The following is a 140676-nucleotide window of genomic DNA, read 5'->3' as shown; positions in this document are numbered from 1 at the left end:
AAATTCTCCCCCTCTTTTTTCTTTTCATAGTTTTCTGTCCCCTTTCCCTCTTTTTCCTCTCGAATCCCCCCGCCCCAAGATCAGTTTTCTGCTAGTAAGAAGAATGCATTCTCTCGCAGGAGAATATTTAACCCACTGAAGACATGGGAAAACGCATCCCCCTGACCCACGAAGACGAACACGCAGCTCTGCCCCACTCAGCCCGTCCTCCCGGGCGCCTGTGGAGACCCACGTCAGGGAGAGCCCCGGTAAGGATGGCGAGCAAGTGGTCTGGGGCTTCTTTCCATCCCTCCTCCCCGATGTTGTCCGGGTACTGTGGGACACGGAGGGTCTGCTCGAGCCCCCCGCGGCTCTCGGCGGGGCGATGCGCGGGAGTGCTGCTGCCCTCTCCTGGGGGGATGCGGGCAGGCCACCCGCCCCTGCCCTCCTACCTGCCCCTGCTGCCTGCCTGCTCACCTGCTTGCCCTCCTGCCTGACATCTTTCCTGCGTGTCTGCCTACCTGTCACCGCTGATCACCGCTCGGCCCCGGCCACCCTGTCCCCTGCACCAGCAAACCAGGCTCTCTGGCTGCCAGCTGGGCTAAGGATGGCTTAGGGCTGACAAGCATTCCCTATCCCCTTCTCAGGGCTGCAGCTGTTGGCTTGGTGCAGGCAGTGCCACCGCCCCAGAGTTTCTTGTCTAGGCTAATAGTGAACGAAGCAAGAAGGGGCATCCTCTGGCCCTGGAGCCACCTGCTAAGCAGCTTCAGGATTCCAAATGTGGTGGCCTTGCTGGACACAATCCCCAAACCAGCACCAGTTTGCAAGTACTGGCAATCTGGTACTTTATTCCCGCACACTGGCATTTCTCTGTGCCATACCCATGCCACGGTTTTTTTGGTCTTAATTAATCGCTTTGAAAGCCTTTTCCTCAGTGCTGAGGTATTCAGCCCACTCAGAAAAAAGTGCTCTTTACTTGCTGCTCTTTGCCTGCCTGACCATTATCGTTACCTCCGCTGTCATAGTTTTACCCGACAGCACAAATCCATCCTGGACAGTTCCATGCTATGACCTTTCGGCACAAATGGCACAAGCTAATGTCCGGTGGGCCAGGTGACACGGAGCTGCCTGAGCTGGGTATGGCCCCTTACCCACACCCGAGCCTGGGGACGACGTGCCCCAAGAGACCCCACCAGACCCTCACCGAACGTCGCCACTCGCCCTCCCTGCAGGCACCTCCCGCTCCCGCTCTTGCCCCGAGCCAGACCCTGCCACCCCCGACCCAGCCCGGCCCCACCTCCTTCCCCGCCCCCTCTCCTCTGTGGCCAATGAGCGGCGGCGCCCCTCGGCGGGGCGGGTCGTTCCCCGGCGCGGCGCTTCCGGTTCCTCAGCGCGGCCGCCATGGCGCCGCGGCGCTGCTTCCTGCAGCTGTTGTCCGCTCTGGTGCTTACCCTCGGCCCCACCGCCGGCCAGATGCGCCAGCCCCTGGCACTGGAGGCGCTGGGCGAGGCGGGGGAGTTGGCGGAGAAGCTGTGGGGCGCGGGGCTGCCTGGCGATCTCCCCGAGCTGGAGCCGGAGTGCCGCCGCCTCCTCTTCGCCTTCGCGGAGGACAGCGCGGCGCTGACGGACTGCCTGAGCCGCCGCGCCCGCCCGGTGCGGCTCTGCCAGGCCTGCCACCTCTACTATCACCGGCTCCTCGCACAGTACGGCAACATCACCCGTGCCGTCGGGGTGCGTCCGCGGGGCCGGGCGGGTGGGGGGGACTGCGAGGCTGCCCGGGGCGGGCACCAGCGTACCGGTGCATGCTTAGGGGACCTGGGCTGTTCCCTTGAGGCTTCGAGTTCTGCAAGTTCTGTATCAGAGTGCAGCTGCGCCGCACGCAGGGGGATGTGGCTTGCTGGGGAAGGAGGGCCAGCGCCACCCCGAAGCACTGCTGTTTCACCCTTCCCCGCGGCCTGACAGTCGCTGTCTAGCCCAGCTCTGCACTCTGGGCCGGGGCAGAGGGTGAGGAGAGGCGACTGCCTGTGTTGGGCCATGCCTGGGTGCAGCTGGTGATGTGGTCTGTGACACTAACATGGTGAATGGGGCACCCATCTTCTGGGTAAGCCTGTCTCCAGCCTGTGAAGATCAGTTCCCATGCACCCACCAGGTGTTTAAGGCAGTTTAGCAGAGGCTGGGAGTGTGCTTGGGAGGCACCGCAGGTAGCGATGGCTGCTGGCTGCTGCCTGGTGGCATGGTCTGTGCAGGCAGCTGCCCTCATGGTTAGGGCCAAGCAGCTCCATCTGCAGAAAAAAAGCTTTGCTGCTCTGTGCAAGTGGAAAAGTGGAAAAACTTGAGTTGTTCTTGCTGATGTTGCAATGGCTAAAGCAGTGCCCTGGCTTGCAGGTTGTTGTATAGCACTAGTGAGGAGCACTGCCAGAGCTTTGCTGCTTGGCACTTCTTGGAAAATTGATGGTTTCTGTGATATGAGTGATGCAGATCATCTGTGGGGAGCCATGCCACAGTGTTCTTGGCTCCAAAGCTGATGAGAGTGTGTGGCAGCACACCAGAAGTCCTGAGTGCTGTCTGGAGTCTCTGGACCCCACTCAAGGGAAACCTTGACCAAAGCAGGACTTTCTTTTTACGTCTTTCTGACTCCTGGTCATCTTGTTTTGTCCATGGCTTAGTGTTGGAGGTGGTTCATGACAAGTTTTGCATGTTCTCATCCAGTTTGTCCATCTGTAAAAGTTAATTCCTGGGTTGCTTAGCCTGGAGAAGTGTCTGAGAGGTGATCTTGTCAGTGCTTCTGAAGTGTGGATATCAAGAGGATGGAGCCAGACTCTTCAGCAGTGCTCAGCAGCAGGACTAGGGGCAATGGACACAAAGTAGAACACAGAAAGTTCCATCTGAACATAAAGAAAAACTTCTTTACTTAGAGGTTGACAGAGCACTGAACTGGGCTGCCCAAAGAGGCTTCTCTGAAGATAGTCAGAGCCCTCCTGGGTGCAATCCTGTGCAGCCTGCTGTAGGTGAACTTGCTGTAGCAGGGTGGTTGGACTAAATGATCTCCAGAGTTCCTTTCCACCCCCCACCATTCTTTGATTCTGTGAAGCATCTAGCCAGTGGTCTCTTGTCTTAGTCTGCAAACCTGCAGTCTCTTTGTTTCTCATCAGGAAGCTGTTGCAGACCAGTGAGTAGGTAATGTGAAAGCAAGAGACAGTAATTCTCTTGGGTATGTCCAACCTGATGTTTTGGCTAGGATTAGGTTGCCAGCACATCCCAGTGCTTAAGAGTGTGTGTGAACTCCTTGCAGCTGCTGTGCTTGAGTACTGGCAGCTTGGGAGGAGTGTCTGCTGTGTGGTATGGGACACATGTCTATGTTAGTCTTTGGCTTTTCTTCTGTGTGTGGATTAGCTAACCAAACAAATAAAGGAAGTGACCTCAGGCAGTGCATCAGCTCGTTTTATCTTTACCATCCTACAACAGTTAAGGTGCAGGCTGACAGAAGCAGCTCAGTTAAGCTTGGGATGTGTCTGAAACGTAGAAACTTCCTTGCTGGGCTGATCAAAGAATAAATTAGGCAAACATACTCAAGGAATGATATAGGTCTGCTCAATTCACATTTGAATTTAAAGGGCTTTTCCCCTTCCACTTAGGAGTCCAGCTGGTGAGGAAGTTCCACAGTTAAAAGGCAACCAGAGAGTTTCCTGCATCAATGACTTTCTGTAACTCAGTAGAAATGAAAGTGGGTGAATGCAGGAGTTGCCAGATGTGGCAGCCTTCAACTTCTGCAGTTGAGTCTCCAAGGGGAACTTGTTTTAATAAAAACCTAAACCTGTTCTGACAAAGAGAAGTGGAAACTGCATCTCCCATAAAGCTCTGTAAGGAACATGGTTCTCGTTAAAGAGATTATTTTCCTGTGTGTCCCACGTCGCTTATCAAAGAGGGTTTTGGCAGCCTTTGCCATTTTGAGAAGTGCTTAAGTCAGTTTAGCAGCCAGGAGCTAGAAAACAGGAGTCAGCTGACTGGAGGTCATGGTTTTGTGTCAGTGATTTGAGGGAGAAAATAAAGCTTTGAAGGAGAGCACTGTTGCTCTGAATTCTGATAGGGATGCTTCCTGTTTATTCTGTAACTGCTTTTAGAGTAGCTCTGCATTTTTTCAGGAGGCTGGTCCAGAGAATAAGTTGCTGTAAGAGCTGTGCCAGGGCCTGCTGTAATGATGGGATGCGTTGGGACAGACGAGCTTGGCAGCTGTGAGAGCCCAGTCATGGGTTTGGGGGCAGCAGCCACTTTGCAGAGGACTGCTTTCCTGGTGTGGCTGCGCGGTGAGGGAAGTTTGCTGCTGATACAGCATGCTGGTACAGCTGTCTTGGAAGTTGTTTTCTGTTGTTTGGGTTTGTTTTGAGGCCAGTCTGTTGGTTCAGCTCCTTCAAATGTTCAGCCTAATGAGAGTGCCCCTGTCCTCTCTGACTGTGCTTGCCTTGAGCTGGTTCCTGGGGCAGTAGCCCAGAAAGGGCTGAATATGAGGTGCCTGGCAGAGGAGGTCCTGACTCTGTGCTTGCTTTTTTCCTTTCACTGACTTGCATACAGTCCTAGTACATCTTCAAAGACCATGTGCAGTAGGCTGTCTCCTTCATGGTATGAATCAAAGGATGAGAATCTTTTTGCTGTTCCATCAGTTCTGCTCTGCCTGTTGTAGGAGTAGTGATGTGTTGTGTTGATTGTTTAGCTCTGCTTGCCTGAAATATGTGTCCAAATTGCCCCTTTGTATTCTTAACACTTGATTGCAATTCCCCCCCCCTCCCCCTTTGGTTGTTGTTTCCTTTTTTTCCCTTCCAGAATTCTTCTGAGAGCCACAACTGTGCCAAAAGCATCTTGACCTCAGACAGGCTGCAGGTGGTTGTGACCCTTGCGGAGTTCTTTAATGACACCTGGGAGACAGCCAACTGTGCAAGTATGTGATGACTCCTGTAGCTTTCACGTTGCTGCTGTGACTTAGCCCCTCAAATCTGCACACACCAGGACTGCATGCATTTGTTTAAAGACAGGCAGGAGATAACACACAAATCCTACAGCAGAGCCACTCAACCAAAGGGCACAAGAGCTTGTGATTCTTTGAGGGATACTGCCAAAACTCTGAGGGCACTACTCTGTTGGAAAGCTTGTGACAGAAACATTTCTGTCAGGCTGCTCTTTCACAGGCTAATCTTGCTGGTTTTCTTTGGGGTCTACAGACCTTGTTGAAGACTTCCCATTGCAGTTTCTTCTGGTTTTCTCCCATCTTTTTCTTTTTCTTCTTCTTCTTAACTGACAGCCTTTTTGCTTATTAATAAACTCAGTGGCTCTGGGATCCTTACATGTTGAACAGTACCTGGCCCCACAGCCATGCTTTTGATTTCATTTTATGGGCAGAGGGTGTCCCAAGACTGTTCCAGTATCTCTCTGGCCTCATGCTGATGGTGCTGTGCCATGCTTCCTGCTGATCTACAGCTTTTTTGCCATTCCAGTGGTGTGGGAAGCAGGACTGTACACTAGTAGGCACACTGGAAAGCTGAGGGAACTAGGGACCTGAGGGTTAAAGGTGCTGGGTTTGCTGCAGAGCACCTTGAGAACCGAGAAGACTTTGTTCTCCTTTGTGAGTCTGGGCTGCATAAGGGCTGGAGAGGCAGCACAGCAGGAGCCCTGTGGTCTGTGAGGTCTTGCTGTCCTTAGCTTGTGACCTGTGTGTTGCCTACCCAGTGTCCAGCTGCATGCTCACCCTCAATACAGAGCCCTGCTTCTTTCAGGAGATTTTTCTAGGGTGCTGGCTTGCTCTCAGGTGCTGTGGTTGAACAGGTGCTGTGAATGATACTCTGGCCAGCCTGATCTAGTGTGGGGTGTCCCTGCCAATGGCAGGGGGGTTGGAACTAGATGATCCTTGTGGTCCCTTCCAACCCTGACTGATACTATGATACTATCTAAATTCCCAAACCACTGTTGCCTTCTAGGGTCCATCTGAAGTGGGGGTGAATGGAAGCAGTAACGAGTCAGGGTCGCAGAAAGCACCAGAGCTGCCCTCAAACTGATTAAATGGTCAGCTCTTAACAGTAACCTGCACTCCATATCTGTGGTGTTTATGGTCTAGGTGTTTCCTGGATGCCTCCAGTTGTATCTCCAGTGCTGGTGCTTCTGCTTTCACACAACGGCTGTCACTGCTGCTGTGCAAAGCTGGATGTGCAGAGTAGAAAATAAAAGCAATGTCTTGTTTGATCTTAAAAGTCCAAAGATAATTCAGACCCCCTCTTCAGAAAGCTCTTGATGATAGTCTTCAGCTTTCACTTAATCAAGGCCAATTAATTCTGAAATATGTTCTTGGTGGAGAGTTGGGTCAGAGGGTCTGAGACATCAGTGGCAGGCAGCTAAGGAAACCGCAGCGTTGCCTAGACCTGTCTTGTGGAGTTGAGAGCTCTTTCTGCAGCAGTGGAGTGCCTGGGGCTTGTTGGCTATGGAAATGTTAGAAATGAGAATATTCTGATGTTTTTCTCTCTCTTTGACAGATTGTTTAAAGAACAGCAGTGAGGGATTATCAGATTCTACTGTAGAGTTCCTGGATTTGTTCAATAAATCCCTGACGTGTTTTGAACATAACCTTCAGGTATTTATGCTGTGTGTTTAGGTGGGGAATCCTTTAATTACTAGCAACATCTTGCTTACACTGAGTAAACTACAGATGCAGCTCAGGCAAAGAAATAGCTGCTGAGCTGGTGAATTTTAGGCAGATTGAAACAGCGACCTGCAAAGTGCAGATGTTTACAGATCAAGAGGCTGAAATGGATTCTACTGCTCACCTTGGCTTCTTTTTGTGTGTAATTGCAATACCACTTCACATCAGAATTTCTGAACCCACTCTAGTTGATAATTATAGAGGGCTACAAGGGTGGGAAAAGGCTGAGAGGCATGGGGCTTCTGCTAGAAACAGATTTTGGTTCAAACTTTGCTCTAGTTTTTCAAGTCTCTTTTGTTTTGTGGTTTTAACAATGCCTTAAAACCCTCCATAAATGCTCTTTTGTGTCCCTAGGGCCAAGCCATCTACCTGTCACCAAATAACTACACAGAAGTGTGTAGAAACTGCAATGAGACCTACAGAAAGTTGAATGACCTTTATAACCACTTGCAAAGGATGAACAGGCAAGGTGGTGAGTCTGGGACCTCTGCACACTTGTGTATCGACGTGGAAGATGCAGTAAGTGTTGACTGATACTCAACAGGGAGGGCTTTATGAATCTGAGCTTTTGTGCTTGTCTTGCTGTGCATTGCCCTTTCCTGCTGGGTGTAGGTGCAGGCAGCAGGTCCTTGGGCAGGTTGATGTCCCATGGGGAGCTTGGTGGGGTTGGTTTGCTAGGCTTTGTCTTCAGTCAGTGCAGCAGGAGCGTCACTGAAGCTCCTGATCACCCAAGTGCATTCCAGTCTGAGTGGCTGCACTTTGATTTCTTCTTACTGTGGAGGGGTTGGATTTAAAAATTAATAATCTCTTAATCTTCTGGCTTTTAATGTGAAGCTTTGCTGCTGTTGTTCCAGCCAGTGTAATAACTGATTCCTTACTGCAGCAGCTGTTTCTAGGGGTCCTCAGCACTGGGGACATGCATCTGGGAGAAGCTTTGTTGCATTGTGTGGTTTTACCTGGCTGGGCAAAAGAAGTGCTGTTGAAAGTGTGGGCTTAGCCCTGTTCCTGCAGGCTGTCAGTGGCTTCTCTGGGAAGCAGGCACATGGCAGTATCTGAGGAGAGTCTGGAGTGAGGCTTGTGAAAGTCCTGATGGGAAATCTTGGCTCTGTTTAAATTGTCTGTTTTGACATTTGCAGGGGGTTGCTGCCTTTTGTGGGGAGATCTGTTCAAGTCTTGTGTTTGAGCTTGGATGTCTTGATTTGCCTTGCTGCACAGCAAAGAGGCCTCTGCTTGGTCTCATGGTGGTTTGTGTTTTTGTTCTAGATGAACATCACTCGGAAGCTCTGGAGCAGGACGTTCAACTGCTCCCGTCCCTGCAGCGACACGGTCCCGGTGATCGCAGTCTCCTCCTTCATCCTTTTCCTACCTGTTGTTTTTTATCTCAGTAGCTTCCTCCACTCAAAGCAGAAGAAGAGGATCCTCATTCTGCGTAAGTGCTGGTGCTGGCATTTCCCTCTTAGAGCTGGGTGGTGCCAGGGGCTGGCTTGGCTCTGGTGGGAGAGGGGGGCCCAGCCAGCTCTGCCTGCAGCTGTGCTGACGGCGCTAATAGCGACTATTAGTCTGCTGCCGTCCCCTGAAGAAGGGTAGGGAAGAGCTTCAGCCATATCTTTTCATTAAAGTTCCTGAACGTGAGCAGAAAGCTGTTTGCAAGTCTGTGTGTGGGATAAATGGAGGGAGTGGAGAGGCTGCTTCTGTGGAATTCTTTGTGTCCAATTTTGATGTAATTTTTCCCTCTGCAGCCAAGCGCATCCAGTCAAATGCCGCTCTCGTGAACATCCAAGAAAAATACAGCTGAGCTGCAAAACAAAACCTGAGAGCTGCTGCTGGTGTACAGTGGGTGCAATTGTGCTGGAATGAGGCTGGCACAAAAGAGGAGTTAATTATGGTTTAGTGGTAATGATACGGAGCAACACAAGTTAAACAAAATGCTGTCTGACTTCTAAGCGAGGATATTAACGAGGCAGGGCTGTGCCACACTGTATGGACTCTGGGTTTGAAAAGATCTGGGGTTTTTCTTCAGTCTTGGGCTGAAGCTGCTGTTTTTCTCTCTCTTTAAGCTTTTGTACTTCTCTCCAATAGGAAAAAAACCCTACACTTTTTTCCCCTTGTTTTATCACATTTCTCTCACAGAAGCCCTGAGTGCTGAATCTTTCTGAGGCGATCCTCATAGAAAGTCAGAGCTCGCAATGGTGTTTGGTATTCTGGCCTGAAACATGGCTTGGTTCAAAATGATATTCACTCTTGGCACAATTGGGATTGACAGGAAGCCTTCAAAAGAAAAAAGAAACAGGAAAAGTTCCTGGTTTTCCTAGATTGGTCTAATCTCATGCTGCTGGTATCTGTTAAAGCAAAACCAAAGCCATAAAAGGTGGGGAGGGAGTGGTAAAATCCTCTATCCAAAGCCAGCAACAGGACTGCCAGTGCAGAGTGGTCTTGGGTGGCTACAGTGTTCAGCTGTCTGTGAAACAAGCAACATATTTGGTCACTTGCACACTTTCACCACTAAAATAATAATTTCTGAAGTGTTACATTTCTACAGAGGCTTATTGGGGACGGCTGCTTGGGGGTGCTTCACTGTTTTCTTTCTGTAGTGTTATTTCCTTTGTCATGCTAAAGGGTGTTGGGTGGGTTGGTTGGTTTGTGCTTGGTGGTGTTCTTGCAGAGGAGTGGGGTTAAAGTCAAGTCACTGGAGATGCTGAGTTTCCTGGTTTAGAGTTTGTTATGGCTTGATACAGAGGAACTTAGCAGGGGAGAAGTTACCTTTTTGTTTTAGCAGTAAATGAACCAAAGGGTTCTCAAACTTAAAAACTACCCTGAAAGACAATGAAGATAACTGTGTTGGGAATTGCTGACTTTCCACAACTGGTTTAAAAACATCTGGCTTGTGAAATAGATGAATGTAAACAAATCCCAGATTGCAGGATTCCAAAGATGATGGAGGAAGTCCTGCAGGGATGCTCAGTACTACTGATGGGCTGTGGGCTCTGTTCAACCCCTGCAGCAGTACCAACGGTTCAGTTTGGTTGGGATGGTCCTGGTCTGGGGGAATGCTGGGGTTGAAATGATTTACAGCTGTAACTGGGGTTAAGGAATGCCAGAGTCTTTGCTCCCACTTTCAATTGTGTTGTCTCACCTTGAGGTAAAAATGAATGGCCATTGCAGCTGAAAATGTGCATTGCTCTTGGAAGCTCTGTCTGATGCCTGTCCAAATACCCCATGAAATAGTCTGCTGGGACTTGACTGGCTTTGGAGCCCAGCATGTTGTGTTGTTTTGGTTTGGTTTCCTTTGCACTAAAGCTCAAATAAATGTACAACAATGTGAAAAAAGAACAACACCCAAACCAGTCCTAAAGGTCTTCAGGTCCTCGTTTTTCTTGGGGTTGCTTTGAGCTGGGACAGAACTCAACACTTGGGTTTTAAAGCCAAGTTGTCAGTGTAATATGAAGTGAAATGCTGTGGTTGTGATGGGTCCCACCCACATGATTGCCCTTTTGTGCTTTACCAGTAAGAGGAATTTATCTCCCTCTGTTGAGACATGTGAACTTCTGGGTCAGCAGTCAGTTTGCTCTCAGGTAGCTTCCAACAAGGACATCACACCACCTTTCCCTTGCTGATTGCACAAAGTGACCTTCTCGTGGCTGGGAGAGGCTGCCTTAAAACCCAGCAAAAAAAAGGAGGTTATTTTTTTTTTCTCTGTCTATTAAACTTCAACTTTCTAGGACTTGTTCAGCTGCCTGCTCTAATAGCATTACATTGATTTGGGACATCATATGATTGAGAGCTGCTGAAAGCAATCTTTCATGGGTGCAGCTAAAGCCAGTTTGTACGCCCAGCGCTTCGGGGAGGACAGCTTTTGCTACTGTAAGCAGTGGCTTTTTGAGCACATTCATGTTAAGTAGGTCTGAAAGTCATTACTTCTGGATATGGTGGTTAAGCACTTTAAGAGAAAAAGAAAAGATAGTTCAAAAAAAAATCAGCTTTTCTTATTTTCCTGGCTGCTAAGCCAAACGGAAATCCTCATGTGACTTTCAGTTGAAAGCAGCAGCAAGGTTTACACTTCAGGTTTTTAGTACTGCATCTGCTGTTTTCTCCCCTTTCCTTCCCCCCCCCCTTTCCTGTCTCTTTTTCCTTCCCACCCCCTTTCCTGTCTCTTTTTCCTTCCCCCCCCCTTTCCTGTCTCTTTTTCCTTCCCCCCCCCCTTTCCTGTCTCTTTTTTCCTTCCCCCCCCCCCTTTCCTGTCTCTTTTTTCCTTCCCCCCCCCTTTCCTGTCTCTTTTTCCTTCCCCCCCTTTCCTGTCTCTTTTTCCTTCCCCCCCTTTCCTGTCTCTTTTTCCTTCCCCCCCTTTCCTGTCTTCTTTTATCCTTCCCCCCCTTTCCTGTCTTCTTTTATCCTTCCCCCCCTTTCCTGTCTTCTTTTATCCTTCCCCCCCTTTCCTGTCTTCTTTTATCCTTCCCCCCCTTTCCTGTCTTCTTTTATCCTTCCCCCCCTTTCCTGTCTTCTTTTATCCTTCCCCCCCTTTCCTGTCTTCTTTTATCCTTCCCCCCCTTTCCTGTCTTCTTTTATCCTTCCCCCCCTTTCCTGTCTTCTTTTATCCTTCCCCCCCTTTCCTGTCTTCTTTTATCCTTCCCCCCCTTTCCTGTCTTCTTTTATCCTTCCTCCCCTTTCCTGTCTCTTTTTTCCTTCCCCCCCTTTCCTGTCTCTTTTTTCCTTCCCCCCCTTTCCTGTCTCTTTTTTCCTTCCCCCCCTTTCCTTTCTTCTTTTTCCCTTCCCCCCTTTCCTTTCTTCTTTTTTCCTTCCCCCCTTTCCTTTCTTCTTTTTTCCTTCCCCCCTTTCCTTTCTTCTTTTTTCCTTCCCCCCTTTCCTTTCTTCTTTTTTCCTTCCCCCCCTTTCCTTTCTCTTTTTCCCTTCCCCCCTCCTCCTTTCTGCTTTTTTTCCTTCCCCCCCTCCTCCTTTCTGGCTTTTTTTCCTTCCCCCCCTCCTCCTTTCTGGCTTTTTTCCCTTCCCCCCCAAAACTTTGTACTACTAACTTTCTTTACACAGTATTATATATATATATATATATATATGTTTTTTTGGGGGGTAGGGTATTTAAGACCTCAACTGAATTCTTTCTACTCTGTTTCCTAGAGAAATGTGGGAGCACAAAGACTATGTAGATAAAAAAAGCCTCTAGTGTTCTTTTGGCAGCTCCTCTTTTAGCTTGATTTATTGTTTGTTTCCCCCCCTCCCCTTTTTTTGGGGGGTATTATGTGTGCTAAGTAGTGGTTTGTATCTTTTTGTGCAAATAAAGATTTCTTACTGTGGGGTAGCCCTTTGATTTGTATTTATACTTACTAGGAAGCCTCTAAACACAGAAAGTCAGCTCCAATAAAGATTGTCAATAGCCAAGGAACAGTGTGGTTATTTAATTGCTTCATTTATGGTAGTTTGATACTCCTGCTGTTCTGGGTTTGTGTTCACAAGCACCTGCTTATTATTCCTCATTATGCCATTTGCAGGAAACCAGCATCAGAAAGATGTTTTCAAAGCATTGCTGTGGCGAATTACAGAACAAATGAAGTGCCAACTGCTGAGCAAGGGTGGAGTTTCAGCTCAGCCAGAGCCTGCTGAAGTGCATGGAAGAGCTCCTGCTGCAAGAGAGCTTTTTTTTGTTGGGTGGGTGGTGTGTGTGAGTAAGGCCAGTGGGTATCGCTTGCTGCTCTTGTGGGGAGGCTTTTGGTTGCCTCCACTGGCCACTTTCAGCTTTAGCAGGTGAGGTGTGGGATTGCTGGTAGGCTGGAGGATTTCAAGTGGCAGTGCAGTGCCTCACCATGGGCAGAGTGGGCATCTCACCTGATGGCAGTAGCCTTGTGCACCGGTGGTAGGGTGTGGACACCTCCAAGGCAAGTTTAACTCTTGGTGCATCGCTCACAAGGGACTCCCAGGAAGGCTGGGGAAGTGTCAGTACCAGTGTGTGAGTCCTGGAAAACAAGGAATGGTTCTGGCTGCCTGTGTGCTTGGGAGAGGGACTTGAAAGGGGGTAAGCACAGGAGGAGGGCAGGTGGGAAGAGTGGGGGATTTAGCCAGGGAGTAAAGCAGAAGAAACGGAGTGGAAATGGAGGTCTGTAAGCACAGGTGGAATGAAGTGTTTTGGAGGGAGAGACTGCACAGTTTCATGGATGGTTGAAAGACCCTGAGGAAAAGAGGCTGTAAGTGGGGCCTTAGTTGCATCTGAGCTGGGAAGGGGAGACTCTGGCTTCTTGGGAGTGGGGTTGGGTAGCAGGGAAACAAAGCACCTAAACCCAGGTCCCCCACTGGTCTGTGATGGGACAGGAGCAAGGGGTGGGGTGGCAAGAGGGGATTGCTTCTGAGCTGCTTAAAAGCAACGGCCTGCTTCTGAGAGGGTAGCTGGGTTGTGTGGTGCCATGGGTGGTGGTGAAGCAGTCCTGGTTCAGAAGCTTTTTGAAAGATCTTCTGTACTAGCTCCAGTCAAGCTGAGTAAGGACTCCTGTTTGGCCTTAAAGAGGGGCCTTTAAACAGAAAACTAGTATTTTTGTGCTCCCATCTGAGGTGAGACTACTGGAAGGCTCTCTCAAATATTTAATGAGAGAGACTGGCTGGGAGTTGGGCTGAATATTTAACTTTTAATACTGAAAATTCCCCTCTGGTGTCAGCACAGTAAGTATCATGGCCTGCTGCAATTAAACCACTGCCTTAAGTTATTCATAATACTCTTTCTGGGCAGCATTCCCACCTGCTTAATCTGTGCCCTACAAGCATTGATTAGAACTGACTGTTGAGAGGTGCCAAGCTAGATCAGGCACTAACAAAAAAAAGAGAAATGAAATAAAACACATCAATATGATGCCCTAAACTGGTTTAATTTGTCTCTCCTGCTCAGTAATCCCACATGTTACTGATTTATTTGCTGTAATGAACCTGCCATTCAACTGCAACAAGATTAGCTGCTTAAACCCGGAGCCTTAAGCACGGAGCAACTTCTAACGCTGCTTTAGGCTTCGTCGTGGCGCTCGGCGCTTTGCGGTGCTGCCTCTTGTCTCTCCCCTGCAATAAAGAGTTTGGGTGAGGAGCCACAAAAGGCTCTGGGAGTGGTGTTTTGTTAAAGCAGAGGGAGGCAGTAAATTCGAGCTGGGGGCTGAAAGGTGGCACCTCCTCCTTCATCCGAAGCGAAGTGGTGAGCAGGATTAATGCATGAATTTATATTCCCTGCAGGATTTTTCCCGGGGGTTAACCATCAAGTAAATGGCTTATGTCAAACTGATCTAGGTTAAGACTGAGAGAACAGCCACTGGCAAGCAGAATGTTCCTCTGGATTTCATTCAAAAGCATTGCCCCCCTCTCCAAGCATTTGAAATGGTACTGCAGGCAAAAGAGACTGCGAGGAGCAAGGAAGGGTCCCAAGAGAGATGTGGGAAAGACTGAAGATTGTTCAAAGGAACCTGTGGAAGGGGGCAGGGAAACAAGAGTGCTACAGGTGTTTCATACCTGCCCAGTGTTGTATAATAGCCAGTCTGTTCTCTTTTACAACAATGGCCAGGTCTGAAAAGGTTAAGCTCTCCAGCTTCCAGGTAAAACTTTGTGGTGTTCTCTTTCTGCTACAGATCTCACCTGGGAGTCTGTGCAGTCAGGGGGTTTCCTCTGCTGCTTTGTTCATTCCCATTGCTACAAAAAGGCTGCTTTAGATTACCACCTTCCCCTCCTGTTGATTTAGAAGCCAGTTGGATTTGTTAGGGCATCCATATATTCTCCAGTCTCAAGCTGCACCTGGGGAGGTTTAGGCTGGATGTCAGGAAGAAATTCTTCACAGAAAGAGAGATTGGCCATTGGAATGTGCTGCCCAGGGAGGTGGTGGAGTCACCATTGCTGGAGGTGTTCAAAAAAGGCCTGGATATGGCACTTGGAGCCATGGTTTAGTTGTCAGGAGGTGTTGGGTACTGGGTGATAGGTGCTCCCACACAGCCAGGTGATTTGAGTGATCTCCTAAATCACAGCGAGAGCAGCACTTGGACCAACCTGTCTGATGTCCAAGCAAGCAAGCCTCAGGAGAAGGGGCAGTGAGAGGGAAGGAATGAGGTAGCAATAGCAAAACCAGGCAGGATTGAATAGTCCTGGGAAAGCCTCTGCCCTGCCTTGGCTTGTATAACAGAGACTTATACAACACGTAACCCAGTCTGACCCTGACCCTGCCAGTGCTCAGGGACTATATTTTTACTAAGATTAAGCTTTTCTTTCTTTTTCTCTGGAACAATTTTCTTGGCTTTTGGCTTGCCTGTTGGCTGCCATGGCCAAGGCAACCTCCTCTGATTATTTCTGTGACATTTTGTCAGCTGCAGTCCTCAAAAGGTGTACACTCAGCTTCCCCCCGTGGCATCCTGCAGCAGCATCTCACCAGGGAGGGCTACTGGCAGGAGGTTCTCCACCCCTCAGTCGATGCTCTGCTGGTAACTGGGGGGAGGAAGAAAAAAAGGTGGCAAACATAACAGCACCGGTCCATTTGGCAATGCAGCTCTAAGCTCTGGAAGACAAATGGGTCTCTCAGTGCTTGAAAGGCTACAGGAGCTGCCAGAGCTCAGCATCTTCAGGAGACTCAGAGTTTTCTGCCTTTTGGATTGTTATTCATGGTGATGTGAGGGTCTGGAGCCTCTGGCCTCAGCCTGCTGCCAGCAGCGCTGCTGCTGCTTTGTGCACCAGGCAGTTGCTGAAGTCTTGACTTGCTGATGGGCCCTGGCAGAGCCCAGCACTCTGGATTTACACCTTTAAAACGTCTTTCCCTGTGGCAGCTGTCCCCACATCTGTGGTACCCATGAGGGAACAGGTAGGATTTCTAAGGGGAAAAGTATAATTGTTTCCCTGTTAGTGACTTGGGAGCCCCAAGCAGCATCACAAAAGCCAAACTGCTTCAAAAGCAGGACCTGAGCTCTTGTGAGACTTCTTATTTCTGTGTAGTACTTTAAAATCTGTTTATTTTCCAGTTGCAAGGCCTATTCCAAAGGGCTTGGTCAGTTTCAGCATTCAGTTCATGTTTGAGGAGGTCTTTTCCAACCTGGTCCCCTCTCCCTCTCCCTCTCCCTCTCCCTCTCCCTCTCCCTCTCCCTCTCCCTCTCCCTCTCCCTCTCCCTCTCCCTCTCCCTCTCCCTCTCCCTCTCCCTCTCCCTCTCCCTCTCCCTCTCCCTCTCCCTCTCCCTCTCCCTCTCCCTCTCCCTCTCCCTCTCCCTCTCCCTCTCCCTCTCCCTCTCCCTCTCCCTCTCCCTCTCCCTCTCCCTCTCCCTCTCCCTCTCCCTCTCCTCTTGTTTTTCACTAGTGGGGCTTTGAACTTGCTTTATTCTTTTGCAGTATAAAATATTCAAAGTTACTTGCTTTGGCCACCTCTCAAGGAGCCCTTCAGTACAATGTGTGGCACCCCTGAGGTTGACAACCACAGCTGCAACTCAACCACAGGCTGTTTGGGTGAGCATCCCACCACCCCTGACTAGTGCTCTGCACTAGACCATCTTCAGCTTCCCTAACTGTTTCTTCTGGCTTTAGAATTTGCAGTCAGCACCTCTCAGGTGTTCTGCTCTCTCAGGCCTTGGTGTCACATCTCCCAGCTCTAAAGTCCATGATGCCTTCTGATCCTTCTGGCTCTGAACCGCTGCAACGTGATGGAGCAGCATTTGCTGTCTCAGAATAGCTTCTGTGCCCTGTGGTTGCTTCTCTGACTTCAGTATTCACAGTCCTGATTTGAGCAGGGTGGGTGCAGCTTCTCCTAGTTTCACCAGATGGGAGCTGGGCTCTCACCAGAATGCAAATGACTGTGGCAGCCACACCGTGGAGATCTGGACACGTGGCCATGCTGCAGGAAGATGCCACATGCTCCTCCCTTGAACTAACTGCTCTGAATCGCAAGCTGTGCCAGGAGAAGTTTAGGCTGGAGGTGAGGAGAAGGTTCTTCACAGAGAGAGTTGCTAGCTGTTGGAATGTGCTGCCCAGGAAGGTGGTGGAGTCACCATCCCTGGAGGTGTTCAAGGGGGGATTGGATGTGGCACTTGGTGCCATGGTTTAGTAGTCTTGAGGTGTTGGGTAAGAGGTTGGACTTGATGATCCTTGAGGTCTCTTCCAACCTTCCTGATTCTATGATTCTATGAATCAGCTACAAGACCTTGAAGGCAATTAAGATGAGCAAGCCCTTATTTTTGTCTATGCTATGGTTTGTATTTATGATTATTTCACTTCAAGATCTGCACATTTCCCCTCTCCCCTCCTCAAATGTATGCTGTGAGTGCTGGGTAAAGGAGCAGCTCCACCCTTGGGGTGATTGGGGCAGGAATTAAAGCTGTGTTGTTATCCTAATGGTCTCACACTAGGAAGCATTTGGGGTATGTGTGCTGGAAATACAGTTCAAAGGCAGGGGGGTTGGAACTAGATGATCCTTGTGGTCCCTTTCAACCCTGACTGATACTATGATACTATGATAAATCTAAGATACCACAGACAGGCATATAAGTGACAAATGAAAAAGGCTAAAGGAGTTTGCCAGGGGAGGTTTAGGTTGGATATTAGGAAATAGTTCTTCACTGAAAGGCACTGGAATTGTCTGCCCAGGGCAGTGGTGGAGTCACCCTCCCTGGGGATGTTCAGGCAGTGTGTGGACCTGGCACTTGAGGACATGGTTTAGTGTAGACCCTTCAGTGCTGGGTCAAGGGTTGGACTTGGGTGATCTTTGAGGTCTCTTCCAACCAGACTTATTCTGTGATTCTGTGGAGACAAAAAAAGAAGAAACCCATAAGAAAAGTATTTCTTTTTCTCCCAAGTGCCTCTTCGTGGTTTCAGGGCACATTACTTCTTAGTTTCTGTGCCATGAGTCAGACAATGTGTGAAACAGAGGTGCACAGTCTGTCTCATGTACTTGCTTCCAGGATCTGAGGGGGAAGATGAGAGAAAAAGGGAAAAAAATGTAGAGACTGTTGGATGTAAGAGTGAGAGACCCTATCTTACTCACTGGCAGGAAAAAAAGCAATGTATATGCTGCTAAAAGGGGATAAAAAGAGCATAAATTCCAGTCAGATGTGCCTCTTGTGAAAAATGACTAATTTAATGACATTGGTAGCTTAAAATAGACCTTGCTTTAATGGGAAAATATTTTAGAGGTCATTTGAAAAGAAATCAGATGAACAGGAAAGATGAAGAGAGGATGACTGCTTGCCTGGGTTTTGTTGCTTCCTAGAAGCAGATCTCATTCTCAGGGCAGCTTTCCAGAGCAGCAGTAAAGCCCAGCACACGTGCAGGGGCCATGCTCATGGGAGCGAGCCCCATCCAGGGCTCACAAAGGGGCCCCAGAGGCGAGGAAACAAGTGCTGAGCGGTGGGCAAATGAATTCAGCCTCCCCTGGCTCTCAGGCAAACTCTTCTGTGCCTAGCAGTTTCAAAGTGACCCATCCAAGATTTGACCCTGTGGGAGCAGAAGCCTTTCTGCCCTTGCTCCCACCAAGAAGGATGCTCCAGGAGGAAGAAAGCCACCAGCTCCCTGCACACACCAGCAAACCAGCGCCTGCCCCAGCCCAGGAGCAGCCCAGCACAAGTGCACAGTAGTGAAACTGGGCTGCTTTGATCTGCTGCTTAGAACCACAGAAACATTAAGACTGAGAAAGACCTCTGAGAACATCAAGTCCAACCATCAACCCAACCCCACCATGCCCACTAAACCACGTCCCCAAGTGCCATGTCTGTGCATTTTGTGTACATCTCCAGGGATGGTGATTCCCTCACCTCCCGGGGCAGCCTGCTCCAATGCTTGACCACTCTTTCTGGAAAGACACTTTTCCTAATACCCAACCTAAACCTCTCCTGGCACAACTTGTGCTGTTGAAACACAGGCCCTGGGCATCTGCAGCTCCACAGGGATGAGCTTTGGGGTGAAAACTGTAAGGGCAATGCTGACTGTAGAGCATAGGAGCAGCTGGGTGCACCATCTCCAGTCAATGAGCTTGTCTCCACTGTGCATGGCAGTCCTGGCATGATGGAAAGGACTCATAATTTTTGATTCATAATGTCCTTGATTTCCTAAACCTTTGCCATTTCTCTTCTGCAGTTGCTCCAGCAGCAGGGATGCTCCAAATAACTACTTCTCAAACCCTGTGCCTGAACACCTGCGTTAGCTTACATACTGAAGACATGAAAAGGAGGAATGCAAAGGGGAAATGTTTGATCTCCTTCCCCCAATAACCATATCAAAAGCTCTTTTCAATGCCTGTTGTTGGAACACAGAGAAGTCATGAACTCCTCAGCTGCTGGCCAAACACATCAGAGCATATGGACCAAAGTGCTGCCCAGGGTAAGCTAACATCCCTCCAAGGAGGTGAGCTGGCTTTCCCCACGTCTGGGTTCAGCCTCAGGGGATTAACAAGGTGTTTGTCTGGCTGGTAAGGCTCTACTTTCTGTGAAGAAGTGGGATGAATGTGTTTGGAAACCTGTGAATGAGTTCAGGAGGAAGAGCTAGCTCCTGGAGTACAGCAGGTATTACCTTCCAGAGAAAGAGACAGACAGTCTGGCTTTGAGGTGATTAATAGGGCAAAAACCCCAACCCCACATCTGTTCTAAAAACCTAGGAATTTTCATTCAGAACCTCCCTCTGCTCCTAACACCCCAACTTGGACTTCCTGGTGTTTGCCAGGTAAGGCTGCTCCCCCAAAAAGGAAAGTTTCAGGCCTTGAAAATCTCAATTATGGGAAATTCTCCTTCTGCCCACCTCAGCTGATGGTTCAGAGAGAAGGGAAGAGCACAGGATACAAATGTGGCTTTGTTGGTTCCAGCCCTTGGGAGCTACCTAAGCTGTTGGTTCTACTTTGCCCCTAGGTCCTCCTGTGCCACGCTGGCAGCACCATACCTCCTGGCCCTGCTGCAGCTGCCAGGCTGGTGTGAGGGCAAAACAGCCAACCCAGGACAGTGGTGGAACCACTTCAGGAGGACCTTGGAAAGATGTGGTCTGTCAGAAATGTGCCTGCAGTGCTGACTACTCCTCAAACACAAGAGGATTTTCCTTCCCCTTGGTACCAATGAGTTTTATGCTGAGTTGACTGAGTAAGACTTTCCAGCAGAATAATTTCCCTGAAAGATTAGGAAAGTCAAATATTTCTTAGGCTCTCTGTCATGCCTGAAATCTCTTTATCTCACATATGAATTGCTTTTCTTTTCCCCCTTTAGACCAACACACACACTAAGGCTGCACCTAATGCTTTCCCTCCCAGCTGTTGCTGCTTAGCTGCTCCACTTCCTACTTAAAAACTTTGTTGTTATTATTATTATTAAGGTGAGAGCCTGAGAGAGGTCAGCTGGAGCAGAAGTGCTCTGCTTTCCCCTTTCATCAGCACGAGTGATGACTCCCCACAGACTTCAAATTCATTTCAGCTCTTACTGGGAGCTCTCTGCAACCTGAAGCAGGAATTGATTGTCGGTGAAGAGGCTCTGTGATAACAAAAGCAGAAGTCAGGCCGGGAAGGTCTGACATGTGAGCTGTCAGAGGTGGTGTCACCGCCAGCTGACCCATCATAAGACCTCTGGGGAAAGCCAATGGGCGCCCTGCTCAGGAGGTTCTAGTCCCCTGCTCCCTGCTAGCTTGTGCTTGGAAACAGATTGACTAACATAATGGAGTGATTTTGTAATCTGTCATAATACCATAAGCTACAGATCCACAGACTTTGACCCCTCGCAGGTATAATGAGCTCCTTTATTCAGCTGCACATGCTCTCTCGATGGGGGAGAGAGAGGGGAGCCTTTTCTAATTATATATCCAAAGCATATGTTTTGCCCAGAAACAAAGCATTATATTCATTAGCAAAATCCTATAAGCTAGGCTCTGTTTATTAGCCAGTTAACTAATTGACAGTTAAGAACGTGTATTAATATCACGGTGTAACCACGCAGTCACTTAATCTGACAGCTTTATTAAAATCATAGCATTGCACTTCTAAGTGGCTCCAGTGCAAGGCTGCAGTAGAAACCCTGGTGTTTGGAAATCTATAGCTCAGCTGTGGGGGGGTAAAAAAAAACCCCAACTGAAAAAAAAATCAATGTGATGCACACAAAGTCTCAGCCTAGCGCTGGTCTCCGTTAATCCTTTGATGGACCTGCAGAAGGGTGCTACAGGTCCTCGTCCTGGCCTTTTAAACTCTGCTCAGGCAGGTTTAGTTAGGGTTTTAGGAGCCCACAAACCCAGATCTTGGTCTATTTTCATTTTTCCTTTGCCCATTCAGAAAATGTTACTCCAGTAACAGGCAGAGCTGCCCACGTCTGGAAGAATAATGGGAAATGCTCAGCAGAGTTTGGGAACAGGGAGTTTGCTATGCTGGGGAGAAGAGGGATTCCAAGAGCAGGGGCATTGAACCCAGCCCTTCTCTTCAATAGAATCATAATATCAGTCAGGGTTGGAAGGGACCACAAGGATCATCTAGTTCCAACCCCCCTGCCATGGGCAGGGACACCCCACACTAGATCAGGCTGGCCAGAGAATGGTTTGTGTTGGAAGTCACCCTAAAGATCACAGCCTCCCTGGGCAACCTGTTCCAGTGTCTCACCACGCTCTTTGTCAAGAATTTCTTCCTAATCTCCAGTCTAAATCTCCCCTCCTCAAGTTTCAATCCATTCCCCCTTGTCCTGTCACTCCAAGCCCTTGTAAAAAGTACTTGGCCCCAGCTTTCTTGTAGGCCCCCTTCAGGTACTGGATGCCATGGTGGTTTAGAAAGGTAAATGGCCTGTTTATGGAAAAGCTGAGAAGATAAATACTGGTAATGGAATCAATGTTGTCACGAGATGATGTCATTGTACAAATCAATCCTACATCCTCACCTCACCTGAGCAATAAGTCTCTATAGTGGCCCATGTTGAAAAGGTTGTGATGCAGATTTATGTCACAAAGTGACAGTGCTTCCATGAGGAATGGGAATAAAAGCTCTGCAGAATTCCATTATTGCCTTCATTATGCTTGCACAGCCTCTGCATTTGGTTTACAGATCTTTATCACCTGCTGCCTGACATAGAAGATGGGGAATACAACAGAGCTTTGGGTTTGTCAGCCTGAGAGTTAGAGAGAGGGGGCAAAAAGGGGCAAACTAGAAACTGGTGAGGGGAAAATAAATGTGATGATGTTCTTACAGATCTTTACATCATACAGGTTGGCAGTCAGCAAGGTTAAAAGAGAAAAGCTTTACAAGACACCTCCACAGAGCTGCCCATCGTTGGGGCATGTCACCCCACTGCAATGGGGAGAGCTGTGTTTAGCTGGGCTGAAGCTGTTGTGTATTTGCTGGCCTGGTGTGAATCACTAAGTGGTTAGGACCTCCTGGACTGGTGGCCTGGCCCTATCCATAGTGAAGATGTGCATGTCCTTGTCACCTCTTGGTTAGGCTACATCCCTCTGATTCAAACATTCACCTCTGCTCCCTGCCTTTGGTGCCTGAATCTCCCATGGTCATTCCTTTATTTCACCAAGCAAAAGATCAGAGCCTGGCACCAAAGGCCACCTTCCTCCTGACAGCTGCCTCTTCTGACATGCAGCAAGTGCCAGGATGAGAGCAAATGGCCTCAAGCTGTGCCAAGGGAGGTTCAGGTTGGACACCAGGAAAAAAAATTCTTTGCAGAAAGAGTGGTCAGGCACTGGAACAGGGCTGCCCAGGGAGGTGCTGGAGTCACTGTCCTTGGAGAGATTGAAGAGGAATGGAATGGAATGGAATGGAATGGAATGGAATGGAATGGAATGGAATGGAATGGAATGGAATGGAGTAGAATAGGATAGAATAGAATAGAATAGAATAGAATAGAATAGAATAGAATAGAATAGAATAGAATAGAATTAACCAGGTTGGAAAAGACCTTTGAGATCAGCGAGTCCAACCTATCAATCAACACCATCTAATCAATTAAAACATGGCACCAAGTGCCTCATCCAGTCTCCTCCTAAACACCGTCAGTGATGGTGACTCCACCACCTCCCTGGGCAGCACATTCCAGTGGCCAATCTCTCTTTATGAAAAACTTCTTCCTAACATCCAGCCTAAACCTCCCCTGGTGCAGCTTGAGACTGTGTCCTCTTGTTCTGGTGCTGGGTGCCTGGGAGAAGAGACCAACCCCCACCTGGCTACCACCTCCCTTCAGGTAGTTGTAGAGAGCAATCAGGTCTCCCCTGAGCCTCCTCTTCTCCAGGCTGAATGCATGGGTGTGATGCTGAGGGATGTGGTTTAGTGGTAGTGGCTTAGCAGTAGTGGTGGGACTGTGAATTCTAGATGAGCAGTTGGACTTGATGATGTCAAAGGTCTCTTCTAACCTCAACAGTTGTATGATTCTATGAAAGCTGACAAAGAGGCTCTGGAGGCCAGCACAGGCGCCTGTGCCTACCACTGCACCCATCAGTCTGCAGCTGTTTCTTGGGTAAACCTTGCATCATAGCAGCCAGTCAGCTGTGTCAGTGGGAATTCCACCTGATCACTGGCAGCACAAGTTAGATTGTTTTGAGGAATAAACAAGATGTCAGGGAAAGCCCTTCCCAAGCATTCAAACAATATTTGTTACCCAAGCCCAGTCGGGGTGACCAGCCGGCAGCGGTCCGCTGTGCTAAGCTGCTGTACCTTGGAGCAAGCTGCTGGGCCATAAGATCACACTTCCTGAGCAGCAGAGGAGTAAACACCACCTCCACTGCGGAATCAGAGGTAGAATGAATTAGGTGGTGACAGCCTTCCCAAAAGAAAAGGCATTTTGTGAGGTTTCTGTGCAAGGACTGTTTGAGCTCTAAGCTTTGTAATCAGCTTGGAGAACAGTTTAACCCGCAGGAATCTTTGTGACTTGCTCCTGTCTTCCCCAGCTTGCCAGGTCAGCCATCAAAACAAGATATTGTTTGGAGAGCTCTGAATGCCAAGGAGGGAGTGTGATCTACCAGTTGCTTGCTGTTTCTACAGGCAGTGCTGTTGCAGCGTTTTGGGGCTGTGTTCAAAGAAGACAGCGCAGACCCAGTTAATTTAAACGAAAAGTGGGAAACTTGGAGGGGAAAAGCAGGGGTGAGGACTTTTCAGATAATCTGCTTACTGCATCTTTGTTGTGCCTATCCTCATAATACCCCTGAGTCCCAGTTGCTGGATTTAACTGCCATAATTATTGATTTCCAGAGAAGCAGCAGCGCTCCAGCTCTCCCTGTTAGTATTCCCGGCATCAGTGCCCTCTTCTGATGTGTGTGAAGCTCCACAGCAAAGCCTGCACCTCCCCAAGGGCAAAACCTTCCCTGGCTGCTCCCTGTGTGGGGCTGGAGTGAAGGTAGAGAAAAGGAGACAGAGAAAAAGGGTGAAGAGAGAAAGAAAAAGAGGAAGAAAGAGAAGTGAGAAAGCAGAGAGAAGAAAGAGGAGAAAGGTCAGCATTTTGGACTTAGGTCAGAGGAAACTCTCAACCACTAAACCAGGGCTCAGCTTCAGTGTTTCATGCCCACAATTATTCCCTTGCACCCAACAGGAAAGAAGGAAGTAGACCAAAATGCCAACCAAACTGATTCCTGATGTAACTAATTGTTGGATTTTCTGTGAAGGGTAAGACTCCAGAGAGTCACAGCCCACACCTCACAGGTGAGCTTACGAGACACATAGGCTCTGATCTCCCACTCTCCTGGCCCTTCTGGCACTGCACTTTGTTCAGAAGCACTGTGGGGCTGGGGCTGCCATTAACCTCCACATAGCCGAGATACAAGCTGCCAGCAACTTGCACTAGTTCCTTCTTCCTGACTTTGCTCTTCCAAATCCAGCTGCGATGCAGCCTGTAGCAGGGGGGATGTTAGCTGGATGTGCAACGACACCTATCACCCGAGGGTACTGCTTTGACACTCGCGGGGGTGTGTTTAATATCTGAAGTCCATGATCCTGACCTAGGGATACTAAAAATCCTGGAAGTGATGCCCAGGGAGCTGTGGAGCAAACCGGGAAAGGAGGTGAGCCTGCTGAAGCCGGCACAAGCCACACAGGCAAAAGCAAAGCGAGGGACGCCCTCTGCTGTAAAGCAGGACCCCGGCCCCGGCAAGCTGCGAAAGATCCTCAAAACCAGCTAGATCCTCGCCCAAGGGGTCTTGAAAGTGCGTGAATCCCTTCATGTTACCGGCCAAAAAACCCCGGACTGGATGAAAATGGACAGCCTCAGTGCGTTACGGTGATCAATTTGACCACAGCACCCTTCAGTATTCCCGTGGGAGAATTACAGAACCATAGAATCATTCAGGTTGGAGAAGACCCCCTGGGATCATCAAATCCAACCATTAACCCTACTCTACAAAACCATGTCCCCAAGCACCACATCTAAGTGACCTTTAAACACATAAGGAGAAAGGCAGTCCTTGTTTGCTTTTTGAAAGGGACCGCGGTTGATGTGGACTCCCCTTCCACGTGGATTTAATGGATCTCCCACCACATTTCCTTGGATATTAAAAGATTCAGGGGATGCTGAGTGACTGGGTGAATTAGTTTCAGTGCAATATGTCGATGAGCCACTAATGGCTAGTAGGAATTGGGCTGCTTAGAAGATACTATAAAGTGCCTTAGCAACCAAGGGACACTGTGCATCTCCATCCAAGCCCCAGCTGTGCCAAAGGGGAGGAAAATGTTTTAAAGGAAGGACAGCAGATAACAGATCCAGAAAGAGTAAGAGCTCTGACTGTAATTCCTTGGGCAGTTAAGTAAAAAGAGTGAAAAGGGGGTTTAAGGGCAGCTGTTTTTTCCCTAACTGTGGGTGCTAGGATGAGAGGAATTAACCAAACCTGTAACAGAAACAACAACAACAGAAACAACAAAAGGAGAAATGGAGCCAATTACACTGGGGGCCAGACTGGGGAAAAGCCTTTAGAGGGTTGTGGGGCTTTGAGGGAGTGCCTTGGCTTCAGCTTTAGGGCTGCCAGATTACACAAAACCTTTTGATCTGTGTATGTAAGAACAAAAATGGGGTGGCTAGTGGAGTGGTAATGCAGAAATTGGGAGCTCATCAAAGACCTGTGGCACCTCATTCTGTTCAACCAGATCTGGTGGCAGCTGGAGCTCCAACATTGCATTAGGTCAGTGTCAGTGGCAACATCAGCTACAACAGTGGAAAAAAGTCAGCTTTTAGTACTGGGGCACCCAGTTGTGATACATATACACAGCCCCACACACGGTGCAAACCCCAGCCACTCCCACAGAGCAGCTCAGTTTAGGGTAAGATGAGAACTGCCCCCACAGATCCTCTCTGCACACTGCAAAATGCCAGGTGTCCCCAAGCCTTCAGCACTGGCTGGGGACATGAATTTTGCTTGGTGCTGAGGGCAGTGACTCCAGGAGGTGGCTGGGGCAGGGGAAACATCTTGCTGGGAAGAGGCAGGGTCCAAGTTGCAGAGCAGAGGTGAGCACCCTGCTCCTTGCAGGCTCCCACTTGTGGCTGCTGGCCTGCAGGAACTGGGTGAGGTCATGGTGACCCTTGGGACAGCGCTGGGAGTCAGGGATGGGGATGTTGTCTTAAATCTGGGTTCTTTACCTGGCGTGCAAAGACCAACTGACACACAGTCATAGCATGTGTTTTATTCCAGTTGCAGAAACAGGTGCTAAGTGGTAATCCCACAGAGCTGGCACACCAATTGGAACTCGTGGCAGGTATTTATACAGTAAAATGCATTAGCTGTGACCAAAGTTAACAGCTACGACTTAGACATTGGTTAACTCTTACTTCATCTTAAAGACACAGCTAAAATCACTGCACATGCTCTGAGGGCAAGTGGCTTACAGAGGAGCAGCTTCCCTAGCTAGGAGGTGCGTTTTTTTCACAGTATATTGAGGAATGGCCTCAAGATGGCCCAGGAGAGGTTTAACCTGGATATCAGATGGAAATTCTTGACTGAAAGGATTCTCAAACACTGAAACAGGTTCCCCAGACAGGTGGTTCAGTCTCCATCCCTGGACCCGTAAGAAAGACAGAGGTGCGGTGCTGAGGTGCAGGGTTTAGCACCAGACTTGACAAAGCTAGATAACAGTCGGACTTAACAATCTTAAATGTCTTTTCCTACTAAAACGATTCTGCGATCCTACGATAATCAGCTTAAGGGACGCAAAGGTTACATCTGGCTCTATCGTTTATCAACACACCCGCGTTCCTACCCAGGTTAGTTTAGGGACTTTGTTCTGAGGGACCTTCGTCCTCGCCGCCTTGGTTTCAAAGCCCATTCAAGGCTGATGTCAATAATCAGCCTTCTCTTTCTCCGCACCGCGGACAGCAGAGCCCCGGCACCGGCCAGTCCCGCCCCGGCACCGGCCAGTCCCGCCCCGGCACCGGCCAGTCCCGCCCCGGCACCGGCCAGTCCCGCCCCGGCACCGGCCAGTCCCGCCCCGGCACCGGCCAGCCCCGCCCCGGCACCGGCCAGCCCCGCCCCGCCCCGGACGAGGCGCCGGAAGCTGAGGGAGGGGCTTTGGGCAAGCCAATCCGCGCGCGGGGGCGGGGCCGCGCGCGGCCGTGACGTCACCATGTCTATGGTGGCTGCACAGTGACACGTCTCCTTCCGCGGCGGCTCCCCGGGAGGGGGCGGGAGCGCTCGTTCTCGCGGGATCCCGGAGCGGCTGGCTCGGCCCCGCGCAAAGCCGGGACGGCAAGACCGGGCCGCCGGCGGGGGGGACGCCAGCGGCGAGGGTTAGGCGGGCGGCGCGGCGCTGAGCGGCCATGGCGGGGCAGCAGTTCCAGTACGACGACAGCGGCAACACGTTCTTCTACTTCCTCACCAGCTTCGTGGGGCTCATCGTCATCCCCGCCACCTACTACCTGTGGCCACGGGACCAGCACGCCGGTGAGCGCCCCTGCCCCGGGCCAGGCCTGCGCCTGCCGCCTCCCCGCGTTCCTTCTCCCTCTACACCCCGTCTGCCGCCCCGGCACGGCGGTAGAACGCGGCCGGACCCGGCCGTGCGGGAGCGGGCCCGAAGCGGGGCCGTTCCGTTCCGCCCCGCCTGGAGCAACCCGGCCGGCGCTGCGGGGGGCGCGGCGGGGCGCGACCTCGGGGGCTGCCCTTTCTAGGGTACAGACGGCTGGTGTTCGAGAGGCTGTCAGCCATTTAGCGGTACCCGGGGGCAGACGGCAAGCGGGAGCCGCGGAGCCCGCCTCCCCGAAAGCACGCCGTGCTCCGCGCCGCCGCTCCTGCAGAGTCATTGCTGCGCTGGGGTCTCGGGCTTTGTTTTGGCTCTCTTCCGTTGCGGTGGGTTTTTGTTTGGGTGCTTGTTTTTTCCCCCCTCCACGCTTGTCTTCCCGGGATGTTTCAGGGCGGATGACCTGAATTTTCACCCTGGGAAAAGAATAAGCTGTAGAGTTGAGGCCAAAGAGGAAAAGTTATCAGGCTCCGGATTATCATTTCTTTCAAGCTGTACGGTCACAGCGAGTGTGGAAATGGGGCTTTAATTTTCACCGCTGCAAGTCATTGTTTAAGGTCCGAAAATTTCTCTTCCACCCTTTGGGAGTGTGTTTTGTGGCCCCCCAGAAAACCTCCGAAAGTTTCTCTGAACACTTCTAAATTTCCTTCCCACAGTCATTTCCCTCTTTGTCTTTCCTGCATCCCTTCTGTTCTTGGAAGGAGGAGGCATTTTGCCGTGTAGGTTGCACAGGAATGCGTTTTCAACGGCAGCTTTCAGATGGGGAAAGGTGTAGGAATTGTGTTTAAGGGCAGGGTGTTAAATGGGCAGTAGAAGAGGGATGCTTGATGCTGATTTCCGCTGCTGACCTTTTGGAGCACTTGTGCTTGGCAATCTGAGACGAATCCCTTCTGTTCACAGCATCTTTTCCCCCCTCACTTTCTGCTGGTGATTTAGTGTTTTCTTATGCCGTTTTTAAATGGCTTGCACGGTTCTGTTTAACCTAATTTATAGATGTGAAACAAATATTCCGCAGTGAAATCTTACTCCTATAGCTTTTAGTAAGGAGTGAGGAGAAAAAGATTGAATAAATGCCGATTTGATGCTCAGTCATCACAGTTTATTGTCTTGGTTGCTGACAGGCATGCCTGTGGTTTCTGTTGGGGCACTGGCTAGGGAATCTTTGCAGAGGGCTGATCTCTGCCCTCCAGATACTACCTGTTGTGTGGCTGAAGAGTTTAGTTCTTGCTGTTGGAAAGAAATGTTTCTCTGCCTTGAGTGTTGCAAAAGGGAGGCGTTGTTGCTGGTGAAGACGTTTTGTAATCTTGGTGTTGTTTTTAAGGAGCAGGGGATCAGAGAGAGAGAGAGGAGAGAACTTCTGTGACCTTTTCCCAAAACTGAAGATTTTTGTTTATATTTTTGTTCCTGGGAAGGGTGGGAGAATCTTTCTCATAAATGTTTTGCTTCCTCCATAGTTCAAAGCTGCCCCTTAGGAAAACTGTTGTGACTTCACTGAGGTGCTGGTACAGCCTGTGGTGACACTCAGTGCTGTGAACTTCAGTTTCGAGGGGCCGACAGAGGCAGAAAAGGCTGCAGAAAGGCTGTTGAACTTGGAAACGCTGTAGTTGCCTGGTATTTGATCTTCAGATAGCTTTACAGACTGGCAGAAAGTGAAAAACTTCACTTTGGGTACAATCCAGGCAGTCATATTCCAAACAGACCTGCCTTTAAACATTACTCAATTCTTTTAGTCAGCGTGGTCTAGTGTGTGGCAGGCCTGCTGCACATCAATTCTGCAGTTAAGAGCTGGGCTCTTACAGAGCTGTGTCAAACCATACTTTCCAAAACAGAAGGTAAATCTTATTACACTGTTGGTACAAAAATGAGTCAACTAAGTGAAAGTTGCCAGGCACGGCAGTGAATGGAAATGAAAGAAAGATTTCTGCCTCGTAATTGTCTTAATGGGTTTCAAAATGTGACTGTGCTCCTGATTCTTAGCATGCAGTTTAATAGCCTGCCTACAGTCTCCTGCTTGAGTTCTGTCTGCAGGCTGCTTTTGAATGAGGAGTTGGTGTTGTACAGATTGCATCCAAGGCTAATGGAGCACTCCTGTATGTCTGGCTGTCATGCCTCTCCTTTCCAGCAAAGTCCTCCTAGTAGTCTTCACACAACTTCCTATGTGTACAGCTGTACCTGAGCCAGCATTTGAACTGGATTTCAGCAAGAAATGAATGCCTTGTGATGATGCAAAGCACCAGCTGTTTAGCCATGGCTTTTGTTCACTGAAAACAACCAGCCAAAACAGAACACATGTGTGTGTAGTTTGGGAAGTTAAGAGAACATCTGTGTCTTCAGAAGAGAAACTTGCCAGCACTGCTAGCCTCTGATTCCTGTAATAAGCAGGGATATCTAGACTTTGATAAGAGATGTTTGTTCTGATACAAATTTGGAGCAGATTCTCCAACCAGGGCCAAACTGGATCAGCTCTGCCAAGACCCCTTGCTTGCTGGTGGACTAGCTAGCTGCTTCAGCCTGCTGGGAGGGAGAAGACTGAATTGGCGTGAGGCTCTGATGCACATCACATACCTGCCCTTCTCATCTCAAGACCCTTTTGCAGTGTGAACCAGAGCACCCAAAAGACAGTGCAGATTCCTTTTTTGGTAAAAGCTGGGTTGGAGGGTGAGCTTCAGCCCACTGTGGTGTAAGAGCAGGGTCTGAAGCAAGAGTGAAATGCTTCTAGTGGGGAGGTCAAGCTTTTGGTGCCCACTGTTCCCCATGCAGTGCCAGGAGTTGCTGGTTCTTGATGCTGTGGAGCGAGAGAAATGGAGAGTGCAAAGCATTCAAGTGGGGGTTTGCACCAGCAATTTGGGAGTTGCTGGTGGCCTGTAACATTGCAGGGTTTGTTCTGTAGTAAATGCCCATGGAGTAAGTAATACTAATGAAAAAGAAAACCAGCATTTGGTTTTGCCATAGTGCAGATTGCAAAGTAAGTCTGCATCTGTACTGCTGTGCTATGAGAAAACACAGAAGGTGTTGGCTTGTGCCAGATTTCTAGCAGGATGGGGTTGTTTGGGGTTGTTTTTTTGGCAAGCCATGAAGTGTTTGCTCTTAGTTCTTTCTAAACCAGCCTGATTTCTCCAGGCCCTCAGAGAGAGTCCCTAGGAAGGTTGCTGCAGCCTGCAGCGGGGATCGATGTGTTTATATTTGGGAGGGCTGTGCTGTGCTGTGGTAGTCGCCCTGTGAGCCTCAGCCTTGATAAAGCAAACAAACAGGTAATTGACTTTGTGGAACGGATTTGGCCTGGTGACTTTATCCCCTCGGTGTTCCTCGGAGAGCTAATAATGCTTTTGCAAAAGGTTAATTGTTCAGCTTTGTCTTGGGCTGCAGTTTCATAACTGCTTTGAGGTGGCAGCGCTCTAACAGAGAAAGTCTTTATTTCTCCTCCTCCCCTGTGCCAGGTGGAGCACCTGAGCTGTGTGAGGGAGTGGAAGAAGTTCATTTGAGCTGAAACTGATTTTGGGTGCGTTTTTGTGCACGTTGCTTTGAATGGTTTATTAGTTTGTAGCTAGGATTCACTTTGTGGGTGTCTGGGATGGTGCAGAATGAGTCTGTGGGGCAAGGAAACTGATGGTGTTAGGTATTAGGTTGGACTTGGTGATCAATGAGGTCTTTTCCAACCTTATTGATTCTATGCAAGAAATTACCTCGTTGTTTATCCTTCACTTGTGGCTTTAAAACTTGTGTTTTATTGGGGGGGGGGGGGGGAAGAGAAAACCCACAACAGTTCATACTTTTTGTGGGTTGTTTGTGTTTTGGGTAAATGTTTATGTAAGTTCATTATAAATTAGCTGTAGGGAAGGGGGCCTATAAGCAGGCTGCAGAGGGACTGTTTGCAAAGGCCTGCAGTGATGGGATGAGGGGCAATGGTTTGAAATGAGAGAAGAGCAGATTTAGATTGGATGCCAGGAGCAAGTTCTGCACAATGACACTGCAACAGGTTGCCCAGGGAGGTGGCTGAGGCTCCATCCCTGGAGATCTTCAAGGTCAGGCTGCAGAAGGCTCTGAGCAGCCTGATCTAGTGGAGGATGTCCTTGCTGACTGCAGGGTGGATTGGACTCGATGACCTTTGGAGGTCCCTTCTAACCCAAACCATTCTATGACTGTTCATGATTTGGGACAAGAAGTATGGCTGCTAAAATGTTATTCTGGCATAGATTAATGTCTTAGCTAATAATTGTTGTCTTAAATGAGAACTTTGAAGTTGCTTTTCAAAAAGCTAACTGTGAGAGTTGAAGATGTTCTTTGGTGTTTTCCTCAGCAGTTAGGGATAGATAAGTGCCCACTGAAGTATCTTTGTGTTGTTGACCTTGCTGTGAACCAGTTCTACTGTAGGCTTGCGTGGATTAAACATCAGCATCTAGAAAGGAAATGAAGAGCAGGAGCAGAGTGGCTGTGGTTGGGTAACACAGCAGTGGTTGCACAATGCTGGTGTTTGCTGAACTAGGTGTACTTTTTGACTTCTACCTGTGCTGCTGAATTGAGAGAGCCAATTGCAGAGGTGTGCTGAAACAAGTGGCTGTAGATTGTGATGCTCTTTGTCATTAAGCACATATATCTGTGAAAGTTTGTGATTTCATCCAATCTTTTGAGTTAGTTCAGGTCTAGGTTAAGTAAATTGCCCTGTTTTGGGGCACTGCATATCTATAATGCATGACAAAGCTGCTGGAAAGAACAAAAAAGCCTCCAGAACAGGGTTTCAGCTGAGCTCATTACCCTCAGTTTTACCAGGGCAGGTTTAATGCCTGGAGCTGTGGCACTCTTGGGTCATCATCTCTCCTCAAGGCTTGCAGCCTCTGTGTGTGGCTTGCATCTCTTGATGCATTTCACAGGTACTAGTTTCCAAGGCAAGGTGGAGAGATGAGACATACTGCGAATAAGTTTTGTGGAAGTCTGTCTGTAAAGTGATTTTGGCATTTCCTAGGCTGCAGAACTCCGGCACTTTGTGTTCCTTGCTAAAAGAAATCCTTTTCCCTGGAAGCCAAGCAGCATTCTCCTTTGGGTGAATTGTCCACATCTGGTGGGTGGAATATTTCAGATGGACCTCCTTGTATTTCTTTTTCTAACAGAGTCCACTGGAGCTGTGCTTTAGACCTGCTGCCTTTGCTTTTCTGAGTAGCCTGAAAGCAGAAAGGACATAGGAGACTAGGACATACTTCTGTTCTTTCCTGCTGTTTGAGGTATAATGATGGAAAACCTGCTGCCATTTATTCTGGAAATTAGGGGGCTATTAGTTTTTGGTTGCTCTAAAAACTGTCTGATCTTTTTAAACTTCTGTATGCTTTAGATCATCATAGAATGGCTTCGGTTGGAAGGGACCTTAGAGATCATCTGCTCTAACCTCCCCACCGTGGGCAGGGAGACCTCTCAACTACACTCATCCAACCTGGCCCTAAACACCCCCCAGGGCAGAGGCATTCACAGTCTCCCTGGGCAACCTCTTCCAGAGTCTTACCATTCTTGTACTGAAGAAATTCTTCCTAAGATCCAGTCTAACCCAACTGTTCCTCAGCTTCAACCCATTCCCCCTCGTCCTATAGCTGGACACCCTTATGGAAAGTCTCTCTGCAGCCTCCCTGCATGCTTTCAAAAGCCCATGGATGCATTACACCTTTGCTTTTCAAGGCTTTCTAATACCTATGTTAAAAGCTGCAGGAGAGATTCACTATTGTTCAGAGTTTTACCCATCAGAGGAGAAGTCATTTTGACTTGAGTTCAAGCATTTCCCCCATGCTTGGCTCCCTGTAATGCCATACCAAAGGACAGTGAGTGCCTAAAGTGCCCTTGGACTTTAATGAGGAGCCATGATCTGGAGCTGGAAGAAACTGAGGACTCTTACCTGCTTTTCAGACTCAGAACCTCTTCCCTGACAGAGGAAGGATTCCAGAACTAAACCCCAAAGGAAGCAACAATCCTTGTTTCACTGCAGAGCTTTACCCTGAGCAGCCTGTAATGTATTTATCCCTGTGTGCTCAGGGTCTGCAGGATATTGCCAGTTCTGTGACAAATCCACTTGTGTGAAAAGGAAGCTCCTTGGGAGAGGAAGGCAAAGCAAAAAAAGGACTTGATTTACCACAGCTTGTTCATTAGGAACACCTTGCTGCTTTTTAAGTGCAGTAATTATCTGGTATTCTGGCTCTGCCAGCCCGTATTTTGTTTCTCCCCCCCACCTCCCCTTGCAACTAGCTTCTTCCTAGGAAGTATTTTCTTTGATACAATCACATAGGTTGTCTGTAAATAAGCAGGAAGCCTGTTTTCCCTGCATACAGCAGGACTGTAGATTTCTCACTCAGTGCTGTGTTTCCAGGGGCTTTCTGCTGTCTGCACCTCTCCGCTCTCCCGAGGAGCTGCCTGGTTCTGAATTCCACGAGCCAACGTGTGTTAATGATGACATGTGGCAGAGGAAGTGCCTCAGGATAGCTCTGAATAATTTGAATAATTCAGCCTCAATTTGGGGAGGATTTGATTCTGTCTTTATGTTCCAGGCAGATAACTATAAACAATCATTCCTCTTTTTAGTGCCCTGTTTCCTTTTTGGGGCTGTTAATCAAATCTGAGACCGTTGGCATCCCGGGCTGGGAAAGAAATTAATGAGGTGCTTTTTGCTTTGGGATGGTTTAATCAGCTGTGATTAGATTTGATCCAGAGCTGTTCAGATGCATGTATTACCAAAAAAAAAAAACCCAAGAGTAATGAAATAAAAGTGATGGCTTCTTAGCATCATGTCTTGAATCAGTATTTGTCAGAAGAGGTCCCCCTCTGCAGCATAGCTATTCCAGGGTGTCATTGCTAAGGACTCAACTGATTTAGGTGTGTGCTGTTTGCCTTATCCAAAAGGCTTAATTTTTCTGACAGCACCTTTTTTTTCTTCCCCCCCACCCTCCTTTTCTCCTATTTTTCCTTTTCTCTTCCCCCTTCTTCCTCCCTCTTTCTTTCTCTCCTTCTTTCCCCCTTCTTCCTCCCTCTTTCTTTCTCTCCTTCTTTCCCCCTTCTTCCTCCCTCTTTCTTTCTCTCCTTCTTTCCCCCTTCTTCCTCCCTCTTTCTTTCTCTCCTTCTTTCCCCCTTCTTCCTCCCTCTTTCTTTCTCTCCTTCTTTCCCCCTTCTTCCTCCCTCTTTCTTTCTCTCCTTCTTTCCCCCTTCTTCCTCCCTCTTTCTTTCTCTCCTTCTTTCCCCCTTCTTCCTCCCTCTTTCTTTCTCTCTCCTTCCCCCTTTTTCCTCCTACAGCTGTTAATGGAAAGCTGAAGCCAGTTCCAAACTCCCAGGTCTCTGATAGTTCTAAACCACTTTGTTTCCAGCCCTGTTCTCTCCCAGGGTTGTGTTTTATTTGACCTCAGGCCAGCTCTTTAGCTCACCTTGCACACCTGGTTTTCTTTTCTCCATGGTGCCTTCCTCCAAGGGCCTTCTGGAAGCTTTTTGGCATGGTAAGGTGAAAGGTATTAGCTGTTCTTGCAGAGAGAGTGCAGGTGGGGTAAGAGGCTCATCTGATAGTTGTGAGGCTGGACAAAGGCAGGTTTGAGAGCTGGGGCATTGTGTCACAGGGTGGCACACATGTTTGAAGTCAAGGTACAACAGCTTGTTAAAAACATCCAAGCCAAAACAGTAGAAGGACTCACATCCTGTTAGGCTTAGTTTTACAGGATTAAGTAAACAGCATTCTCTTAGCCCCCTTCTGTTTCTCCAAGAGCCCTGCTAATCCCTTCTCATGTCTTGGGTATTTCTGCAAGCAGCGTGGTCAGGTAGGACAGCTACAAACAGCCCCTTGGTTGTGCTGCAGAAATGGCCATGGGGCTGTGATGGAAGATGGATCAGGTGGCTGAGCTGGGTCAGTGTGGCTGAGCTGAGCAGTTGGCTTCATCTTGCTTCAGCACTGCACAACTGAATTTATTGACTGTATTTGCAATGAGCTTATCTTAGCTTCAAGGCCCAGCTTGACAGGGTGCTGGGCTACCTCATCTAAACTATGTTCTTACCCTGAAAGGTTGGACTAGGTGATCCTTGAGATCCCTTCCAACCTGGTATTCTATGAAACTTAAGCACCTTTGTCTTCTGTGAGGTTTGTGATGTCTGATTGTTCATCAGTGTCTCTTTTTTCCATAGCTGGCCAGTGACTGTTTAAAACCCACAGAACATTTTCTCCCTTGTTTCTGTGACAGAGCTTTTTAGTCGCCAGAACTTAATCTGTCAGGTTTTTAATGCCATCAGCTATTTGTATGTATGTATGTATTTGGATGTGATTTGCAATGCCAGTTCTCTCTGCTGGTTGTGTCTCTTCAGTTTTGCATTAACAATTGTGGTTTCATTTTCAGTAACAATTAGCTCACTGCTAGTTGTGCTGGATCCAATTCTGAATCACTGGAGATCTCCCACATTTTTTGTCCTAAAAGAGGAGGGGGGGGAAAACTAAATTGCAGAGAGAGGATGCCAGCTTCATTTGCATTCTGCTGGCAGGGAGTTAGTGTTGCACTTTAACCCTGGGTTTATTGTCTCCTGAATTTTTCCTTCACAGTGCTTTCCAAAGCCTTACACAAGCCAAACTCAGTGGGCAGTTGCTTAACCAAATACCAGTCATGTTCTTTTTGTGTGGAAAGCTTCATGGCTTAGTACCTGTTTCAAGGCTGTGGACAGCCTTTGCCCAGCAGAAGAGCTGCGAAATCCTTCTGTGGTTTTGTGTTGCACGAAACTGAGAGACAAGTTTGGAAGCTTACTTTGAAGCCCAGCAAGAGTTGGATCAGATGCAAGGGAGTGAATTGTCCCTCTGCTACCTTGCTTTCTCCTTCTCTGGGGGTGATGGGACTACTGATTTTTCTCAAGGAACCCCATCAAGCTGTCTCATGTCATGCTGTTTTGGGGAGGATACACTACATAGGTTGAAGTAGCCCAGAATAAACCACTGTACTTTTTGTGGTCCCAGCACCTTGTCTCTGCCAGCTTTAATATTTCTCTGCTTTTACTAGTTCATGAGTGGCTGGGTGTCATCTGTGTTCCTACTCTCTGCCAAATCAACCAGAGTTGAAAATGTCCTTCTCTGCTCACAATATTGGTATTTATGGTTGTGTTTCCCTGGCCCCTGGTAGTTTGGTGACTGCAAATTGAAGTTCCAGAGGTTTAACCTGAGTTGCATGCTTGCTTAGAAATTCATTTAGGTCACCAAGCACCACGTTCCACCTCCCAGTGTCTTCAGGATAACTAAACAGGGGTTGACTTCCATAATCACCTTTGAGATACTAGCCAGAGAAAAATGGTTCCATGTACCATAACTACAGGGTATGAGGGCATCACCTTGCTCAAAGTGCAAAGTTGAGATTTAAGCCTGTGTAGGATGTGATGGACATGTGCTTTGGATCAAAGCTGTTAATACACTTCATTTAGATAATTCACACACTTTTGAAACTGGCAGATTTAGTCACTTGGTTCAGCTGCAGTATCCAAATGCACTGAGGCAGGAAGAACTTTTCTCTTAATCCTTTCTTATTTCATCTGAAAAGGGCCAAGTGGTCTTACCCTTTTGCAGGGAAGATGATTAGTGACCTGCTCACTTGAGGTGTTGCAGGTGAGACTGCATAATCTGTGGATAGATGAGTTACTTAAACAGGAGTGGAACCACTTTCTAGCACAGTTTCAGTGCTTACTGAATTGCTGTGCCAGCTATTTGCTTTTTGCCATACCTTTTCTTAGCATCAAAAACTTTGACCAAGACTAAGTTGGTCTTAAATACAGCTCTGAAAGACCACTAAAAACTCATAAGAGGGAGAGCTTCCTTGCCTTGTCCTGGTGATGATCACAATGTAAATGCAGTTTCCTCCCTGCAAAGACATGGGAGGAAATTGTGGTGGATAGTTTGCTGGTAATGTGTCTGCTCTCTTGCCAAGGGCCTGTATTACTGAGCTTACATGGCTTACAAATAACCATTATCTTACTCTTCCTTCCCCTCCTTCAACAGGAAAAACCTAAATGAGAGCAAATTATGAAAAGCAGATGTTGCAAAGAGGAGGAAAAAGCATCTCATGTTTTGAATTGAGGAAGTAGCTGTAGCTGCACTCTTCAGTTCTATGTGAACACTGTTTTGCATGTGGGTTAGGTTTTTGGGGGTTGGTTCTTCCTGCACACAGTAGCTGACATACTGCAATGGGAGACTTGTTGGAGCTGGTTATGAAATGGCAGAAATAAAATTTGAAGGTGCACATAGAATTGTTTCAGTTGGAAGAGACCCAAGATCATCAAGGCCAGCTGTTAACCCAGCACCACCATGGCCATTAAAGCGTGTCCTGAAGAGCCATGTCCATGCATTTCATGACAGCCTCCAGGGATGGTGGCTCCAGCACCTCCCTGAGCAGACTGTTCCAATGCCTATCACTTTTTCAATAAAGTTTTCCCAACTCTCCAGGCTAAATCTCCCCTGGCACAATTTTGGGCCATTTCCTCTCATGCTATTACCTGATATGAGGGAGAAGAGACCAACCCCCACCTGGCTTCAACTTCCTTGCAGGGAGCTGTGGAAAACAGTGAGGTTTCCCCTCAGCCTCCTACAGACTAAACAATGCCAGTTCCCTCAGCTTCTCCTCATGAGACTTGGTTCTCTAGACCCTTCACCAGCTTCTCTGCCCTTCTCTGGACATGCTCTAGAACCTCAGTGTCCTTGGAGTGAGAGGCCCCAAACTGAACCCCAGGATTCAAGGTGTGGCCTCACCGGTGCCCATTACAAAGGCACAGTCACTTCCCTACTCCTGCTGGCCCTGAGCCAGGCAAAGATTGGGTCCATAAGTGATGGTTGCTATATGGCATGGAGAAAATAGAAAGGATTCCTTTTAGAATAGTATTAACCAGGTTGGAAAAGACCTTTGAGATCGAGTCCAACCTATCAATCCAACACCATCTGATCAACTGAACCATGGCACCAAGCATCCCATCCAGTCTCTTCCTAAACACCTCCAGGGGTGGTGACTCCACCACCTCCCTGGGCAGCACATTCCAATGGCCAATCTCTCTTGCTGGGAAGAACTTCTTCCTAACATCCAGCCTAAGAATAGGTAGCAGAGAATAATCTGACCAGCCTCTTGGTTATGGGTGTTTATGGTGGGTTGTATGCGATGGTCTTGAAGGTCTATTCCATTCTATTCCATTCTATTCCATTCTATTCCATTCTATTCCATTCTATTCCATTCTATTCCATTCTATTCCATTCTATTCCATTCTATTCCATTCTATTCCATTCTATTCCATTCTATTCCATTCTATTCCATTCTATTCCATTCTATTCCATTCTATTCCATTCCATTCCATTCCATTCCATTCCATTCCATTCCATTCCATTCCATTCCATTCCATTCCATTCCATTCCATTCCATTCCATTCCATTCTAGCTTTTGATGGTGTGGACAGTGCCAAACTAAACATATCAAAGCAAAGAGATGTGCAGTGTTACTCAGAGAACAATAATTTCTCCCCACCTCTAATACTGGAGGACCTTTTGTTAGTCCTCCAGCTGACCTTGTGCTACCTCCTGCTGTATTAAACCCAGGGTGAAATGAGCATGTGCTGCTTTTGTCAGGTTGGTTAATCACAATCTCTCTCTTTTCTTTTCACAGAGCAAATTCGATTAAAGAACATCAGAAATGTGTATGGAAGATGCTTGTGGTATCGTTTGAGACTCCTAAAACCCCAGCAAAACATAATACCTACAGTAAAGTAAGTGCACTGCAGTTGCATGGCATCCCACTAAAGCAGTTCCTCCATTTTGATCTCTCCAAAACTGTATATTGTGTAATCAAAGCAGCTGCAATTAGTTAGACAATGATAGCTTTTGTGTCACAGAAGAAACGTTTGCAATCAGCTTTATTTGAATAATTAATAGTTCATCATCCCTCCCTGGTGGAGCTTGCTAGCAAGATGGATCCTGTTTGTCCTCTGTGAAATACCTGCTGCACGAAACCAGGGAACCTCAGCAGTAATGAAGAAGTAAACAAAGCATTTATTTGCTCCCCCCCAAAAAATAATCCTTCCCCCCCCTGAAATGAGCAGAGCTGGGATGTCTTTTGGCTTAAATATTTAATCTGGAGGCATATAGATTCAAATGCACAACAGCAGTAATTTGTGTATTCAAAGCTGATGGGTTTATGTCCTTCATTTATTTGTTTATTGCTCTCCTCCTCAAAATATTTTGCTGTCTGCTGTGCCTCTGTTGCAGCTGCTTTTTTTTTCCCCCTTTCCCTTTTAAAGCACTGACTTTGTCCAGGATCAGGTTAAAGTCACCCCTTCAAAAATAGGAAATATTATGTAGCTGCTGAGGGGAGAGATGTAAAGGTTGGAAAGAGCCTTTGTTGATAGTGAGTTGCCTTTGTTTTTTCTTTTAAACAAAGTGGAAAAGAAATGACTTAGATGTCAGGAGCAGTTTTCATCTGTGTCAGAAGGGGTGTTGTAACTGAAATCCTTAAACCTGCTTTAATATCTCTTCCTCTTATAATATTGCTTCTTGAAGACTGAGATCAAATGGCTTCTTGTGTTTATTTTTAGAGTCATGCTAAAGCCAGTGGATTTGTGCATGTCAAATACATGGTTTTTTTCTCCCCCTTTTACTTTATTTTTTTTCCCCTTCCAAACAGGAAAATAGTCCTCCTTGCTGGCTGGGCATTGTTTTTGTTCCTTGCTTACAAAGTTTCCAAGACGGACCGAGAGTATCAAGAATACAACCCCTATGAGGTTTTACATTTGGATCCTGTGAGTACCAGCCCCTTTCACTGCCCTGGCCTGCCAGAACTGTTGATTCTTATGTCTAGATGACAAGTGTTAAGACTTGGGGGGTGTTTTGAAACACACTAAGTTAACTTTTTGGTGAGTGTTTGTTGCTTAGTGGTTTTGTTCACCTTTGGCATCTGCTGCCTGTTGTAAAGTCAGTAGCTAGATATTCTTTGCTCATACCTATACTAGCTTACAACTTCAGTGTCTAACTCCTTCACAATTCTCATAGTATCATAGAATCATTCAGGGTTGGAAGGGACCACAAGGATCATCTAGTTCCAACCCCCCTGCCATGGGCAGGGACACCCCACACTAGATCAGGCTGCCCAGAGCCTCATCCAGCCTGGGCTTAAACACCTCCAGGGATGGGGCCTCAACCACCTCCCTGGACAACCCATTCCAGGGCTTCACCACTGTCATGGGGAAGAACTTCCTCCTCACCTCCAACCTGAATCTCCCCACCCCCAGCTTCATTCCATTCCCCCTAGTCCTATCACTACCTGAGATCCTGAGCAGTCCCTCCCCAGCCTTCCTGTAGCCCCCTTCAGATACTGGAAGGCCACAATTAGGTCACCTCAGAGCCTTCTCTTCTGCAGACTGAACAGCCCCAACTCCTTCAGTCTGTCCTCACAGCAGAGCAGCTCCAGCCCTCTGCTCATCCTCCTGGCCCTTCTCTGGACACCTTCCAGCACCTCCAGATCCCTCTTGTAATAGGGGCTCCAGAACTGGAGGCAGTACTCCAGGTGGGGTCTCACCAGGGCTGACTAGAGGGGGAGGATCACCTCCCTTGCCCTGCTGGCCACACTTCTCCTGCTGCAGCCCAGGATCTGATTGGCTTTGCAGGCTGCAATTCTAATGACTTCCTTAAGACAGTGAGATGAGTTTTTCAATATCTATTCTGAATCCTACTCTGATGCTGTTTCCCTTGCTTGGTACAGACAAACAAGTTATTGATTTGCCCTTTCAAAGTCTTCTCAGTGGCCATTTTTAGGGATGCTGCTGAAGAAACTGCATGAAGAATGGGAATTTATTTGATTCACAGCTGTTGTATTTCTCTTGTAGAGGAAAGGTTTCACTGAAGGGTGTTGGTGGTGCACATTTTGATGTAGGACAGGTTGCTTTGCATCTGTGAATGCAGGCAGCAAAATCTAAGTAATTAACCAGCCAGTGTTATTAACAGGGGACAAAAAAAGGCTGTGGGGTTCATCTAGAAAACAGATGCAGTACTTCATTTGTATTGAAAGCCTGGTTATAAAAAGTTATATATCCCAAGGAGACAAACAGACCTTCTGGATATCTCTTAAACTCTTACTTAGTCTTGTCACAGTTTGTCTTCATCTTAACTGCAATACCTGAAGCAAATTCTCTCCCTGTGGTTATTATTTCCTGATACAAAGCTCCCCTTTTGAACAACAGTACAGTCACCTTTTCAGTCCTGCTCTGAGGCATGTTTTAGTCTCCAGTCCAAGGAAGTCCCCTGTAGACACAGCTCAGCACAAGAATATGGAAGAAGGTTGAATGGATGTTGTTACTGTGGGAGAGCTTAACGTGTATATGAACATTAACAGCTATAATTCTTGCCATTAGTGATGTGGCTTGTCAGGATAAGGGTAGGCACCATTGCTGTTCCTAGCCTGATTCTAGCTAGACAGGTAAAACAAGCCCTTCTTGTTGTGTTGTTTAAACTCTGCTCTGCTCCTCTGTGATTGCTGACGCACAGGAACGAGATAAATTGTTGTTATTGAATGGTATCTGCTGGGCACATGCAGCTGAAATGTGCATTTATCTGGGTTAGCTTCGGTTAAACAAACCAGGCCAGGCATTAGGTCATCCAAGGATTTGCTGTTGTCATCTTTGGCAAATTTCTGCAAGTAACAACCCCGAGGGGGAGAAGAAAAAGAAGTGTGTAGTGAATTGTAACTTAGTATTTAGTAATGAACACTTGTACACAGGCTGAAGACACTCAGCCAGGCAAGGAAACCAATGCTAGAATGCCCCAAGAACTGATGGAGTGATAAAGCACATTGTCTTAAGGACAAGCAGAATTAAAGCCAGAGATGTTACAAGGGGGATGAAGAGATGGGTGTGAAGAGGCCACAAGAAGGCTGCAGGGGGACTGTTTCCAAAGGCCTGCAGTGATAGGATGAGGGACAATGGTCTCAAACTAGAGAAGAGCACATTTAGATTGTATGTTAAGAACAAGTTCTGCACCATGAGGGTGGTGGAACACTGCAACAGTGGAAGTAGTTGAGGCCCCATCCCTAAAGATATTGAAGGTCAGGCTCTGAGCAACCTGATCTAGTGGAGGATGTGTCCCTGGAGGTGTTTAAGCCCAGGCTGGATGAGGCTCTGGCCAGGCTGATGTAGTGTGGGGTGTCCCTGCCCATGGCAGGGGGGTTGGAACTAGATGATCCTTGTGGTCCCTTCCAACCCTGACTGATACTATGATACTATGTCCCTGCTGACTGCAGGGGGGTTGGACTGGACGACCTTTTGGAGGTCCCTTCCAACCCAAACCATTCTGTAATGCTGTGAGCATCTTTCAGTAAGTTCTGTTTACTCTGCAGCTAGGGTCAGCATGCATGACTCCTTTACCCCAAAATGTTGGAAAGGTCCTGTGGTAATGGTTCTCTGAAAGTTAGCAGGTAGCTTATTAGAAAAAAAACCTTTACCTGCACTTACTGTAAAGCTGTGTGGGTTTTCCTGGCTAGTGAAGTTCACAGTACAATCTGACAATGAATGCACTGGGGACTGTGCTGAGTTATTTAACAATGTGCTGTAGTAGAACAAAAATCAGTCTCTCAGATACAGGTAATGCATTCCCTTTGTTCAAGGAGTTGGGAATAATTGATGGGTAGGATGAGTCTAGTCAAAGGCATTCTTAAGTGGCAGGGCAATCCACTGTTCCTGGTGAGTGACAGATTTATTTCTGCCTACAAGCTGCAGGTGAGCCAGCAGTCTTGATCTATGAACTCTTGCTTAAATAGAACATTGCAGGCGAGAATTCCTTGTAGTCATGAATATGTTTAGGAACAGATTTGTCACACAGACAGGAAGGATGAATGGCATGAACAAGGTAGTCTAGGAAAAAAAAGTCAATACCCAGTCATCTGAATGTCTTTTTATTGTGTTAGACTGTGACTTCTGACTTGATTTGAAAATGTAATGGTTACAAAAACGTTACAAGGAACAGAATATAACCATGTGTCCATGCAGTCCTTCTGTGCTTTCACCATCTCATAGAACCAATAAGGTTGGAAAAGACCTCAGAGATCATCAAGTCCAACCTATCACCCAACACCTCATGACTGACTAAACCATGGCTTCAAGTGCCATGTCCAGTCCTTTTTTGAATACCTCCAGGGAGGGTGACTCCACCACCTCCCTGGGCAGCACATTCCAATGGCCAATCTCTCTTTCTGGGAAGAACTTTCTCCTCACCTCCAGCCTAAACTTCCCCTGGCACAGCTTGAGACTGTGTCCTCTTGTTCTAGTGCTGGTTACCTGGGAGAAGAGACCAACCCCCACCTGGCTACAACCTCCTTTCAGGTAGTTGTAGATGCCAATGTGGTCTCCCCTGAGCCTCCTCTTCTCCAGGCTAAACAACCCCAGCTCCCTCAGCCTCTCCTCACAGGGCTGTGCTCCAGGCCCTTGCAGAACAAATCTGTAGTGCATTGGATGGTTCAGAGGCATACTGCCCAAGGTGCTTTAGAATAGAGATCTGGAAGAAAGGGTTTGATTGAAATGACTTGCTAATGAACTCCAACCTTTTCCTTTTGGAAGGGAGCAAGTATATCAGAAATCAAGAAGCAGTACCGGGCGCTGTCGTTAAAATACCATCCAGATAAAGGTGGAGATGAAGTTATGTTCATGAGGATTGCCAAGGCCTATGCAGCGTAAGTTTCTGGGGTTGGGGTTTTTTTTTTTCCCTTTAAAAAAGTGGGAACTTGAGGGTTTTTTTTAATGGGGAGGGAAACCTTTCAGGCAGTAGCAGGGATGAGCTAAGCAGCCGGGGGAAAAATGTTTTTGCATAGGTAATGAAAGTCACAACATGTCTCAGCTCAGTGCATATTTGTTCTGTACAAGTCAGGAAGGAGAATTTAATTGTTTAGCAACTGTCAGGGTGCTGTAAGGTGTTAGGTCTTTGTACTAAGCTTCCATGTCAGCTAAGAAAAGGGTTCCCAGAGTATGATGCATATTAAGTCTTAAAGATGACACAGAACAAAATGAGTGGTGCGGTTTTTAACCAGCCAGCCCTGTCACAGCAATTCTGAAGCACTGCTTCAGAAATAAAGAGGCTGTTCCTTTCCAGAGAGGATTTGAAGCCTCCTCCCATCTAGTGACACAGATGTTTCATTCTGACTCTGTTTTCTCTCAGCTTCCCCATGTCCCCTTTCATTTGTTGCCTGCCTTTTCACTCAGTGACTGTTTCATGCTACCTGTGTAGTTTTTTCCCCCTTTTTCTCCAGAGTGTTTTTTTTGACCTCTGTTCAGAACTGCCTTTTTTTTTTTAATCTGAGAGGTGGTGCTTAATATTAGAATTCTGTATGAAGGAAATCCTTTTTTCATTGAGTTTTTCCACAATCAAGGTGGGAGTTTGGATTTTGCAATGCCATACATACATGGAATCTTGATACAGCTGCTTTTGTTCTTTCCTACTCTAAATGATTCATAGAATGGTTTGGGTTGGAGGGAACCTCAAGGATCATCCAGTTCCAACCCCCCTGCCATGGGCAGGGACACCCCACACTAGATCAGGCTGGCCAGAGAATGGTTTGTGTTGGAAGTCACCATAAAGACCACAGCCTCCCTGGGCAACCTGTTCCAGTGTCTCACCACTACAGCAGGTTGCTCAGAGCTGCATCCAGCCTGGCCCTAAAAATCTCTGGGGAGGAAGCTTCCACCACCTTCCTGGGCAACCTGTTTGAGTGTCTCACCACCCTCATGGGGAAGAACTTCTTCCTCACATCCAGTCTGCATCTGTCCATTTCTATTTTTGCTCCAGTTGGTGTTGTGCTTTGAAGTCAGTTGTCAATGTGTTTGACCTTGTGAGTTGTGGTGGGTTGAAAATTCCCCTCCTACTGCAAGAGTCCTGTTTGGGGTGAGAATGTGAGGTGAGAAGAACCTCACCTGTTGGGGTGAGGTGAGAAGAACCAACAGCAGGCTCTCTTGAGCAGTTTGGAAATGATGCTTTCTGCTCAGCCACATCTGTGTTCCCATGAAAGTCTCTTCAGCAGGTATTGCAATACCACTCTGGCACTGCTTTGTGAGCTCCTGAAACATCTCACTTTGCTTTGCAAGCCAGCACTCAAAAGCTGGGTGATAGTTTGATAGTGCAAGAGCTGTGGCAGAGGCATATCTTGATGAAAATGACTGGCTTGGAAAAGAAGCTGCCCACTGAATGAGTCTGCTTGTTAGCAAATGTGAGACTTAGAGGCAATCAGGAGATGTCTGACTCGTTTGCTGGGATTCTTCCATGAGACTAAAGTCTTCCACGTAGTGAACAAGCGAGTGCCTGCTGTTCTTTTTCCTGAAGCAGTGCTCTGCCTTCTAGTAACAGGGAAACTGTTTGAGGTGTTACATTATTGCCAAGAAATTGTCATTCCAGAGCAGGCATAGAAACTGTAAGGTTTAGGAGGTGGTGTCTTAATTTAATTCTCTCTTCTTAAATATGAAACTGGGGAGTTCCAAGGGGGAGAAAAAACACAACCCAGCCAAATACACACATGCTGAAACTCAGCACTGAGAGAATGAAAAGCTCCTGTGGACAACTACTTCTCTATCAGCTCCTCTTGTGCATTTTGTTTTGTCTTTCAAAATTTGCTGCCCTGGAACCTGGCATTGAAAAGTGCTCTTTGCTTATGGGTGCCCAGCCACCCTCAGGAAAGGGAGATGTGGTTGTTCCATCTCCTGCCTTCTGTGCCTGATTTCTTTTGCTGTCAGGGTGCTGAAAGAATCTGCCTGTGTCTCATGGAGCAGTGCAGCACCACTGTTTTATATCAGATTCCATACAAACAATAGCAGAAGCTGTTTAGCTTGCCAAGCCATCTCTGAAGGCCAGCCTTAAGTGTTGCCACGTTTGAAAGCTGCTGTATGTTAATGACTGAGGAATTTGTTTCTGTCTTAACTGACTGTATTTCTCTTCTTGAAACTAGCTTAACTGATGAAGAATCACGAAAGAACTGGGAAGAGTTTGGTAATCCAGATGGACCACAAGGTAACAACTGTGAAAGACAGAAGTCATTTCTGTGCCCTGAGCTGTGTGGTATCTGATTGTTGCTGAAGCACTCAGATCTCAGTTATGTGCAGAATATCTTTTTCCTATGATTTGAAGCTACCCATCAAATGAACTTGATTGTGAAACTGGCTCTGGGGTGGTGGTGAAAGGCAGGAAAGAGTATCAGTAAGTATCTGGAGAGACTTGCCAATATTAAAAGGAGGTATGAGTGACAAATGGAATAATGCTTACCAGGAACATGCCAGTGTCAAACATTTCCTTGATCAGGTACTGTAAATGGACATTAACAAATGAAGAACTGGCCATGATGCAATAAACACACTTTAAAGGGAGGTAGGTGAGGCTATGTTAGCTTTTAACTAAATGCTGTATACATAGCTGCCTTCCACTTGCTGGCAACAGTACTGTCTGAGGGTAGCTCTCTGCCATCTTCATCCTGAAGAGTCCTGGTGATGATTCCTATGCTGGTTGATTGTTCCTGGGCAGGTAGCTACCTGAAAATAATCCTGATGATCATGTGTTACAGTTCTACAATAGATGATCCAAACTAAAACAATTTAAGACTGAAACTAAATAGATTTCCTGCCTTCCCCCCTTCTATTTGCAATTGATGACTCACTCCTAAAACATCTTTGTGACCACTGTTTAAGCTGACTAGCTTTGAGGAAGAATGTTGTGTGTTTCAGGCTGCTTCTGATACTGATTGCAAGCAGTCATCTGCTCTCTTGTTAGGTCAGGCCTTCACAGATCTCTGCTTGTTGATGCCCTGCAGTTTGTGGGAAGAAGTTGGGCTGCGTAGCTACATGGAATGAGTTAAGGCTTTGAAGTGATAAATGGAGTTTGTAATGTAATTGTGAAGTTACAGGATGACATGAGGGAAATTCTTCTTTTGAATTATAGCCATCCAGTGTAGGAAATGAAGTTTCAAAGGGAAAAAGACCCTCAGCTCTTGAACCAGTGTTTCAAAGAAACAATCTTCCCTCTTCCTTCAAAAAACCCCCAGCTGTCCCAACTAAGTCATAGGCTGGCAAAGGCATTTTCTGCCTACAGAAGGAGGCAGAGCTACTACTACCAGTAGAGTTAAGCAGGCAACCAGGCTTGTGCATAACAGCTGACTGAACTGATGGCTGTCACAGTCTGTTGGGGACAGTATCAGAATAGCATCTGAGTATATAGGGGGTCCTGTCCTTATTTAAGCTTATATATAACCTGTCCTTATTTAAGGCAGTAGTCCTCAGTGGTATCTGCTAGTGCTGAGGAAAGCATGGTTTGTTTGGTGGCTTGGTAATGGAGTTTTGTTGTTAAGCAGCCCCTAGAGATTTGCAGAGTCTTCCCCCTGCCCTTCTTTTCTTGATTTCCTAGAAGTTGGTGTTGGAATAAGAAGTGTTTGTGATGTTCACTTTATTGCCACTAAAGTGTCTGAGGACAAGCTATGTGATGCTGTTCTCTGCTCCTTGTGTGGAGAACCATGTCTCTTCTGCACTTGGAACTGATCCTTTATTACCAATCACACCAAAAAAAGAGCTGGCAGAGGATTCTGTTTTTACAATTGACAGCTTAGAACACTTCCCCTAAAGTGACAAACTAATACAACTTTTTACTCAGCTGTCTTGTAGTTCATGTACTCACCACACTCTATGTATTTTAAACTGCTGAAAACTCTGCAAAGCTCAGAAATCCTTCCATCAGTGAAAACATTTCTACTATGCATTATCACAGTATCACTAAGGTTGGAAGAGACCTCAAAGATCGAGTCCAACCTCTCACCACAGACCTCATGACTAGACCATGGCACCAAGTGCCACATCCAATCCCCTCTTGAACACCTCCAGAGACGGTGACTCCACCACCTCCCTGGGCAGCACATTCCAATGACAAATGACTCTCTCTATGAAGAACTTTCTCCTCACCTCGAGTCTAAACGTCCCCTGGTGCAGCTTGAGACTGTGTCCTCTTGTTCTGGTGCTGGTTGCCTGGGAGAAGAGGCCAACCCCTTCCTGGCTACAACCACCTTTCAGGTAGTTGTAGAGAGCAATGAGGTCACCCCTGAGCCTCCTCTTCTCCAGACTAAACAACCCCAGCTCCCTCAGCCTCTCCTCACAGGGCTGTGCTCAAGGCCTCTCCCCAGCCTTGTTGCCCTTCTCTGGACACCTTCAAGTGTCTCAATGTCCTTCTTAAACTGAGGAGCCCAGAACTGGACACAGGACTCAAGGTGTGGCCTAACCAGTGCAGAGTACAGGGGCACAATGACTTCCCTGCTCCTGCTGGCCTCACTATTCCTAATGCAGGCCAGGATGCTGTTGGCCTTCTTGGCCACCTGGGCACATTGCTGGCTCATGTTTAGGCAGCTGTCAATCAGCACCCCCAGGTCCCTCTCTGTTTGGCAGCTCTCAGCCACTCCAACCCCAGCCTGTAGCTCTGCATGGGGTTGCCGTGGCCAAAGTGCAGCACTTGGACTTGTTGAATGCCATACCTTAATAAATCCTGCTTATCTATTTCACTGCATGAAGCTGAAGTCTTTGGTATTTCAGATGCTGCATTGAAATCTTGCTGTTTCCTTGTGCAGTAGAGTGAATTTCTGATTTCCTTTGATTTTTGCTCAGTGTGTTAGAATTTTGCTGATTGGAGGGCTAAGCATGAAGAGTTTTGTGTGGGTTGGTGGTTTAGGTTTGGGGTTGTTTTTTGGTAATTCTTTTATTTTGGAAAAAAAATGAAAAACTGTCAAACAATTCATTTAAAGCAAATGTCTTTCCTTTCATCCTTACAGCTACAAGCTTTGGTATAGCTCTGCCAGCTTGGATTGTGGATCAGAAAAACTCAATTTTGGTGAGTCAAGTTACTTAGCTCAGCCTTTGAAAAGGCTCTTTCAAGTGTTCACCTTTAAAAGCACAGAATGCATTGGGTTTGAAAGGACCTTTGAAGGTCATCTAGTCCAACCTCCTGCAGCAAGCAGGGACACCTTTAACTAGATCAGGTTGCTCAGACCCTCGTCAGTCCTGACCTTGAATGACTCCAGGGATGGGGCCTCCACTACCTCTCTGGGCAGCCTGTTCCATGACCCTCATAGTCAAGACCTTGTCCAAAATGTTTGTGCTTAAAAGGTGCATGATGTGCATGATTAAGTAGAACAAGTAATTAATACAAGCCTGTTTCAAATGCATGTTTGAAACATTTCAGGAGTCAAAGGTGTTGAGAGCAAAGTGTTAGTATGCTTTGAAGGATCTCATTGCAGTGATAGCAAGGTTGTGCTGTGGTCACCTCTGCCACCTCTGCTTTCTGTTGCAGGGAAACATAGAACTGTTTGCTGGATTTCTGTAGCTCCATTTGGTTTGCCTGTGATGCTGTAGCCATGCAGGATCTAAATGTTCTTTCTGTTGCCCAAGTGTTTGCCTTACCTGCTTGGTTTCTTTGAAGGTGGTAATCATTTCTGTCCAGTGCACCCCAGTTTAGCTGCCAACTCTTGAACTGTGAAAGAAACCCACCAGAGACAGTGTAAAGATTGCATACACTGAACTGATAACTCCTTATTTATACCCTCCCCAACTGATTATACCACTTCTGGGTTGTTCTTCTGAGTGAGTGATAGGTATGATGCAACAAGCCTGCATTAATTTGTGGTGTGCTTGTGGTAATAAAAACATTTGGCTGTGTTTTAGGACAGTGATTAAACAAGTGTGGTATTGAGTAACTGCAGGATCTAATGCACTCTTTCATCGTTTTTCTCTAGGTTTTGCTTGTGTATGGGTTAGCATTTATGGTTATTCTTCCAGTTGTTGTGGTAAGTATCATGTAATTGATGTTCCCCTCTGTGTAACCAGGCTGAGATGTAACTGGAGTTACTCATTCTTGCTCTGCATGGAGAGCCTGAGCAAACAAACGGTGTCCTTGTGTTTTTGTTCATGTGGGTGTTTTCTTTTGTTAGGGGAAGAGTGTAGCTGCTTGTGGAGTCTCCAACAACACATGCAGTGCCATGATAGAGAGAGGGCTGTAGGGAAAATGTCAGGTATTACAAGAATTAGCCTGAGTTATGCCCTGTGCCTTCTGTCATTCATCACCTGAACATTCATGTGGTGAACTCAGGAGGTTTTTCAGTGGTGGTACTGTAGAGCCAAGACTGAGCTGATGCTACTAGAGTGATCACTCAGGTGGAACAGGTTGTTGATTTGGTTTCTCCTGGCTGCCTTTGTTTTCATACCTTCAGTTTTTATATTGATCTTCTGTACACCAGGAGATGCCTGTCCTTGAGATTTCTTTGTGTGAGGGATCAATTCCAAGGTGAGTGGTGTTTCAGGGCTGAGGTTAGCCCCACAGTAGGGCTTTTGAACAGTGTCCCTTAGTCAGGGATTATGCACTTGGGGCATGGCATGAGGAAAGACTCAGAAAATTGATGCCCAGAAACCTTCATGTTCTGGCAAAGAAGATTTCCATTTGAGAGAGTGTCCTGGGGTCTTGGCAGCTGCTTGCATCTCTGTATGCAGAGGCTCAGCCAGGCATTATCCTTTCTCTTTGGGAGTCTTTCTGCATAATTGGAGATTTAGTATAGAAAATCAGATGTGGTGGTTTCAACAAGTTATTGAACAAGAGTTCTGCAATCCAGGGTACAAGGTCTGCATGTTCTTCCCACCTTCCCTTTTATGTTGGTGTCTGTTGATGCTGTATTGTACCCATTGCACTTGTAGTGCTTTACACCAGGTTTACCATAGCTCAAGTGAAAGTAAACATCCTTTCTCTTCTTACAAAGAAATGTCCTGGGCAGAGGAAAAACATCATCTGCCTGTTCTTAACCCCTGTACCAGATGTGGAGCTCTGCATTCAGGCTTGTCACTGTAAATTTCTTTTATAGTCAGTGGAGAAGAGCAGTCATTTTTATGGAGCAAGTCATTTTACCATTTCATTCTGAAGTAGATGTACAGGATGATTCATGCCTTTAATGGGCCTGTTTCTCTTTTATGAATCAATAAAGAAGCTGAAGTTAACCACAGTCTGCTCATCCTGTAGCTGAGATAGGTATCTAAAATAAGATAAGGCTAGTTCCACCCTTTGAATCCTGATCAACACCAAAGGAATATACTGAGATCTATTTCTTCCTAGACCTCCACTGACCTGAATAATGCCCTGTGCATGAGGCAAGGGAGACAAGGTGTCTGCAAAAGCACTTAGGGCAGCCTCTTGCATGGACTGCCTATGGTCATATTTATTCTTCCAGTACCTATATTAAGACAAACTTTGGATAGCTGTGGGATTAGAACCTAAATTTCTCTGCAGAAAACCTTTTCAGAACCAGAGTTGTGTCAGGGCTCATTTCTTCATTGAGGAACCAAACCTTATTTATTAAAAAGGGGGTAGGGAGGGGAGCAATCTTGTGAGGAGCCAGAGCTGGAGCATTTCCCAAGGTAAGTAAATTGCAGAGCTCTTGCTGTAGTAGAGAAATTCACACTGTTGCCTACTGAATTAGTAGCAGTAAGCATCACTTGCTACTTGTTGTCACTTTTCACTTGCTATAAACACTGCAATAGATTGGGATGTGTCCAGAATGTTGAGCTTTGCTTACAAGGAGGAGTGTAGTGACCAGGCTGCTGTTTATAACCCAGCACACCATTTGTCTCTGATATCTTAGAGTGCAATCACTGTACAGTGAGTTCCAGAATTTGTTGTAATGCTAATGAGGAAATTATTGGAGTGGTTCTGAAGATTTGGAAAACCTCTTCTCTCAATCACAAGGGCTTAATTCTGAAAGACTTGCCACAAGGGCACTGGGCCACCTTCAGATTCTGCTTCTGAAAAGCATTTTCTGATTAGATAAATTGATTTCTGTGGCAAATTTTCTTATGCTGACAGAAATCTCTTCTATTGTTCTTGGCTTGGCCTTCGTCTGTCTGAGTGGAATTTGATTTTGAATGCACAGTAAGGAGTTATTATATGCAAGGCAGTAAACCTACTGGCTTTACTGTTGAGTGGATTCACTGAAATAGCAGCAGAAATAGAGCTGGGTGTGCGTGCATTGCTGGAGGGGAATTGCACAGGCTAGAGGTGGTCTGAAATGTGGCAGTGCCAGAGGCTCTGGGGTCAATGTGGCAGTGTGCTTTCAAAATGTGTCAGCAAATAGTTTTTGTTTCCCTTTCCTTTCTGAAATTCAGTTGCCCTATAAAATTCAGTTCACAGAGTCACAGACTGCATCAGGTTGGAAGGGACCCTCAAAGGTCATCTTGTCCAGCCCCTCCTGCAGTCAGCAGGGACCTCTCCAGCTAGATCAGGCTGCCTGGGACAATGTCGATTCTGATCTTGAATGTCTTCAGGGATGGTGCCTCAACCACATCCCTGGGCAGCCTGATTGTGGACAGAGCTGAGGTGCTCCAGCAGAGCTGTTTGCAGTGCTTCATCACAGCTGATGTTGGTTTGCTCTTGTTCAATGTCCCAGGGTTCCTGGTGGTACCGATCCATACGATACAGCGGAGATCAGATTCTCATCCGGACGACTCAAATCTACACATACTTTGTCTACAAAACAAGGAACATGGACATGAAAAGTAAGTAAAAGGCATCTGGGAATGCTGCTCTGTTCATCTGGAAGTCTCCAGCCGCTGATGTTAAGATGCTTCTGCTTTTATAAGCCTTTGTTAGCTTCAAATAACATTTCTGGGTCTTTTAGGGTGCTTTTAAAACCTGCATTTTGTCACCAGTGAAGAGCTCTGTGTAAGAAGGTTTATGTATTTGGGGGAGGGAGTTACAGAGCTGTGTTTATGTCAGGCTGTCTCAACAGTCAAAAAGATAAAAATGAGACTGTGTTTGGGGGAAAAACATGCTGACCTGCCTGTAGTCCTGAGTTACTAGGAGCACAGCCTCTGTCTGTGTGTTTTCTTCTGCCAGTGCAATAAAATAGGCTTTGGGGATTTTCTAGGGGCTGCCATAACATTTTTATGTCACCAAGGAGGGAAGGAGCATTTCTGGCTCTCTCTTCTTACCTATTTTATAGCTAAATTTCTGTTTAACAATGTAAGTTCATGTTACTTGTGTGTAGTTCCTGATGTAGTTTGTTTTTCTTCTCTGCTCACTTCTAAAGGGGAAAAAAACCCCATCCTTTGCCAGGGAGAATCTATAGATGCATTATATTGATGCAGAATTGAATCTTGAAGTTGGGAGGCTGGCATGGGCCTGAAGAATTAGCATGGTACTAGTTAGTTGTGGATTAGATTTTACTAGGTTGCATGCTTAGAGCAATCAAAGAGCTGAATACAGGAAGTCCTCAAAAGCATCTCAAAAGGGGTCATAAATATATTCTCTTACTCCATTGAACTGCTTTAGATTTGCTGTAAATATCTGCTCTGGATAGATCCTTTTCCTACTGAAGTGCTTCACAGGTAATCCAAGAGGTCTAGGAGATAAATGGGTGGAAATGTTTGCTTTCTAGTCTGCATGCATGGACTCCTGTGTGTGGGATGCAGTCCAGTTTATTCTCTCCACCTTGCCATATTCTCCTGCTTTTTCCTCTCTGCAAGCAGTTAACTAAGAAAGGAGGAACTGGAGACTTCTAAAGAACTTTAGGGAGATGGCTGCAAATCCATTCTTTACTTCCTCCAAACTTCTTGTCAGGGGTAGATTATTGAACCTTGCTCAGAACCATAGCTTTGAGGCTTGCCTTGTTCCTCCTACAGATTGATTATGAAGAGTTGAAGTGGGCTTACTTAAGGACTTAACACTTCCAGGGTCAGGGCAGGTTTTTTTCCCCACTGAGATCTGTTGGGCTGTCTGAATGGAAAATGAGTTACAGCTGAGATGGCTTAGACAAACCACATAGTGATCAGGTAAGGCTTTTGCCTGATCTAGTGTGAGGTGTCCCTGCCCACAGCAGGGGGGTTGGAACTGGATGATCTTTGAGGTCCCTTCCAACCCTGACAATCTGGTGATTCTGTGGTTGTGAACTCCATGCTGGTGAAGCACCAGTGCCAAAACTCAAGGCTTAAGCCTGGGCAGGTGTTACCAAACTGGGCAGCAGTGAGACAAATCTGCCTGACTTGCCTTGTGTTAGGTGGTTGGGTTTTTTTTTAAGGCTTCAAGACAAACGAGTTCATTACAAAGCTTCCTTTCTTGATGCTCCACAATTGTGGATCTTAAATAATAGGGAAGTATTTATAGCTGTTTGAAACTCTTCAGTATGCTCTGCTCAGGAAGTAAATAGATACTTGAGAACAGAAGTGAAAATTGATGCCCAGGGAACTTGACTAATTGTTAGTAGGTGGAATTCACTGAGCACTGCAAGTGGGCAAAAATAACTTGGCCTTGCTGAAAACGTAAGAAGAAAGCTTGAGTAATTGCTGGAAAGGTTATTTTAACGGGAGTGAATGATGGGGTGAGCTTTCTCTTGTCTGTGGCTGAGGGGGTCTGGGGTGTTCATGAGCAAAAAAGCTCATAATAGCCTGTTGTGTCCTCCTTTCACCTGAATTACATAACAGAATCTTGTGAGGTAGTATGGATCTTCCTAATCACATTAGGAAGAGAGCAGTCCATCTTCATGGAATTTGTTTGCAGGGTTATTTACTGAACTGCTTTTCTGATAGTGAAAAAAGGGGGGTTGGTGATTATTTATATATATATACATATGTATTTGTTTTTCAATGCTGGCTGAACAGAATATTGAGTTGAAACTTTCTCCTTCCTGCCTGCCCCTCCAGTGCACACATGGTGGTGCTGCCACAAGCACAAGGATTGCTGAGAGGAATGGTTCTCTGGGCATGCAGATGCAAACTGCTGTGCAGTGATGTCTGCCAGTCCTAAAGGAGCCTGGCTGTGGTTTTGTTGAAGACATTTAGAGTCAAAAGCTGGCCTGGATGCCATGCAAAAATGGAGCCTTGAGCGATCTCTTTTGTTGTGTGCCAGGCATTGGTTCTCGCCTCCTTTGCCCTCTGGCAGTAGTGACTGATCCACTAAATGGAGAACGTGGCTGTGCAGGGTGGCTGGGGGAAGAGTTGGGAATAAGTTGTCAAAGTGAGGGTTCTGAAAAATTAACTGGCTGGCATAGGATCTTGCTGACATTTTCTTTGTCTGCCTCCAATTTTCTTTGCAGGGCTTATCATGGTCTTAGCAGGGGCATCCGAATTCGATCCTCAGTACAACAAAGATGCTACGAGCAGACCAGCAGACAACATTCAGATCCCACAGGTCAGTTACACCAGGAGATGTTTGCTGAATCACTGACCCTTCCAAGGGAGGAGGGAGAGTGGTGTTTGACAGAGTTAAAGTTCAAGGCAGTGGTTTTGTTGAGATGCAACTGTGTCTCTTCAGAAATAGAAATCAGAAGCTACACTTGTGTGGTTTTGTGGTGTGTGGGTTTTCTGCTTCAAAGAGAAGGCAGCATGAATTGGTGATAATGCTTAGCTTAAATGGAGTCACTTTGGGGTGTGTGTGTATGTATGTATATATATATATATAGATTGCTGGGTTGGAGTTCTGGGGAGGGGTGAACTAACCAGGGAATTTTTCTCTTAGTCCTTTAATTGTTCAGTATTGATATAAGGAGGTGACTGCTGTTTGATAAAGTCCTTTTAAAATCATTAACATAGATCTGGTTAAATGTGTTCATACTGCAATGAAGTTATTATCTGATGCCTAAGTTAGTGATATCTTTTAAGTATTACAAAGATTCCTCCAGGGATGTCAGCTCCCCTCTGGTTGCCTTTTCATTTCCACTTCCCCATTTCATTTCCAGCCTTCCCAACAGATGCCACAATGCATACTGTGGCAAGTAATTATCACTAGCAGAGTTATAGGAAATCTTGTTGTTCAGCAACTAACATTTTTTTTGCTTGAAGAACTTTAAAGCACACTGTACAAAACCACTTCAATGAAAATGCTCTGTGTTTGCACCATGGGAGAGGGTAGCCTCACAGATTGAACCTTTTCTTGCACCCAGTTGACTTTCCAAGCCATAAGCATCCTTCCATGAGGCTGGGGTACCTCTTTACTGAATTCTCTCACAAATTCTTTATCTTCTTGTGGACTTCTTAATGTGGTGAGGTGAGGTTTTCCAGCAGGACTGTGCTTGGAAAAGTTCACCTTGATCATCAGTTGTTCTGCTGTGCTGTTGCAAGCATTGGTGGTTGTGCAAGCCTTTATATCTCATAATTCTTGATTTAAAAGGCAGCCAAGCCTCCTGTAACCATATCCCACTGAGAAGCTGTTCCAGAACTTGCTGTTCCAGTGATTAGGAGTCGTGTGTGTGATCAGTTTATACCCATGGTTTGTCATCATTATTCTGGAGTCTGAATGATGCTTGCTGTGTGTGTGCTTAATGCATTTACAGACAGAAGCAGCACTCCCTTGGTTTTTTCTTTCTGTCTTCGTTTTGTTTCCCTCATCCTGCTACATGCTGAACTTGTTTATCTCCCACCAGGGAGATCCAGCTTATAACCTTCCTTTCTGTGACATTTGATTCATAAATTCATAGAATGGTTTAGGTTGGAAGGGACCTTTAAAGATCATCCAGTTCCAACCCCCTGCCATGGCCAGGAACACCTCCTACTAGCCCAGGTTGCTCAAGGCCTCATCTGAAGTGGCCTTGAACACCTTTAGGGAGGGAGCATCCACAGCCTCCCTGGGCAACCTGTTTCAGTGTCTCACCACCCTCACTGTCAAGAATTCCTTTCTAATTTCCAGTCTAAATCTGCCTTCCTCAAGCTTCAATCCCTCTTGAAAAGTCCTTTCCCAGCTTTCTTGTAGCCCCCATCAGGCCCCTATAAGGCCTTCCCAGAGTGTTCTCTTCTCCAGGCTGAACAGCCCCAAGTCTCTTAGCCTATTCTCATAGGGAAGGTTGTGCAGCCCTGTGATCATCATCTTGGCTTCCTCTGGCCCTTCTCCAGCAGTTTGATGTCCCTGTTCTGCTGGGGGCACCAGAACTGGATGCTACTGCAGGTAGTAGAGGGGCAGAATCACCTCCTTTGTCCTGCTTGTCACACTGCTTTTGCTACAGCCCAGCACTGTAGCTGATAAAGATATCTAGGTCTTAGATGAGTGAAAAGTCTCAAGATGATTCTTTTTGCTAGTGCCTATTGAATGAGGTATGGAAGAAATACCTTAGCAATATGATTGAATCCAGTAACCCAGGGCAGTAAAATCAGATTTTAAGCCTGTGTATCAATCAATAAAAATTTAGTCAGTGCTATTTAAGGTTAGTTTCTTGTGTGAAAAATCTTTTACTTCTTCCCTCACCCACACATTGGAGCCAAGCATTTAAAGTTACTTTTTGGAGCTGTGTTATGAATAAAAATGGTAAATGTTCATCTTTCCAGGGAAAAGTTACTTACAGGCTTGCTGTTGTGAAGAGCTTTTTCTCCTTGCAAAGTGATCTCTTCCTGTATTTGTTTCTCTTTAGCACCAAAACAGCCATTTGTCTTTTATCTTTCATTCTAGCTGATCAGAGAAATTGGTGGAATAAATTTGAAGAAGAATGAGCCTCCACTCACCTGCCCTTACAGCCTGAAAGCCAGGGTTCTGCTGTTGACTCATCTTGCCAGGATGAAAGTTCCTGAGGTCCTTGAGGAAGGTAGTGCCTTCTCCCCTGACTGGAGAGGATTTTCTCATCTTCTTGGTAGCCCTGTAATAACCTAGTTTGAAATGTGTGTGGGGGGATTTGGGGCAGCAAATGTGACTTTGCTCAAGCTTTGCTTTTTCTTTTGTTTGGTGGTTAGGTTTTGGGTTGGTTGTTTTTGCTTTTGGTGGTGTGTTGTTTTCTTTGTAAGAGAATAAAGAGTTATGCATTAGAAGTGTGTTTGCTTTGCAGAGTAAGGAAATCCAAGATAAGCAATACTATTTCTCTCCCACATTTCCAATCGTGGTTATTTTTGGAGTTTTTCCCTTCCCTATGTAAAGCAGGGGTGAGAAGGTTAGAACTTTACAGTATCTGTTACATCTGTGCTTGGGTTTTGCAATTTTCCTACTGGGGAATACACAAACTGAAATGTTTCTAAATGCAGGTCTTCAGTTTCAGCCTTAGGTTCATGGAATTGTTTTGGTTGGAAATGAGCTTTAAGGTTAAGCTCAACCCTTCTCTAACTCTACCAAGGCTGGTGCTAAACCATGTCCCTCAGCACAACCTCTGTCTCTCTTGAATGCCTCCAGGGATAGGGATTCAACCATCTCCCTGGGCAGCCTTGTCCAGAGTTGATTCTAGGCCGACCAGCAGACTTGGGATGTTCTGTATCTGAATGCAAATGAAAACCCTGACTCAAAGAAACAATGAAGATGCTTTGGTTCCAATTTTCCAGTTTCTTTTGAAAGGAAAAAAGGTCAATTTTAAATAGCCCTGAAAAATACCTCCCCTTCCTCACCACTTTATGCTTAGAACTTCACAGATCTGCAGTCAGAAGCAGTTAGTACTCTAAAAAGGATAATTTATTCTTAGACCTTCACAGACCTGTAGTCAGAAGTAGTGAGTACTCTAGTACTCCAGAAAGGATGATTTGTGCTCAGACCTTCACAGAGCTGCAGCCAGAAGCAGTGAGTACTCTAGAAAGGATGATTTGTGCCCAGACCTTCACAGAGCTGCAGTCAGAAGTAGTGAGTACCCTAGAAAGGATGATTTGTGCTCAGACCTTCACAGACCTGTAGTCAGAAGTAGTGAGTACTCTAGAAAGGATGATTTGTGCTCAGACCTTCACAGACCTGTAGTCAGAAGTAGTGAGTACCCTAGAAAGGATGATTTGTGCTCAGACCTTCACAGAGCTGCAGTCAGAAGTAGTGAGTACCCTAGAAAGGATGATTTTTTTCCCCCAGATTGGTGTTTCACTAAAAAATGCCTTTAAGAAAAATTCTCTGATCACCAAAAGGATTAATGCTGTAAGTAGTCTGTGCCATCTTGTTGCTTTCTCAGATGACTCTTAAGTACTTCTTCATTTGGTGTGGAAGTTGCATATCTGGTACAAGAAATTTAGGTTCCCTCTTAGCAGTTGCTCTTTCCTGTTTGGTTAGGGAGCGTTCTGGGTGGCTGTGTCAGTTTTCACTGGTATAAGAACCAATATATGTAAAGTGTTTCTCCCCCTCCCCTCCCTTTTTTTTTTCCTGTTGGAAGTGCAGCATAATTGCAGCCAGTTGTGTCTTGCAGATCAGCAGTTTATCCTGAAAAAGAGTCCTGCACTACTTCAAGAAATGATTAATGTGATCTGCCAGCTAATCATCATGGCTCGGAGCCGGGAAGGTAAGAAAAACCTCTGTCATTGGAGTTAGTGAATATGATTCTTCCCAGCAGTGTTTTGTGAAGCCTTTGCTTCTTGCAGGAAGCTTAACAAGAGGACACAATCCAGGCTGCGCCAGGGGAGGTTCAGGTTGGATGTTAGGAAGAAGTTCTATACAGAAAGAGTGATTGCCCATTGGAATGGGCTGCCCAAGGAGGTGGTGGAGTCGCCATCATTGGAGGTGTTCAGGAGGAGGCTTGATGGGGTGCTTGCTGCCATGGGTTAGCTGTTTGGGTGGGTTGGATTGGTTAATGGGTTGGACACGATCTTGAAGGTCTCTTCCAACCTGGTTTGGTTTAACCTGTGGTATTTAGAAATGCCTAAACGTGCTTCTGCTCTTCTCACTGTAACGAGAGAGCTCTCCCGTGCTGAGGATTGAAATGCCGCTGCTGCCACCAAGCCCTGCTCTGGAATCCTGACTCTCTCTGTTCACCTTCTGATTGCTTTTTTGCAATTAAAAGTTTGGGGATTTTTTGTTTTTGTTCCTTAAATGCAATGGAAAACCTTTTCCTTAAAGGTCTGGTCCATTTTTGGTAGCAAAACACTTGGTGTAAGAGACGTTGAACCTTCTGTTCGTCTGTCTTTTAATTTGCACTTTCACAGCTCTTCCTCCTCTCCCAAGAGTGCCACTCGTGTTTTGGCTCACTTCTTTGCTGTCATTTCTTTGTTGCTTTTATTTCTCCATTTCTGGGGCCTATGCTGGTGAGCCACCAGCTATGTAGGCTGGCTGGGGGGGGTGGTTTGGTGGTTTTTTTGTTGTGTGGTTTTTTTCCCCCTGAACTTTCAGTGGCAGGTGCTTTGCCATAATTGCTGCAGAAATGACAATTTCATCAAAATGTAATATTTAAGCTTTCTTTCCCCCTACTGTAAAAAGGCAATTATGCTGGAGATGGTTGCTTGCAGCATAAAGAAGCTGAGATTTGGATCTCAATCTGTTGTTGCAACAAAAATAGGCAAGGCATTTTTGAAATGTCAGACTTGGGGACCATTTTGCTTGCCATGAAGTAATGCTCATTGGTTCCATCTTTACTAGATCCAAATTCCTAAAGCAGGCCTTGATGGCCTCCTAACAGGGATGGGTTTGGGGAAGATCGTTCCCAGCACAACCCCATGCAGTGCTACAGGCAACAGAACAAGAAGACACAGTCTCAAGCTGTGCCAGGGGAGGTTTAGGCTGGAGGTGAGGAGAAAGTTCTTCCCAGCAAGAGAGATTGGCCATTGGAATGTGCTGCCCAGGGAGGTGGTGGAGTCACCATCACTGGAGGTGTTTAGGAAGAGCCTGGATGGGGTGCTTGGTGCCATGGCTTAGTTGATTAGATGGTGTTGGGTGATAGGTTGGACTCTATCTCAAAGGTCTCTTCCAACCTGGTTAGTTCTGTTCTGTTCTACTGTTGCTAATGATGCTGGGAATTGTGTTCCTCAGAAAATATTTGCAAGTGTAGGAAAAGATCTAGAAAGAGCCTTAAATCAAATGGCAGACATCATAAATTAGGGAAGCCTTCTGCCATACAGCTTTAAAATGGCCTTTGGTTCTTTCATAAGGAATCATTTTGCTTGGAAAAGACCTTTAAGACTAAGTCCAACCATTATCTTATTCTGGGTATATGCCACACATCAGTTCAGAGAAAGATTTCAGTAGCTTAAACTTCTCTTGGCTCTCAGATGAGGCTCTAAATTATTTTTCTGTCTTCATGGTAAAACATGCATAGAGCAGCCTGAAAACTGCCAGTTCCACAAAGCAGCTCTTGAGCTGGTGGGGGAGTTCTGAAAGGAGTTTTCTAAGCAGAGTTTTGAGAAGTCCTGTTTAGGAATGGGTGCTTGTCCAACAAAGTTCAGCAGCAGTGTGTGGAAACCTGACAGTGTTAGATGGAGGTCTCTGCCTTTTGTACTCTTCAGCTGTGCTAGCCTGAACAGAAGGAGGAAAATGTTGGTGGAGCTGTGTCTGCAGTGAGAGTTAACAGGCTGCCTGGTTAATAATGCTGAACATTTTAAGATGCCTGATTCTTTTGATTGGTTGACTGAGAGCTAGGTCTCCTGTCAAATGGAAGAACAACAGCACAATTAAAAGTGATGTGGTCTGTTTCATTCTCCTCAAGAAAGGGAGTTCCGTGCTCCATCTTTGGGATCTTTGGAAAATTGCATGAAGCTTTCCCAGATGACTGTCCAGGGACTTCAGCAGTTCAAGTCTCCCCTTTTGCAGCTGCCTCACATTGAAGAAGACAATCTTAGGCGAGTCTCCAACCACAAAAAGGTATAAAACTACAGATAGTACTTGGTGACTTGTTGCAGCTGATCTCATAGTCCCATCTGTCCTTCCTCCTGGATGAGGGAAGAAACCAATGGGTTAGCCTTGTTGGTACAGAATTCCCATGCATTGAGCTGTTCCAAACCAGAGTCCCTTTGAGCTGTCATCACTCTGCATGGATGTGTGAAGTTGTTTTTAATAGAAGACATTTGTAATGGTGAGGTAATCAGATGTTCAGACAAATCTGTGTTGCGTTTGTCATTTTAGTTCTTGAAAGGGTAACCTTAATGGGAAAGGCTCTAAATCTGTGTGCAGTTCTCTTGGGGAGGGGCGAGGGAGGGAACCAAACAAATAACTTCTGCTTAGTTCCTGCTCAGAGCACTGAAGTACTCTAAAGAACTCAATTAGTAAGATTTCTTGGCTCAGCCTTCTGAAAAAGCTGGCTGAAGTAATCCTTTTCAAAGAAACCTACCCAGTTTCTGAAGGGTAATGTGTGAGGAACACATCAGTGCTCAAACCTGTGAGGTCCAGTGAGATTCAATGCAGCCTTTGTGTTTCCTCTCTCAAAACAGGTGTGTTGGTTTCCTAAAATATGCTTGGTTTGGGGGCTTTCTTCACTAAGAACAGCTCTTAGCCTGGAGAGGAGGAGGCTCAGGGCAGACCTTATTGCTCTCTACAACTACCTGAAGGGAGGTTGTAGCCAGGTGGGGGTTGGTCTCTTCTCCCAGACAACCAGCACCAGAACAAGAAGACACAGTCTCAAGCTGCACCAGGGGAGGTTTAGGCTGGATGTTAGGAGGAAGTTCTTCATAGAAAGAGAGATTGGCCATTGGAATGTGCCCAGGGAGGTGGTGGAGTCACCAACACTGGAGGTGTGTAGGAAGAGCCTGGCTGAGGCACTTGGTGCCATGGTTTAGTTGATTAGATGATGTTGGGTGGTAGGTCGGAGTCGATCTCAAAGGTCTCTTCCAACCTGATTAATTCTATAAGTGGTGTGTATTTATCAGTAATGTAGGGATACAAGTGATGTATTACCCAGAGTTTGTGGACTGTGTTCTCTGCTACCATCTGACTTCACTTTTCCTTCCCCCCCTCTTCTTTTTCCCTTGCATTCAGTACAAAATCAAAAGCATTCAGGATTTGGTGAGTCTGAAAGGTTCTGATCGTCGCAATTTGCTGCACTTCCTAGAAGATAAGAAATATGATGAAGTCATGGCTGTCCTTGGCAGCTTTCCACATGTCACTATGGATATAAAACCACAGGGTGAGTAGGAGGTCCTTTTGGTCTGTGTATGTTGCTCTCCTGATAATTTGGTAGTCTGTTGTCAGCAAGCTGTTGGAGGACACTGAAACACAGCTCACACTGAAGTCACGTGGCCTGGAAACTCCATGCTTTGTTGAGTGGCAGGCTCTTTTGCCATGAGATTTATGTCCTGACAGGATAAAGTGCATGGAAACATACCCTCATGGTGAAGAATAATTGCTATTCTTTCTTCTGTTTTCCTTTGCCTTGTATTTCAGCAGTCATGCATTTAACTTTCTTCCCCATGAGAGTGGTGAGACACTGGCACAGGTTGCCCAGGGAGGTGGTGGAGGCCTCATCCCTAGAGGTTTTTAAGGCCAGGCTGGATGTGGCTCTGAGCAACCTGATCTAGAATGAAGTGTCCCTGCCCATGGCAGGGGGGTTGGAACTGGCTGATCCTTGAGGTCCTTTCCACCCTTGCCAATTCCATGATTTTTATTGTAGTGTGGCACTGTGAGCTGCTAATCATCTGAGAGTCAGGAATATCAAAGTTATGACTCCCAGAACAACTGGCTCCCTCTGGCTATGGGCAGTATTTCATGTTTCTGAACTTTCATGCTAAAATACATAATGCACAGTGTTAAAGACTTATGGTTCCCCCAGCAGCTGTAACTTTGCATTTTCTAAGTGTCATGCAGTTAAAACTTCAAAGTCCAAGCTGCTGGTTTATAGTTTGCTGAATTGCCAGCCCTCAGTCTAAGATTGGAAGAGGCTCATTAAATAATGTCTTGTAACAGTCTTTTGTTGAAAATTCTGACACTTGTAAGCTGTATTTGGACACAGCAGAAACAGTGTTTAATGAAGGGGGGAGGGAAGGCTTTAAGAGAGTCACATCTGTTAGACATTAGACTTGGTGCCATGGTCTAGTCATGGGGTCTGTGGTGACAGGTTGGACTTGATGATCTTTGAGGTCTCTTCCAACCTTGGTGATGCTGTGATACTGACTATATTTAATGGCTGTGTTGCTTTTCCTGTTTTCCACTAGTTTTGGATGATGAAGACAGCAACAATATTACAGTGGGTTCTCTTGTCACTGTTCTGGTCACTCTGACAAGACAGACCATGGCAGTAAGTATTAAGGATGCCTGTTCTCTGTGAGTAACCGCAAGTATATGCTTTATTAGCCTTCTCCTTTGTAAGCTAGCATGGTGTTCTGTAAATATAACTGTAAAATTCAGATTTGAAATGGAGAACTTGTGCTCTTAATCCTCTCAGGTTTTGTTTCTCAGTGAGGGAGCTTTCCTGGAATCAAACCAAAGTCCAGTCTGACCTGTTGCAGTTGTCTAGGGAACAGTAAAAGAATATGGCAAGTGATACTGCCCTGAGGTTTGTGAATAACAGGAAAAGAGACTTTCAGAAACTCAATTCTTGAGCTAGAATAAAGCATGCACTCAAGTCCTCAGGACAGGGTTTGATTTCACTTTGAGGGCTCAGTCTTGCAAATCTCTTGGGTGTTTTATATGCTTTTATGAAAGAAATTCAGTCCAGCAGAATATCCATAACACCAGTGCCACGTGAAGGAAGTGGACTGCTCAATGGGTAGCAATCACAGAATGTTAAGAGTTGGAAGGGACCTCCAGAGATGAGTCCAACCCCCTTGCCAGAGCGGGATCACCTAGGGCAGGTCACACAGGAAGGAGACTCCACAGCCTCTCTGGGCATCTCTGCTCCATCACCCCTCACTGTAAAGAAGTTTCTCCTCATGTTGAGGTGGAACCTCTTGTGTCCTAGCTTGTAACCATTGTTCCTTGCCCTATCACTGCATACCACCAGAGCCTGGCACCTTCATCTTGACACCCACCCCTCAGATATTTATAGATATTGATCAGATCCCCTCTAAGCCTCCTCTCCAGACTGGACAACCCCAGGTCTCTCAGTCTTCATAGGAGAGATGTTCAAGTCCTGCAATCATCCTCGTGGCATAACCAAGATAATACTACAGCCTAGTAGTTAAACTTCTAACCTGTGCTTATCTTTAGCTTCTGACACAGTAATGACTTTCTCTGAACAAGAACCTAACCAAACTTTTGCCTAACCAAGTGTCAATATTTGCCTCAGATAATTGTCTAAGTAAACAAAGTTGGAGTTATGCCTCTAAGGTGAGTCACAGGAGTGTGGGTGTTAGAGCTGAGGATCAGGCTAGCCATCGAAGCCAGCTGAGCAGAGAGCAGTCTGTGTTCATCCTGTGGAACTGCAGAATGCATCACCTCAGTGACAACTGAGGGTGCAGGCAGTATGAAGTAAAAGCACAGGATCACTGTGCTGGAGCTTAAAAATGAAGGGAAGGGCTCTTTAGTCTGGAGAGGAGAAGACTGAGGGAGGATCTAATAAATGTATGTAATGAGGGCTGGGTGTCAGAAAGGAAGGGACAGGGGCAGCCTCTGCTCACTTGTGCCCTGTGATAGGAAAAGGGCAATGGATGGACACTACAGCACAGGAAGTTCCACCTCAACACGAGGAAGAACTTTACTGTAAGGGTCATGAAGCCCTGGAACAGGCTGTCAGAGAAGTTGTGGAGTCTCCTTCTCTGGAGACTTTCAAGATCCATCTGGATGTGTTCCTGTGTGACCTGCACTGGATTATATGGTCCTGTTCTGGCCAGGGGGTTGGACTTGAAGATCTCCTGAGGTGTCTTCCAACCCCTAACATCCTGCAATCCTGTGAAAGGGAAAGTTGTACTTTAGAAATTCATTAAAATGTCTGTCAGCATATAGAAAACTCATTTAGGAGTTTTCCATGTGAGCTTCACTATCTGGCACTGAGATACATGAGCCTAGAGCTTGCCTTTGATATGATGCTCGTATTTGTCATCTTTACATAAGGACAGCTCCTTGTGACTGATGGATTGCTTTGGTTTTCTAATGGTACAGAGTATGCTTTGAGGAAAGAAATGCATGAAGAAATTCCACACTACACAACACTAGCCTAGTGTTTTGTCTTAGCACTTTGAGTTCCTGGCTTAATTTGTTCTGTGTCCCTGAGTAGCAGTGCAGCTGTTGAAGGGTTTAATGCTCTGGCAGCTGGAGCAGAATTTGCATTTTACTGCTGCTTGCTTTTGTGATAGGGGATTTCTGTGCTTTCTAAAACAAGTAGGTTCTGTGACATGTTGCACTAAAATTCTTGATGGTGCCACTGGTAGGGGGGAATCCCACCCCCCATGCTGTAACTGGTGTTTAAATGGTGATCTGTTTAATCCCCTGGGGTGTTTGTCACTGGTAAAAGAATTTGCCATAATGATTAAAACCTTCAGGCCTGATTGAGGTGATTTTAAGTTCAAAAATAGAATGAGAATTTGCTCTCTTGGTGTCCAGAGAGGCATTTCATGGTTTCCTTTCACCCCTTTCTCTACCCAGGAAGTGTTTGAAAAGGAGCAGTCTATATGTGCAGCGGAAGAGCAGCCAACAGAAGATGGGGTAAGTGAAGAGTGAATCTTCAGCTTGCTAGCTAAAGGGAGCTTTGCTTGTAGTTCCTGACTTGCTACTTGTGTGCTGCTTGAGCTTGCTTCTTCATTTCTCCTCAGAAATGCCTCCTGAAGTGTCTAGAGCTATGCCTTTTGACTTTTGGCTCTCAGCTTAAAATGCTTCAAGTGCAGTGAGTGCCTGAAACTTAATGAACAGGATAAATATTTTAAATGCCTCTTTCTTTACAGCAAGCAGATGTCAACAAAGTTAAGAGCAAAGGATGGCAGCAAAAGAACAAAGGAACCAAGAAAGCTTCAAAGTCAAAGAAAAAGAAGCCATTGAAAAAGAAACCTGTGCCACCTCCCTTGCAGCCACCGAAACAGCAGAAGCAGAAACAAGCTAATGGGGTAGCTCAGCCATTCATTGATGCTCTGGGATTTTGTTCAGTTTATCACTCCTAATCTGAGCAGTGTTCTGTACCTGCTCCATTTCATTCTGTGTTATGGTAAAGCAGATCTCTGAAAATAGCCATTTTTTGCTTTCCTTTGCATTTAAAAATGACTGGGAAAAGAAACCAGGGAACCACCCCAGAAATGTTCCCAGGGGCCTGCTGGAAGTGGTGTCCAGCTGCTTCAGAAGGCTGACTTCATAATCCCTCCTTAATAGTTGTTGCTATGCTGCCTTCTGGGAGATGAAGTGTTCTGTACCTTCTGCTTTTGCTTTAAAGTTAAAAAATGAAATGAGTCTCACTTAATTTATCAGAAAAGAAGCTTTAGTGTCTTTCTGCTCCCACTGCATGATGGTTTCTGCACCTCATGGGCTATGCTGTTGGTACTTTCTTCTGTTCTCTCTGACCCTAGAATGAAATAATGTCTTCTCCAATTTGTGTTGAGTGCCATATGGAGAATCATAGAATCAACAAGGTTGGAAAAGACCTCAGAGATCAAGTCCAACCTATCACCCAACACCTCATGACTGACTAAACCATGGCTTCAAATGCCATGTCCAATCCCTTTTTGAGCACCTCTAGGGATGGTGACGACTCCACCTCCCTGGGCAGCACATTCCAATGGCCAGTTACTCTGTGAAGAATTTTCTCCTCGCCTCCAGCCTAAATCTCCCCTGGCACAGCTTGAGACTGTGTCCTCTTGTTCTGGTGCTGGTTGCCTGGGAGAAGAGACCAACCCCCACCCGGCTACAGTGTCCCTTCAGGTAGCTGTAGATGCCAATGTGGTCTCCCCTGAGCCTCCTCTTCTCCAGGCTAAACAACCCCAGCTCCCTCAGCCTCTCCTCACAGGGCTGTGCTCCAAACCCCTCCCCAGCCTCGTTGCCCTTCTCTGGACACCTTCAAGTGTCTTAATATCCTTCTTGAATGGAGGGGACCACAACTGGACACAGTTCTGGATACATTTTCCTGCTCTTCTTGGCACAAGGGTTAATCTTCACCATAGGCATGGTCTGTGGCACAGGGTAGTGCAGATCAAAATAGGAGATAAGGACTATGACCTTTAGACAGGTGCTGTGAATGCTGTGTACTGCAGTAAAGCACACCAACCAAGTCAGAGGTGTGGTTTGTTTTCTTTTTCCCATTAGGAAGTAGTTGCAAAGGAAGAAGAGGAGGAGCTTTCTGATAAAGGGAGTGAATCTGAAGAAGAAGAAACAAACAGGGACTCTCAAAGTGAAAAAGATGATGGGAGTGACAGAGACTCTGACAGAGAGCAAGACGAGAAGCAAAACAAAGATGATGAAGCTGTAAGCCTCTTTCCTTTTTTCCCTTGAAGGGTGATGTTGCCTGTGGGGTTGAGAGAAAATGCATTTTAATCTTCTAGCATCCCCTCAGGCTAGGCAACACTAAGCTGAAGGAGTCCTATCAGTTCTGCAGAGATTTTGCAGACCTCATTCTGGCATAAGAGTTTTGTTACTGCGAGTCTGTTTCAGCGAAAGCAGTGAAGAGCCTTTGCAGCACAGACAGACAACTTCAACATGAGATGTGAAAACCAGCTCTTAACTTCAGGGAGGGACTGTGGTGTTTCTTGCAGCTTAATCTGATTATTAGCTGCTGCAGATCTGGAGATGAAGTCTCTTCTCTGAACTTAGCTCTTTATGTGCAGTGGCTGTTGGTGCATAAGGTGCAGTAGTTGACTGAACTTGCACGTGAGCTTACTGAACTGTTAATTGTTAAGTTAGTAATTTAAAACTGCTACTGAGAAGGAAGCATTGTGGTGGTAGGGGAGTTCTGCACCACAGGCCTTCAAGTGGAAGATTTAGGAGTGACAAGCTGGAAGTCCCATACAAGGTGAGAATGTGCTTCTGATGGGGAAAGGGTCCTCAAGCTCACAATCAGCCCTCTTGCAGCTCAGGCAGCGAGTGGTTATGGGCAGTGCTGTAAAACTGAGTTCTGAAGAGTCAGCCCTGCAGATCTGTTTGGGGTTGGTTTCTTAACACTTATGTGAGTGGTCTCTAGTTTCATTTATGTGGGTTTTTTGCCTGTAATTGCACTGTATAACTTAATCTCTGTGGGCCTTTCTCCTTTATCATGTGCAGCGTGGCACAAGAGCTTGTCATGTCGTATTTCCATGGGATAAAACCTCTTCCTTTCTGTTCTTTGTGTGTGGGTTTTTTAGATGCAGAAGCTGGCTAGAGCACAGTAACTCTTTAAACTTGTCTTTGACAGGAGTGGCAAGAGCTACAGCAAAGTATACAGAGGAAGGAACGAGCTCTTCTTGAAACCAAGTCAAAGATAACACATCCAGTTTACAGTCTTTTTTTTCCTGAGGTAATAGAAAACATTGCAGCTGTGAAATGAGAATTCATGTCAGAATTATGGGGTTGTTTTTTGGTAGATAATGTAAACACTGGGGCTTAAAAACAACAACAATGTAAAGCTTGAAAAATTGCTAATGTTAAAAAGAAGTCTTCATTTGTGAATGCCTTTTAAACTCTTCAGATGCTTTCCTGAAATCCTGTAGTGTGTTTTTCTGTCTCTCCAGAGACTTGCAAACTTCCATAGAGTTTAAGGTTCCTTTTTAATGCAGTAATGCTACTTCCCCCCCATTCCCCCTTGCTGATCTGCTACATGTGCAAGGGCAATGAAGTTGGTGAGGGGCTTGGAACACAAGCCCTATGAGGAGAGACTGAGGGAGCTGGGGTTGCTTAGCCTGGAGAGGAGGAGACTCAGGGGAGACCTTACTGCTCTCTACAACTACCTGAAGGGAGGTTGTAGCCAGGTGGATGTTGGTCTCTTCTCCCAGGTAGCCAGGACCAGAACAAGAGGACACAGTCTCAAGTTGCACCAGGGGAAGTTTAGGCTGGATGTTAGGAAGAAGTTCTACACAGAGAGAGTGATTGCCCATTGGAATAGGCTGCCTGGGGAGGTGGTGGAGTCACCATCACTGGAGGTGTTCAGGAGCAGACTTGATGGGGTGCTTGGTGCCATGGGTTAGTTGTTTAGGTGGGTTGGATTGGTTGATGGGTTGGATGCAATGATCTTGAAGGTCTCTTCCAGCCTGGTTTATTCTATTCTAAAATGTGGGTAGATCCAGAATGAAACTTTGCAGATACATAGGCATCTGATTTACAGTCCTTTTCTCTCTCTCATTTTTCCTGTGGAGGTGAAAGCACTGCAGTGGCTCTGAGGAAGAGTTAAGGGTAAATGCAAGTGCCTGTGAGATGGTGAAGTCCTGACCCCTCCTGTGTTAACAGTGGTGACAGGAGACTTTGGGGACCATTTGGACTGGCAAATTGTTTTGGCTTGCTGCTTGACTTGAAATCCCATCAGAGCAGTGTGGTGGCAACACAGTGTGTAGCTGTGGGAGATGGAAATGGTTGGCAAAGCTGGCTTTTTACCACAGCATAGTGATGGAAGCCAGTTGTGGAACAGCCTTTCTTCTAGAGCTCCAGAGTCAGGTGTGGATGAGTGTGAAAGGGATGTGTCTGAGGGTGGTGACTCAGTACAGCAGGTAGGCAGAGATGTCTTCACAGCAGGCTTTGCTGTTGCAAGTATGTTCTGATACATCAGATACAACTGATACATCAGGTGCTACTTACACAAACAGCTGGACACTCAGTAGGTGTCTGGGAACACATTGCAGCAATGAAACTTTGAAAAGATGGCATTTTTTCAAAGCATGGGTTACGTGTTCTGAGCACCTCAGAGGTCTTTCTTTGAGAGGTGGACAGATTGCAACCAGGAGGAAGGAGTATTTGGCCACACTTAACTTCCCAGGCCAGTGATTGAGAAGGTTTCCTTTGCTTCCCTGCTGGGTGACTAGGGTACAAAGCTAGGAGCTCTCTTTTCCAGTAACAGGGAGGTTATCATTCCTCTTGTGGTTTAGAGGAGACTGCTGAGATGGGGAAGAACAGGAAAACATGAGAAAAAAGGAAGGCACTGTGTGTATATTTGCTCCTTCTTTTCAATCCCCAAGGCTCTTCATGTCTATACTCTGCACTGCTTTTTGGATGTGCAGAAGGCACTCTGTGGTCCCCATGCTTGTGATCACACTGTTCCTGCTGCTTTACCTAGGTCTGCTATCACTGGAAAGCTAAATGTGGGAAGCAAGAAGTGTTGCTAAGGAGCCAGACAAGATACACAAATAAACCAAGGAAAATGTTTTCCTGGAGGCCTTAGCTGAGAGTTATGTGGCCTCATGGCATCTAGTTCTGCAAGGGCTGATCTTAACAGTGTCAGGAAAATACAGCATTAGCTACCCTCCCATCACTCAGCAGAGCTTCCAGCAGGGCAGAAAAAGGTGTACTGGCATCCTGCTCTTCTAGCTGCCTTAGATCATGTCTGATAGGCAGTGGAGTCTTAATGCCTCCTTGCTGCCAAGGCAGCTGGTCATCACTCTGAGCTCTTTGGTCATCAGTCTAAGCTCTGACAATGAGTATCTGCTGTGCCCAGTGCCACAGGGGTGCTACCTAGTCATATTTCTTTTCTACTGCACTTGAGAGTTCCTTCAGAGACTTCCCTTTCCTTCAGAGAGAGACTTCACTTGTATCTACTCCTTAGAAAGCTGCTTCATCTGTGTGTAACCAAGCTGCTGCTGGGTTCTGTGACAAATCCTAAGCACTGTGCTAAAAGCTAAATAGCCTACAGTTGAAGTGAGTGCTGGAACCTGCAAGACACAAGTGTGTTCTGTCATGGCACTGCAGCTGTAGATGGTACAACCTCTCCTCACTTCCTGAGAGCTGAGTGTGGCTGAAGCTGCAGCTGGAGCATGTTCAGACAGAACTGATTTGCAGCATCTGATTCAGAGTATTGTGTGTGCTGTGGTCATGGCTGGGTCACAGATGCAGAGTTGAATGCCCCAGTCCTGTGAATCTTTATTTCCAGAACTGATGGGTGTCTGAGTGTAGCTGAGCCTAATTTTCCTTGTTTTCCAGAGGGAGCCTTGGCACTGTCTCATCTCAGCTTTTGGGCAGTCCATGACTTTGCCAGAGATGCATCTTTAATCTGTGCAGCTTCCTAAATCATTCCTTTCTGCATCCATGGATCCAGGAACTGCACAGATTGTAGTTTTGACATTTTTATATGTAGTTTTTATCTTTTTTAGGTAGAAACTGCCCCTGGTGTTCCAATTTTATGAACATACTGGTTCCCTGGCACGCCAAGCCTTGCACCCATCTGTTAAAGGGCACTTTGCCCACTTGCCTGTTAGCTTGCCAGATTCTCACAGGCATCAACTTGAACTTCCACCCAATAAGAGGCAGGAAAATGGCACTGCTGCACAATTGTCCTTTCTGTGCCCCACAGTGGCACTTTGGGGTCAGCAGCTTCACTTCCAAAGAGTTTACTTATAGGTCCCTATGAGCAGTAGAGCAATGGATGTGATTTGTTCTGCTGCTTTTTCCTCTGTCCCCCCCTGCCATGGTTGTTATTTTTTTTGTACCATTCTTTGGGTGAAAATCCTGTTGGCAGTTTTGATCTTTGTTCTGCAAGGGGTGGGGGGAAGAAATACTCCTTGCCGCTTAGAGTGATGGAAACATGCACAATGCATAGCACAGTGTTTTGGTAACATCAGAAATAGTGTGTGGATACAAATGGAGATCTTTTTCCCCCCAGGGTCCTTAGAGGAGCCCAAAATGGCAAGTAGCCATTTCTGTGATGGATGTGGCTTCTGTAGCTCTCCTTCATCTGTACTATTTCAGTTCAGGAAAGATGTTGAGTTGCTGGAAGGTGTCCAGAGAAGGGCAACAAAGCTGGGGAGGGATTTGGAGCACAGCCCTGTGAGGAGAGGCTGAGGGAGCTGGGGTTGCTTAGCCTGGAGAAGAGGGGGCTCAGGGGATACCTTATAGCTGTCTACAACTGCCTGAAGCAAGGTTGTAGCCAGGAGGGGGTTAGTCTCTTCTCCCAGGCAACCAACACCAGAACAAGAGGACACAGTCTCAAGCTGCACCAGGGCAGGTTTAGGCTGGATGTTAGGAAGAAGCTCTTCATAGAAAGAGAGATTGGCCATTGGAATGTGCTGCCCAGGGAGGTGGTGGAGTCACCATCACTGGAGGTGTTTAGGAAGAGACTGGATGAGGCCCTTGGTACCATGGTTTAGTTGATTAGATGGTGTTGGGTGATAGGTTGGACTTGATGATCTCAAAGGTCTTTTCCAACCTGGTTAATTCTGTTCTATTCTATTTCTCCTGTTTATCCTTCTATTCCTGGAGGCCCCCTGGCTGGGAAATAAACACTGCAGCTTCATAAGAGTCATCTTTGTTACAGCTGTCAAGCAGATTGACAATATGTTTATGGCTGAAACTTAAAAATAGCTTGTGCCATGTAATCACAGGAGATGGTGTTTTCATGGAGGGAATCACTTGGAGTTGTTGTGAAAAGGACTTCTTAGAACTCTGCATGTTTTGGCCTTTGTGGGCTAAAGGTTGGAACCTTTAAGGACCTTTAGAATAGAATAGAATAAACCAGGTTGGAAGAGACCTTCAAGATCATTGTGTCCAACCTATCGTCCAACACCACCTAATCAACTGAACCATGGCACCAAGCACCCTGTCAAGTCTCCTCCTGAACACCTCCAGTGATGGTGACTCCACCACCTCCCCAGGCAGCCCATTCCAATGGGCAATCACTCTCTCTGTGTAAAACTTCCTCCTGACCTCCAGCCTGAACCTCCCCTGGTGCAGCCTGAGACTGTGTCCTCTTATTCTGGTGCTGGCTGCCTGGGAGAAGAGACCAACCTCTGCCTGTCTACAACCTCCCTTCAGGTAGTTGTAGACAGCAATAAGGTCACCCCTGAGCCTCCTCTTCTCCAGGCTAAGCAACCCCAGCTCCCTCAGCCTCTCTCACAGGGCTGTGCTCCAAGCCCCTCACCAACTTTGTTGCCCTTCTCTGGACACGCTCCAGCAAGTCAACCTCCTTCCAACCCATTCTGGTTTCTATTCTAAGGCTCAGTGAATCCTAATTAACCACGTGGTTGTGGATGACTTCAACAGTGCTGATGGCCTGAGTGTTGTGTTTTGTTTCTTTCATGCAAGGAAAAGCAAGAGTGGTGGTGGCTGTATATTGCAGACCGGAAGGAGCAGATGCTAATATGTATGCCCTATCATGTTTGCACACTAAAAGACAAAGAAGAGGTAAAGTGCTTGACTTTTCTTCTGGGGTGCTGCAAAACTCTGCTGGGGCTTGATGATCTGAGAGGTCCTCCCCACCCTCAGTGATTCTGTGAAGTGTCGTTGTGGTGTGCAGATCCATTTGTTTAGGTTTTACTTTGTTCATGCTTCTCTCAAGATGGAAAACCCAACTTTAACTCTCCTGATGAAAGCAGGGAAAAGCCTTTTAACTGAAGATTGATAATGGGGGGGGGGGGGGGAAGGGGAGGGAAAGTTGACTTTCAAGTTTCTTTGCAGAACAGAGATTTGTTTTATTAGTTGGGTTTTAAGTTCCCTGACACCAAAAGCTGCTGAAATAATAATAATAATAGGAAGTAATAATAAAATAATAGTTAATAAAAATAAAGAATAGATAAAATAAGTGCTATATAAAATAAGTCCTATATAAAATAACCAATAAAACAGTAATAATGAAACCCATTATTAGCCCCAGTGATAGTTCTCTAAAGATGGTCATTCCAATCCATGAGAAATCCTGAGCTGGTTGTTCTTCTTCCTTTCTGTAAAGCAGAGGCTGTGACAAAAGAATTAGCCTTGGCCCACATGAACCTTTGTGGGGCTGGAACCTTTGGCAGTGCTCTTTGCCTTTCTGGGAAGGGGAGGGGTTTTGGTGTGGTTTTGTTCATTCAGAAGTGGATTTGATGTTCAGTTTCAACCAACAGAAGAGCGAAGCTCATGCTCTCAGCAGACTTCAGTGCTTTAACCTGTTTGGGGGGTTGAAGCACACAATGGGGTGAAACTTTGTACTTGATGTGAAGTTACTTGGTGCAATTGAGGGGAGGGGGGGGAAATGTGCATTCATAATGCCTCAACTTTCATGGAAGGAATTGTGCTTGGATCTTCCCTGCCCTGTGCAGGTATTTCATGTAGAGATTTTCAAAGGAGTCTGCAACTTTTCAATGACCCAAGTAGTGTTCTGTAGGGGTGTTTACTGACTGCTCATGAGATTACTCAGGTGCTTGTTCTGATGTGTCAAGCTGCAAGAACTGAGGGTGTGAATTTCTGTTTTGTAGGTAGAGCTGAAGTTCCCAGCACCAGGCAAGCCTGGAAACTATCAGTACACAGTTTATTTAAGATCGGATTCGTACATGGGATTGGACCAGATTAAACCACTGAAGGTGATGCTCAATTGTTTTTAATGTATTTATATTGCACTCAAAGCTGCTTTATGTGCCTGGTAAAACCCCCACAGTCCTGTTAGCTTTAAGAATTCAAGCTTTCCTGTTTAAGAGTGGCAAGGAGGAACTCAGAAGTAATTGTAGTCTGATGCCAGTAGTGGTGATTTCATGATGAGTGGGACCAGGGGAGGTTTAGGCTGGATGTTAGGAAGAAGTTCCTCATAGAAAGAGAGATTGGCCATTGGAATGTGCTGCCCAGGGAGGTGGTGGAGTCCACCATCACTGGAGGTGTTTAGGAGGAGACTGGATGAGGCACTCAGTGCCATGGTTTAGTTGATTAGATGGTGTTGGGTGATAGGTTGGATTTGATGATCTCAAAGGTCTTTTCCAACCTGGTTAATTCTCTTCTATTCAAGTTTGTGATGCTTTCCAGTGCCTGCCTATCTTCATACACCTTTTCTCACCTTGCTTTGCTCTGGCTTTATGCTTTGAGCTCTGCCATGCCATTGCCATGCCCTTAATCCTAGCTCCATCCAGTTAATGAGAAAAATCTCACGTGCCTTGTTGCCAGAGGCAGCTGTTGGGTTGGATGGGGTTGAGCTTAGTTTTTGTTAGGTTTTGGTTTGTGGTTTTCCTCCTGTGGTTTGCTCTTTGTAGTGCTTTGCTTTGGTTGGGTTTGGGTTGTTTGGGCTTTTTTTTTTGTTGGTCTGTTGTTGTTTGGTTTGATTTCTGGGGGGGGTGTTTGGTATTGGGGGTTTTTGTGTGGATTATTTTGTTGGCTTGGTGGCTTTGTTTTATACCAGCTGTCAATTTTGGTTGGGTTTGGCTTTTTGTTGTTAGGGGGTTTTGTGTGTGTGTTGCCTTGGGGTTTTTTTTTGTTGTTGGTTGGTTTGTTTTGTATTTTTGGGGGAGTGAGGTGTTTCTTTATCCCCAAATTTATCATAGCAGTATCATAGGATCAGTCAGGGTTGGAAGGGACCACAAGGATCATCTAGTTCCAACCCCCCTGCCATGGGCAGGGACACCCCACACTAGATCAGGCTGGCCAGAGCCTCAAACTTGGTTGTGTGGTGTCTATAACTTTTGTTGTGTTTTCCCCCACCTCTGCCTTTCCTTTCTTTTTCTTTATCCAATTACAGCTGGAAGTTCATGAAGCAAAACCAGTGCCAGAAAATCATCCACAGTGGGATACAGCAATAGAAGGTGATGAGGACCAGGAAGACAGCGAGGGCTTTGAAGACAGTTTTGAGGAGGAAGAGGAGGAGGAGGAAGATGATGATTAAAGCAGTACTATTGATTGACTACACTCTCTGCATACAGTGCAAACTCTTGGTCTGACTGTGGGAACTGTACAAATAACCAAGAAACCCAGTACAGGAGCTTTGAGAAGGCTGAGTTTAATTGTTTCCTTTACCAATTAAGAGTGCATTATGTAACTTCTCAGTGGAGGTGAAACAAATCTGTTGCCATTGATACACCTTTGGAATATGCTTATGGCTCATTCTGGCCTTCCAAGTGCAGGATGGTGCATTTGTTTCAACTGAAAATAAAAGCTTTTTTTATTATACATGTCTGAAAGTGTGGGCTATGTATTGTCTGATCAAGCCTAGGCCCCAGGGAAAGGGACTATTAGCTAGGAGCAGACTTCAAAATCAGTTGTTTGGGTTTTTTTTTTTTTCCCCCCTGCATTAGGAATTTATTTTAGATGTCTTTTGGTCTCTCTGCCATTTCAGATCTCTGTTGGTTGATTGAGGCAACATCTGCTCAACTTTCAAACTTGGTTGGTTCTGTGGTATTCCTGAACTCTTTTTGCTGTGATGCTGCTCACATCCATAGCTTTGAGGGGGGGAAAAAAAAAAACCCACATCTGGTTTACTTCACTTGGTCATCATAAATTGGCACCATGCCCATGGCCACATTCCATGTATTCTGGAGGGCTGCTTTTATAAGACTTTTGCCTTTTTATGCCCAAGGTGAATAATGGAAACCATGGACTTTCCTGAGGACTCTGCCATGGGGTACTTTATTCAATGGCTTAAAACATTTTTAAGCCTTTATTTCAACAGATCAGCAGGAGATCTGAGTCTTTTGATAAGCAAAAATGCCTGAAAGCAATTCTGGGACCACGTGTGACCTAAGCTGGTGGCTTTTGTGTAATGCCTTCCTGAAAGGTACGTGCTGAAAGCTGGAGTCTGTTCGTTCTGGGTCTACCTGACGCTGTCAGAACATTGGAAGGGTGAAGGACAACATGCAGAAGAGGGCATGTTTTGTATCAATTTTGAATTCCCATCAATAAACTGGACAATTTGATGGCTGTTTGCATTTGTAATAGTGTGCATCTCTTTGGAGTTGTTTGGTTGGTTTTATGTTTATACCTCAGCCTCATGCAGGGCTGGAAGCAATGCAGGGATTCTATCCCTATCCTTCTGAAAAACCAAGAAGTCTAATGAGAGAACAGGAGCTCAACAGGAGCAGTCAGTGTGCACTTGCAGCACAGGAAGCCAATTGTATCCTGGACTACATCAAGAGAAGTGTGGCTAGCAGGGGGAGGGAGGTGATTTTCCCCCTCTACTCCACTCTGCTGAGACACCCCACCCCCCCCCGGAGTACTGCATCCAGTTCTGGACTATCTATTACAGGAAGGATCTGGAGGTGCTGGAATGTTTGCAGAGAAGGGCCATGAGGATAAGCAGAGGGCTGGAGCTGCTCTGCTATGAGGACAGACTGAGGGAGTTGGGGCTGTTCAGTGTGGAGAAAAGAAGGCTTCAAGGAGACCTTATTGTGGCCTTTGAATATCTTAAGGGGGCTACAAGAAAGCTGGGGAGGGACTTCCTAGGATGTCAGGTAGTGATAGGACAAGGGGGAATGGAGCAAAATTAGAAGTGGGTAGATTCAGATTGGATGTTAGGAAGTTCTTCCCCATGAGGGTGGTGAGATGCTGGCACAAGTTGCTCAAAGAGGTGGTGGCAGCCTCATCCCTGGGAGTTTATAAAGCCAGGCTGGATGTGTCTCTGAGCAACCTGATCTAGTGTGAGGTGGCCTTGCCTGTGGCAGGGGGGTTGGAACTGGCTGATCCTTGGGGTCCCTTCCAGCCCTGAGAGTTCTGTGATTCTAAATGCAGGGAGCCAGGCAGCCAGGGCTGTTGGTGTATTGCATGACCTGACAAGAGCCAGGGATGATTTCTGCCTTCGCTTTCTCTCAGTAGAACCAACAGAAGTGGTGTAATTTGAAGTTGTATTCCTGTGTTTCAAAAACAGATGCTGAGTGTTCTGCAAGCAGGGGCAGATGTGCTTCTGTTCCTGGGTGTTGAACTGACACTGCAGGGCTGTCAAACGTGACACGGCGGCACGCAGGAAAATTCCGCCTCTGAAAATTGCCTGAAGCCTGAATTAGTTGCAGACTAATTTGTGACCTTGTTTATTCCAAAGGGTTGTCACTTTAAATGCAAGTTCACACTCTTCTGTTCTTTGTTACTGCAAGAGTTGCAAATAAAAAGGGCAAGTGTTCTGCATGAGGTGATGGGATCTGGCAGAGTGCTTTGGGAGCACACATTGTGCAAGGGGGAAACAACCCTCTTGGAAAGCAGAAGCAGTGCCAGGTGTTAAAAGCCTTGAATTAAAGGGCCTGCACACTTGATGCCTTTCAGCTCCAGTTTTGATTTGCAAAGGGGTGACCTCATTGCTGTCTACAACTACCTGGAGGGGGGTTGTAGACAGGCGGATGTCGGTCTCTTCTCCCAGGCAGCCAGCACCAGAACAAGAGGACACAGTCTCAGGCTGTGCCAGGGGAGGTTTAGGCTGGAGGTTAGGAGGAAGTTTTACACAGAGAGAGTGATTGCCCATTGGAATGGGCTGCCTGGGGAGGTGGTGGAGTCATCATCACTGGAGGTGTTCAGGAGGAGACTTGACAGGGTGCTTGGTGCCATGGGTTAGTTGATTAGGTGGTGTTGGATGATGGGTTGGACACAATGATCTTGAAGGTCTCTTCCAACCTGGTTTATTCTATTCTAAATAACAATAGTTGCATTCCATTGGCTTTTCAAGCCAAATCCTGCACTGGTGGGAGAGATGCTTTGGAGGAAGAGTTGTCATGACTCAGGTAGGTAAAATGAGTGCTGAACCTGCATCCTTCTGCCTGAGCAAAGCAGGGGGAACTTCTGTGGTGGTTAGAAGGTGGGAAGTGATCATAGTTAGGAGATCTAATTGCTAATATGAGCAGGAGGGAAGGAGAGGGAGTGCTGATTACTGAACCCTGCATTTTGCTACTGGTAGTCATGGTGTGAATGTCTTGAAGTGATTCAAAACCAAACTAAAGCACACAGTAGTCTCATGTCCCTGGGCTCAACACCTGAAGTGTTTTCTTCTTAAGAATGGGAGCTGACAGCTGGGATTGCACTGGAAGTCTTGCAAACCAGGGATAATTCTGTTGAGCTCCCAGAGGCTACCTCTAATACTTCATCAACCGTGGGGTCTCCTGTGTAGTCAAGGTAACCTAACAGAAGATGTGAGGAAAAGAACTGCAGTGATATTGGAAGACTTTAGGGTGTGCAGAAGAGATGCTGATACTTTCCCTTCTGCTGCTGGCTGTGCAGTTGTGCACCATTTTATATCACCTTCCAAGGTGGGTGCAAAAATGGGGCCAAGAAGGTATTTAGGGGCTTCACATGATTGAAACCACTGACTGCAGCTGTGCAGCTCTCAATGCCTGGTGCTAGGTTATTGAACTGATTGCTCTCTGGTGTGGTGTGTCCATTAATAACCATTTATATATATACACACATATTTTTAATAAGGGTTTGAATTGAAGTATTTACCAATTCTCTCTTGAGTAAAAGTTATCAGGGTGGGAAAGCTTTTGCTGGAAGAAGCTGCAGTTTGCCCTCACTGCTTGTATCTGCCTTGCTTTTTGGTAGGGTTTAGGAATGAGCTCAGCCAATTTTACACTTAACTCCTCTGAAACTCTGAACTAGTAACTGAAAACTTGTGTGGCCAGCAGGAGCAGGGAGGTCATTCTGCCCTGTGCTCAGCACTGGTTAGGCCACACCTAGTTCTGGGCCCCTCAATTTAAGAAGGATATTAAGACACTTGAATGTGTCCAGAGAAGGGCAACGAGGCTGGGGAGGGGTCTGGAGTGCAGCCCTAGGAGCAGAGGCTGAGGGAGCTGGGGTTGCTTAGCCTGGAGAAGAGAAGGCTCAGAGGAGACCTTATTGATATATACAACTCCCTGAAGGGAGGTTGTAGCCAGGTGGGGGTTGGTCTCTTCTCCCAGGCAATCAGCACCAGAACAAGAGGACACAGTCTCAAGCTGCACCAGGGCAGGTTTAGGCTGGATGTTAGTAAGAAGCTCTTCATAGAGAGATTGGCCATTGGAACAGTGCTGACAGTGGTTAATTAACACTGAAGGAAACACCACTGTTGTTCTAGGTACCCATAAAGTGACACTTGTGCAAACACCTGATGAGCCTCCTCTAAACCACAAGTGTCTCAGGAGTGGGAAAACCCTGAAGCTGTAGAGGAAGGGAGGGAGCTTTTCCTCGTGCCCAGGTGCAGTTCCAGGCCACGCTCCAGCAGGGGGAGGCAGGGGCATGGAATTCTTCGGGAAACCCTGGGATACTTCTAGGGGATGCTTCGTTTGTTCTGTGCCGTAGCTTTGGGGTTGTTTTCCACCTTTCTGACAGATGGAGGTTTTACAAATCCCTTTCTTTAACTAAACTGTATTGTTAGGGGTGCATTCCCCCTGTACCTGAGGGTTTTCTCCCCTTTCCCCCCCAAAACCCCCATTGTTGACTCTCCATTTAAAGACTGCTGAAGAAAACCCATTTTAAGATTGGAATGATTTAAATTCCTGTTTAAAAATAAAATCCTGGGAGAGAAATCAAGGCAGAGCTCCCTTTTTGCAGCAGGAACTGGGGTGTTAATGAGTTCATTTTGAGCCTTTTAACTTTGCTTTACATGAGTTAAAAACAAGAGCTGATTCTTAGGGTACCTGGGGCACCTGCAGTGTGCTGAGGTCCCTCGAGGTTTGTGTTTCACAGAGACATTAAAAATGCCCCTGGCACTGTTGTCCTTAAAATCCTTGCAGGGCAAGGGCAGTCTCTGTTCTGGGGGTTCATCAAAGGCTTGGCACTGGAGAGCTGGATGAGAGGCTGGGTGTGTGCTCAAAGTGATTTCTGTTCAGAAAGGTAAGCAGGAGCTTTGCTGCTTCCGTGATGTTGGGGCTTCAGCAAGCCAGGGAACAAGCAGAAGTGAAGAAAATAAGGGGTGAAATAAGGGGTGGGTGCCAGGAAGATGGGGCCAGGCTCTTCTCATTGGTCCCCAGTGACAGAACAAGAGGTAGTGGCATAAACCTGAACACAGGAAGCTCCATCTAAACAGGAGGAGGAACTTATTTACTTTGGGGGTGGCAGAGCACTGGAGCAGGCTGCCCAGAGTGGTGGTGGAGTCTCTGTGTCTGGAGACATTCAAGGCCCCCTTGGATGTGTTTCTGTGTGATCTGCTGTAGGTGACCCTGCTCTGGCTGGGGGCGTTGGACTGGGTGACCTCCAGCGATCCCTTCCAAACCCTACAGCCCTGTGATTCTGTGGCTCCTGTTTAGTGCTGAACTCTAGAAGGGACCCCACATTTGTGCACAAAAACATCGTGTTCCTGGCTTGCACTTCATTTCTTCCATGTCAGTGTTTAGTTTGAAGGTGCAATCTGAGCCCACACAGACATGAGTGAGTTGGCAGAAATCACTTCCTGCCAAAACTTGTTTCTCTTGCTTGTTCAGTTAAATAACAGAATTGTTACTGGCAGTGGGACCTCTTAATAAATCTAATTAGCACAATAGATTGTAAAGCTAATGATAATATTTTTAAAGCCAAATTGCATATGCTTTGCTTGGAATTTAGTTTGAAGTGTGTGCTGAGTCAGGAAGCGTTTCCAACCTCTCCCTGTCTGTAAGCCTTCCACACAGATGCTCCAGGAATTAAACAGGGAAGGTGTTGCAGTTGCATCACATCTGTGGGAGCTGATGGCACAAAGGAGGCTGTGTGGACCACCAGGAGCAACTGGCTTTAATTTCCCTACCTTTACTTTAAGGTATGAGGGTGCTTTCCTTGTTATGCAAGCACCATCGCTGGGTGCTTCATGGCACTGAGCCGGAGGCATTCTGGGGACAGGCTCTTAGAAGAGCTGGACGGCTTGGGGGTGTCTCCTGCAGGGCAGACCCCAAACTGGGCCTGGGGACTGTGAGAATTGCCCTGGTGTTGCTTTTGGTTGTGCTTGGGCACAGCTATTAGATGATCCAAAGACCAGGCTGGTATGAGGCCACCTTTAGTTAGAATAAACCAAACCAGGTTGGAAGAGACCTTCAAGATCATTGTGTCCAGCCCATCAACCAATCCAACCCACCCAAACAGCTAACCCATGGCACCAAGCACCCCATCAAGCACCCTTTATGCAAAAGTGGCTGAAAATGAGCTGCTGTCCTGGCTGTGAGAGTTTGTCTTAGTTTTTAAGCACAGTTCTGCATCACTTCATGTGTATGCCATAGAAGCAGCATCTTTTGTAGCTGCTCTAGCCTGTACCCTTCTACCCCAGGAACCCATCCTGCTCCCTCTGATGGATGCATGCCCCAAGTGTATGCAGGGAGCAGAATGAGGCCATGCTCACTCACACACCAGCCTGATGTTTCCCACAGCTGGGAAATGGGATAGCAGTGACAGCAGGGACTGTGCCTTTGTACTTCCAAGCATCTGTACTGAGATACTTGGATTTATTTGTGTGCCATCCTCCCATCAAGGAGATGATTCAGGGGCAGGAGGTGTGGAATGTCAAAAGCCTGTGGTTTATTGGGTGTTCTATTTTTTTTCCTTCCCAGTGCACAGCCCTTTCTCTCTCCATGCCCAGACCCCAGCTATGGCATGTGTGCTTTGTAATATATGTGTGTGCAGTAAATTAAACTCAAATTGAAGGAACAATTTCCTTACAGCTGAAGCTCCATTAATTACTGGTTGTAAATCACATTAGCTGAGATTATGTTATAATGGCTGCAAAATAGACATTGTCCATGGGAGGGTGGAAAGATTTGGAGACCCAACTGACAATCACTTCAGTTGCTTGCACTGAGCAGATGTGGAAGTTGTTGCTTCATTTTGCTCCCAGCTGTTGGTCCACTCTCACTGCCTAGCCCAGGAGGGTCCCTCCAAACCAACTGAAACAGAGGAAAGCCTGGTACTCTGTTGGTCCCCAAGGACCAAGGTCCCACAAGGCAGTTTAAGCAACTTCATTTAGGTCTTTAGCTTCTTTTAACCATCCTGTGGCAGAAGGGACTGCTGTGTACAGCTACTTCTTCCCAAAGATAGGAGGATTTACTCGTGGTGGTTTGCTTCCTCACATTAGGCTTTACCTTGCTTGTATCTTTTTATAGAATCATAGAATCAACAAGGTTGGAAAATACCTCAGAGAGCATCAAGTCCAACCTGTCACCCAACACCTCATGCCTACTAGACAATGGCATCAACTGCCACATCCAATCCCCTCTTGAACACCTCCAGGGATGGCGATTCCACCACCTCCCTGGGCAGCACATTACAGTGGCTAATGACTCTCTCTGTAAAGAACTTTCTCCTCACCTCCAGCCTAAACTTCCCCTGGCACAGCTTGAGACTGTGTCCTCTCATTCTGGTGCTGGTTATGTTTCCCTCCTGATGCAGATTTGTTAGGTGTATTTGATCCTTTTTTTTTTATTATCATTTGCTTTTACCTCCTTCACTGCAGCAGAGGCTGAATAGTTCACTCTAGCATTCTGTGGAGTGCTGCATTTCAGCTCCTAAACCCATGCTTGCCACCAGAGTGCCCTCTTCCACCCATGCCCCCTTGCTCCAGGTGAGGAGCTGTGGTGTTTGAGCCCTCGGATCATGATCACCACACAACAGGCTCAAGACTGCAGCAGGGTTTGGCTGCCAGAGAGGGTCTGCCCCTCCTCGTCTGCACAAGCAGATGCTGTGTGTGGAAGTTTCTCAGCTGAGTTTGTATGCAAACAACATACAGCTCCTGACTGCTGATGGCTATCCAACTCCCCAGCTAATTAAAATCTATCAGCTACACTGGCATATGTAATTTAAAAAGGGAAAAAAACCCTAGCTATGCTATAGCATGACTCTGCATGCATATTGACTGGGAAGAACTCTTGCCAAGAGAGAGAGGGGGGGGGGGGGGGAAAACCCAGAAAAAGATATAATTACAGAGAATTTGGATAGTGAGTGGTTTTATTTTTTTCCTGTTGAATTAAGGGGAAGGAGTGTGCAAACATTGCTCACACAGAGCCCTCTATCTGCACTGCTCTTTTAGCAGTGGAGAAAACTCAGACCTGCTGGACCTGGCCACTTGTGGAGGATGTTATGATCTGAAATTGCTCTCTGTGGCTTTCTCCCTGACAAGTTGTGCTGGAGGGGGGCAGCTGAGCCTGCCCCCAGCGGGTGAGCTGCCGTGCTTCTCGGGCAGGAGTCAGGAGATGGCACCATTGCTCTTCATCCTCCTTCTCTTCCTGCTGTGCGAGCGAGTGTTCAGTCTGGGGAAGAGGCTTCCTCTGTGACATGGCCATGCGGTGGCTGCTGGGGACAGCCTGTGGTGGAAGCAGTTTCCTCCTTGCCATAGGCATTGATGTTTGGAGAACAGATCTTTGGAACTGCATCCCTGGCTGGGAGTGGCTCTCTTGGCTTTCATCCCCCCAGGTGTGACAAGTACTTGATACCTGGATGTGTCCAGAGAAGGGCAACGAGGCTGGGGAGAGGTCTGGAGTGCAGCCCTAGGAGCAGAGGCTGAGGGAGCTGGGGTTGCTTAGCCTGGAGAAGAGGAGGCTCAGGGGAGACCTTCTTGCTCTCTACAACTACCTGAAGAGAAGTTGCAGCCAGGTGGGGGTTGGTCTCTTCTCCCAGGCAACCAGAACAAGAGGACACAGTCTCAAGCTGTGCCAGGGGAGGTTTAGGCTGGAGGTGAGGAGAAAGTTCTTCCCAGAAAGAGAGATTGGCCATTGGAATGTGCTGCCCAGGGAGGTGGTGGAGTCACCATCACTGGAGGTGTTTAGGAGGAGACTGGATGAGGCACTCTGGAGTCCCTGGACTCCACCTCCCTGGAGGTGTTCAAAAAATGTATAGGCATGGCACTTTGGGACATGGTTGCCAGCTGCACTTGATGATCTTAGAGGTCTTTTCCAACTAAAACAACTCTATGGCCCATGGTCAGCCACCTCAGTCAACAAACCATACCGTTTGATGACCACTTGTCAAGCTCCCTACCCAAAGGGAATGCATGAGCTTCTTCAGTTCCCTTGCTGCAGCAGGCTGCTTTGGTGCTCCAGAGTTTTGCCTATTGCTTTTTGCACCTTTTTCTCCCTGCCTGCTTTGGGTGCAGGGATTTCCCCCGGGGCACTCAGCCCTTTGGGTGCAATCCTTTGGGGTCTGTCTCTTGGGTTGTTTCCTTTTTTGTTTTTTGGCTTGGAAGAAGCTCAGAAGGAAAGGGGAAAAGCAGAGTTCCAGCCCCTCAGAGGCTTGTTTCTTTGATCACCGAGGATGCTGTGAGGCTTTATTGCCTTTCTGAGCTCTTTAGCACAGCAATAAATGAGCCGTTAAAATATTTGAAAATCAATAAACCTAATAAAGAACCAAGCAAATTACAAAAGCCACTCCTGATGCTCAGTGAGGTGGGGAGTAGCCATGTCCTCAAGTGAGCAGTGAGTCGAGGTGGGGAGGTGACCTTGCAGTGGCTGCTGCACCAGGGGATGGAGGAGGCAGAACCACTCCGGATCCCATCCTAGGGGGCAAGGCAGGTTGTGGGGCGACCAGTGAGCCTGGGTGGTCTGAGTGGGGTGGAAGCCCTGCCCTACCACCCCTTGCCCATCTAGGCTGCTGCCAGGCTTTTATTTGGGAGATTCCCTTTGCCTCAGGTTTAATTTTCAGCTCAGGCTCCTGAGGAAGCTGCTGGAGTGCGTGGCTGAGCCTCTGCGGCTTTACCCAAGTTCAGCAGCCTGCACAAAAACCTGGGGAGGAGCATCCTGAGAGAGGATCTTCCCAGGGCATGCAAATATCTGAAGGGTGGAGGTTGTTAGGATGTGGCTGGGCTCTTCTCAGTGGTGGCCAGTGACAGGATGAGGAGCAGTGGGTACAAACTAGAACAGAGGAGATTTCACTTGAACTTAAGGAGACAGCTCTTCACTTTGAGGGTGACTGAGCCCTGGAGCAGGCTGCCCAGAGAGGCTGTGGAGTCTCCTCCTCTGGAGATGCATTCAAAGTCCTCCTGGACATGTTCTGTGTAATTTATTCTGGATGACCCTGCTTTAGCAGAGGGAGTTGGACTTGATGATCTCCAGAGGTCCCTTCCAACTCCACCATCTGTGATTCTGTGATAAACTCGAGGTGACCTCCAGGGATGAGCTGGGCAGGGGATGTCTGGTGGCTGGTGTGGAGCCTTGGCAGCCTGGGGGATTCCTTGCTTACCCAGGCACCACTGCTATCTCAATTCTTCTTCACCAGGCAAGTGGGAAGGAGCCAAAGTGTGAGCAGAGAGCAGGGGTGGCCGGGGCTGGAGTCACAGCCCCCTGCACCATGGTTTTCTGAGGTTCATATGTCTAAATGACTTCTCAGCAGCTGTCCTCCCTGGAGACCAGCTGTCTTGAAAGATGATACCACTCTTGTAATTAAGGTAATTGTTTAAATTCATTCCCTTAAACTGGACCCCATCATAACTTAACCAATTCTATCTACACAAGCATGGCGGGGGGGGTGGTGTGGTTGAAGAGGGTCGAGGTGGGTGTCACGAAATTGATTCATCACCCAGAAAGATTTATAGGCAAAAATCCTCTTACACTGAAATGCCTAATAAAGATGCAGCAAAAAAACCACACTAAATTGCATACAGGGCACAGCCCAGGCTGACAGCTGCCCCCAGAGCCCTGCTGCTGCCTTTTGTGCAGCAGTGACTGGTGGGGTCAATGTCACCCTGGCAGCCAGGTGTTTGCTGGTGGCAGAGAGAAGGGCTCCAAGCCTCCTTGGCAAAGCTCATCTTCTGCCCAAAGAGCAAATAAGGTTGTATCCAGCCAAGCTGGTTTGGGATATTTCATTTCCTTTCTCACCTAGCCTGAGTGCTTTCTGCTTTTCTGGAAATCTGGAGGTAATTGAATGTAGCTGCTTAAAGAATGGGAGGGTTTAAGTGACAGGGTAAAGCTGGAAATAAAGAGACAAGCTGTGTGTAAATGCTGGCTGTGGGCAAAGGGGGCTGTGGGTGGTTGTGTGCCATCCTGCCTGGTGCAGGCTAAGGGAGCTGGGGTTGTTCAGCCTGGAGAAGAGAAGGCTCTGGGGAGACCTAATAGTGGGCTTCTTGAAGGGAAGCCCCTGAAAGGGGCTACAAAAAGGCTGCAGAGGGACAGTTTCCAAAGGCCTGCAGTGATGATAGGACAAGGGGTAATGGTTTGAAGTTAGAGCAGAGCAGATTTAGACTGGATGTGAGGAACAAGCTCTGCACCATGAGGGTGATGGAACACTGCCACAGGTTGCCCAGGGAGGTAGTGGAAGCTCCATCCCTGGAGATATCCAAGGTCAGTCTCAACAAGGCTCTGAGCAACCTGATCTAGTGGAGGATGGACAGGATGACCCTGGGAGGTCCCTTCCAACCCAAACCCTTCTGTGGTTCTATGAAGGCTGAGGAGCACTGGGTACTTCCCTCCCCAGTGTGTTTATGAGTAGCATGGATGTCATGCAGCAGAGCAGTAGCAGGAGACAGAAAGCAAAACAATTGTTCCAATTCTGTGCTGATAAGACTTTTTTTCCCCCCCACACCTACATGTCTGTGAAGTTTAAAGAAATGCAAGTACAAGTAAAAAGGAACAAAGTGATGTCTTGTTTCTCCTGGATCTACCACATCTCTTCTGCATCTTTCTTTCTTCTTTAAAGGTACAGCCATGGTTTTAAGAAAGAAATAAACACGTGGGCCATCCTCCCACCCTTATTCACAGAAGCACAGAATTGCCTAGATTGGAAAAGACCTTTAAGATCATCAAGTCCAATCAGGTCATCAGTCCAATCTATTGTTCTTCTTGCAAGTGGTAGATGCAGAAGAAAGAATGTGGCATTCCATACCAATAAGAGCCAGGGCTTTGCTTTCCCTGGGAGTAGGGAGAAGGACAAGCATCTGCCCAGCAGTGGCTGCCAGCAAGGTGAGATCCTTGAGCTCACCCCACTGCTGGTGAGCAGGTGTTTGTCCTTCTCCCTGTCCCCAGGGAAGGGCAGCAGCAAAGGCCTGGCTCTTATTTTTAAGTAGAATAGAACATAATTAACCAAATTGGAAAAGATCTTCAGGATCAAGTCCAACCTATCACCCAACACCATCTGATCAACTAACCCATGGCACCAAGTGCCACATCCAGTCTCTTCCTGAACACCTCCAGGGATGGGGACTCCACCACCTCCCTGGGCAGCACATCCCAATGGCCAATCTCCCTTTCTGGGAAGAATTTCTTCCTAACATCCAGCCTAAACCTCCCCTGGCACAGCTTGAGACTGTGTCCTCTTGTTCTGGTGCTGGGTGCCTCGGAGAAGAGAGTTCAGGGAGTTGTAGAGAGGAATAAGGTCTCCCCTGAGCCTCCTCTTCTCCAGGCTAAGCAACCCCAGCTCCCTCAGCCTCTTCTCACAGGGCTGTGCTCCAAACCCCGAGGAGTTTTGGTATGTATTGGAGTATTGGTATTGGATCTAAGGTTTCTTGCTTTTCCTCTTCCTCCTTGGTAAATACAACAAGCTTAATGATCATTTCATCTTCTGTGGTGACAGGTTCAAAGTACCTCCCTTCAAACCTGTGAAACCAGGCTAGCACAAAGGCAGTGGAATGCAGGGAGCGCAAAACCAGTGTGCAGGGACCAAAGCCAGAAGGAGCAGTGACTGCAGCTGCCAGCCTGTCCGATGAGGCATTGAACAGACTGAAAAGAAAGGTGAGGAGCACATTTCAGCTTGTGATAGATACTGAGTAGCAGGGTATGTGAGCCTGTGAAGTGGGCAGCAGGGAGCTGTGCAACACTTGCAGACGATTGTGACACAGCCCTTTGCTGGGCTAATGTGATCTAATGCAGTCGACAGAGCATGGCAGGATGATGATGATTGTTATTCATTAGATGTTTTACAGATTTATTTATTGGTTTGGGTAGTCATTGCTGCTAGTGCTGTATGAAATGGGGGCAGCCATGGTGCCTTCTGTGATGAGAGACTGGAAACCTAGTGAAAAGCTGCTCCTGCATCCTGCCCCGATGCCAGTGATAACTGCTGTAGTGTGGTGTAGAGGTGGTGCTGAGGGATGTGCTTTAGTGCTGGGTTAATCATAGAATCACTCAGGTTGGAACAGACCCTCAGGATCACCAAGTCCAGCCCAGAACCCTACTCTACAAGGTTCACCCCTAAACCATATCCCCAAGCACCATGTCTAAACGACCTTTAAACACATCCAGGGTTGGTGACTCAGCCACCTCCTGGGCAGCACATTCCAATCCCTGACCATTAATGCTTGGACTTGATGATCTGTAAGGCCTCTCCCAACCAAAATGATTCTGTCACTCCTTGGTGTCTTTTGGTCATTTCTGTCAAACGATCAGCACAGCCAGCTCCGAGTGTGTCTGCGTGCAGGTAGGGAGTGTGTGAGCTGCACTGGGCACACACACATCCCTAGTGTCACTGGCAAAAAAAACCCACAGCCCAAACTCTCTTCCCTTTGATTTCCACCTAAATGATGCCAAACGAGGCGCCTGGTCCTTCCCACCCTGCCGGCATCAGCTGGGCTCAGCGTCGGGGCCAGGCTGCTGCAGGAGCGGGACAAAGGGCTGATGCTACAGCCTGGTTTCCATGGCAACGGAGGAGGGGGAGCGCAACCAGAAATGTTGCAAACACCCCTTCTGCTCAGCGCAGCCCAGAGCCCCGTGTTGCAAAAGATGCTGCTATTTTTAGTCCAGTTCATTTCGTGGTGGGGGGTGGGGGCAGGATGAAGGGGAGTCCCGATGGCTTCACCTTTCAGCAAGGGGGTGTCCAAACGGCTCCAGCTTTCAGCTCGTGGAGTTTCTGAACTAAATGAATAAATGTAAAGAAAAAAATTAAAATAAATAAATAAATAAAGGGCAAAATTTGTTCTCAGTGTAGCTGCTGAGAGCAAAGGAAGCCAACGGGCAGGCCTGGCTCTGCTGCATGTGAGCTGTGTGTGTTCTTTAAAAGGCAGTGGTTGGCTGCTGCTCCGGACATGATGTGGTTGAAGCTGTCATCGTAATGGAAATTCATTGCTGTAGCTATGGTAAATCGAGTTTTCTGCCTGTGCTGAATGCATTAGTCTAATGAGATGTTTGCAGCTGGAGAGAGCTGAGCTGCTGGAGGCTTGCACTGTGCTAAGAGACAGGGAGAAGATGGCTTTTGCCGGGGTCTGTGTGACTGTGCTGAAAGTCCTCTGCCCTGTGGGTCCCAGTGGCCGGGTCCTCTAAAGACACTGCTCAGTGTTTTAAGCTAAGCAATAGGTAAGGGGAAAGCATGCTTCTTCTTCTCTGCCTGATGTTTGTTGTTGAGCCTTGGTGGAGCAGCCCTCCTTCTGCTGTTCTATGTGGTAACTTCTCACCTGGAGACTCTCTTCACCGAAGCACAGTTTTAGCTGGCCCCGGGAGCAGTGTGTGGGAGGAGAGGGGCAGCAGCAGCTCAAGGTGTGCTGCTGGAGCGTCTGTCTGTCTGTGTGTCTGTCTGTGTGTCTGGCAGTGTGTGTGCACTAGTTGCTGAAGACTTATGACTACAGAGCACTTTGCATGCAGAGCAGCTCCGGGCTTTGCCAAACCTGAGCCTAAGCAGGGTGGTTTCTGCTGCCAGGTAAAAATGCCTCTTCTATCTGAAAAGCAGCTTCTTTAGTGATGTGTGCAGCAGGCAGTAGTTACAGCACAGATTTTTTTGGGGGGGGGTTTAGTGTAGTTCATGAGTTTAGTTAAAACCTCCTCATATCTTCAAACCAGATGTTAAGTTGGGGTTTTATCCTTAACTGATAACCAAAGGGAGTGATGCTGTTCGTGTGCTGCATTTTGCCTCGGAGGCTCACAGGCACCTAGCTCTGAGTGATGCTGAGGAACACACTCCAGCAGAGTTGTTTATGCTTGTCTTTCCAGGTGATTTCAAGGCAACTTTGAGAGAGGACAGAGCAGAGGGATGGAATGTGTGCTCGTGCCCTGCTAGCCTGGCCAGTCCCTCCTGAGCTCTCCGAGCTGCCCCAGCCTGCAGCCCACCGCCTGCTGCCCAAGGGTGAAGCCCAGCGTGGTTGAGTGAGTAAAAGCCTTTGAGATCTGGGCACTGCTTCTCTATCCACAGCTGGAAATGGCTGTGGGCTTGTTTCTGTGCAGGGAGCATCTGCTTTTGTGTTTAGTGCATGCAAGGCTTGTGGCAGGTGTGTAAAGTTAATCAGGTGAGCTGCAGAAGGAAAGTTGTCTGAATTCTCAGCTTGGAGGGTGATTTCTCCTTAATCCTGGGCAGGGCTTCTGCAGACACTTTGCTCAGGGACAGACCAAGGGCTTTTCAAACTGAGTAAAGGCACAGTGGGTAATGTAAAGCAGGTAAAGGGGGGTGTGTTAAGTGACAAATACATAGAAAGTGTGGGGATGTTGTTATTTGTGGGAGCAGGGTTGGAGTCTGAAAAGTGTCTTTGTGCTACAAGAGTACTTACAGCATCCTCCACTACACTGCTGCCAGTCCCAGCTCCAGCTAAGCTCTATCAGCTTGTGGTGTCAATCAGCACAGCTTCCTTGGCTCCAGCCTCACCTAACACCTGCTGAGGACATGGCTTGGAGATTTGCAAGCTGAGGTTTAGTGATCTTCTTTAGATGAGGTTGTCTCCTGGTCCTCTCCAGCTGCAGAAGGTAATTCAGGTATCACTCATTTCCCAGGTAAGGCAGAGCCTCTCTGACCCATCCTGAAAGACATTTAGCTGACGCACATGTTGGAAAGGCTGGCAGGGGCACAAACTTTTTAATGATGGAGCATGGAAGAAGGACAGAGGAAAAAAAATAAAGGAATCAACGAACAGATAAATGTACCTGTGCTGAATTAGATCAGAAAATCTGCACAGGGTGTGCCTTGATACAAACACTTGGCTGCTGTGGCACAGTAACTCTGATATTCATGTTGTTTTGCTTGCTGGATATGTTTCATGAGTACTTTCCTACCTTTTGTGGAAAAAGAATGGGTAGAAAGAGGCAATTTTCTTTCCTAGGCAATCAGTGCCTTGCCCTAGAGGTTTCTCACCTGCTGGGAACAAATGGCTGCACAGGTGCTTGATGGTGGCTGTGGTATCTAGAAAGAGGAAATGGCAGTAGGATGCTTTCCCCTCAGCTCTTCCTTTAGCTCTGTGCTTGACACAAAATTGTAGTGCTTTGGGGTTTCTTTGAAGCATATTAAAAATACAGAAGTTTAAAGCAGAAACACTGCAGTGCAACCCACCGTGGGACATGGGGGACACCCTGGGCTTCAGGAGGCTGAGATATGACCTTGCCCAGATGTCTCCCCAGCACCTGCCCTGTCTTGAACTTAAGGTAGCACTAAAAAATAAAAGGGGAAAGAAAGGAAAAAAAGGGGGCAGAGAGAGAGGGCCTAAGCTGTAGGGTGAAGAAGAGGGATGTGGGGCAGCTGGCTGTTCACTTGAGAACAGGAGACAGGCAAGCCCTGCCCGCTGGGCTCCTGCCTGCTTCTCTCACCCAGCCCCTCTGGGATGAGGCAGGAGAGCAAGGGGCTTGCTGCTGAGCTGTGGGCTCCCCTGGGTGGGGATGTGTCCATCCTCCTCCTCTTTGGCTGTGCCAGGACTTGTCAGCACCCTCTCAGGCTGCCCCAGCACCCAGCTCTGGTGGGAGCTGACCCAAGCCCTGCAGTATAAGAGGGGATGACTTAACTGACTGCCCAACATAGCCACTTCTCACTGGGCTCTGACCAGAGGTATTCAGGGGCTCCTTCACTGCTGCAGCCTGAACTCACACCATTAATCCTAACCAATACTCTTATAATTACTTTGGGAACGTCTGGGGTACTTTACATACCCAGGCACCCTCTCCACCTGCGAAGCAGCAGAGAACCCCCATGAGCCTGGCAAGTAAACCCAAGGCATAAAAGCAGAGTTTGGCTAAGAAAGACTTCCAGGCAATAGTTGGTGGGCAATGATTTCTGTTAGAAATGGATCAAAGCAGAATGCTGATATTTGATAATGCTGGAGTCAGCACAGCTCTGTTTTCTCCAGGGGTTTTTAGTTCATTTTGATGAAATATTCTTAATGGCACCATGGAAAACATAACAGTGATTAAAAAATTACCCCAGTTCCCTAAAATCCTTGCCTGCCTCTCTCCCTGCAGCTTTAAAGTGGTGCAAAGGAGTCCTCCAGCTTTATTTACATCAAATGCTCCTAGCTGACCATTGAGAGCACTGAGCAGGTGACTGGTGAGCAATGACCAATGATGGCTTTGCTTAGGCAAAGAAAATTATCCCAGGCTCACCTTACAGGGCAAAACGAACCATTGATGTGCATTGTTTCTCTTCTAACAAGTTGCCTCACCTGGCATTGAGTTCTTGTGCAGAGGAAGTATCATTTTTCTCTTTATTTTGCTGCACATTAAGAAAGAAATCATCAACAACAACAACAACAAAGTCTCATTCAAAACTCAGTCAAAATCCTGTTCCAGGGGATTGCTTGCAGGCTGCTCTGCCAGGTAGAATCATGACCTGTGGGTTCATTCAAGGTGCTGACTAAATTTACCCTTGAAAAGAGTGTCTCATCTGAGCAAACCTCTTTGCCCCAAGTTTTCCTGTCACTGCATTGACAAAAGGAAGGCTGATGTGCGGAGGAGGAGGGGTTAAAACTTACTAATGAAACATCTAAACTTCTCATATGCTTTCCAAATGATTACTGTTATTATTAAAGCCTTATAAAGATGATGAAACTGGAAGTAGTTCATTAAGACTGACTCCCTTTAGGAGTTAGTGTAAAGCAGAGTATAAAGAATTGCCCAGAGAGAGTCTGGATGTGTAATTATCTTCTGCTGAAGAATGAATAATGCCTCTTGAACTCAACAGTTTGCCAGAGCCCTGTCGTTTGTCCTGACCCCATCCACCAAGGTGATTCCCATTGTGCAGCAGAAATGGTGCTGTAAATGCCAGCTTTATGCTCCCTGCCTGTCTGAGCTCAGTTTGGCTTGTGGGATGCCAAGGATGGGGTTTCCTTCCCATTCCTGGTCCTGGCTGGCAGCAGGGCCAGGAATGTGGCTCTGGTTTCCTGCTCCTCTTACCTGGCACCTGTGTTGGCAATGCCAGACTACCAAAGCTTTCTCAGGGGGCAGCTGTTGCTCTGGTCAGGTTGGGTATTTGTCTCTGTGGGATGCCAGGAGTGTTCCTGGGCATATTTGTGATGTATGACAAGTGTGACTGAAATGAATCATCCAGGATAGAGTGCTACAGTGCTCTGGGTGCTTTGGCTCCTCACAGGCTGCCTGCTCCTGCCTGCACCACAGCACACACAGACCCTTGGTGCCCACACAGCTCTGCTGAGACTGGGGGCAGGAGAGCAAGGGGCTGCACCTGGCACAGGCCAGGGGAAAGCCCAAGGTCTCATTCTTCCATTAACCCTGCCCTGGTATGTGAGTAGTGGCCACCTTCCTACCACCCCCTTGCAGGGGTGATGGGCAGCTGGCTGCCCCCCCCCCCCCCGAGTGCATGCCAGTCAAGACATGCTTTGCTCCACATCTGGAACTGGCACTGCACCCAGGCTGATGCCCAGAGGTGGTGCACGGGGGGCAGAGGGCTTTCCCCTGTCGCCTCCAGGAGATGCTTATAGCATTTGTCTTCTGATTTAATCTGGCAGCCTCCATCTATTTCCCTGCAAGGGCTGAGTGAGAGATGTGCCGAGTAACTGCCTCTTATGGCTCAGTAAATACTTGAATTTATTTGCATATTAAGCCAGCCACGTTTACATTGTGCTGGCTAAATGCAGCAGCACGAAATACTGCTCCGAGGAGGCCGGTGGCCCATTAAATGTGCTGAGGATTTATGTGAACGACTCCCTTTAACGTTAATGGAAGTTATCTACACAAATCTCCTTCCGATGGGGGAACAGACCATCATGTGTGTAAATACACATTACTCACTGCCCCGTGGCCAGTCAAAGGGATGCCGAGCTACCCCAAGCGCTGCTCTGCTGCGGGGGCTCCATCTATCGTCCTTAAAACGGGGGACGTGCTGCCCATGGAGTGGGGGGTGTCCCACCCCGGCTGGCACACACTCAAAGGTGGCTGCAGCCCTTCAGGGGCCACGAGGGAGAAAAGTTTTGCAGGATCGAGTCCTTGCTGAGCCATACGGGAGAAGGGGCAGCTTCGCTGGGTGGGATACAAGAGCTGGGAGAAGAGAGGTTTCTCTGTCCCTTGGAAGCTCCTGGGGGAGCTGGAGAACATCAGCTTCCAGATTTCCCTGTTTCCTACCCGAAGCCCTGCTGCAAGCCCCTGTGCTGCCAGGAGGGGCTTTCAGGAGGGGTTTGCAGTGACCTTTCTGGTTTCATCAGGCTTGGCTCTCCTGCCGTGTTGGTGCAGATCAGTGAGCAGCAAGGCCTGGGCTCTACTCATGCATCAGATCTTGTGTCCCTTCCTCCCCGATGGATATCACCACTGCAGCACTGGGAGCTTCACTGCTGGCTGCTGGTGAGGGGATTCGAGCACAAGCCCTGTGAGGAGAGGCTGAGGGAGCTGGGGCTGCTTAGCCTGGAGAAGAGGAGGCTCAGGGGTGACCTTATTGCTGTCTACAACTGCCTGAAGGGAGGTTGTAGCCAGGTGGGGGTTGGTCTCTTCTCCCAGGCACCCAGCACCAGAACAAGAGGACACAGTCTCAAGCTGCACCAGGGGAGGTTTAGGCTGGAGGTTAGGAAGAAATTCTTCCCAGAAAGTGATTTGCCACTAGGAATGTGCTGCCCAGGGAGGTGGTGGAGTCACCATCACTGGAGGTGTTTAAGAAGAGCCTGGATGAGGCACTTGGTGCCATGGTTTAGTTGATTAGATGGTGTTGGGTGATAGGTTGAACTTGATGATCTTGAAGGTCTTCCTATTCCTATTCCTATTCCTATTCCTATTCCTATTCCATTCCTATTCCTCCTGGAGCCCTCAGGGGCTGCTTGGCTGGCCATGCCACCCCTCTGGGGTAGGCTGGTTTTGAGCTGTGTGCTGCTGGGGGAGACTCCTGGGAGAAAGCTTCAACTTCAGAAACATTATTAATATTGGGGATGGTAAAATTCCTGCAGTCTCAGGTGTCTCACCACTTACATTGAAATTGCCTGCCCCTGATTTCTAATTAAATGAGGTTATTAAACTGGGAGACAACACTGCAAAACTTATGGCTGATCTTTCATCCTGACCCACTCTTTTTACACCATTAGCAGTGTGCAGTCTCTGTTGGCAACAGGGTTGGGCACTGAGCTGGCAAAGGAGCTCGACTGCTTGTCACTGCTGGAAAGAAAGATCTGCTCAGGTGAGCTCCCATTAACCTCCTGGCAGGGCTTTTATCTCTCCATCAGGTTAGGTTGTGTGCAGCAAGAATGTCTGTCCAGGGCTGATTCAGGTGGTTATCTACCTGAGCAGGCAGGAGGCTGTGGTCAATTTTGGGCCACTCCCTGCAAGAAGGATATTGAGGTCATGGAGTGTGTCCAGAGAAGGGCAATGAAGCTGGGGAAGGGTCTGGAGGGCAGGTCTGGTGAGGAGCAGCTGAGGGAGCTGGGGGTGTTTAGTCTGGCAAAGAGGAGGCTGAGTGGAGACCACCTGGCTCTCTACAGCTACCTGAAAGGAGGTTGTAGCAAGATGGGTGTTGGTCTCTGTCTTGAGTATCATCAGGTGATAGGATGAGAGGAAATGGCCTGAAGTTGTGCCAAGGATATAGCTTGGATATTAGGAAAACTTTCATACTGAAAGAATGGTCAGGCACTGGAACAGGCTGCCCAGGGAGGTGGTGGAGTCCCCATCCCTGGACAGATTCAAAAGGCAGGTAGATGGGGTGCTGAGGGACAGGGTTTAGTGCTGACTTGGCAGTTCTGGTTTAACGAGTTGACTTCATGATCTCAAAGGTATTTTCCAACCAAGACAGCTCTGTGATTCTGTGACTGTGTGGTGCTTCTCTGGTGATTCAGATACTGGGACAGTCCTCAGACACTCAGCAGCTCCTGGAGCCCCCACTGCCCCTGAGCACGGCAGCTAAATCAGAGCAGCACGCTGCAGTGGGTGTCTGTTGTCAGGCTCAGGCTGGGCATGGAGACATTTCTTCCTTGGCAGCCCCAGGTATTTCCATAGAGCTGTGAGGGGTTGTCTGCTGCTGGAATTGTTGTTGTCCCAATTAGTCAGAAGAAAGGTAGCTGGGAACAGAAGGCATTGCCATCCTCTGCTAGAAATCTCTTGCCAGTTGTGTGATACAGGCCTAGGAAATATGAAAACAGTCCCAAGATCACAGGCTCACAGGAGGTTAGGGGTTGGAAGGGACCTCCAAAGACCATCAAGTCCAACCCCCCTGCCAGAATCCAGCACAGGTTGCATGGATGGGACTTGAAAGTCTCCAGGGAAGGAGATTCCACAACCCCTCTGGGCAGCCTGTTCCAGTGATCTGTGACCCTCACAGTGAAGACATTCCTCCTCATGTTGTGCAGGAACCTCCTGTGCTGGAGTTTAGATCCACACCTTGAGAAGCAATAAACAACTCTGTGTGTCTGGGGGGAGGAAATCCCTGTGTGCAGGGGCTGAGCACAGCTTTGGAGGGTTAAGCTGGACTGCAAGACCATGCATAGCTTCTGCTAGTGCTCTGTGTTGCTCTCACCAGTTAGTGTCAGACTTATGTGGGGACCCAACCCTGTGATGGTTTTCCATAGCAAGCCTGAAAGCTTTCTGTTGGTTGCCCTCAGAGCTGGTTTGGAAGTGTGCCTTCTGCTGCCAGGCACTTGCAAGCACCAAGCAAATGGAAGTGCATTCAGTGGGACCTTTCATCTGAGGTGTGTGTGTGGGGTTTTTTGAGAGAGCAGCTAAAAGCTGACATTTAATCAGGATCATTTTGCAGCACCTATTGCCCGAGGTCTGCAGGCAGTGACACACAAACCAGCTGCTGTGGGTTAGTTCTGAGCACTGAGCTTTCAGGTGGTGAAAACAGGGTTGTTGCCAAAGAGAGTGTTAAAACCATCTAGAAAAGGGGAAACTGGGGTGTGTTGGAGGGGGGGAATGGATCAAAACAGCTCTGAGAAGTGAAGGTTAAGTGCTTGTTTAGAAAATTGATGACAGATGTGATCAGCCAGGGGCAAACTTCACTCCTGGGTGCTGCATGCCTTAGTAGCCAGCCCCAGTTAGCAAAGCTCTGCTCCCCAGTCACAGTGAGTCACACTCTGCTAACTTGCCACATGATGTTCCCACTGCTCCCCCTTAGCTCTGGGATATTTTGCAGTTTCTCAGCGTGTTTTTTTTATTCCAGATGTGTCTGCTCTGCCTTTGAGAGCCACCTGCAGCCTCCCAATGAGGCAGAGTCAGCACTCAGGCAGGGAGCAATCTGTGAGCAGCCGGAGTTTGCATTCCCAGGGAAGGGGGTGCCAGGGTGAAATCACAGCTGATGGCCTGAAACACCACCAACAACTTCTGCCAGCCTGCCCAGTGGTCACTTGGGCACCAGAGTCTTTTCATCTGGAGTGGGAAATGGTGGCAATGGGGCTGACAGCCTCATTCCCAAGCAGTCCTGGATCATAGGATGTTAGGGGTTGGAAGGGACCTTCAAAGATCATCAAGCCCAACCCCCCTGCCAGAGCAGGACCATAGAATCCAGCACAGGTCACACAGGAACACATCCAGATGGGTCCTGAAAGGCTCCAGAGAAGGAGACTCCACAACCCCTCTGGGCAGCCTGTTCCAGAGCTCTGTGACCCTCACAGTGAAGAAGTTCCTCCTTATGCTGAGCTGGAACCTCTTGTGCTGCTGTTTATATCCATTGCCCCTTGTCCTATCACAGGATGCAAGTGAGCAGAGCCTGTCCCCTCCCTCCTGACCCCCAGCCCTCAGGTATTTACACACATTTATTAACACAGCAGGCTGCAGCAAGGGATGCAAATGCTTTTCTCCTTCATGACTAAATGAACATCCTTTTATTTATGCTGTTGCAGTGTGGTTTGAATAGAAACAGATCTCCTGCATGTGGAAGGGCAAGCTCTGAGCATCTTCAGCAGCTGTGGTCTAAAGACAGAAAGAGAAGAGCTCCTCCAGTCTGTGCCAGAAAGGGATGAATCTTTTATAAGTATTATTTCTCAAAATGTGATATGGAAGTGCAGCAGATCCCTAAGGAGCAGGGATAACTTTGTGAGTGGTGTGAAATTCCTGCCCTCCCAGAAAAGTTATTTCCCTGCTGGCTTTTGTAATATCACTGCTTTGGATTGAGGGAGTTCATTTATTTCCTGGGACAAAAGAAATCTGTGGTAGGAGTCTCAGCTGATATGTGCTGTCCAGTCAAGTGTGGTGGTGGTGGAGAGAAATAGCCCCAGAGTCAGTGGCTGGCTGTTACTGGTGAGAGAAAGGGAAGGCAGAGCATGGGGTGATGGGAGAGCAGGAGGACCAGAGAAGGCTGCTGAGTCCCTCGAGGGTCCCCAGCTTGTTAACCCATTTGCTTGGGGTAGGAGAAAGAGTGGACTGCTGCTTTGGTGCTCAGACTGCCTGAAGAGGACATCTGAAGGAGAAAGGTGTCCCAAATGGGCACATCAGCCCTGGTGATTTCATAGCATCCTCCTTGGTCTCCTCCAGGCTTCTCCATGCAACTCTCCCAAGACACTGGGATGCAAGCTGTGTTGTACCCCTGGTCTCCAGGGACAGACATTAGCCCTGCTCTTCTTTAGTAGTAGAGCTGTAGTTAGAAAGAATCTTCCCTGGTCCTGAGCATGACAGGGACTGGAATTCCATGCTCTTGTGTGCTGGGGAGTGCCCAGGCACTGGGGTGAGGCTGCCTCTTTTGCTCCTTTCTCTCTCTTCCCCCTTGATGCAGTCTCTTTCACTGTTCTCTAACAGAAGTTTTGTTGCACCCTGGTCTTTGTTAGAAGTGAGGTCTTTGCCTCTTCTCCCTGCCCATCTCCCACCATCTGGCTGGAATATGTTGAACTGTCAAGTACCTGCTCCTTCTTCCTGCTACATGGTTTAGTGGCCATGGTGGTGTTGAACCCAACACCACCATGGTGGTTGGACTTGATTTCAGAGGTCTTTTCCCACCTTAATGATTCTTTGCTTCTGTGATCCTACAAATGCAACCCTTGGGTTTTTTTCCTACAGGAAAGACAATGCAGAGCTGGCTCAGGAAAATGCTGGAAATGCTGAATGGAAATTAGGTAGATTTTTGTATCCTTACAATCATAGAATAGTTTGGGTTGGACCTTTCAAGGTCACCCAATCCTACTCCCATGCAATGATCAGGGATATATTCAACAAGGTCAGGCTGCTCAGAGCTTCATCCAACCTGATCTTGAATGTTTCCAGGCATGGAGCATCCTTCTTTGAAGTGAGTTAGCAGCTCTGTGAGGCTTAGCCCACTTATGGCATACACTGGATGAATGTGTCCCATAAATGTAAGAACTGTAGGAAAAATGGGGAGGGGGAAGGGAAGGGGAAAAAAAGGCAGGCAAGCAGTTATAAAATAAGAGGCCAGAGTATTGCCAGACAAGTGAGAGGAAAAAATATGAGTATTAGCCAATTAGAGACTCAGCTGGAGAAGTGAGATGGCTATAATATAAATGTTGCTCATTTTGCATTCATTGGTTCCAAATCTTTGCCCCTGACAATTTAACAGGGAGCAGAGAGGATCTGTGGCTTATGGCTGATGAAAGCATCTGGCTTCTGTGCCCAGATAAGAAAGCAGCTGCATTCAAAAGAGAAGTTGGTGCTGTCTGTGCTGGCCTGAAGGCTGTAGATAAATAGGAGAGTGCTTTGTGTGCCCATAGTTCAAGGAGGGTGAGCTTGTTAACTGTGCAAGTGCTCTGGTAACAAAGTTGATGGCAGGAGGGGAGGTCTGGAAAGCAACCTGTAAATTCCACTGGCGAAGCGTGTGATCAGCAGCGAGGGCGTAGCAAGCAGCACCTCCTTGGCTGAACATGGGAGCCAGGACCTGCTAGGACACAAAGCCCAGTTTAAATTGAATTGCTGCCTCAGAAGCACAGCTCCATTTTACAGGCTGCAGCCCTGTCAGGGCTACAAACATTCATGTATTGACAGAAATATTTGCTTTAGTGTCATCTAATTAACTGATTGATGGCAGACACCCTGGCTGTCTTCACAGCCCCAGCATTTGGGCTTTGAGCTGGGGAAATCGAGGTTGGAGGATCTTGGTGTTGGAAATCATGTCTGGAAGCTCAGGGAGAGAGGAGTGCTGTGCTTTGCATTGCAGTTCTCCCAGTCACTGGAAAAGTCATTTGGTCCCCAGACTGCAGATGGCCAGAGGCAGAGCAGCAGGGAAGCAGGTGGAGCACCTGTGGGATGTATCCTCAGCTGATTGCAGCTGGAAAGGTAGCAGCCCTCCATCACACCTTCCTCCATCCAGAGGGATGCTGGTGCAGGATGCAGCATCTCACCAGCCTCCTGAGCAGGAGTGGAACAGCCTGCAGGGGCAATGGGGAGAGGACTGTGTCCTCTGGACAGCTTGCAGCCTGGCAGTGCTGAGGGGAGGGCTCTTGGGTGAAGTGAGGAGATGAGGTGGAGGCAGGCTGATAGGAAGGCTTGGCAAGCAGAGATTGCAAGTCTGGAGGCATAACTACTTGTGTAATAAATACTAAACTTACAACACTCAGCCCTTGGCCCCAGCTCTGCATCCTGCTTTTCCAGGCTTCCAAAAGATGTGCACAGCTCCTGCACTGCTCCACCAGCAGTCCACTACGTTTTACCACCCTCAGGATTTCAGGACAGGGAGGTTTAAAGAGGCTTTTAAAAGCAAATCAAAATAACTCCTGTCTATGTTTGGCCCATACATGGGACTAAACTCTGGCAGGTGCTCCATCACCCAATGACCCCTCCCCAGCAGGGCAGGGGGATTGGGAAAAGGAGAAGGAAAAGGAGCTCATAGGCTGAAGTGAAAATGGATGTAATGAAACAGCAGAGTTAATCCCAATGTCAATACAAAGCATATGAAGTCAGCCCAGCAAAGGTGCAGCAGTCACACTGATCAGGAAGGCTGTCCTTGAGAGCAGGAGAAGGAAGAGGAGCAGAAGACAAGCTCAATGAGGAGCCTGGGCAAGAGACTCTGGCAGGAGCCCTCCCTCTCCTCAGCAAACTTCCCCCTTTTATACAGAGTGTGATGCTGGTAGTGTGGGACACACCTGTAACCAACCCCAGGCAGCTCTCCTGCCTGACTCCCAACTGCTGGTGACCTGCAGCCCGTGTCTGGGCTGGGATTCTCTCCCAGCTGAAGCAGGACACATCTCTGCAGACCCAAATGCTGATGCAGGAGGCTTCAAGGTAATGAGAGAAGGGACTCAAGTCGTTTTGCTGGGACCTTGTGAAGCACAGTCCGAGGCAAAGACCTGCAAGAGGACCTCTACCCTCTCCTGCAGCTCGTTGAGGCTGGAGCCCAATTCCAGCCACATCTTATTCTTGCTTCTCTGCAATGCAGCGGTGCTAGTAGCTCCACGTAACAGAGGGAATAGGAAGGAAATGCCTTTGTTTTCTGCCTTTTTTTGCTTGCCCACCTCAGCAGAGTGACCCTTGCCACTCCTGTGGCCTCGGTGCATCCATTTCTCACATCCCTCCTTCGGTGCTCGCTCTCTGCAGAGTTTCATTTCCTCAGTCCCCCACCACAGGCTACTTGTCTGCCACAGCAAACGTCAGGGCAAATGAAGAAAGGTAAGATCAGGAGGGGAGGCTGGCCCCAGCTGCTCCTGGGGGTCCCATTCTCGCCAGGGTTTTCAAGTTCTTCTGGCTCATTAAGCAAACCTGAGCGTGAGAAGGCAGGCAGCTAGTGCCCTACCTGCTGTCACCAGGGTGCTATCCTTCAAAAGAACTCCTCCTCAAGGACAGCACTGTCACTGCTGCTGAATTTAACTTAAAAAGAAAGAATGAAGAATCAGGCTGGGAGAGGGAACGATTTTTTGCTTTCTTTTTGCTTGTAGTAATGAGGAAAAGAGCAGATGCCAGCAATATTTATTGATTTAGGTCTGGATTTGGCAGAATCCTCCCAGCTCCCTGCCCCTTCATTAAGGCATCCAGGTGGTGAGAGGGAGAAGAGGGCAGGGTACAGCAGTGGACACTGCTGGTGTGAGACCCAGTCCTTTCCCACTGCAAAGCACTGCCAACACCATTTGCAGCTCTGTAAGGCTTGCTCTCAGCAGCTGAAGAGCAAACCTGCTGCAGGACCCTTTCTGCAGGGGATCTGCCACTTGTGAGCCTGGAGGGGCCAGCAAAGCACCCATGGCAGAAGCTTTGTTGATTTTCTGCTCATTGGGACATGGTTTGCTCAGTTCTTGCCAGGGCTCATGAAGAAGCCTTCAGCTGTCCCTTTTTGATTCACAGAGACTGACACGTGGTGGTGGCTGGGATATGAGTTTTATGTAGAAATTCTCTTCCTGGGGTCAAAATGGGCAAGAAAATCCCTCAGAGAAGCAGCTTCTTCTTCTCGTTTAAATCCCCAAGCAAGAAAAGAGACAATCTTTGCAGTTAGCTGTGGAAGAACTTCATACCAGGGCCAAAAATTATCCTGACCTTTCTTGGAGCAGTGGTGAAACGAGTGCTCTCCATGCAACACCATCAGGCAATCACATCCAGACATGCAGAGAATATTGATTTAATGCTTTTACTAGCAAAATTTCCCACTGTCTGCTTCACCAAACCCTTACCTTTCATGTACTCTGTGGTGCTTCCTTGGTGCTCATGATGAAGAGATGTGCAATGCCTCATGTCCCTGAATACCCCCCCCCAAGAGGAGCAGGCAGGTATGAAGCTTTGCTTCCAGTTCAAGCAATGTTTCTCATTTTGATCACCTACTCCACATGCCATCATCTCCAAGTGGTCACAGTCAAAATGCTGCCCTGCTGTGCACAGCCCTGTTACTGGCTGAAAAAATATCCCCTCCCTCCCATTTAATAACCTGCTGCTCCCCTCCTGAGTGTCCCCTGCTGAGCAACAGCTGAAGGCAAGACAGACAAGATTACAAGAAGTTTCCATCTTTTCCACATATGGCTGTTGGGCAGAGCTGGGACACATGAAGCTCTGCAGGAGCAAGAGTTGGAGGCAAGGCTGGAAGTGCTGGCAGGGATTCCTGGGTCTGAGTCCTTCTGCAGCTGAGGCTGGGAGCAAAGGGCATTCCCCTTCAGCTGCTGTGAAATGGGCACATTGTCTGCTCAGCTGGAGGAGAGGAAATTACATTAGGACAAGAGGAAATGGCCTCAAGCCAGGGGAGGTTTAGGTTGGATTTTAGGAAGCCTTTCTTTAGTGCAAGAGTGGTCAGGCACTGGAACAGGCTGCCCAGGGAGTCACCACCCCTGGAGGTGTTCAAAAAATGTGTAGATGTGGCACTTCAGGACATGGTTTGTTGGGCATGGTGGTGGTGGGTTGATGCTTGGACTTGATGATCTTAGAGGCCTCCTTCAGCCCTAATGATTCTAGGACTGCACTTTTGCACCTCCCTTTGGCTTAAGGCATGAAGAACTCGTTCCTTCCCTATGAAGAGCTTGTTCCTTCCCTATGCATCATGCCTGGGCCAGTCCAGACCTGGCTTTGCATGAGCTCTGGTGTAAACCAAGTTTAAATTATTATCCTCTGAAATGACTGATATAAAACTTTATGTGACTCTTCCCCCCTGCCTCCAGCCCTTGCAGTTACTGGAGCACAGGTTAAAAGCTGCATTTACTGCAGGTATTTATTTTTTATTAAGAGCAGATCTTTGCAGTCCATCAAAAATCCTCAGCTTGGGTGGACATGCACTGCAGCTCCCCTCTCAGCTGGGAGCTGGCAGCACATTGAGCTGTGTGGCTCATCATACACCAACACATGATGCAGGGCAAGCACAGGCTGTTACAAGCACCCTCCAGCTCAGCAGTGTTGGTTTAGGAGATATCTTTCTCTCTACCCCTTCCTGCCCTTCCATGGGAGCAGACTGCTGTGCACAGGGTGGTCCTCAGGATCTTCCAGAGTCACAGCAGAACTTCTGCTGGCTGGAGGGAGAGAGGCTTCTCCCTTCATGCAGCTGTAGCCTGAGCAATGGGGTGGGGAGAGATGTTTCCCTGCTGCCTCCTCTCTGTGATCTGGTGGGGAAATGTGGCAGGCAGGACTGGAAATTCAATTTCCAGATGCCAGTGTCTGAGAGACAAGCAAGGAAAGGTTATCCTGTGTCTAGCCCTGCATTAAGTGATGAGAAGCCATAAATGTAAAGCAGTTTCCTGCTGTTATTTTTACACTAAGGACAGGAAAGTGATAGACCCAGGTCAGACTGAAGCTGCACCATCCTCAGCCATCCAAAAGCAGTGCCTTAGGAAAAGGACAAGGACAGGGCAAGTGTGTACTTCTGTCCCTGCCAGGCTGTTTGTCCTGCAGTGATCTCCTGACCTGAGGCGGTGCCTTTGGTGCTAGGCTGCAATTTCCTTCCTTGAACTTGCCTTTAATTTGCATCGAGTTCTCTTAGCCTGCCCTGAAGCCACCAAGCTTTCCAGCTGCTGAGCTGTGGGTCAAGCCCAGGCTGTGGCAGCAGCTGGAGCTGCCCCAGGAAAGTCTTCTGAGGTAACTCTGACTTTGTCAGGGAGCTGTCAAACAAGCCCTTGTGCCCCTCTGGTCTCTCCAGCCAAACCACAATCTCACTGTGTGTTTTCCCAGCTTGCCCAAGGGTTTTCTCTGGGCTGTCAGAGGAGGTCATGCTGTCACCTCACACTGGCAGAGGCAATTCTTTTGCCTGTCTGCTGTCTTCCTGCACTGTTGAGGACCACTCTTGCCTTCCAGGTTCTGCAGCAGTGTGACACAGTAAGTGCCACCAAAGGCACTCTCCATTTCCTTTAGCAGGTGAAGAAAGGAGGATCAAGTTGTGTTTAGGTTTGTAATTGAGTGTAGTACCAGCAGCTTAGATACTGCAATTGACTTCTTGTCTGTGCTGTATCAGTTTAGATCTCTTACACTGAGGTCTTTCTGAGCACAGTTCAGTTGGGTCTTGTGTGTCAGCACAAGGAATTTGAAGAGGTTTTCCCCAAAGCACAGTGTCACCGGTGTTGGGAGCAGAGAGGGGACAAAAATGATTGACTGTTGGACAAGATGACCTTTGAGGCTCCCTTCCAAACTGGTGCAATCTGTGACTCTGTGATTTGCAGAACCACTGAATTTGAGGGGAAAAAAGGCAGGTTAACAAGGAGGTCAAGAGGTCATCAACTTCATAACCCCCTCTGAAAGCAGGCACTGACTGATGGGTGCAGGCTGGTGCCCTCATCTCTGCAGGCTGCAGCATTGTGGTGGCTGCTGCGGGACTCACCTGCCATAGAAACCTCACCACCTGCTCCAGCTCCCTCTGCTGTATTCACGGTCAGGGGAAAGAAATGGGCCTGATGAAGGTTTTGACCCACTTTGGAGAAGCTGAGCCAGCTGTGGTCAGGGGAATCCTGCACATCTGGGGTGCATTTCTTGCTGCTTTGTGATTGATAGTAACAGGGAAAACAACAGCAGGAGAAAACTGCCTTCGGATGAAAAACCTCAAGTGATGAATCAATAAAACCATCTCTTTTCTCTCTCTTTGTTTTGTTTGTTTTGTTTTGTTCCTTCTGCTTGATCAGCAGCCCCAGGGCAGATGAGTCACCTGCCGTGCCTGTCCCCCAGCCTGGAGCCGGGGGAGCTGCCATCCCCCAGGATGGTGGGGAGGAAGCGCGGGCGGCCCCCGCTCCAGCCGCCGCCCATCAAAGTGGCTGTCCACAACCTCTACTCAGCTCCAGCAGGTGCTCTGCCAGTCGTGAAGATCCCAAAAAAGAGAGGGAGAAAACCCGGGCACAAGGTACATCTATGATTTCCACACTCCTTCTCCACCTCCTGCGGGGTCTAACACATTTTCTCCTAGGACTGCGGGTGAAACACAGGAAGGGAGGCAAAGCTGGGCAAGCGTGGGGCAGAGCAATGTAAGAGACCTCCAGGTCTGGTCTCCAGAGCAGGCAGAGGGGCAGAATTACCTCTCTCTGGGGCCCTCAACTCAAGAAAGATGTTGAGTTGCTCAAATGTGTCCAGAGAAGGGCAAGAAAGCTGGGGAGGGGACTGGAGCACAGCCCTGTGAGGAGAGGCTGAGGGAGCTGGGGTTGCTTAGCCTGGAGAGGAGGAGGCTCAGGGGAGACCTTATTGCTGTCTACAACTACCTGAAGGGAGGTTGTAGCCAGGTGGGGCTTGGTCTCTTCTCCCAGGCAACCAGCACCAGAACAGGAGGACACAGTCTCAAGCTGTGCAGGGGCATGATTAGGCATGGTCTGAGAAGGAAGTTCTTCACAGAGTGATTGGCCATTGGAATGTGCTGCCGAGGGAGGTGGTGCAGTTGACATCCCTGGAGGTGTTTAAGAAAAAGCCTGGATGAGGCACTTGGTGCCATGGTCTGATTGATTAGTTAGGGCTGGGTGATTGGTTGGACTTGCTGATCTTGGAGGTCTCTTCCAACCTGGCTGATTCTGTGATTCTTGATCTGCTGACCACACTTTTGTTTTTGAATCTGAGATGATTTTCTTTCTTGTTGAGTGATGAGAAGTAGCAAGACATCCTTTTATAACCAATGACTTGAGTTTCTGGAGCTGACACTCATCAGCTGTAGCATCCCTGGCATCTGGGCTGGCACTGCTGATTTGCTCTGTGGGATCCATACACAAAGTGACATTTGCTGTGAGGCACCTTTGCATGCTGAAGTGACTCCCTCTCCCACAAAACCTCTCCCCCAGAGAGAGTCAAAGGCTTCTTTCCTTTTTTTTGATGGGGAGCTCTGGCTTGATTTTAATTATCTGGCTAATTGTGTGGCTTTCAGACACGGTGGGAGGCAGTTTCAGAACCAACTCCTTGCCCAAGTGGCAGGCAACCAAATTCTTTATAGCAACCAGAGAGCTGAATTATTACAGAGCAGATGGAAAAATGCTTCTGAATTTTGTAGCAAACTAGGAATTTACAGCTCAGATTGAAATTTATGTTGACCAAGATGTGAATAGCAGACATTTTTTAATCACATGCTCTTCATAGCCAGGTGACCTCTTGCCTGTGCTCATTGATATGAAAGAGAATCTCTCTGTCTTTCTGAACTGGCATCTCATTTTGCTTCACCACCAAGCAAAGACCTCTTTTCCCCTCATGATTCTGTCTATTGTTTTTGCAGCATTGGTGATAAAATTTCATCAACTGTTTTTCCTAGACCTGCTTCCTACCTAATGCAGAGCTGTTTGCCATCAAATGCTGCATTTTCCCTCGACACAGTATTCTTCCTGACTGCCTCCATGTCTAGTAAAAAGCCTATTCTGGCAGCCAGGAGGGAGGCTAGGAGATGGATTGGTTTGATTTCTCTGGCTGTAAGTGCAGGGCAGCCCTGAAGAGCTGTCTAGAAAGTTACAGGGAAGGCTTTGTGAGCGTACTGGGGGGACTCTCTGTGTCAGAGGGCATTGGAGTGACATGCCCAGGGCAGTACTGCAGCAAAGAGCACCACATCCTTCCCAGAGGGCAATCAACTGATGGCCCCAGTCAGGCAGCCTGAGAGCAGTTTGTCTCCTGTGCTGCTGCACCAGGTTCTGCCTCTGGAGGTGGCACCAGCCCAGGGCAAGTGGTTGGCCAGGACCTTGTAAGTTCCTGCCAGACAGGGTGGGTAGGTGAGAGCTGCCCTGTGCAGGACAATATGTGTGGTGACAATTTCCATAACAGGGAACAGGTTCTCCTGTTGCCTTAGAAGGTGTTTAAAAGCCAGAGAGATGTGGTACTGAAGGACATAGTTGAGCACCAGACTCAGTAGAGTTCAACAGTGGTTGGACTTGATGATCTTAAAGGTCTTTTTCAACTGAAACAGTTCTATGATTCTAGGTCCCTCTTAATGATGACAAATAATCAGCCAGGATTTGGACACACTGGGACCAAGACTGCACAGACAACCTTACAGTGCCCAGATTGTTCACCCATCCTGTGCCCCAGCCCTGGATTTCAAGGTTGCAATCATTCTGTTAAGGTCACCTGCCTCACTGACTGCAAAACACTTAGGGGATGTAGGAGGCTGCCTGCAGACTCCCCTACATCATTTGCTGTGTGAAAGAAAAGTACTGCATGACACAAGGAGAAAAAGTGAGAAAGACCTTGGACCGTGTTTTGCCTTTGCCAGCACAGTGCTGAACCCCTCTCTGCCCTGGTGCCTGATCTGAGCCCTGGCTTGCCTCATTCTGAGCCTCCTATCCTGCAGCCAAGTGCACAGAGAGCACAAGGTGTAGCCAAGAGCCCCAAACTATGTACTTGGGAGCTCTATGCTTCCCTAGTGTGGGTTTGGTTTAATGGCAGCTTTCTGCCCACCCATCAGGAGCCCAGACTGCAAGATCACACTCACCCAAGCACGCATCTTGGTGCACAGCTGCAGGGGCTGGAGGTGTTTTACTCTCAAAAGCAAAAGCTCTCAGGGCCAAGAAGTTCCTCTGTGCTCCTGGCTGGAAGGGCACAGGCCCCTGTGGTTGGGCTGAACTTTCCTGTTATGTGTTTTGTTAGGACAAGGGACAACCAACACTAGGAGCCATAAAGATGACTTGGACCTGTGATCCAGTGGCTTAAGAAAAGGACAGGGAAAGTTTGCATCATGGTTCATCTTGCTTCTTTCCTGTGTATTTTATTATACAAGCTGGCAGAGAACTTGTTCAGAAGGAGAGAAAAAAAGCTGTCTGGGAAACGTTCTTCCCTGTCTTTCATGGTTTTTGGTGTGGGATCACAGAAATACCAGCTAGATGAATCCTGACTGCTCTGAAGGGCTGTGTGGATTGTACACAGAAGCTCTAGGACTCAACAGGGTCCTTCTTGTCCTTGGCATAGTCAGACAAGCCTGCAGCTGGCATCAATGGCACCAAAGCCCACACTCCCTGCATCTAATGCACTGTGACTTTGGTGAAGCAGCACACTTACTTCCTGCACTAAATCCCTGACCAGCTTTCTCTGATCTCTTTTCCACAGTAGAAAGTCCACAAGAGTGGGAGGGTTGGTTGTACATCTTGTTTGAATGCAGCCATTGCCCTTTTATGTCTCATGCTGTGCACATTAAAACTTCTGACATTTGATACTCAAGAGCTGAGCTGAGCTCCTTACCACAAGGACTCCCCAAAGTGCTCTGACAGATTTCGTCTGTCTCCTTTTCTCTTTCTTCTTCTCCACTTCTTTTCACTTCCATGTGTATGTGCTCTCTACTGCCAAGCTCTTCAATCAGTCAGCTGGTTGCTTGGGTAGGCTTTTGGATAGAGAAAAATCACTCCAAGGCAAGACATCTTTAAATTAAATACTTTGAGATTTACACTTAGAGATACCCAGGGGCTGCTCAAGGTCTCCGTGGCCAGGAGGTGTTTCAGCTGTGTTTGCTGGTGTGTTGCCTCTGTAATCAGGAGGGTTTTGATCTAATGAAGGCAACATTCTATGATTCTGTAATTCTAAATCTATCAGCCAGCCAGCTGTGTGCTGGATGCTGCTCCCCCCACCACTTCCCTTCATAATGGAGGGAAAGGCAAGAGTGATCCCTTCAGGTCCTTTGGAATGATGAGGACCTGATCACCACCTGACCAGTGAGACATTGCCAGGTGCCAGCAACACAAGGACAGGGTGGTACTGCACCCTAAATTCCTGTCATGTTTCACTTCTCCAGGCTGGGCTGCAGATCACAAGGACTGCTGAGTGCAACAGTGCAGCAGTTTGTATTTACTGCCTGATACTAACACTCTGCAGACCACGGGCTGAGCTTATTTACATGGGTGTCAGCCCAAAGTAGACTCTTGGTGCTGCTGGATTTATGCAAGATCTACACCCCTGTAACCAGGAGCAGAATCTGGCTCTAAATTATGATGTAGTTAAAGGCCTGGCGTTTCCTGAGTTGCAGAGAATTGTTTACACCCACATGAAATGGCTTGTAAAATGCCATTGCACTGATTTGGTGGAGTGTTAGACCCAATTTGCTCAGGTGTAAATAACTACCCAGTGGGTGGCATAATATTTGCATCCTGTAGCTTAAAGCATGGCTGTCTGCTGCAAATCAGTCAGGCTTCAGGCTCCAGTATCCCCCTGGGAGCAGAATGGATGCTCCTGGCCAGGAGAAAGTGATGCAATAGCAGATTGCTAATGAACAGGAGTTCATGGGGTGTGACATACATGGAATAAAATTGGAATATCTTGTGTATACTTTCATTACCCAACTGGTTATTTGTTTTTTTGCAGCTGAAGTCTCGTGTCCTGATGACTCCCTTAGCAATCTCTCCACCCAGAAGCACACCAGAGCCAGATGTTAGCTCAATCCCCCAGGATGCAGCTACGATCCCCACCTCCACCACCCCGCAGGCTCTCACAGGTACCCAGCCTCAAGTACTCCTTGGCCAAGGTGTGATGGGGAACCATGTGCCTTCCAGAGCAGGCAGAGCTCATGGAGGTGGGGGTGTTTGCAGATGGGACTGGCAACTAGTAGCAAAGGACAGCCACGTGCCAAATTCAGGAGAGATGGCAGATCTTGAAATGCAGAGACAAGCATCCTGTGAGCTGCACCATTTCATACCCAGTGCTCACCCCAGCAGTTGTCTTACAGTGACCAAGCTAAACCCCAGGGGGGACATGAAGCATCTGTTACAGCTGTGGGGAAAGGGGAGAATGAAGGCTGGCTGTAGGCAGGGTTATGAGCACATGGACCCCAGTGCCTTAGCACAGCAGCAGATTTGGCCCTTCCTGACTGCAGGCAGGGAAAACACAGCCTCCTTCTTCTTCATCCCCCCCTACTTTGCTTGCATTACCAGAAGTAACACAGGTTGATGCTTTGAAACCAATGTAAATGAGAAGAAAATCAACAAGACAGCTGATTTACCCTGAGATTTCAGCAGAGAAATGGATTAGATAATGTTAGAATCTAAACACAACACATAAATCCCATTATTTCTTAGCTGGGATGCACAGAGGAGAAGTTTTCCATCTGCTCTGGTAGCAGACTGATACTAAATGTAGTGACAATGACAGTAATAATATATTTTATTCCCATTTATGCCTTCACATGTGAAGACTGCAAAGTGCTTGGCAAACATCGGCTGAGTGGTGTCTCACAGCGCTGCCCTGGGAGGTGTGCCCTCTGCTGCTTTCAGAGGCAGACAGGCTGGCACAGCCCACAGCCTCACCCGGTCTTTGGGAGGGCTGCAGAGGCTCCCTGGGCCATTCTGGGTTCGGTGGCTGCAGTGCCCCTCACCTCTGTCTGCCTGTCTCTGTCCCAGCAGCATCTTTTCTCCCAGCACCTTCCCAGCGGTGCATGCAGGCTCCCACCCGAAGAAGGTTTGCAGGAGGTGGGTGGGGGCAGGCTGAAGCCAACCTAACTGCACGGAGAGGACCACAGGGGCTCCCACTCTCCACCCAGAAACCCAGTGCATCACCTACAAGCTGCAGAGTCCCTTCCCCTTCGCCCCCCCTAGGCTAGCCCCAGGCAAAACCAGTGGCTTCTCATGGCAGCAGCCACGTCCTGCGGATTCGGTGAGGTTTGGCGTGGTGGTGAGCCAGGAAGCATTGCAGCCTGCCAGCCCCCTGCAAGCCAGGCATGCTGCTGCCGCTGCCTTCCAGAGCCTTGTCCCCGTGTTTGTTTGCACCTGGGAGGTGTAAAGTGCTGTGTAATGATGAGTGTGATTGCTGTGATCCTCCTGCTCACCCAGGAGATGCTGCCTGAGCCCCTTCTGCTGCTCAGGGAGAGAGGGGAGAGCGGAGTGACAGTGGCACTAGATTTTCATTAGGGTGATGCACACTGTAAATTATTTCCAACTTTACACAGCTGTCATTATCTCCTCCACTTTGCTTGATTTTCCTGGTGGCTTTTTTTTTGTCTGTGTGTGTCACATATCTGATTTCTGTCAGAGGATAATGTTATATTGTCTGAAAGATGACAGCTCAAGCACACTCAGCCAGCTATTATAATATGTCTCACTTTAGCCTGACTTTAGGCTGTGTCTTAGTCGCCCTTAGTTACCACAGTGCTAACTCTGCTCCTTCTAAGATGCAATTAGCCTTAGCCAAGCTGAAAATCAGTTCACACTAGCAAGAGACCACTGATTTGTTTGTTTATTTAGGCTCTTGCTGGCAGGGCTGATGGCATGGAGAAAAACTGGCTTTGGAGGCAATGGTACCAGGGGCATGGTTTGGCACCAGACTTGGTAAAGAATGGTTGGACTTGAGGATCTTAAAGGTCTTTTCCAGCCAAAACAGTCCTGTGTTTAGGAAGAAGTTCTTCCCCATGAGAGTGGTGAGACACTGGCACAGGTTGCCCAGGGAGGTGGTGGAAGCCTCATCCCTGGAGGTTTTTGCAGCCAGGCTGGATGTGGCTCTGAGCAGCCTGATCTAGTGTGAGGTGTCCCTGCCCATGGCAGAGGGGTTGGAACTATGGTCCTTGAGGTCCCTTCCAACCCTAACAATTCTTTGATCCTGTGATTCCATATGCAAGAAGGCACTGGGCTCTCCACAGGCTCCTCCACAGGAGCATCCCTCCTGTGCAGCACAGTCCTGTGGTTGTGGTCCCACATGAGGATTTAGCACCCTGCCTACAGTTTCCCTGGAGGTGATGCAGTTTGCAGAGTGTTGAGCTGGACATGGATGGTTAGGAAGATCCATCCCAAAGGCCAGAGCCTCTGCCATCACACAGAGCAGCACACCCCTCCAGAAATTACAGCTGCATTAAAGCCAGAAGCATCAAGGAGCCAAAGACTCTCAAAGCTCAGAGCAGTACTCCTCAGAGGACCTCTCAATGAACCAATCTGAAAACACACAGAGAAAAACCCCAAACTGAAGCACAGCTCAGGCTGTGAGGCCAGCTCTGACAGCCACCATCCTGCACTCCCTGGGCATTTTTTTCTGGTCACCAGCTGCACAGACAAGGTAGGTTGCAAAAGAGCAGACCCCAGGCACATGCAGGAGCTTCTTTACTTGCTGTAGCTTATCCTCACCTGTGACATTCAGCAAGGTCTCACCTCAGCTGGCCTCCCTTGGACCATGGGTGATCAGGGCAAAGCAGCCAGGTTGTGCCATGGCAAATGGCAGCAGAATGGAAGAGTTTGTGAAATAAGGAGGAGGCTGAGGGGAGACCTCGCTCCCCACAGCTCCCTGAAAGGAGGTTGGAGTGTGGTGGGTTGGTCTCTTCTTCCAAGGAACTAGTGATAGGACAAGAGGAAATGGCCTCAAGCTGCACCAGGGGAGGTTTGGGTTGGAGATTAGGAAAACTGTCTTTGCAGAAAGAGTGCTCAGGAGTGGTCAGGCATTGGCACAGGCTGCCCAGGGAGGTGCTGGAGTCCCCATCCCTGGAGGTGTCAAAAGAAATGTGCAGACATGGCACCTGGGGACATGGCTTAGTGGGCATGGTGGTGTGGGGTTGATGGCTGCACTTGATGATCTTAGAGACCTTTCCCAACCTTACTGATTCTATGATTCCGCGCCGTCTAAAACTAACCTTTGCTAGGATGCTCTCAGGGACCCTTTGTAACAACCTGGCTGGCATTTTGTCCCTGCAGTCTGCATTTATGTCAACAAGGAGGCCAACCTGGGGCCATACCTCGACAGGAAAAAAGTGCAGCAGCTCCCAGAGCACTTTGGGCCAGAGAGACCATCGGCAGCCCTGCAGCAGGCTGTGCAAGCCTGCATCAACTGCGCGCTCCAGCAGAAGGAGGTCTTCGCGCTCATCAAGCAGGGCTATGGAGGGGAGATGCTCTCAGGTAAAGCAGTTTTTGCAAGGGGCTGGTGGTTGCTTGGGGAGTGCTTGAAAGCTTAACCTGTGTGGTGGGTTGAAATTATAACCCCCCATCCCCCCAAAAAATTAAATCTGCCAGAGCAGTTCAGTTGGGAAGCAACTGGGAAGCAACTGAGAAGCAACTGGGAAGCTAGAGGTACAGGCACAGTAAAGTCCAGGCACAGGGAATGCAGTGAGTATGTGCAGAATAGACAGTCTTGATGATGTGTAAACAACACAGGGCTTTGGGCTTTGTCTCTCCATTGTCTTTTAAAACCTTTGGGATTGCTGGAGTCAGCTTAAAGCTTGTCACTGGCAGGTCACTTTCTTTCCCCTTCCTTAGCCCAGGGTATCAGCATTGCCTCCTTGCAGGTCACACAACACGGTTTTCAGGTGGATTCATGTATCAGAAACCCTTGCACTGCTGCCATGCTGCTCCCAAGGAGAAGGTGATCTGGGTCCCTCAGCTTAAGGAGTTTTGTGCTTTGGGTGGGGAAATGATGTGAAAACAAACACTTGTGTGGAAATCTTGTCCACTCCTCTCATTCTTCCTCTGGTACTGCATTTCTCCTGCTTGCTCCCCAGTTTCAGCTTCTTTCGAGGGGAAGCAGCACCTCCTGAGCCTGCTGGCAGTGAACAGCATCGGCTACGTCCTGCGCTTCCTGAAGAAGCTGTGCCGCAGCCTCCTCTGTGACAACCTCTTCAGCAACCAACCCTTCCAGCAGCACAGCACTGGGCTGGAAAGCCCACAGCTGTATGAGGACAGGATGGAGGCAGGTAGGCTGCTTGACCAGCTTGGGATCAAGGTTGAATGGGCTAAAGAAATTACTGTGTTTTGTTTGTGGTCCTGTACTCCGTGTGCTAGAGAAGTGCAGGACTCTGAGGGACCCCTCCAGAGGGGTGCAGTGTGCTGATTTGAAGCACTTCTGCCAGTGGTTATAGAGGAGGCTTTCAGGTGAGAGCCACTGTGCCGAGGAGCCCCCAGTAGATATTTTATCTCTCTCTGTTTCTTTCATTTCTTTTCCTAAGGAAACAAGGCTCACCTGACCTCATTGCCCTCGTTTAACTCCAGCACTCTGCTGACCACTGATCTGGTGTAGTACCAGATTTGGTGAACCAAGCCTGTTCATGGGCCTGGGGGTGGCTGGTGGAGGGAGCTCAGCACCTTCAGCAGCTAACCCACTGCATTGCTGGGGGCCCTGGGGTGCAGGCTGGAGAGCAAGGGGCTGGTTTCTGTGCAGCGAGGTAGTGTCTGGGAAAATCCACCTGCCAGATTCCTGCTTGGCCCCAGAGTGCACACGAAGGACAGGTGGATGCATTACCTCTGTCATATAAAGCCCTTGACATGGGGAATTTTGGAGAGGGGAAAAGCTGTCCCTTCCCCAGGGCAGCTCATGCCCAGTTCAGGAGCTGCCTGTCTGTGGCTGTGCCGCAGAGGAACTCGAGTGGTGGCCTTGAACCTTTCCTGCTGCTCCCAGCCAGAGCCAGGGAGGTACAAAATATTCCTGTCCATCGTGGGTTCATCATCTCCAGTGGAATAACCCCAGTTAGAGGCAGTAGGGCTTGAGCCACTCATGTCTGTGTTTCATGCTGCATTGCCAGGATCTCCTCTCACCTCCTGGGGAGCCAGCAGTGCTCTGCAGCAAGGTCAGCACAGGGGGGACTCAGCTGCACAGAACAGAGATGAGGTTCCCCTGCAGTGGCAATGATAAGGAGGCCAGCAGGAAACCCTCCTGCAGGCAGGTCTGTGAGGGCACTTGTCAGGCTAGAGCTGGCATGGAAGGAGCAGGGCCATAATAAAGCACCACAGGAAGCCATGCAGAGCAGCCACATCTTTCATTGTTTCTGTTCTCCAGCTTGTAATCGAGATGTTCTTGCTTTTAAAAGCCTGTGCTTACCAGCCCCTGTGTACCAATGAATCTAACACAGGTATTGACTTTGGTGCAGTTACTCTTGATTTACGCTGGCAGAAGGGAGAGGAGAAGCCAGCATCGTGTCCAGTCATATTAATCCACTTACACCATCCAGGAGTCCCCTTTTGACCTTGCCCCAGAGCACAAACCCCACAGCCATCACTCACCCCTGCTCACAGCAAGCTGCCAGATGCTAATGGCTGTGCACAGGCCAGGGGGGATTTGTTGATGTTTGCTTGTATCACTTTCTGGACATGTAGAACACCATTGTAAGTACTCACTCACTGGGCTGTGCCCAGCACCAGCCTCTGCAATGGGTTTTGTTGGCTGTGTGCTACTCTCCCTGCCCCTGCACCCCCCAACCTGCTCTGCCTGCTCTGCCAATGCCTCTTGCACCAGCACCCAGCAGCCCTGCATGTGGGCTGAGGGTCCCTCTTCAGCCCTCTCCCAACACCAGTGGCTTCACTGCCTTGTCTTGGCACATCTGGAGACACCCATGGCTCTTTCTTAGCTGTGAGGGGAGTTTCTGGCTCAGGAAAATGGGAACAGGTATGAGATAGTTCCCAGAACTTCATGTGGGAAGTGCCCAGCTTCAGCTCTGCATTACAGCAAACACTGAGATGTTACCTGGCCTCAGAGCATATGGGTCCAAAGCACCTCTGCACTTGCACCCCAGAACTTTCCATGAGGCTGGTAGTGCAATTTGAGCTAAAATGATGGTGTCAGTCTTTTCTTGTGGGTGTCTGGTCTCTTCTCCCTAGTTAAAAGTGATAGGATGAGAGAAAGTAGCTTCAAGTTGCACCAGAGGAGCTTTAGGCTGGATGTTGAAAGAAACTTCTCAATTGAAAGGATTCTGAAAGGATTCTCAAACACTGGAACAGGCTCCCCAGGGAGGTGACTGAATCCCCATCCCTGGAGGTGTTTCAAAGGAGCAGAGATGTGGTGCTGAGGGAGATGGTTTAGCACCAGCCTTGGTGGTTAGGTGAGGGTTGGTCTCAGTGATCTCAAAGGTCTTTCTCCAGCTGAAACTCTTCCTGTCTCCAAGCACTTGCAGAGTTGGTTGGGGGAGCACTGCAGCAGTGACTGTAAGAGTGTGACTAGAAGGCAAAACACTGGGCTGGAGCTGGATTTTGTCAGAGACTTCCCTGATTGTGTGGGCAAGTCCCCCTTTGCCTGCTGTGCCTTTATCTGAGTGTCTGCCCAAGAAGGGCAATCATTTCTGTCACCATCTACAAAGCCCTCCTGAAAAAAACAAAGCTGGGAAAAGAAAAAAGAATAGCATGAGAGAAACCCACAGATTGTTACAATCAATATTTTCGGTGCCAGGCACCAAATAAACAGCAGCTCAGAAATTTCAAGCCCTTAGAGGGCAAGAATAATGTTGTTTCTTCCCTTTCTGGCACCATGGCTTGTTTAATCTTGTTGCATGCTATGAGGAGCAGTGCTCCTGGCTGCTCAGTGCACTCAGAATAAATGGCTTTTACAGCTATCAATAGCTTTGCCTCTCTTCAGCATTTAATTACCTGTAAAGGCCATTTATTGCCTCATATATTCCTCTGTCATGACCATTATCCTTTAAACAATAAATAAAATATTAAGGTCACTCTTAAAGAGGGAGCAGACAAGCTGCACAAGCCACCCAGCCACGGCAAAGTCTAACATAAAAACTTTGCTCTTTTGGGTAGCTGAATTGATGGCAGAGCCTGCAGTAGAGCAGAGACAGGGTAGGATGGATGCAGCTTTCCCCTTCCCTTTCCCCTTCCCTTTCCCCTTCCCTTTCCCCTTCCCTTTCCCCTTCCCTTTCCCCTTCCCTTTCCCCTTCCCTTTCCCCTTCCCTTTCCCCTTCCCTTTCCCCTTCCCTTTCCCCTTCCCTTTCCCCTTCCCTTTCCCCTTCCCTTTCCCTTTCCCCTTCCTCCTCCTCTTTTGTGTCATCTCCTATTCCTCACTCCTGCCATTTAGTGATGGGCTTTGCCCCCTGACCCTTCCTGTACCTCTTTAAGTGCTGCCATATATTTTCTATAATGGGTTGACCAGATGTGAACTCCATATTTTAAGCAGCATGATATCATACCTTCCTCAGACCTCTCCTCTGCCCCAGCCAGGGCCATTCCTCTCTCAAAAGAATGAGCCAGCCACAGGGTCCAAACTAGGCTGAGAGTCTCCTTGTATGGTTTTATCTTTGCCTGCTTTCTGCAGCTCCTGAGCTTGGCTCCAGCTCTCCACACAAGGATGGTATTTGCACTTACCTGGGAGATAATGAGGGGCAGTGGGAGGGGACAGTTTAAAGCAGCCATGGAAGTTAGAAAATCTGTTTCTCAGCCTTCATGGAAGGAAAACAAACCAAAACAAGTAGGGGAATATGAAAATGGAATGCAGGAATGGAGGAAATACTTCAGGTAAGCTCAAGCATCAGTTCAGTCTGGTATAAGCAGGAGAGGGAGAGAGCAGAAAGATCTAAACAGTGTTAAAGAGTGTGAAAGGCATGCCTTGGTTCTGCTTTACATCACTTCTTAAAAGATTAAACAAAGAACTTTGTGCCTGCCAAACAGCCTCACATATTTCTGTCATGTCAGATACAGACCATGGACCTTATCTTCCTTATAGCTTGAGCCTGTATGCATCTATCTAAAGATAAGAGCTTCCTATGATGGATGAAGACTTTCCAGCTCTGCCTGCTGTGATTTACTGTGGGATTACAGCACTAGCCCATTCCTTTTGGTTCCATCAGCCATCCAGACATGTAGCACATATGATGTCACTCCTTAGCAGGTGTTCCTGCTGCTGCACCCTGCATGGCTGAGCAAGGACTGGACCTCTTCCGTGGCTGCCACGGTGTGGCTGGGCAAGGAAAGCATTAAAGGGAGGGGCATCTGGTTTGTGGCAGTAGAGCTGAATTGCTTCCTGCTCACCGAGGCAGAGTGGCACAGAGCTGCATCCCTGAGGATCCACAGCATCCCTGAGGATCCACAGCATCCCTGAGGCTGCAGCAGAGAGGCAGGAAGTGAGCAGGCATCCGGCAGCAGCGGCTCAGGGCTGTCACGCTGTCTGGGGGATAACACTTGCGTGGGTGATAGGAACACACAACTGCATCCACAGGGGAGAGAAAGGGAGGGAACTAGTCAGTCAGAACAGCAACGTGTAAATAAACCTTATCCACTTCTGAATGTAGATATTATGAGCACTGAAACCTCAGCCACACCACGGAGACAAAACCTGCAGGGAATTCTCCAGGGTTTATTCTGAGGCTTCCCTGCACCACGTTTCATCTCGCTCTGTCCTAGCTGCTCAAGAAAAAAAAATGTTCTGTGGCAACTGAAATTCCCCCAAGGAGAAGCTGCCACTCACTCACCATCCAGGATCTAAATGCTTGCTTTAGTTGTTTATTTTCTTCTAGAGAATTTTCCAAACCCCAGTGGTGTCCTGATTGCAAGGGCTTCAGCACAGGCAATTTTACTTCATTATTTAAGCAGTTTCCCTGGGGTGTTTGCAGCCCAGACAACAGCCACATCGTGCTGAATGCAGGAGAACCAGGGAAAGGAGCTGGCTGGGAACAGATCAACGTGGGCTTAGTGTCCAAGCTGAGTAAAAAAGTAGAGTAAGTTCACAAGCCAGCTGCTGACAAATAGATTAGATTTAATAGCAAAAGGTGCTGGTGTGTATAAACAACCCATGGAGGATTTATAGGTTGGTTTATTTATTTATTTATTGCATGAACTTCTTAGGGATGATTGAAGTCTTGTGGTGCACTGGAAAGGTTTTAGTCTGATCTTACAGCGTAGGCAAATTGTTTGGGTACTGCCTACCCACAAGTGGAGGCAAAAAGATTTCACTGGCATAGGGATCCAGCCTCCAGGAAAAGCCTTCCTTTGGTCTCTTTTCTTGATTTCAGATCCCTTCTCCCTTCTCCCTTCTCCCTTCTCCCTTCTCCCTTCTCCCTTCTCCCTTCTCCCTTCTCCCTTCTCCCTTCTCCCTTCTCCCTTCTCCCTTCTCCCTTCTCCCTTCTCCCTTCTCCCTTCTCCCTTCTCCCTTCTCCCTTCTCCCTTCTCCCTTCTCCCTTCTCCCTTCTCCCTTCTCCCTTCTCCCTTCTCCCTTCTCCCTTCTCCCTTCTCCCTTCTCCTCCCCTCTCCCTCATCACACCAAACTTCACATCATCAAAATCAGGTTTCTCAGGGCAGTACAGTTTTGTGTCCCAGCACAGCACCTCTTCAATCTGTATGAATTAAACCTGCAACTACCCAATTCCTAAATGCACAGACACCTTCTTCCTAACCTAACTGTGGCCTGCCATTCATCATGGGCTTCTTTTGGGCAGAAGAAGGTGATTCTGATGAGTTGCTCTTGTAGTCTGCCGGCTGCTCATATCAACTCAGAGAGCAGGAGCTCTTTGGAACCTGGCTGCTTGAGGTGATCCCTGCTCCCCCCAGTCCAATGAAGACATGAGTGTGACTTTTCAAATTCCCAGAGCACCTTCCACTGGGGAATGTTTCAAGCTAATGAATGGAGGGTCCTGCTTGGTCCAATAGGCATTATTACTCCCATTTGGAACCCAAAGCAGAGACATGTGGAATAGATCTAGATGAAGAAAAGAGTCCTAGTCAGGGTCAGGGACAGAACTGACGGTGTCAAGCTCCTCACCAGAGTCTCATACACAACCCATGGGTGCCCTTCCATGAGGAGATTTCACCCACAGAAGCTTTGTTTCACCAGAGTACTGAGAGAGTCTGGCATCAGCCAGAAAACCCCTGGTGTCTGCTCACAAGTGCTGGAGTCAGTTAGATCACCAAAGCCCTGTGCCATTTATGAAGCAGGTCTCTCTTAATGTACTGTTTGTTGTTTTGATAGTCTGTGTCTTCCTCATGCTGTAATCATATTAAAAGAGCATTCTTTTCCTGGAATAAAGAGGTAATGATTCACAAGAGGCATCATTATTCCATGTGGTGCAGGCAGGATGCTGCAGAAGGAGAGATCTTCTTTATGTGTGAGAGGCTTTTATTGCAAGTGTTCTACACAGTAATTAAATTCTTTTGAATAAGGGGCCTTGATTGGGTTCTCTTTGGTTTATTGGGAGGAGTCTGGAAAGCAAGGCATTTACCTCAATTGCCAGACAGTTTTGGCATCTGTTGGAGGGTAGGGAGAAAGGTTCAGTGTGTCTGAGCCCCATTTCTCTTATGCTCATGTTGTGTTAGCTCAACTCCACTGAATTTGCCCAGGGAGGTGGTAGAAACCCCACCCCTGGAGGTTTTTAAGGCCGGGCTGGATGTGGCTCTGAGCAATCTGATCTAGTGTGAGATGTCCCTGCCCATAGCAGAGAGGTTGGAACTGGCTGATCCTTGAGGTCCCTTCCAACCCTGACAATTCTATGGCTCTATGATTCTATGAAAGTAGAAAGGAGCTTGGGTATCAAAGCCTGCTGGGAGGAGACTGGGGATGGCCAGAACAGGATAATAGTGCAGTCACTGAGGTCTTAGCCCAGGCAGTGGAGCAAGATGGAATTGGACCTAGGTCTGAGAGAAACTGGCAAAATCAGTCTGTGTACTGCAAAACCTTGGGCTAGACCTGCCTCATGCCTGTGCATTAGACCTCCAGGCAGAGGGGGGATCTATAAGTCCCTGAAACAGGTCTGCAAAGTTTGGCTTATTGGGAGGAGTCTGAGTGGTTCCTACATGGTGTGCAGTGTGCAGCACAAAGGAGATGACCTGCAGCAGTGGCTTGCATCCATCTGTGGTGCTGGCACACACTTCTGAACCTGAGCTGGCTCCAAGTGACTCATTCACACATCCCAGCCCTTGATAAACCTTGGGTGTGCTCCTCAGCCATCCAGCCTTTTCTCCTTGTGGGATACTGGGCTTGATGGCTGTGTGCAGCTGAGGATATTTTCTGATTCATTTTGCTAATTGCAGCCAGAATGCTTTGGGTTATTGCCTTCAGTCCCTCCTACTGACTGCCAGGTGCTGTGAACCCAACAAACTGCCTGTCCTGCTCTCTGCCTTCTTCCTTTCAACTTTCATGTTTCAAAGTGAAAGGCAGAGCACGCAATAGCTGCACAACCCTCCAGCCTGATGGTGTTTGGGGAGCACCATGAGGCGAATGGGACCTGACAGTCAGTGGCCCAGAACTTCACAGAGAATATTGCCCTGAGCTGACACAGATGAGTCACATCAAGCCAGAGTTTCCCTGTTGTGACTACTCTACTGACTTCTGAGCAGTTGTGCTTCCCTTCATTAGTTATTAATTCTCAGCAAGAATCCCTCCTGGAGCCAGCTGTCTGCACAGAAAGTTGGAAAGGAAGTTAAACCTTTTGCCAGAAAAAGACAGGACAAGACAAGAAGGGGGGACTTGGGCAAACATTTCATTTTTTTCCTAGGGCTGAATCGAAATTGGTTCTGTCTTACTGATCTGTCTTTGGTGCCTTGGCCTCCTGAGCAGAAACAGCCACACCTGAGGACTACCTGGCTGACCCTGCCCACGTGAAGCGGTTCGGTGCGGATCCTGCCGACCCTGCCCTCGGCTGCGTGAGCTCCATGTACGCAATGCGCCAGAGCCCTGCCGATGGACGTCCTGCTGGAGCCTCCTCTTCCTCCTGTAGCCATCGGCCGACCCAGATGTCTTCAGTGGGGTCCTCGCCTACTGGCCTGCGGCATCAGACCTCCAGCCCAACGAGGAACGGGACCTACAGTGAAGGAAACAGAAGTGGTAAGCGAACGTTTTCCGCTCAGCAATGTGTGCAGCTGTGCTGCTGCCATGCTGGAGTCTTAGCTCGCTCCCAAATGCCCAGGGAAGTTTGTGAGGTAGGTCTGGGATTGACACCCAGATGGATAGACTGACATCCAGATGGATAGATGGACATCCATCCAGACCTTTAGAAGGAGGAACAATAACCTATAAAAAGACAGCATCAAACTGGTGGAGGACCATGTTTTGACCTGGTGGTTTTACAGTACCACAGTATCACTAAGGTTGGAAGAGACCTCAAAGATCAAGTCCAACCTGTCACCACAGACCTCATGACTAGACCATGGCACCAAGTGCCACGTCCAATCCCCTCTTGAACACCTCCAGGGACGGTGACTCCACCACCTCCCCGGGCAGCACATTCCAATGACGAACGACTCTCTTGGTGAAGAACTTCCTCCTCGGAGGTGGTCAAAAAGGGATTGGACATGGCACTTGGAGCCATGGTTTAGTCAGTCATGAGGTGTTGGGTGACAGGTTGGACTTGGTGACCTCTGAGGTCTTTTCCAACCTTATTGATTCTATGATTCAGGGAGTGTTCAACCATGCTGTTATTAATTACACAAACAGATACATTAAGGATAATCATGGGGCAGTCCCAGCTGTGTTATTGTCACCTCACAGCTATAAATATCAATATACACATATAAATGCATACATTAACACATATTTAATATCTATTTGATATTAAAAATCTATTAACACCCATTTAATTCATATCTATTTTAATAGATATTCATTGCATAAACAGGTGCATTATGGATAGTCGTGGGGCACTCCCAACTGTGTTATCATCCCCTTACAGCTATACATATCAACATATAGGCAAGGCATTCCTCCTCAAGGTTGCTGCTGCCTCCAGGCAGGTGCCTTTATTTGTGTGTGGCGCTGGCTGTGTGCACACAACCCAAATATTTGTCCCTGCTGCAAAGGTTTTGCTTCCATCCTGCCCCTTTGATCACAGACCAAAGCCACTGCCAGGCAAAACATTCAGCTCCCTGCTCCAGGCTCTCTTATCCTTCAGGAAGCAAAGGCACAAGAAGTTTATCAGCAGATTCCAGGGGTGCCATGGGAAGCACTGCATTCCACAACCCTTCTTCTTCCTCCTGGTATTTTCCTTTTTTCCAGTTACCCTGCTAGGCTTGCCCTGTGCTGGCTCAGATGCTCAGCCCATTAGCTCTGTTCCTTATTACCCAGGATTTATTTATTATTTTTATATCTCCAGCAACGACCTGGGTTCATCAAATGGGGTTGGCTAATTCCCTGAACTTCTGGTAGCTTGGTCTTTGTTTGCATTTCCCAAGTTCTCCATTAGCAGGTCTCCAGCAGCAGCGCTTCTCACAGGGTCTTCACCCCTTGCTAATTATTCTAACTTCATTTATGCATTTTTCATCTTGAAGATTGATCTAACAAAGGAGTTAAGTGTCTCAGCCATTTAAAAATAATTAATTTCTTTCCCCTCCTCATTTATTAATGGAATCTACTGTCACTTTAGGATGGCTTTTTGAAGACTCTTGCTGTTTGCAGAAGCCTTGCTGCTGCCCCCAGCCCCTTTGTCTACCACTAGCTCATTCCACTGCCCTTCTGCCCTTGCATTTCCCCTGGAAATCGCAAGTGATTCTGCAAATTCTTGCTTGGTAGCCACTTCAAAGCCTCTTCCAGTAGTTGCAGAGCTTTGCAGAATTCCTTCAATGTCCTTCACCCCCCCACCAATGTCAGTATTGTTTCCTCTTCCTGAACTGTCACTGGGGGTGCTGGTGGGTGAGGAGCTCCACATGAGCCACCAGTGAGCTCTCGTAGCTCAGAAAGCCAACCAGAGCCTGGGCTGCATCAAAAGAAACGTGGCCAGCAAGTCAGGAGAGGTGATTCTCCCCCTCTACACCACTCTTGTAGTCCCCACCTGGAGCACTGTGTCCAGTTCTGGAGCCCCTATTAAAGAGGGATCTGGAGGTGCTGGAAGGTGTCCAGAGGAGGGCTGTGAGGATGAGCAGAGGGCTGGAGCTGCTCTGCTGTGAGGACAGACTGAGGGAGTTGAGGTTGTTCAGTTTGGAGAAGAGAGGGCTCCAAGGAGACCTTCTTGCAGCTTTCCAGTATCTGAAGGGGGCTACAAGAAATCTGGGGAGGGACTTTTTAGGGTGTCAGGTAGTGATAGGACTGGGAGGAATGGTTACAAGCTAGAGGAGAGGAGATTTACATTGCATGTTAGGAAGAATTTCTTCCCCATGAGGGTGGTGAGACACTGGAACAGGTTGCTCAAAGGGGTGGTGGAAGCCTCATCCCTGGATGCTGTTAAGGCCAGGCTGGATGTGGCTCTGGGCAACCTGAGGTAGTGTGAGTGGTCCCTGTCCATGGCAGGGGGGGTGGAACTGGGTGATGCCTGGGGTCCCTTCCCACCCTGCCAATTCTGTGATTCTGTAATTACTCTTCTAAAGTAAGTATTACCAATATTTATCCTTTCATTTTCCTTTTTTATCCAATCTTGTCATCTTAAGCTTTCAATATCTACCCCAAACCATCCCTCTGCTGTTAGTTTTGCACTCTTGTTTCCCTGGCTTTACCTCACCACCCAGACCACAGGGAAATCTTTGGTTCTTCTTTGACTTACAGAGTCAACTTCACTCAAAGCACAATGACTAGTAGAGAAATGTGCTGCTGCAAACAGCTTGTAAAGGTTGTCACTAAGAACCAGAGGCCTCAGTTACAACCGAAAAAAAGGAAATGAAAAGCCCTTTCTCTCAGATCTTGTTCTGTGCCCCTTGGGTTGGTGCAATCAGGTGCTGGGAGGACAAGAGGCTCACTGTGCACTGCATTCATTTGTCTTCTCCCATTGCTTCTCCAGCAGAACTTCCTCCTAGCAGAACTGGGACCCTTTTGTCAAGATTTTCAGTTGGCAGCTGCTAGGAGCCAAGGTTTAACAGTGCTGGTGTTTGCTTTGAAAATCTTTATCCTTCTGTTTGGGAGCAGTCATAGTTATCTCAGTCCTCAGGAAGGGTCAGAGCAAGTCTGTCTAGCCACACATCCTGTCTCCAGCACAACACAGCAGCAACCCCCCAGGAAACAGATAAGTGTGGGGGTGGTGGTGCTCCCCCACTCCCCCTTCCACCTTCACAGCTGTGTGGCTCAAGGACTTCCTGCCCCAGAGGTGGTGAATTCATGTTTAGTAACCCTCCCTAGATTTTTCTTCCCTGCATCCCTTGGTGGCTTACTGAATGCTTTGTGCATTTTCAGCATCCACCGAATTCCTATGCTGAAGAATGTGTTGTGTGGGGAAAGCCTTGGTATCAGGGATTGGAAACTATGTTCAAGGGGCTTGAAGCTTCAAATCAGAGCTCTTTAAGCTGGCTCAGCTGCACTACTTTCTTTTCTTGGTTCAGACTCTGAATGTCATGGTTCCCCAGGCTCAGCATGGTGCTGGGAAGGAAGCTAAATTTCAGGAGACAGCTCCATCTCTTTTATCACATCTTCCCACAAAATCAGCAGCCTAAAGGATGGCACATCTCTCTCTATAGAGCTGAACCAAGTGAAAAGTCAGAGTGGCCACACCATAGGCCTGAAAGGAGGCTGAAGTGAGGTGGGGGTTGGTCTATTCTCTCTAGTATCAGGTGATAGGATGAGAGGAAATGACCTGAAATTGTGCCAGAGGAGGATTAGGTTGGAGATTAGGAAAATTTTCTTTATGGAAAGAGGTGGTCAGGGATTGGAACAGGCTGCCCAGGGGGGTGGTGGAGTCACCATCCTTCGAGGTGTTCCAGAAATGTGTGGGCATGGCACCTCAGGCCATGGTTTAATGGCCATGGTGAGTTGGATTGATGGTTGGACTCGGTGATCTGAGAGGGCTTTTCCAACCCAAACAGTTCCATGGCTCTGCATTTTTCCTCTTGCTAGGGATAATTTCTGTGCTGCTGAATCATAAGTGAGCAAAGATGAGTCAGTAAGTGCTGAGTGCCAGTCTCTGCTCTTACCCTCCATGGGCTGCAGACTTGCAAGGCAGGGATGGGCCAGGACTCATTAAAAAGCGGACGGATTTCTCTCTGCAGCCTCAAACCAATCCTCATTAATTATGGAGAGGGTTTGGCGGGGGGGGGGAGGGGAAATAGATAGCTTGCCTCATTTATCACAGTGAGAAAAGATCATGGGGAAAAAAACCCCACCAAAAATAACCAAACAACCCATAACCATAAAGCACATCTCAGTGCATAGCTGAGCACATCCCTCAAGCGGAATGGCTGAGATTAAACCTCAGAGCTCTCATTAATGGGATCAGAAGCTTGCTGCCTAATTCTCCATGATTATGCAAAATAAAAAGATTCCAAGCATCAACAACAACAAGAATCTCATTTCAGAAAGGCAGTTGGGGCTGCTAACAGATAAACGTGCACTTCCCTGTCATCATTTGCCAAACTGAAGCTCTTAAATCAGGGGAGGAATAGTCAAGGACGTCATAAACCTTTCCAAGCCTGCTGACATAACAAACAAAGCCTTTATCCCAAGTGTGAAGGATTGCATATTCAACCACAATGGAATAACCTTAACCTTGCCCTGTAGCTGGTTATTTTCATGTAGATTTTATTATCCAATATTAGCAGTTAATTATTATCACCCGAGGGCCTTTGTCAAAGAGCCAATCCTGCTTCCTAATACATTCATTTCCTGAAAACGTTTGGGGGTGCAGGGTTTGATTGTCTCCCCCCCCCCCCACCTAGAACAATGCTGCAAGCAGCCTGTGGGGGCTGGATCTCCATCCCTGGAGAAATGGAACTGCAGAGATGTGGTGCTGAGGTGATATGGCTTGGCACCAGACTTGGGAGAGCTAGAGAATGGTTAGACCTGATGATCTTAAAGGTCTTTTCTTACTAAGACAATTCTATGATTCTCTCATCCAGCACCTCCCAAGGCAGTGGCACAGGAGATGCTGATGGCACTGGGCTCTCAGTGCTGGATGCTTCTTCTTCAGTCTGCCTGTTAAGGATATTTACAGCCTGAAAGTTTTGATGCTTTCAGGGAGCTGCCTTTATATTTCCCACCCACACCCCCCTTTTTTTTTCCTCCCCTGCAGAAGAGAGGCAAAGGAAGAAAAGCCCAAATAAGTATTTAATACCAGTCCACAGTCACATCTCATGCAGGTGGATGCTGGGCTGCTCATGCAGAGCAGCACCTGCCACGGTCCATGCCATGCTGGGAGCAGGAGCAGGCACTGCGCTGGTGGGGCGGGGACTCTGCCCAGACACACTGCAGGGCTGAGGCCACCAGCCAGGTGCTGCAGTGCATCTCCTGCAAGCTTCTGCCAGTGCAAATCGATGTGCTAAACAATCCTCTTTCCAGAGCAATCTACTGGTTGTGATTCATCAGTCCCCACCGTGCCCATAAATGCCCTGCAGTGTTGCTCTCCCACACACCTGCCTTCCCCACGCCTCTCTTCTCCTGCTTGGTCTTCTACAAAGCCTTCCTCACGTCCTTGTTGATAGTGGGAGATGTTTGTTTTCCAGAATAATTCCCATTTCTCTGTGCCTTCGAGGGTCTGCTATTTCTGCTTAGTTTCAGTAGATCTGCTGCTCCTTATTATCTGCTCCAGTGCAATCAGAGAGAACCTTTTAAAATTTCATTCCCACCCCCTTCCCCTGAGGTAATGAAATCATTTAGGCCTGCAGCAATATTAAAGTTCATCTGTCACTCCCTTTCCACTCTTATCTATCAATGACTGTACTCCCTCTGGGCTCTGTTTGTTTGCCAAGAACATATTTAGGGAGTCTGTTATTTATCTTTCCTTCTTTCACAGGTTTAACCCCCTTTTAGCAGCAGGTTTGCTTCTCCTGCCTCTGCAGGCTGTTGGCTTTCTCCTTCTCCATCCTCCCACTTGGGGAGGTCCCGAGGCCACAGGTGTGGGACAGAGAAAAGTCTTTGTGGGCTGAGAGCTCAGAACAAGCCAGGCCACATCTTTCCATGGGGTTTGCCAGGGTGTTTCACCACCAAACTGCTGTCTCCTGCCTCTTCTGCATGGGCAATGGTCTGGACAGGGATGCTCCAAGAACTTCCCCAGCAGAGAAACCTCCTTAGCCTCCTTCCTCAGCACCGCTTCAGGCAGGAGGGGGAAGTGCTTCCCTCTGATCACCTGAATTTCCATATCCCATTCCATTAATTTGACAAATTTTTGCCACCTGTCAAAACCAGGAAATTGGATTTGCCCTGGATTACCATCTTTAAAAATAATTATTGGTCATGAGCACTCCCATCTCTTTGTAATCTGAGTATTCATTATCATCTTGATTAATTCTGAGGACAGGATGGCATAGGATACCCGGGAGACATGAGACCTCCTCATCTATCTCATGCCTGGGTTAAGTGTGAATTCCTTCAGTTAAGGGGGGAAAAATGTCTAGTACTTGCCCTGCTGCCATCAAACACTTCTGAGCTTCACATCACCTTGCAGTGAAGTGATGCTGTTGAAACAAACCCCAGGCTTTGGTGGAGACATAAAACGATCTCTTTTCTTTTGTAAACAGAGGGAATTCACTTAAATGGATAAACTGTGATGGTAAAAAGCCATAGCAAAGTGTGGCTCTGAGCAATCTGATGTAGTGTGAGTGGTCCCTGCCCATGGCAGGGGGGTTGGAACTGGGTGATGCCTGGGGTCCCTTCCAACCCTGACAATTCTGTAATTACTCCTCTAATATAAGTATTACCAATATTTATACTTTCATTTTCCTTTTTTATCCAATCTTGTCATCTTAAGCTTTCAATATCTACCCCAAACCATCCCTCTGCTGTTAGTTTTGCACTCTTGTTTCCCTGGTTTTACCTCACCACCCAGACCCCAGGGGAGTCTTTGGTTCTTCTTTCACTTACAGAGTCAACTTTGCTCAAAGCAAGGCGGGGGGGTTGGAACTAGTGGATCCTTGAGGTCCCTTCCACCCCTGAGAATTCAATGATTCTAAGCAGTCAAATATATTGATAAATAAATAAATCAATGAATGGAAACCCAGACTGCTTCCAGACTCATCAGCTGCACACTGATCTTTGTCTGCAAGCTGGGGGGAATCCCAGTTTTGCTAGCAACATTTACAGGTAGCCCCCAAACCCACAGTTAAAACAGCACAGCTAAAATAACAGAGCTTAGCAGATGGAAAAGCAGCAGAGAAGCCAGGGCTTGACTCTGGGCAGGTAAATAAAGATGAAACAATGCTTGAAAAGTTAGTATCTACCCATAATCATTGGGGGTTTTAAAGCACAATGTTGTCTCATCCCTCAGGTAGGGATTTGAAAGGGTTATCTTCACCTGCCAGGGCCTGGAAGAGCTCTAGCCATGTGGTCTCTTCAGAAAGGTCACTTATATATTTGTCCTTAAAAGTCAGATTTCTGCTATTGATTGCTAGATTGTGAAGGAGTGAATAGAAATCCCCTGTCATCTCAACCTTTTCTTCTCATCCCCCTTCCTTTCACTGCAGATATTTTCAATACCTCTGAAGGCTCCCAACCGCTCTCAGAGCTCTCTCTTCCCTTTTGCCCTTTCCTGGCATTTCTGGAAGCAGCAGGTTGCGGGCAGGAGTCACCAGGCTGGAGGCTGCACTCTCTGTGCCTGGTGTGAATCCCAGGCTAAGTCCCCTGGACTTTGCTTACATTCATACAAATTTAAGGGGGAAAAAAATGTGATCCTCAGTAGAGGCAATAACATCCCCCTGACCACGCTATTCCAATAGCACAGAAACTTCTGCAGTGCTTTGGGCAAGGGTAAGCCTTTCTCTCCTCTCCCCTCCCTGTTTTCTAGCTGGCTGGCAAAAGCCTGCTTTTCTCCCTGACCTTTGCCTTGAGGTGCTGAGGTGCCCAGTATCTCCACACATCAGCTGTCACCCAGACCATCAGCAGAGCAGGCAGGGGGGAAGTGCTCACCCCTCTGCCTCCAAGACAAATCTCAGTCCTCCCACTTGTCCCTGACAAAGTTCCTCCCTGTTACTGATGATGCAGGGCTTGGCCAAGCCTACCCTGCTCACTTTGCACTCTTTGTCTTCATTGCTTCATGCCAAGGGCTCCAGATGGTGTCTGTACCGCTGTGTATTGCATTTATTCTGTGAGCAGAGCCCAGGGTCGCCTGAGCCCACACAAACACCAATCCTCGCTGTCTAATTAAGAGGACCCGCGGCTATTCCTTGTCCTTTATATCCAGAACAGTGACTTAGCAAATGAGAGAGTAATTATCATGATATTTACATCACATCCCATTATGGAGCCCATCCACCAGATCTGCACGTTTGTAGCACTGCTGCTTTCTGGAGTGCATCCTTCCTCCCTGCAAAGTTCCCTTAGACACCGCGTGGCACTGCGAGAGGAGCCTGGTGGCAGGAGGAATGCACACAGAGCTCCAGCTGGGCAGAGCTGGGCAGAGCCTCAGCTAATGCCGATCAGCACAGCTCTACAGGAGGCAAGGGAATGCCAATATGCAGAAGCCACAAAGCCAGCCTGCTTCATTTGCTCACTTGCTTTGGGGTCACAGAAGCACAGAATGTTAAGGGCTGGAAGGGGCCTCTAAAGATCACCCAGTCCAACCCAGAGCAGGATCACCTAGAGCAGATCACACAGGAATGCATCCAGGTAGGTTTTGAATGTCTCCAGCGAGGGAGACTCCACAACCCCCCTGGGCAGCCTGTTCCAGTGCTCCATCACCCTCACAGGGGAAAAAAGTGTTGTGGTTTAGGTCCTGCAGGGGATTCTCACACATTTTGCCTGCCTCCATAAGCTCAGTATTTCTCTAGGAAGCTCAGCTCTTCTCCCCTCAGCACATCTGATTGTCCCCTTGGCTACCTGGGGCCTCTCCAGGCTCCACTTCAGGTATCTGTGGTCTCCCTCTGCTTGCACTCTTCTATTTCCACTTTTTGTTGTCTTCCATAGTGTCTGTTGCTTACCATTTGTGCCACTCATTAAAACCAAGCCTTAACAGGAAGAGATGAAGCAGGTCTGGGCAAGCAACATCTTACACATCTGTGTGCTGCTGCCTGCTAATGCCAAGCTTGCCTGGTGTGGATACAAACAAATTCAAACATCCTTCCTGTAACCCAGCATAATAGAGTCCTTCTGTAAGGGGGGTGCAAGCTCCAGTCAGGGGGAGGCTGAGATTTATGATTCTGCAGAGACTAAGAATAAAAACATAAATGCACTTTCATTCCAATGTGCCTTTATTCACATGATTTAAAGCTACAGCAAGCCAAAGTGACCTTAAATCATCAGGGCTCAGACCATTAAAGAGTCACATGTGCAGTGTTCCTCTTTGCATGTTTTAGTAGCTTTCCAAATAGGCTTCATTTGGGGACCATCAGCTTTGTGAGAGCCTGAGATTAGGAGGATGTGGACTAGGAACCTTCCTTTAAGCTCTGAGATAAGTCTGAATATCCAAATGAGGAGAAGAAAACCTATTTGCTAAACCCTGGGTTTATCCCCCAGCTTTTGCAGTCAATGGCAAACTCCTTTGTGCAGTGCTGAAGCACTTGCTCTCCAGGTGGGAGGGTGGTGTCGTCTTGAGCCAAGCTCCCTGCTGCTCACAGATCAGACAGCAGAGGCAGCTCTCTTTAAGAGCCTGGCAGCTGGCACAGTTTTTCCTTTCCCAGCAGGGACCTGAGGGGTTCGTGTTTTTTAACACATTCACCAGCTGGGGTTGTGCCTCCTGATAAGCAGTCGGATTGGAAACTGCCCCAAGTGCCCTTCTCTCCCCACCCCACCACCTCAGGCTGGACCCAGTGTCCAAGGTCACAGTGAGGCTGCCATACCCCTGACACCCCTCACCAACCAAGGAAACCACTGCATGCCATTTCTAATGTGCCCTGCTGGGCTTTTTTTTTGCATTGATAGCCTCAAGTCCTTCACCAGAACGACAAGACCCAGCTCGGCCATCAAGCAAGAATCCCTTGACCTGGACGGTGGAGGATGTGATTTGGTTTGTGAAGGATGCAGACCCTCACACTTTAGGTCCTCACGTGGAGCTCTTCAGAAAACATGTATGTAGAAGGCTGCCCATACTGCTCCTGGGTAATTGAAGCCAATGTGTGTGTGGAGTTCCAAGAGACAGCCACTACACCACCCCCTCCCCCCCCAGATCTGCCTTTGACCACTATTAGACAGTGTTTGTGCTTAGCTAGGTTGAACACAGGGCTCTGCTAGTTCAGCACCACTGGCAGGCTTGGACTGAAGAGTTGTTCACTTGTCACTCAAGAAGTTGGCCAAACACTGGACCAGGCTTCCTAAAGAGGTGGTCCAAACCCCAAACCTGTTGGTGTTAAAGAGGCATTTGGACAATGCCTTTAACCACGTGCTTTAATCTTTGGTCAGCCTTGGAGTGGTCAGGCAATTGGATTAGATGATCATTGCAGATCCCTTCCAACTGAAATTCTCCTCTCCCTCTCCCTCTCCCTCTCCCTCTCCCTCTCCCTCTCCCTCTCCCTCTCCCTCTCCCTCTCCCTCTCCCTCTCCCTCTCCCTCTCCCTCTCCCTCTCCCTCTCCCTCTCCCTCTCCCTCTCCCTCTCCCTCTCCCTCTCCCTCTCCCTCTCCCTCTCCCTCTCCCTCTCCCTCTCCCTCTCCCTCTCCCTCTCCCTCTCCCTCTCCCTCTCCCTCTCCCTCTCCCTCTCCCTCTCCCTGTCAGATCACCATAGAAAAGCCTCACTTCAATGACTTTTTTTCCCCCTCAGGATACCTTTGATTCTTCTCTGAATAGTATGTTTTATGTGTCTCTAGATATTAAGCAGGAGAAGCTCCAAACTGCCAAGCTTTTAATCTTTCCCCCTCTCAGTATTGTGTAACTATCTAACCAAATTTCCAGACCTGCTGACTCACTGGAGAATTTGGTAGTTGCTTTTCCTGGGCAGTCTCCAGTGGTGGAAATGATATTACCTTTAATTAGTAAAGGGCAGACTGTAAACACACATCAGATCCAGGGTTCCGTGTTCTGTTGCTGTATGTGGACTTGGCACCAATACATCTGATAGCATCTTCAGCCTCCTCTGTCTGTGAGTTCAGTCTGGCTATGGAAAAGGATTTTAACCCCAAAAGTGATTCATTTGTATTCAGCTGGAGGTCATAGCTCTGGATGTAAGTACCCAGACCTAGGTCTAAATGAGAAGAGCTCCCCAGCCCTCACTTCTGAACAGCAACTCAGGCTGTAAAGCAAGCAAGAGGGCTTGATCACCAGGTCCCACTCCTTGTCCATGTGTCAGGAGGGACAAGTGGAAATGTGGGGCTGCAGACAGGAGCTGAGGGAAGCAACTGAAGGACTCTCAGCTACACCTTGGCTGCAGGGTTTCCAGACACTGAGGAGGTGTCTGAGGAGCAGATGAAAATGAAGCTGAACACAGGCCTTGGTGTCTGCTCACCCTAGGTAGATAATGAGGCCATCTGCCACTCTACAGACAGGCTGGTGGGATGAGAACAGGGCAGGTATGGTGGTGCCAGGACCAAATCTGCAATTACAGGTCAGGTGCCAGCCTACTTTCCCTGCCTCCTGCAGAGGAGTCAGATCTGCCTTAAATGCTGCTGCTGAAAACACAGCCTACGTGTGCCATGGGGGTTACCAGGCAGAGAGGTCACCTTCAGATTCAGAGGAACTTGCTTCAGCATGAGCTTCTGAGGCTATCAGAAGGGACTGTGCACCCAGAGAAAACTCTTCATGAAAGGGAAAAAGAACTGCCATGGTCTGAGGCATACAGGTGTATCCCAAAGAAAAGATTCCAGATGGACATTTGAAGTTCATCTTGCAGATATGGGCAGTGCAAAAGCACCATTCCCCTTCCCTCCTGATTTCCACCTGTAGCAAGGGATGGCACAAAAAGCTTTTTTCTAGCATCAAGGCAGTGACAGGCTCCAGGCAGTCATGGGCCAGCTGCACTGGAGCATGCCACAACACTAGAGCTGCTGTGTGACCAAGGAGATCAAGCTAAATTGCCACTAAAGCCTGTCCCTGTCATCCTTTGTTGGACACCCAGCACCCATGGGCTCTACTTATCATTGATTTCCTTGGAAAGTATGCCATAGGTGTGAGAACTTGGGTGAGATTGCCACACAACTCAATTCAATTACTCCTTTGAGTGATATATGTCCCTGCAATTTTTCAGCCTTCAGATCTCATCTGGATTAGCATGGAGACCCCAAGGGTGAGAGACAAGTGATTAGTCCATTAACCTTAGCCATATCTTCCTGCATGTTCAATCTCTCTGTGAGGCAGGTGCATAATTTACGTGGGAGCACTTACTGTCACTGCCAGAGCCCCAGCTACCACCTGAAATCGCTGCACTGGCAATCAGCTCATCCCAGCTCTGACACTGCAAGGGAGAGGGTGGTGGGACCACCAGGAAGGAGAGGCTGAGGGTAGGTGTCCTACAGTGTGCTCTCCCACATGGGGTCATAACATGGTTTAGGTTGGAAGGGACCTTAAAGATCATCTAGTTTCAAAGCCCTTGCTGTGGGCAGAAACACCTTCCACTAGGTCAGGTTGCTCATGTTAAGCCACTTAGGTGCTGACCATGGTCCCAGCAGCCAGCTCCCCCAGCATGCAGTCAGGAGGTGCAGCCCACATCCTTCACAGGCATTTCAGGATGGCCTGGCTTTGGCTCTGTTCTTCCCACCAGGAGCAGAAACTTTTCTTCCTGCCAAGACATCTAAGGAGCTGTGTCACAGGTGGCTCCTGAGAGTGTCCAAAAAGACTGTGAAACTGCCTGCTAGCCTTCTCTGCTGCTCCCTTGGCAGGGCTGCGTGCCAAGGACAGCCCAGCCTGTAGCTGATAGATCTTTAGGTCTCATCCAAAGGAGCTGCTGGCCTGATAGGCAACTCCTCGTGGCACTGTGTGAGAGCCCTGTGCAGTGCTGCCTCAGCAAGAAAGCCTTGATGGGCTGGGGGAAGGGGGATGGAGGAGGGGGAAGAGTTGCACAGAGAGTCAGCAGGTAGAAACCTCAAGCTGGAAGGGATGGAAGCAATGTTATGGTCTGGCAGTTTAATTACAGCCAGTGATTTGCAAATGCATGTGTGGAGGAGACAAACCCCTTTGACTTGAGCAGAATGATTCAAATAGCAGCCTGTCCCCAGCAGTGCTAGAAGAGCAGGCTTGTGAGCATCCATCCTTCTCTAGCACTCCATCCTGAGTGTTTGAGCACCAACCACTGCGTGGTCACAGCCTTACGAGGGCTGGAGTCTGTACATGAGATTGCAGAACACAAAAGAAGGGAGACATCTCTACATATACCAAGCAGGGTATAGATCCTCAAGTCTTTGATTTTACTCAGAATTAGGTGCTCCAACACTCATGAGGGTGGAGACTTTAGTCTTATGAAAAGCCCCATCCCAGTGGACATCCACCACCAGGTGCAATTCTTGTTTGCACGGCACGAGGCTTGTTCGGAGGCTCCTCTGCTTTTGGAACAGCATCCTCAGAGTAAGTGCTGCAAGAAGCCATCACAAACACTAATATTCATTCTTGCAGGTGGAAACTGAGGTTTTATATCCACTGTATCATGACCTCACAGCTCATACACTTGCTGCTCCCATCCCCATGCAGGAACACAGCAGAGGGCCAGCTCTCAACTCGTGTGAAACAAAGAGATTTGCATTGATGGCACTGGATTTCACCAGCTCCAGATGGGGCTCAAGAGCTTCTGGTGGGACTGTTGCAGGCTTGGGGACCATGCACTAGAATCTTTCTTTTGTTTTTCTAAAGGGCTGACACAGCAGAAGTGTGGAGAAGTCAAGCTAACAATCAGCACAGGGACATGACTAATATGGGATATTTAATTGGATATGAATGCTCCCTCTGGCATACTCTTGTCATGGAGTTTAATTTCGACCCCTACACAGCAATAATAAAGGAAATAATAGAATGCTGAACTCAACATTTAGAGACAGCCACCTCCACACCAAACCCTTGACAGGGCTTTTACCCTGTGGCATCACAGCTCCAGGACTCTGTTTTTCTTTCTCATGCAAATCTTAATTACAGGTAACATCCATTTGTACTTTCCCTTGGCTTCCCTGAAATAACAGGAGGAAGAGGGGGAGGTGAAGAGAGCTTCTCTTATGGATAGAGTGGGGGGCTACAAAATGAAGAGCATTAATTGATTGAGTTAATCAGAAAGTGACCTTAACTGCTCACCAGCTAAATCACCTACTGAATGGAATAATAATGATCAGGGCAAATGGGGATCCATAGTATTGTTTAATTAGTAGGTAGTGGATCACAGAGGAAGAGAAGCTACAACATACACAGCATTAGTGTGTGTGGATGTGTACATGCATGCACACACTCATGGTAGCTCTGATGGTCCAAGCACATAAGCCTGGTGGAGACTGGGCTGAGTGTTAATATTTTTTAGCAATATACTCAGGAAAAAACAGAGGAGCTTAGGATGCAAGGAAGGACAGTGGAAAGCTTCTGTGGTTCACAGTCCATGGTAAAACAGAGCCTGTTGCTCTGTGCACCCAAGCTACTCCCTGCTCAGAGCAGCACTTTGTAATTTGGGATGGAGGTGGCAATTTCCTCCACTTACATGAGGGTTACCTTTGAACAAATCTTAGCAATAAATCCAATGAAATAAGTTACTACCACCTTCAGCTTAAGCAAAAGAAAGGATATATATCTATAGCATTGGATATGTGTGCTGGAGCTATGTGAAGTGTGCAGACAGCCAGGGACGAAGCTGGGACTGAGATCCAGAGGTGCCCTACAGGCAGTTCTTGAGGCCACATCCCTTTCTCATTCCATCTCTCCCTCTCTTCTCTCAAGGTTGACTCAGGCTCTTCTCAGAACTGAGCTTAGAGCCACCCTGATCCTTTAAAAATAATCCTCATGTCTGAATTGCAAAATGATTGAAAACCCAGACAGACCTGGCAGTGCCTTGAAGAACAAACTCTATCATTTGATTACTCCCTCCTTTAGAGGTTCCTTCTATCATAACTCAGCTTTCAAAGTGCAGCTAGCTCTGAAAGCCGTCCTCCTCCTGATTCTCTAAGTTTAATGTGTGAGGCTGCAGCACTGGAAGCAGGTGTGTGTGGGGTGAACACACTTCGATCCTCTTTCTCTCTTTCTCAACCAGGAGATTGATGGCAACGCTTTGCTGCTGCTGAAGAGTGACATGATCATGAAATACCTGGGGCTGAAACTGGGACCTGCGCTGAAACTCTGCTACCACATCGATAAGCTCAAGCAAGCCAAGTTCTAACAACTTCCTGAACAACAACAGCAGAACCTGCCCTAACTCTAGGTGGAAAACTGAAGGTAACACGTTGCCTTATGGAAATGCATTCATCTGCAGCTTGGTTTTCCTTCCTTTAACCAAGACTTTGTCTTTTTTAACATCTTGTGCATCGTCACCTTTTTGTGTTTAATCCAGCAGGGTCCTTTGGGCTGCTTTGTGTTAATAATTTGCCACAAAGGTATAGGACTACAACAATTATTTTGTATCATTGATATTATTGGGATTATAGCAAGTCTTATTTTTGTAACCAGCAGTGGGAAATCAAATGCAGCTGTGGTGTACCCTGAGGGCTGCTAAGGGACTCACCTGCCACGGGTCTGCCTCGGGGCTGACCTGTATCAGCTGGGCTCCAGCTCCATCACCAGTGGTCCAGGGCTGGAAAAGCCCCGTGTTTGTCACTTGTGGTCTGAGGGGAACTGCCTTATGACTTGCACTATCTGGGAAACTTGAATTCTTCAGTTTAAAAAGAAAAGAAAAAACAAAAAGAGGGGAGAAGAAAAAAAAATATGGAAGGAAGAAAAAGAAGAGAGAAGGAAAGGGAGAAAGAAAGAGAAGGAAAGGAAAACAGAGAAAGAAAGAAAGAGAGAGAAAGAGAAAGAGAGAAAGAAAGAAAGAAAGAAAGAGAAAAAGAGAGAAAGAGAGAGAGATGGAAGGAAGGGAAGGAAGGGAAAGAGGGGAACAGAGAGAAAGAAAGAAAAGAAAGAGAGAGAGATGGAAGGAAGGAAAGAGGAAAGAAAGAAGCTGTGGCTTTTTCAAGTAGAAAATAGAGGGAGGTTTTTTGGCAGCTACAGTACCTCTTTTGTCCACTAGAGGGAGCAGCCCCAATAGAGTTGAGCCCGGGGCTGGGCTGCCATGGTGCTCTCTCGCTGATGAGCTTTGCCCATTCCCACTTTTCCGTGGAGCACAGCCGTAAACAGCGCCAGGGACTCGCAGGCTCCCAGCAGGACAAGCCTGTCACTACTCACAGATAATGAATTCAAGCAAAGCCCCAGTGCAGAGTGTTTCTGACAGGATGTTTCCCGTCAGGCTGCAGAGGCGGGGGCTGGCTCCCACGGTGTCTGGCGCTCGGCTCTCGGCTCCTTTCCGCCGTTCCTGTCTGGCGTGCGCTTTGTGGCACTCTAAGCTGAAATTCTGCTTTTGGTTTTTGTTTGCATTTTTAGAAGGCGAGGGAGCCGGGCAGGAGCAGTCCCCGCCTGGAGCTGGCACTGCAGGGCACAGCTCTGCGCTTTGCAGTGATGGTCAAGTCCCGGGTGGACGCTGCAGGGCTGGTTCCCGACTGCACTGTGGCTTTCAGCACAGATGCAGAGGTGCTGGGCTCTCCATCTCCAGTGGATTAAAACCAATGCTCTTATGCCTCTTACACTAATCCCAAAGGTGCTCCTTGATATTTCACCTAGCCAGGTGGGAGAGGACCAGCCCCATGCTGAGTGGGCAGTTTGTGGTGTGGGTATGCCCTTAAG

The 140676-nt window shown here is 47.8% G+C and overlaps 3 protein-coding genes across 3 annotated transcripts; all 3 read left to right on the top strand.

The window, feature by feature from the left end:
- The first annotated feature begins 1380 nt into the window (after positions 1-1380).
- On the top strand, positions 1381-12053 carry OSTM1 (osteoclastogenesis associated transmembrane protein 1). The gene is made up of 6 exons (XM_068160483.1): positions 1381-1710; positions 4798-4912; positions 6495-6592; positions 7016-7180; positions 7925-8090; positions 8401-12053. The coding sequence occupies exons 1-6, from the start codon at positions 1381-1383 to the stop codon at positions 8454-8456; spliced, it is 930 nt and encodes a 309-aa protein (XP_068016584.1). The 3' UTR covers positions 8457-12053.
- A 15117-nt stretch (positions 12054-27170) lies between these two features.
- On the top strand, positions 27171-77010 carry SEC63 (SEC63 homolog, protein translocation regulator). Its single transcript, XM_068160482.1, has 21 exons — positions 27171-27457; positions 39152-39251; positions 40166-40280; positions 44085-44197; positions 46457-46518; positions 49307-49365; positions 50267-50317; positions 52958-53066; positions 55601-55695; positions 57943-58075; positions 59633-59725; positions 61859-62013; positions 63124-63271; positions 64296-64378; positions 66664-66723; positions 66960-67118; positions 68305-68463; positions 69386-69487; positions 74191-74289; positions 75339-75443; positions 76583-77010. Exons 1-21 carry the CDS (start codon positions 27334-27336, stop codon positions 76724-76726), a joined length of 2268 nt encoding a protein of 755 aa, XP_068016583.1. The 5' UTR covers positions 27171-27333; the 3' UTR covers positions 76727-77010.
- Positions 77011-107235: 30225 nt separating this feature from the next.
- SCML4 (Scm polycomb group protein like 4) lies at positions 107236-139780 on the top strand. Its single transcript, XM_068160395.1, has 7 exons — positions 107236-107436; positions 111840-111969; positions 115142-115342; positions 115942-116133; positions 123696-123962; positions 133836-133981; positions 139055-139780. The coding sequence occupies exons 1-7, from the start codon at positions 107236-107238 to the stop codon at positions 139178-139180; spliced, it is 1263 nt and encodes a 420-aa protein (XP_068016496.1). The 3' UTR covers positions 139181-139780.
- Positions 139781-140676: the final 896 nt, after the last annotated feature.

Source organism: Melanerpes formicivorus, unplaced genomic scaffold (assembly GCF_026170545.1).
Source record: "Melanerpes formicivorus ecotype bairdi unplaced genomic scaffold, bMelFor1.0.p_v2 SCAF_50, whole genome shotgun sequence".
Classification (NCBI taxonomy): domain Eukaryota; kingdom Metazoa; phylum Chordata; class Aves; order Piciformes; family Picidae; genus Melanerpes; species Melanerpes formicivorus.
Note: the sequence above shows the minus strand (reverse complement) of the source record. Positions and strands in the feature narration are given on the sequence as shown.

Coding starts and splice junctions, on each gene's coding strand:
- SEC63 (XM_068160482.1), top strand. CDS start 27,334: ATGGCGGGGCAGCAGTTCCAGTACGACGACAGCGGCAACACGTTCTTC. Junction 39,252..40,165: donor AACATAATACCTACAGTAAA/GTAAGTGCACTG, acceptor CCTTCCAAACAG/GAAAATAGTCCTCCTTGCTG. Junction 50,318..52,957: donor TTATTCTTCCAGTTGTTGTG/GTAAGTATCATG, acceptor TCAATGTCCCAG/GGTTCCTGGTGGTACCGATC.
- SCML4 (XM_068160395.1), top strand. CDS start 107,236: ATGAGTCACCTGCCGTGCCTGTCCCCCAGCCTGGAGCCGGGGGAGCTG. Junction 111,970..115,141: donor CACCCCGCAGGCTCTCACAG/GTACCCAGCCTC, acceptor TTGTCCCTGCAG/TCTGCATTTATGTCAACAAG. Junction 123,963..133,835: donor CAGTGAAGGAAACAGAAGTG/GTAAGCGAACGT, acceptor TTGCATTGATAG/CCTCAAGTCCTTCACCAGAA.
- OSTM1 (XM_068160483.1), top strand. CDS start 1,381: ATGGCGCCGCGGCGCTGCTTCCTGCAGCTGTTGTCCGCTCTGGTGCTT. Junction 1,711..4,797: donor ACATCACCCGTGCCGTCGGG/GTGCGTCCGCGG, acceptor TTTCCCTTCCAG/AATTCTTCTGAGAGCCACAA. Junction 8,091..8,400: donor GAAGAGGATCCTCATTCTGC/GTAAGTGCTGGT, acceptor TTCCCTCTGCAG/CCAAGCGCATCCAGTCAAAT.